General features: G+C 37.9%; 2 protein-coding genes across 2 annotated transcripts; both read left to right on the top strand.

The window, feature by feature from the left end:
• Positions 1-17,388: 17,388 nt before the first annotated feature.
• On the top strand, positions 17,389-68,746 carry LOC145988519 (kinesin-like protein Nod). Its single transcript, XM_083123410.1, has 15 exons — positions 17,389-17,476; positions 20,395-20,496; positions 23,817-24,017; positions 26,644-26,833; positions 28,745-28,895; positions 32,758-32,963; positions 34,497-34,651; positions 37,575-37,744; positions 43,510-43,647; positions 49,855-50,130; positions 54,248-54,341; positions 56,096-56,204; positions 59,578-59,770; positions 61,447-61,525; positions 64,788-68,746. Exons 1-15 carry the CDS (start codon positions 17,465-17,467, stop codon positions 64,827-64,829), a joined length of 2,118 nt encoding a protein of 705 aa, XP_082979536.1. The 5' UTR covers positions 17,389-17,464; the 3' UTR covers positions 64,830-68,746.
• A 21,261-nt stretch (positions 68,747-90,007) lies between these two features.
• LOC145989201 (IQ motif and ubiquitin-like domain-containing protein) lies at positions 90,008-92,530 on the top strand. The gene has a single exon (XM_083124502.1). It carries the CDS (start codon positions 90,333-90,335, stop codon positions 92,427-92,429), a length of 2,097 nt encoding a protein of 698 aa, XP_082980628.1. The 5' UTR covers positions 90,008-90,332; the 3' UTR covers positions 92,430-92,530.
• Positions 92,531-124,629: the final 32,099 nt, after the last annotated feature.

The raw sequence follows: 124,629 nt of genomic DNA, 5'->3' as shown, positions 1-124,629 counted from the left end.
CATATTCAAACAGTGGCGGCGATTGGTTTCCAAAACTTAGGGAGGGGGGGGACAAAGACCGTATATTTCCCTTTGTATATAAGGTTTAGCATAGTGCGGGGGCAAAAAAGGCGAAAAGTGGAAGGCAGCTGTCCCCTTAATCCATTCAAATATTAATCAGCGTGCTGGGGTATGATACGTATAAGCAACACACTTGCCGCTCCGAGCAGATACAATAGCGGGCATTGCTCTCTGCTAACCAGCGTCATGCCTCAATATGTGACTAATCTTCCGTAAACAACTGGAATAACGATTATGCTCTGAGCTTTTAGTGCTGTGTTCAATATTTCTGCGATGTCTTCATCCTCGAGCCGTCATTATCAACTGAAAATGACTGTAATTGTGTGATTGAACACGTCTTGAAAGTAAAATCGTTTTCACCGACAATCCAAACATTATTTGTGGTAATGTAACTAGTAGTTGAAGTTGTTTAGCAAGCACTATTCAATCGGGTTATTATTACTAAGACAGTGTAGGATCTACACATTTTGAGCCCCCCGCAATATATTATCAAAGGCGCCCCTCTATTTATCTACTTATATAGCTATGTAAGCGTGAGAGGTTGTATTTTCAGGCGTCCAGCCTTAGCTAAGATACTAAGATGCTACAGAGACGGGTAGAGTAAGATTACAGCAGTGGATTCCTCTGGAAAGTAGGCAGAATTGTATAGTAATTCTCACACAGAAGCTTTTCAAAATCATACACCGATGAAACCTTTGATTAGTCATTTTGAGAGCTATTTAAAGAGTCAACAATTCAGCTGGCAATGATGGACCAATATGTTTCATAATATTTCTATAAGTGTTCTGCTTTTGCTACCAGTTCATCATGCATTGAGTTCGGTATGCAATGGTTGTTACTGGTTAGGTAAGCAAATTAAGTAAGCTCTTTCACATCATGCATGTCCTTATACTGTGTTTGAAAGAACTGAACATTGAAATAAAGGTTTGGAAATGTTTTTGCAAGTTGAGAAGCTCAGGGTCTATAAAACTTAACAAAAAAGAAGGTTGTATCACTTTCTATGTGCCTACAACTACTTTCATGCCTTTAAAACGATTGTCCAGTTGTGATAAATTGTGTCTACCATCGGGTAAAATATTGTTACTTTGAACCAGTTCTCTCGGTTGGTAAATCTTTCGTCCTGAGGACCCCTGATTCTTTTGTAAGAGAGTTCACTTGAAATCCACCACTTGAAACATATTTTCTTTCGTTGCTTCTTTAAGTGATTGAAATTATTATCCCCGAAGCTCAGTCATTTGCAAGAGAGCTTTATCTAAAAGATCATATACGGCCATAATAGCAAGAAATTCTGGCGTTTGTAATGACTTAGAAGTAGTGGCGGCAATTAGGGCCCTACTTTTTGCCTATTTTACTCCCGCACTATGCCACTTAATCTTTTGTCTGCAAAGAGAAAGTAAACTGTCTTGCCTCTCCAGTTTTGGCACCCAACGCCACGAGTGCTTAGAAATGATATTTATCTGCTCCAAGACTTTACAATGAACAGTTAATAACAAAATGAAACTGAAAGATTCAATTTTCCCCTTACGGCCAAGAGCCTCGTATCTTTCATTGTTAATATTATATAAGAAATATACAGGGTGTCCGATTGTACCCTTTTCTTTTTTTTTCTTTCCAGGTGCCCAGTGTGTGGAGAGAGGTGTAAGTTACACTGATTGCTATTAGATACTCCAAGTTTTGATTGAAATTCCCGCCGTTCCTATGAGCACAAAATTTTCAAGATGATGCCCACCAATCAACAGAAGGTATTTTGTGCTGTGGAATACGCAAAGACAACATTTGTTATCACAGTTCAACGCAACTTTCGGCGACAGTTTGGGGTCGATCCACCTGACAAGAACTCCATAAAGCGTTGGCATACACAACTCATGGAGACAGGTTGCCTATGCAAAGGCAAAAGCACCGGCCGTCCTTCGCATTCAGAGGTGACAGTGGATAGAGTTCGGCAATCCTTCCAACGAAGCCCCACGAAGTCAGTTCGGAAAGCCAGCCGTGAGTTAGCATTGCCCCGCTCAACAGTCTGGGATGTTCTTCGTAAGCGTTTGAAATTCAAGGCTTACAAACTGGAACTTGTGCAGGCACTCACTGAAGATGACAAACAACTTCGCACTGCCTTCAGTGTAGACATGTTGGGATTCCTGGAAAATGATGATTATGGGGACAGGATAGTCTTCAGTGATGAGGCGACCTTCCATACCTACGGCAAAGTCAACAGGCATAATGTTCAAATATGGGGTTCAGAACACCCTCGGGGAATCACTGAGCATGTTAGGGATCAGAGAAGCCTTTACTGCCGTTACAAGAGACATGTTGATTCGAGTATGGGAGAAAGTGGACTATCGAGTAGATATCTGCCGTGTCACGAAGGGCGCCCATATTGAATCTTTGTAATGTAGGAAAAAACTTTGATATATTACCTTACTTTTGGTATATAAAAGATTCTAATATCACATCAGGGGGGCAGAGAATATTTCTCTGAAAGTTTTTCTTATGTAATATATATATATATTATATATACACCGGGTGTCCTAAAAAGAATGTACCCTTTTCAAAACACCACAAAACATTTCTTTAAAAACATACACAGCTTCTTATATTCCTGGACATCATGTTGGATTAAAAGTGTTTAGAGCTGGGTTTTGCTTATTTATTGTTCAAGATTATAACTCTTTAAATCGCAGAATACTCTTCCCAAAAAATTATACACATTCTGAACTGTTTAATAAAAATTTTTACTTTTCCGGTTACCTTTTGCACCTTTAAGAATGAAATGTAAAGTGTGACTAGTGCCAAGTACCTAATAATCTTAAGGAATTGGAGTACGCAGGGGGAGAACGAATGGGGCTGCTTCAGCCCATTACGAACTTTTGAGAAAATCTTGGGTAAAACCGAAGTGCTAAATGTAACCCTACATAAAATGACCCTCCATTACCATTTTTATCTTTGAACATCTTTTAAAACGAAGGTTAAAAATGATAACTAATAAATATTGTATAGCGTAGGCTATCTCATCTTCTCTACAACAGAGCTATGCAATATCCACATTTGGAATTCCAGCTCTCTCCGAAAAACAAATACACCGATTTCCCGGCCAGAGTTGAAATCCTAGCTTAAGTGTTAATCCTTGCATAATTTTACCCCGCTGGCATTGTTTGCTTAGAATAGTGGAAAATTATGGCATAATTGCTTCAGACGTGTACTAGACTGGAACAATTTTCGAAAATTCTGACTGTAGGAAGCATTTTTGAGGAAAAGCGGGCAAACAACATTTTCTGAATATATTTGATGTGCTGATTACGAATATTTTGTTAGCCACTCTCGATTTTGGTGTAATATGCTTCAAATCGCTAAAAAACAAAATGGCGGCCATACGAAATGAGTTCCTATTAACTTTTGAAGGAGCAGAATCAAAATAGTGATCTTGGTGTCAAACATTATGTTTTTGGGTATTCTGAATCCAAATATTATGTTTTCTAATCTAAAATTTTAAGCTATGTGCTCCAAATCGCTAAAAAACAAAATGGCGGCAATACGAAATGAAGTCCTAATAACTTTTGAGGGAGCAGAAAGAAAATAGTGATCTTGGTGTCAAACATTATGTTTTTGGGCATGCTGAATCGAAATATTATGTTTTCCAATCTGAAATTTTAAGCTATGTTCTACAAATCGCTAAAAAACAAAATGGCGGCCATACGAAATGAGTTCCTATTAACTTTTGAAGGAGCAGAACGAAAATAGTGATCTTGGTGTCAAACATTATGTTTTTTTTTGGGTATGCTGAATCCAAATATTATGTTTTCTACTCTGAAATTTTAAGCGGTTTGTTCCAAATCGCTAAAAAACAAAATGGCGGCTACGTGCATCCATGCAATGTTTCGTATCCATACTTTTGAACTAGGAATAGAACAGTGTAACAGTACGTTTTTAATACAGAAAAAAGGTATAGAACATTTCTGAAGTAAAGATGCAAAATAATAATATTATTCAAACCATAAGACCATATTGAAATATTAATAGTACCAGTGTATGATAAATCAGCACGTTATCCTTATTCAACCTTATTTTGCCTACAAAGATAGTATAACATTTTTCTAGTCACAGATATTCATGCACTCCTTAGTGCCAGTATCTGCACATTTGCAAGCTGCAGTACATACAAGCTGTCCTTTCCTGCAGGAAGATGTAGCGGATATACAACCACCCAAACATCCACAGGTGACAATGTCGTAGCAGGGTTTGGAATTGGTGGCAGCGATTGAAGTTTTTCTTGTTTCAATTCGTCAACACCAAGATTTAGTAGATCATTATTATTCCATGCTGTCTTCTTACTGATCCCAGCAATGTAGGATACTGTGTCGCATCCTGTTATGGCGTGGAATGGGATGAGAGTTTCGAAGACAGGATCCGTAAAAGAAAGCTTCTGCCTGACTTCATGTACTGGAATGTATTTTTTTTTTTTATGCTCCTGCTCGCAACCACAATTTCGTACATCTAATCTTGTGAAATAACGCTACCAATTGCACTAATACATCTGCATCACGTGCTGAGACAACAATGTTATCAGCACCAGAATTAAGACAGTGAACCATAGTGCAAGAGGCCTTAGAAAGAGCGTTTCGCCGGCTAACAGCAGACGTCGCTCGCACACTATTGCCGATACTCTCGTGTCGTCTGCTACTAAGCCAAACAAACAGGCCTAGGTAGCAAGAGGCAGAGGTCACTCACCCTTCCAGAAGGGTGCAGCGAGCTAGCTGTGGCAACGGGGCACGCTCATTCGCAGACCTGATTGGTTCTCGCAGACACACCCCCATATTGTCGTCTGCTGTAAGCCCGCGAAGCGATCTTTCTAAGGCCTCCTGCACTATACAATGCGCGTGTCCGCCTCTTCGTGGTTTGCCTGCAATCCTTCAATAGACAAATCACGATTGTTTGTTCGCACGTCATCCTCTTTGTGAAATCCACCGGAAACCACAAATATTTTGTCTTCAGGAGCATTGTTGATCAAATGATTAGAGAGAAAACTGGATACATCTTTTTTATTCTCAGAGTTAGCAAGAAAGTCACTGAATTTGTTGGGGATTGGCACGGATCCATTTTCTATTACTCTCCTTACTAAATGAGCATGTTTCAAGCGCCTATCCCTTGTTCCAGCCTTGATTGAAGTTGCGTTATACCGATCAAAGGTGACATCAATCCTTTTAAAGCTTCTTCCCATAGAAAGAACAAGGTTAAGAAATACATCTGCCAGTTGACCAAAGTTTAAAACTACTGCAGGCTTTCCAATTGCCACAACTAATTCTTGACCATCTATTATAAGGCATGACGCAGACGGAATTGATATATCAGGTGGACAAATTACATCCTTAGTCATCACATCAGCTAGAATGGCTTTGTTTCCTGTTCTCAGACTTCCGTTTGTGTTGGTAAGGGAGATTGGAATTGGCATTAGTTCATGACCCAAAATGCGATTTAGATCCACATTACGACCTGCCTCATGGGCAGTTACGAGGCGCTGGAGAATATTCCTGTCAGTTTACAAAATGGTTTCCTTGCCACTTACTACCAATTTAACTTCATAGAGGGACTTAAAGGTCTTTGCATTTGACTTATGTAGAGGATCACTTAACTTGACTTGTGTGTGACTTTTACCAGGGGCCATCATCCTTTCCTTCACGAAGGTGTCTATCTTTACCTGGCCCAGTGTTTCGGCTTTGAGGAGAGTATCTTGAATATCTGAAGTAGCTAAATCCTTTCTTTGTGGCAATGTTCTGGAGGAACTGATAAGAAACATCTTAAGATGATGGCTCACAGGTGCGGGTCTTTTCAAATTTATAAGTGGATCCATGGTTCTATGTTTCTATCATTCTGAAATAAAGTAAAAAAAGAAAAAAAATGTATCACAGGTTTAGTCATTTTGTGGTTCTTTTGTTTAAAAAAGAGGAAAAAAATTACAACAATTTTCAAACATGTCAGATTGGAAAACATAATATTCGGATTCAGTATACCCAAAAACATGTTTGACACCAAGATCACTATTTTCTTTCTGCTCCTTCAAAAGTTATTTGGAGCTCATTTCGTATAGCCGCCATTTTGTTTTTTAGCGATTTGGAGCACATAGCTTAAACTTTCAGATTGGAAAACATAATATTTGGATTCAGCACGCCCAAAAACATATTGTATGACACCAAGATCACTATTTTCTTTCTGCTCCCTCAAAAGTTATTTGGAGTTCATTTTGTATGGCCGCCATTTTGGTTTCTTAGCGATTTGGAGCACATAGCTTAAACTTTCAGATTGGAAAACATAATATTTGGATTCAGCACGCCCAAAAACATATTGTATGACACCAAGATCACTATTTTCTTTCTGCTCCCTCAAAAGTTATTTGGAACTCATTACGTATTGCCGCCATTTTGGTTTTTTAGCGATTTGGAGCACATAGCTTAAAATTTCAGATTGGAAAACATAAAATTTGGATTCAGCATGCCCAAAAACATATTGTTTGACACCAAGATCACTATTTTCTTTCTGCTCCTTCAAAAGTTATTAGGACCTCATTTCGTATTGCCGCCATTTTGTTTTTTAGCGATTTGGAGCACATAGCTTCAAATTTCAGATTACAAAACATAATATTGGGATTTAGCATACCCAAAAACATAATGTTTGACACCATGATCACTATTTTGTTTCTGTTCCTTCAAAAGTTATTTGGAGGTCATTTCGTATGGCGACCATTTTGTTTTTTAGCGATTTGAAGCACATAACATCAAAATCGAGAGTGGCAAACAAAATATTCGGAATCAGCACATCAATTACATTCAGAAAATGTTGTTTGCCCGCTTTTCCTCAAATATGCTTCCTGCACTTTTTACAGCCACATTTCTGAGAATTTGCACCAGGCTATACCTACACGAAACCACCAGCATTGGGCCCCATACGTCACTGTTATTGATCAGTGACGTGCACTGAGGAGTAGCTAGTCTAGCACAGATAGATCAATCAATCTCGCATCTCTAATTATTTTCAAATCACAATATTATTTATTGTCTTGTTAAAACCACAGTTAATATGCAACATTTATTTTTTCACGCGCTTCTCGTCCCTCGGTGCGATACGCGGGCAAAGCTGGCCTAGCTCGCTCTTCCTCCGTCTCACCAGTTTCAGGTATAGAAACGGCCGCCCGAAGGAAAAGGGAAGATTTCTGCCTCTACGTCCCTTGCCCCCTCGCCCCCCACTGCAATGGTTGAAAGTCCGTGCATTTATGTCCCCCAGTACTTATGTTCTCTGTATTTTCACCACAACTTTTTACACGTTGTAGAATATGTATGTACTATAATATGGGATGTAGTTTTATTATTTATGAATTGGGAACGTGTTATGTGCAGACAATAATAGTATGATATCTTTCTTTCTTTTCTTTTTTATTCAAATATGGAATATATAATGAATAAATTACAAATATGTGCGCAGACTCTCTCTCGCTCTCGTTTTAGTATTGTTTTATTTAAATATACTCATCTCTTGGCCTCTAACAGTCATAAATACGGATGTATTTATTTGGGCAAGAGAACGCGCGTTCATATTGTTGTTGGTTTGGTTTATATTACTTCGCTTTTCTCCCACATTTGGTTATCGCGAAAGTAAGGATGATATGATGAAATTGATGAAGGGACCTCATATGAACAATCCAGGCCGGTATTCGAACCCATGATGAGCGTGCATTCTTGTTCCTATGTGTTGTACTGTGCTGTGAATAATGAAATAATTTAGAATGAAAATGTATCTCAGAACTCGAAAAGCCAACTGAATATTATTGAAGAAACTACAAAAAGTGTATTTTATTACCTGACGAAACTGGATTTCTAGTAGGAATGCCCTAGTTGGCGCTGAACTAACTTTCTAGGTAGCAATCATGGCCGCCTGGCTGACTGCCTGACTGGATTGGAGGAAATCGCGATTAAAATTATCCGATATGCCATCTGGTGAGCTTTTCAGGAACCACTCCACGTAGGACACTTCGCTGCGCTTCGCCGTGTTGAATCCGTTCAAAGCATGGGGAACATGCGAAAAAGTAACGTCTACTGTTCAGATTTTTGTTCTAAATCGTTTTGTGGGTCAGGACAAGTGAAAAGCTTACATGTGTTTTCTACCCCGTGGAATCAACGAAATCAAATGTTTAAATAAATCAGGGAAAACAGAACTGATTGACAAGATTGGCATAACTGAAATGCGGCAAGGAAATTACTTTATTTTTCGAAATAATCTTTCGGAAATATGATTTTATTGCCATGAAAGTAAATTTTAAATTGTTCTTTATGAATATAACATTTTTTTCGAAAACAATGTATTATGCATGCAATTTGGAACAGATGCAAGTCGATTAAGTGCGAAGATGAAAATAGTATGAGAATTAATCAATGTCCGAAATCATAAAGGTAAGTCAGAAAAACTTAATTGACATGCTAATGTTGCTGTTTCGTTCAGTATGTCAATTTTCAGTGAAGACTGAAGATAATAGCTAGCCTCAATGAACTTGTTGTTATTGTTATTATTATTATTATTATTATTATTATTATCCGGTGTTGTTATTAAACTAGCCTGCCTCTTTGGGGAAAAAACTGCAACGGCACGTTTACATTTATTTCCTCCTGCCCAAGCTTTGCAATACAGGTGAATTGCTTTATTTTCAAATCATTTCTGAGAACCCGAGTTAGGCAGTTACGTACAACCGAGGTGCAGTGCAGATGAAACAGCACTGCTTTGAAGAACCAGTGCGTATACATTATTTTCGTCTGCATTTTCCGTGTTATTTTTATTATCATATTTAAATGCTTCGCTCTCAGCACAGCTTCACCTTCGTTATAGTTCCTGGAATTCACATCGCATTCGCAATATTTAAATATAACGCGTAATTTAAACGTTTCTTCCATACCAGCAATGGCAACATGCTGCTATTACGTACTACTCAGGGTTGGCATGTTTAAAACAAAAGTGTTTAAAACACTTTGTTTTAAACGTTTAACAATGTGTTTTAAACATGTTTTTTTTAGAAGTGTTTAAAACACATTTTGGTACTTGATATTTTATAGTCTGTGATAATTTTTTTGTTTGGCAACCCTGTCTTTTCATTGAATCTATGGGCCCGTTCCGAAAGTCGCACGAGTTTAACGGGTTAAACGAGTTATGGCAACTGGCCGTTACATAAGTGCATCCGTGCGTTTCGTGAGGTTCATTATGCTGTCCCAAAAGTCGCATTCCGTGCGTCTCGTGCAAGAACGAAATTCACCAAACGCACGGGCCAGGAAGATGGTTTGTTCCGTGAGAATCGTCTGCTGCCTGCAGACACCGCGGGTGCATGATGGCTTCAAACTGCACTAGTTCGGGAATTGTATTATAATTTTAACAGAGAGCGATATGAAGCAACATGCACAAGATGAATGTGCCTCAACTGTTCTTACAAAGTGATTAAAATTAGTAACAGTATCCGCAGTAGAGTTTATTTCTGTCAGAAGGAAATGCCTTCCGCTGGACGCCATAAGTCTGTAAAATAACTGGTTTCACCAGGTTCACGAGCCCATTTACTTTCGTTCGATTCGTTCGTTTCGTTATGACTTTCGGAACGCGCCCTTGTCAATTAATCCGTGCTTCACGGGTCTCACTTATCCCACAACACTTGAGCAACGTTATGTTCTGACGTCACGGGAGAAAGCTTTTTAATTTTAGACTAAATGCCTACGTTGTTAATTTAGGTAGGCTAGCTATGTATGCACAAGGTAGGAAAACTGTTGTGCGACAAGAAAGACGCGTGCTTTACTGTAGAAATCGGAACTTCTCAGTTCTTTGTTTCGTACCGTCCTGTTAGTTTGGGCATGGTTTGAGACTGGTGGAAACTGGAAACTAATATCTGAATACACAATGCGTGATTTTGATCATGCCGTGAATTTTTTTTCTCTTGCGATACGATTCATTGGTTTGTATAACTGACTGAAGCGCACATGCTTACTTTTGGTAATATAATTTTGTACTTGGAAAGATAAATTGATCTGGAGAATCTATCATTACACTGCACATTGTTTTCTGCTATATCAACTGTTCAGGCAGCAGGAAATATTTCACCCTGATTTTCCCAGGACGAGGATAGTAATGCTATAATATTTAGTTTCTTGAAATTTTGATTAATATGAACCCTAACCAACTTCAGCAGTGGCGGAAAAAGGGGGCTATTACTCCCAACTTTTGTCCGTGCACTAGAGGTGTGCGGGATCCCGAAAAGTCGGGATCGGTAAAAAAAATTCCCGTCCCGATCCCAACTTCGGAAAATATCTTCCCGACTTTTCGGGATCCTAAGCAGTCGGTAAGTACCGAATGGTCATTTAAAAAGTCGTCAATTCTCCACGTTTTCTGCATTGTAAATGTCTGGAACTTAAGATGGAAATTACGTGTAGAATTCGAGATTTCAAGAGCTTTGGGAAGTTTAAATTTTCCCCGTCCCCGAATGTCGGTATTTGAAGAATTTCCCATCCCGACCCAAAAAGTTCTGTCCCGCACACCCCTACCCTGCAGTATGGTAAACCTTATTTCCAAAGGGAAATAAACTGTCCTTGCCACCACTGTACTCATAACAATGAGTATTTTTTTTCTTTAACGACTTTTACTATAATTTACTCGGAAAAGTTTGACTTTCTTTTGTTTAAAACATGTATAAAACATGTTTTTTTAAACTCATGTTTAAAACTATGTTTAAAACAAAAAAAAATGTTTTAGACCAAAAAAAACTGTTTGTTTTGTTCTTTTTTTAAAAAAACACAAATTTTGCCAACCCTGGTACTACTACTGAATGTAAGCAAAGATCAATCCTACGTAGAGCGGCCATATTGGAAGCGACACTAGCGCTCAGGTGGTAATTTTAATCGCGAATAGGACATGTTCTAATTGCTACTTGCTTTCCTCGACTGGATTCTATGGAACAGCCAATCAGAGCAAAGTTTCGCCATGTGAAGATAATCTGTGAGTGTGCAAAGGAGTGCTTTTGTCTGTGGTTTCCGAGTGTTACTACAGCAATGTATAACGTATACAGCATGAAAGGCGCGTTGAGTTACACCATCTATGCTGAGTGCACGGTGTTTACATTTGAAACAACTGAAATATTCTTCCATACGTGTATAGTAAAAGTTGTAAAGAATGTATTTAAGCAGCGCCATTGTTTTGTACGTAATAACGTTTTATACGAAACGTTATTCCTCTCAGTTGAATAGTTATCGGCTTTTAAAAATGTGAAGTGATACATTGTTTTCATCTCACGCGGCCGCCATTACAACTTCCCTCGTATGGGAACAAAAGTTTATCGACAAGCACGCTGATAAGTATCGTGTGAGGCGAAAACTAGCAAATTGGTAGCCAGTCCAGCGCCAACTAAGGCATACCTACTGGAAATCCAGTTCCGTGTGATGCGGGCTTTAAAACACCAAATCAATCAACCGTGGGGGAGTGGTTACCAAAGCGCGCTACGACACCAGGAGTTCCGGGTTCGAACTCCGACCTGGCCATGGGTGTTCTTTGTGTTTGTCCCTTCATTAATTTTATCGTATCATCTTCGCAATTAACCAAATGTGACAAGAAAGCGACGCTAAGCAACAAAAATCAATTCAAATCATTGATTGATTGCTTGATTCGGTTTATTTTACTTCGCTTTTCCGCCACTTTTGGCTAGTCGCGAAGATGATACGATAAAATTGATGAAGGGACACACACAAAGAATACCCATGGCCAAGCCGAGATTCGAACCCAGGAACTCTGGCTTAGTGGTGAAATCAAATTGTATTTCATTTTCATATGGGTCTGGGGTTTACGTATACATTTTTTTAGTACTCATTCATCATTTTGCAATCTATTCCTGTTATTGACGTTCTATTTTTTACGAATACTGGGCCCTAAAGGGAGGGGAGGTAAATGATCCACACCAACTGTGGCGTACGCAGGGGGGGTTGGTGCGGGGTTCACTCCCCCCCTGAGCTTGTGCAATATTATGGAAAATGCTGTGGAAAAACTTCAAAATGGCCAATTTATCACTGTCAAAAGTCTGCGACAATACTATTACTACTACTACTACTACTAATAATAATAATAATAATAAAATAATAATTTGAATTATTATTTCTATGCAGCACGGAGAAAAGCACTGCATTCCAAACACACCCGTCTGTCAGAGTGAATGCCTTCAAAATAAACACGAATTCTTGAATATAAAATATAAGGGTAACTATGAAATAAAAGAGGAAAAAAGTTGCTTGGTATCTCAGTTGCAACAATGTTCAATACACTGGTGTACGCAGGATTTTTTTTGGGGGTGGGGGTTAGGGGCTGGAATAGAAAATGTGGATGGTACATGACTTCGTTTTGGAGGGCAGGATGCATAATGAAATATTTCGTATTTTTGGAGCTTTTCAGTGTATTAAAATTGTATTCAAAGACAAAAATGGTAATCGGGACTCACTTTAAAGGAGGTTTCGTATTTACACATTTTGATTTTTTAAAGTTCTTAATGGATTTTTATCTGAAAATTCTGATTTTCACAAGATTTAGGTAGGGGCTGTATGTAACCCAATCAACCACCCCTCTAGGTAAGCCAGTATTCAATGAACATGTTTTTTTGTGTAGAAAGTTCTTGGTTCGTTGTAAGCGGCTAATGTATAGACAAAGGCTTGGTGGGCAATAATAGAGTCACCAGTTCGCCTTCCCATTGTTTACCGCGGCACGTTTGAATGTCTTTAAAATGTCTCACTTTGTTGACTAGACAATTATTCAAACGACAATAAGCTTAATTATTGTCAGCGAGACAATCCAGATGTGAATTATCGGGGACATTTATGCGGGGAAGAAGCTGGAAAAATTCCAACCAATTCCGGGGATCGAACCCAGATCTACCACGTGGTTGTCAGACGCTCTACCGACCAGACCACCGTAGCTCCTTGGATGAGTTTCATACTTTGATTATTTCCATTTATTTTAATATATTTTCTTGTTTTTATGGATTTTCTTCACACTTAAAATGTCTCACCTCGTTGACCAGACAATTATTTCGTAACAAAGAATCAAAAAAATGCTCCCAGAATTTGATAAAAATAGAATGACTAGAAACAAATTTCGTTCTATTCTTTCATAAATACTATAATATACGTATGTACATCTCTACTACTTAATAGTCGTAGCGGTATTAGTAGTATTATTAGTAGTAATTCAGATAATTAATTATGAGCATTATTATTTAATTAAAGTATAATAAGGCAATGGTAGTGTGAATTTGGAGAAAGTTTTAGAAATACTCCCCCCTTGATAAAATCCTGCCTACGCTACTGACTGGAAGAGTATCCAGTTAATCATTTTACAGAGTTGTATGGGTTGTAGTAACTTTTTATAAAATGCCTTGTGTACGATTTCGTTTTTGTTTTTAATTCGGTTAGGGTAGGTCTTGGTTTGCTGTATTTTCTGTAAAGTTCAATGAACTAAAGGCTTTCGTCTTCAGCCGGTCGATCATACAACATTCTCAACCCTACGCTCGCAACGTTAGCTTTCTTGTTCTGCCTCTGCGTGCGCCTGGTGTGTCTACTAGGGATGGCCAAACGGATCCGGATCCGGATCCAAAAGTTACGGATCTGGATCCGGATCCGAAAATCCGGATCCGGATCCGAGAGTTTCGTATCTCAATCCCATTATAATATTACCACACCTTAGTCCTACAAGAATTTTTTTCAAGTGTTGTTCCTAAAATACTTTGCTACGCATCGGCTAACACACTCGTGCACAAATGTCCGAAGTGATTTTGTAAATGCCATTGAAACGAATATGTATTCATTCGAATGTATTGGAAATGAAAACACACATAAATGTGAGACATTCCATTCCAGGATGAAACCTTTAACACATATAACAAGATAGAAATGTTATACAAAAATTATACAATTGTTCTACAGTTACAGTTTTACAAATTAAAATAAAACATTATAATATATGCAGTGTTAAATAATTACAAAGTGTAAGACTAACAAGGGAGGTTATCTAAAGGTCCCCCTCCGATTTCCATGAAACTTGGCAGTATAGTGGGGCCCAAAGGAAGAATTACGTGTTTTTTTGTTTCAGATAAAAAACGGTTTTAGGGGGCAAAACCCCCTCAAATGTCAAGATGAGGACAAATTGAAGTGAGGATCTGACCCCTGTGTCTTTCCGATTTCCATGAAACTTGGAAGGTGTATAGTGGGGCCCAATGGAAGAAATACGTGTTTTTTTGTTTCAGATAAAAAACGGTTTTAGGGGGCAAAACCCCCTCAAATGTCAAGATGAGGACAAATTGAAGTGAGGATCTGACCCCTGTGTCTTTCCGATTTCCATGAAACTTGGAAGGTGTATAGTGGGGCCCAATGGAAGAAATACGTGTTTTTTTGTTTCAGCTAAAAAACGGTTTTAGGGGGCAAAACCCCCTCAAATGTCAAGATGAGGACAAATTGAAGTGAGGATCTGACCCTGTGTCCCCCTCCGATTTCCATGATACTTGGCAGGTGTGTGTATAAACGGGCCCAAATGAAGAAATACGTGTTTTTTTTGTTTCAGATAAAAAACGGTTTTAGGGGGCAACACCCCCTCAAATGTCAAGATGAGGACAAATTGAAGTGAGGATCTGACCCCTGTGTCCCTCCCATTTCCATAAAACTTGGCAGGTGTATAGTGGGGCCCAATGGAAGAAATAAGTGTTTTTTTTTGTTTCAGCTAAAAAAACGGTTTTAGGGGGCAAAACCCCCTCAAATGTCAAGATGAGGACAAATTGAAGTGAGGATCGGACCCCTGTGTCCCCCTCCGATTTCCATGATACTTGGTAGGTGTGTGTATAAACGGGCCCAAATGAAGAAATACGTGTTTTTTTTGTTTCGGCTAAAAAATTATTTTAGGGGGCAACCCCCCCTCAAATGTCAATATGAGGACAAATTTAAGTGGGCATTTGATTTGTGTGTCCCCCTCCGATTTCCATGAAACTTGGCAGGTGTATAGTGGGGCCCAAAGGAAGAAATACATGTTTTTTTTTTGTTTCAGCTAAAAAACTGTTTTACAGGGCGAAACCCACTGAATTGTCAAGATGAGGACAAATTGAAGTGGGGATCTGACCCCTGTGTCCCCCTCAGATTTCCATGAAACTTGGCAGGTGTGTGTATAAACGGGCCCAAATGAAGAAATACGTGTTTTTTTGTTTCGGAAAAAAAATTGTTCTAAGGGGCAACCTCCTCTCAAATGTCAAGATGAGGACAAATTGAAGTGGGGATCTGACCCCTGAGTTCCCCTCCGATTTCCATGAAACGTAGCAGGTGTATAGAGGGACCCGAAGGAATAATTACGTGTTTTTTTGTTTGAGCTAAAAACTTTTTCAGGGGGCAAAATCCCCTCAAATGTCAAGATGAGGACAAATTGAAGTAAGGATCTGACCCCTGTGTTCCCCTCCGATTTTCATGAAACTTCGCAGGTGTATAGAGGGGCCCAAAGGAAGAAATACGTGTTTTTTGTTTCGGCTAAAATACTGTTTTAGGGGGCAAAACCCGCCTCAAATGTCAAGATTAGGACAAATTGCCGTGGGAATCATCTGACCCCTGTGTCCCCCTCCGATTCCCATGAAATTTGACAGGTGTATAGAGAGGCCGTATGCCCCCTGTTTCTTCCAATGCCATATTTACGTGGTTTCGGGGACAGATCCCCACTTCAATTTCTCCTCATCTTGACATTTGAGGGGGGGCTCTATACACCTGCCAAGTTTCATGGAAATCGGAGGGGGAGACTTAGACCTCCCTAGTAAGTAAGTGTATTAATTAATTACAAATCGCGCACGCGAGCACACACACTATATATATATATATATATGTGTGTATGTATATTATATATATATGTATATTAGCAGGTAACAATATGTTATAAGCACATTCTTACTTTCCAAAGAAGCGCATGTGGGATGGCAAAACGGATCCGGATCCGGATCCGAAAGTACCTGATCCGGATCTGAAAGTACCGGATCCGAAAATTCTGGATCCGGATCCGAAAGTTCTGAATCCGGATCCGAAAGTTCTGGATCCGGATCCGGATCCGAATCTGAAAATTCCGGATCCGAAAAAATTTAGGATCCGGAACCAACCGGATCCGCCAGGATCCGGATCTGGCCACCCCTAGTGTCTACGCGCCTGGTCTCGGGGGTGTTGGAAAAGGTAGATGCGAGCTGTTCCCTCGGCAGCATTTAGCAGACGATTAAGTGTAGAAGATTTTTCCAGTTCGTTATGAATGTCAGACGCAATTTTGCAATGAGATTAGGAAACTATAGACTTACTACACTCAAAACTATCACTACGATGCAATTAAACTTTAGCACATAGCAAAAACTCGAAGGAAAGCGAATTCGCTGTCTCTGGTAGGGAACAGCTATAGTGCAGGAGGTCTTAAAAAGATCGCTTCGCGGGCTTACAGCAGACGACAATATGGGGGTGTGTCTGCGAGAACCAATCAGGTCCGCGAATGAGCAAGCCCGGTTGCCAAAGCTAGCTCGCTACACCCTTCTGGAAAGATGAGTGACCTCTGCCTCTTGCTACCTCGGCCTGTTTGTTCGGCTGAGGAGCAGACGACACGAGAGTATCGGCAATAGTGTGCGAGCGACGTCTGCTGTTAGCCCGCGAAACGCTTTTCCTAAGGCCTCCTGCACTATAGAGAGTTCAGCTTCCCTGGTGGGAAGTGGGACCATGAGAATCGTTTAACTTCGCGCGTGATCGGAAATACTCGGCATCAGGTCGTAGAGGGATGAACGACGAGGGTAGGTGAAGTAAACAAACGCCCGGTCACGGTGAATGTTTTTCTTCGGCGTTACTTTTGAAAATGTTGATTTCGGGGGAAAGAAGTGTTCTTATTATGTTAATATAGATAATTAAAATAGCTTAAATGGGCGATAAGTAGAAGGGAACAGCCTGTTCCCTCTGTTCCATGGAGGGACCGCCACTGCCGCACGTCACTGTTGTTGATTGATTGATTTATTAGCATCCGTTCAACTTCTACAAAAGTTTGGAATTGTCACATTGTGCAGTGGGCCAATCTATCAAAAAAGTCTAGAAATTCATTACAGTCTTCATCTCCGGCTGCCTCCTCCTAGTTCCGCCCCTGGCAATCATGGAATCCCATAACGAAATCGCGAATTCTTTGAGCTGGTTGGTTTCAGACCGATGGCTCTGAAAGTTTAGAATATACTTTACGACCTGGCAACTTTGCATGGACAACTCCTATTGGCTCCGATCCTGTATAGCAGTTCTTTGTTTTAAATTTGTATGACGGTGTCGTGTAAGCAAGTAATAGAACAGAAGTATATTAGATATTATTAAAAGTGGTAAGAACAAATATGATGCAAAGTGTAAGTATCAGTTCAAGTATATTAGAAGAAAATTCGCACATATTTGTTTGTATATATGTATTTATTTAAAAAGGTAAACGCACTTTGTGAAATGCGAATCGCGAGCGTTCGTAGGTTGAACATCTTGAGTACTTGTTTTACAGCGAAGTGAGGTTAATCTTTTACATTCTTTCATTTATTGAGAATTCTCTTGTATGCATTAGCAAGGTTGAAAATACATTTTCAGATTTGTGTAAATAATTTTCTCTCACTGGGACACAATGTTCATCCTATTATATATATATCAAATTTCATAACATTTATCTATATATTATTATTTGTTGTATTTAATGCTGTGTACTGATTGTTCTGGGACTACAGTTACTACTACTACTAGTTCACCATAAGAGAAAAGTAGGACACGCTTTCCAAAAATGTAGGACACAAATAATTCGCAGTAAATACTAACATAGCAAACAATGTAAAAGTGACACATTTTCAGTTAAAAAAGCAATGAATTTTTGAGTGATTTCTTAAATATAAAATTACCAAACTTGTATCAATACTAAACATTACACTTCTTACATGTTTTCAGTTGTACTTTTCAGAAGAGCAAATTTTCAGGTTTAGTCAAAATTTATTTATTTACGACTTTGTTCACATGGCGAAGTTAAGGCATCAATGCCTCCTCTTGCGCTTAACCATTAATTACAATTTACTTATGAAACTCGCAACAGTCAAACTTCGAAATTATACTGAACTCGTACAGTACCAAACCTTTCACAGACTATGAGAATTTTTCTCTCTCATTCATTGTGATGATAGTCAATACTCAAAGTGGGGGAAATGTGGAGAGATGCTAGTTGAGGATAATTTACATAGGCATTGGCTAGTTACTGCACTGTCTCCATGTGTAGATCCATACAGTCATCTTGTGGCTTTTCATGTTAATTTTGTAATGTGTGTGAAGTATGTTAAATTTTGGTAACAGTATGGTATAGGGAAAATACATTTCTTCAAATTTACAGGAGATACTACTTACGGAACTCAGTTTCTGTAGACTTTTGAAATCTCGTGGAAGTGTTTTCTCCCTTCGTTCAACTTATTCGGCCGGTAAGTCATGTATTCTTTTGACATTAATGTCTCTCCGATGCACAAAAGCTCTTACCTCCATTACGTTCGACTACGTGAACCAAATGTTCCGTGCGTTCAATGACGTAACCCCCGGTCAGTGTTTCCAAACTCGCTATTGTTTTGCCAGAACATGACAATTTTAAATGTTTGCCTAACCTCACAGAAACTAACCTAACCTTGTGTGCATGGTTCGTGTGGCTATTAATGAATGGTAACCCCCTCTCCGAAACGAGACTGTCTAAGGATCCTAGAGATTTTAGAAGTAGGTATTTTTCGGTGAAGAAGGTTGCAACACTGCAAACCCACTGATCATCGATATCGCTAGTCAATATTTCTCCGCCATTTTGTGTGTGAGAGGAACGAACAATAATTACTCGATATGTGGAAAATTGAAGCTATTTTCGTGAGAAAAGCGAAATCCCACCTTAAACAATGTTTCGCATAATAGGTAAGTACGAATGTAAAAAATGACTAAATGAACGAGTGAAATGTGTTTTCCCTATACCATACTATTACCTTTTTTCCTGACGTAGTGATGGTTGTAATTAATTGCATTGAAGTAGTGAAGTTATGAATGCGTTTCTGGAGTATTGAATTTCTGCAAGTGATAACAAATTTATATATGATTGTGAGCCACGGTGGCGTATCCTCTCCGGTGCCCTTGATCCTCTGTACCCCCTGGAGAAAGTTAAATATTTTGCATGGTTTATGAAGATTTTGTTTATGAACGTTTTCAGTTGATTTAGCTTGCGGAAATGTGTTACTATGAAGTAAAGTATGTCTGTTACCTTAGCATGTTACTTTACCATGAAGGAGAACAGCCCGAAGGCTTCGTGCAAGTGAATATAGCACCCAAGATGACATTTCATGACAGCAGCTACAAGTTTACGAAGTTAGGTTAGGATTACTAGGTTTGGCACTGATAGTTATTTTCGACGTGTTCTTTCGCTATTTATTGTGCATACATACATACTAACAAAAAGTAGCGAAAATGCTCCGAAATTGCAGGTTTTTACGTACATGGAACATACTTTGCGATCAAATATCTCCGTTATTTGTGTTTTCTGAACGCCGGAACTAATTTTATATTGCATAAAACGTCGAAATGTGTGGATTAAAAAGAAATTCAACATAATTCTCAAGGGAGTACAGTGGGTCACTGGCCCCTTCTCCCCTGTTACCTAGTATACTGCCTGTAAACCAACTTTTTTCATACATATAGGAATTGCCAGGAAATTTGAAGTTTGTTTTATTTGCATGTTTGCATTGGTGCTTTATTTTCTATATAATAAATGTATACAATATATAGTCTCCTCCCCTGATTCAGGCATTTATGCTAGCGCTACATGAGGTTCATGATGCCTGTCTCAAAGATCTCTGGGTCCTGTTGTCAGATCCAAGCCCTTGCTTCATGCTTGACAACATCATCCAAGTGAAACCGGCATCCTCTAAGATGCTTCTTCAAAGTAACAAAGAGATGTTCGTAAGCACAGCAATGACATCGATTTTACTTGGATGATGATTTCAAGCATGAAGCAAGGGTTGGGCTCTGACAACAGGACCCAGAGTTCCATGAGATGGACATCATAAACCTTGTGAAGTGTTGGGATAGACGCCTGAACCGGTGAGGAGACTATGTTGAGAAGTAGTGTATGAGATATCCTTTCATGTGAGTTCGTTTGAATTTGTCTAATACTGTAAATATCTACTGGAATTTGCAGGCTTTGTATTATTATTTTTTGATCACCCCTCGTATAAGGGATATTAGTGGTAAGTTGTTTGTAAATTAATATTTGTGCTTTCAGGGAGAGAATGTCCTGCAACCCTTGAGGGTTCTTGTCAGAGCTAGACCTCATCATGAGAGGGATGGTGCACAGGTGTTGTATTTCACACCTGATGAACCGCAGGTAACAATTGTCTTAATAGTGTTTGCTGTGAACTTAAAGATGCATTTACTAATGTTTAATCCTGCATAACATAGCTATTACAGATGTTGACACCCGATTTTCTGTAGTGTAAAGTTTTGCTCATTATTTAATGTTATTTCTAAATAGGCATTGTATTGTTCTATAGTGAATGTGATGTTCATGGAGCAAGGAGTTGAGGATAAATTAACAAGAAATTATAGCTCTAAATTGATTTAAGGTTTTGTGATAGGACAGTTGGTTTAGTTCACAAGTTATGCATGATGATAAGGAAACCATTTAGGATGCTGGAAATGATGGTGAAAGGAACTAATTTATGCTTTCTCCAAAAGTGTGGTATTAATTTTAATACCATATTTGTTTCGGAATTCCATGAAATCAAGTGCAAAATGTGATTTAGACTCTTAAACATGAAATTTATAGTTTATTTACTACCACAAAGTAGAGCTCTTTAAACAGGAATAACTTATATACAATTCTAGTATCTACGTAAATGAATGTAAAAAAAAAAATATAACAAAACTTCAGTATTAGTATACAGAGTTTTTACCAGTCTGGAAATGTCAGGGAAAATTACCATTTTTCTGGAAAAATTAAAATTTTTGTAGTATTACACTAAGATTATGTTCTTGAAGAAAGTAAATAACATAGGACAAGCAAGAAATTTTAAATTTGTTGTGGACAAACTATAGTTTAGTTTGATATACTGAGTATAACTGTAAGTTACATTAGATATATTGTAGTATATTCTCTAGGCAATGGGGTCATGTTGTTGGCTGCGGTGGCTCAGTCGGTAACGTGTCTGACTGCCATGCTAAAGGTCCCGGGTTCGATCCCCGGCTGGTTCAAATCCGGGAACTTTTCTAACATTGGAAGTGTCCCCGGCACCCACCCAGCGTCGAATAACATGGCTACCGGGGGGGGGGGGTAAAGGCGGTCAGGGGCATGAAGGTGATCACATCACCCCCACTCACGACCGGATCAAGAAAGTGTGGGGCGTTACCTCCACACCCCCTATACGCCTTCTTGGCGTGGTGCTAAGCACAGGGGAGCACTTTACCTTTTTTAATGGGGTCAAGTTCTGAACTAAAGAAATCTACTACAGTAAATTACTTTCTTGTTCAACTTGTGGGTTGTATTTGGTAGATATTAGGATTAATACATATACCTAGTACAAAATGTTACTATACTTTTGTTTGTATTTTTTATGCTATTATTGTTAATATTTATTAAAGAACCTTTGTTAACCATTAGTCAATATGTGGCAAGTAGGGGTGTGCGGCACAGAATTTTTTTGGTCAGGATGGAAATTTTTTAAATCTCGACTAAGTCTGGAAATCTTGAATTGTACACATCATTTTCACCTTAAGTGATTGTTTTTGCATTTCTGGAGAAAAAAACTATCAACTTCCGATAAGTTCCAGACACTTACAATGCAGAAAATGTTGAGAATTAACGACTTTTTAAAATGACCAATCAGGATTTCCCAACTGTTCGGGATCCCAAGAAGTCAGGAAATCGGGACAGGAATTTTTTTCCCCGGTCCCGACTTTTCAGGATCCCGTACACCCGTAGTGGCAAGTATTACATAAAAGCTCACCCCTGCTATTATTATCAAAGAGTCAGTTTCTCTTATTATTACCTATAACATGTAAGTGAATATTCTAATAATTTCGTTAAGTGGGATTTTAAGTGTGGTGTTTAGCTAAAATATAGGAAACGTTTTTATATACATCTTTAAATTACAAGAATTGCCCTAATGACGTGGTCTGGAAAACTATGGTTCTTTGTCTTATAAAGTCAGGGGATCTTGTTTTTATACAATGGTAGACACCCTGAGTATATAGCAAGTTTGTAACCATTTTCATTGAAATTGCTGAGAAATGTCCAAGTAGCAGTTGAGGGCATGTGGAACAGTTTTCACCAGGCTCTCCCCTCTCTGTCAGTTTTGCCAGCTTAGCTCTTTTGGAGCCAGATATGGCTCTTTTGTGGATTCGTTTGTCTGTGAACTAAGGCACCTGCCCTCATGCTCCAATATGTAGCCATAAATAGCTCCGGCTCATATAGACCAACTTTTGCCATGAGTATATGAAATTTTGCATGTGACGTGATATTGTTATAATGGCTGTGTCACCCCAACCCCTCTTACCTCCTCAGCTACTTTTTATAGCACCGTGGAGATACATTATATTGTTCCCGATGTCACAGTGGTAGCATCGTCAAGGGGTCCTGGGTTCGATACCCAATGGAGGCACATAATGGTTTGGATCCCACTTTAAACTGTGGGTCCAGTCCCGATTAGCCTTACTGTGCATAGAGTGGACTTAAAGCAACAAATCAATCAGACATAATATTGTTATCTGGGAATCCTTTATTTTCGATTTCATATGACCATCGGTGGAGTATTGAGATTGGTGATGCCGTCGGAAAATAAGAATAAATTGTCATTACTTTAAAGTTAATGGTAATAGTAGCACCCCTACACCCTTCGAACTTAAAATTATCGTAGCCTCTAGGAGGCACTTTATCCAGACTTCGTGAATCTATTTCCTTGAAAGTTAGTTTTAACTCCATTTAAATTTAGCTTTTTTATGCACATCAGGTTTGGCAACACTGCCAGGATGGCCGTAGGAGGCAAGGAGAAATGCATTGTTATTATGGGAGTATTAATTTGATTTGTTCTCTTGGGAATATCAAACTTCCAATGGCATTGAAAAAGGTATCAACGATATCATGACAGATTGATGATGATTTTGACCAGCGGAAAAGTCAAAACTTCCATCTGATTAGCTGCAACTTGAAGTTGTTGAGTTTTATTTCTCCATAAGAAATACATTGGATTCAGAAAATATTCACTCATCATATTTTTCAAGTATAGTATCTAGCTTAATAATCAACATAAAAAATGCTTCCATTTGCGAAATGGGGAGAAATTCATACTTTTGCATACGCCCAGGTTTTTTTTCTTTAGTAGCAGTGCCCATTCCGATGATATTGAAATAAATGCACAACTGGTGCGAAACTGTAATTCCTCTCCTTAATGATAGGTAAGCGATGATATCAGCTTAGCACTACAAAATAAGTTTTTTTGATTTATTTTTAAAAGATGTAAATTTTTTGTTCTCACCAGATTTGCAGAGAATTACCCAGAACTTTTCCTCCTAAATGAGGTGAATATGCTGCTAGGATGGAAATTTGTAGTTTCTGTTAGCAAAATTGGCCAGTGTTTTAAATCGAAATGTCATTTTTTTGTATCAAATTTTGTGATCTTTTATTCACCTGTTTGGTTCTTCTTCTTTCAGGTTATAGTGGCTATGCAGAAGCCGTTTGCCTTCGATGCGACGTTTGACGAGTCTGCATCGCAGGAGAAAATATTCGATGAGTCCGTGGGCCCTTTGGTGGACAAGGTACTCCAGGGCTACAATGCAGCGGTGGTGGCCTACGGACACACGGGAACTGGAAAGACTTACACCATGGGTACAGCACCCAGAATATACAACAGGGTATGTGTGATGGTGTTATGGCTCCATTGCCACGAATGCAGTTTGACCTGTAACACAGTATTTTGAATTTTTCTAGATTTGTAGACACTTGGTCAACAGAAAATAAGTTCAGCTTCTTTTAAACTAGGAATGCCTCCAGGGTTCTCACTGATCTAGAAGACCTCGAATAGTGGGGGGAATCAACCAATTAGTGAAAGGATCAGGGGATATTAAAAATATGTCCAATAAACCAGGAAATATCTGGAAAATCAACTGTTTTTGTACTTGCCAATATTTGAGAATGAAAATAAATTCCACTCCTAAAAAAAGTAAAAAAGTAAAGTGCTCCCCTGTGCTTAGTACAATGCCACCACGCACCTGACCACCTTTACCCCCCAGGTTTCCCCAGGTACCCATGTTATTCGATGCTGCGTCGGTGACAGGGCCGCTTCCAACGTTAGAAAAGTTCCCGGACTTGAACCGGCCGGGGATCGAACCCGGGACCTTTAGCATGGTAGTCAGACGTGTTACCGACTGAGCCACTGCGGCCACTTTCCACAATTCCACTCCTTTCCAGTTTAATTCAGTTTCCAAGTTTTGGCATCAGTATTGGGTAAAAGTTATCTGGAAAGGAGTTTTCATAATTTTACATGAGATAATCATTTAATTATGAAATTAATTCTTCTGTGTAATGCAGTTGTTGAAATAATTAATATTTTGCATAATTTCCAGAATATTTAGGCCACGAAAGCATTGTGTTGCAATTTTGCGGATTCCGAGAGATTCGTGAACTTTGTAATAGTATTGGCCAGTATAGCTGATTAAATTTCTACTGAGACCGATGCCGAGACCACTATCGGTATTGCCTCAGCTCTAGACATAATCAGTATAGAAGTGTTTTTTTCTTCATTTATATTAATTTGTTTTGAACAGCATTGATTAAACTTTATTCTCTTGAGTAGCAAGTTCAATTTAACACTTAAAGCTTGGTTACAGCACTAGAGAAAGGTCCAGAAATTTAGTTTTTTGCCAAAATGAGTGAGAACCCTGGCGTCGTTGGACTGCCATATTATACAAAATAACCTGAAGTAGACATGAATGAAAGATTAACTGGATACCCCTAACAAGTTCAGTTGCAATGCATCAAATTGACACAAGTTGTTAAGAACAATTCTTGCTTTCACTGCGTAGTAACTGGGACACCACTGAACTATGGTGTGAGGGAAATCAGAGTTTTAGGAAAATACTAAATTGTATCATCCTGATACGCAACCATAGGCGGCTTACAGATGGCAGTGCTGAAGATAATGGGCCATTTATTTATTTGAAGCATTCTCAACAGGCTGACACGCAGTCCATGTTACAACTAATGATACTTGTCAATCAGAGAGAAATATAAATTCTTTAGATGGTATCAGAATTTCACAACTTACGTAAGTTTTCAGGGAGAAAGTTTGTTGCAAGTTAACATTCTTCACTCAGTGTTATTTGATTGTTTTCATTATTAACTACTACACTCATTCTCCAGATAGGTAGGTGATAATGTTCACATGATCACCAGTGCATATATTTTAAATTACGTTAAAAAATCTGGTTGCATATGAGATATGTACATACTACATAACTGCAAGGTTCATCAACATAAATTTTTTAGTTTATCTTTCCTTTCGTACCGATTTCATTCACCTGGATTGCATTAAATATGTGCAATATTTCAATTTGAGATCACTTGTTTTGTGCTATCCTATATCTTGGGTGTTTGGGAAAAGGCACGTAGGTCACAAACTGTGATTTTCTGTTACTTTCATTTAAATCACACTGAATCAATTAAATAAAGTATAATTTTATATTGGGAATGCGTAAAAAATTTAAACAGTGATGATCCAGTATATAATGTCTGTATTGTTTGCTATTAAAAGAATAAACACAAATAACTATCTGCTGTAAACACGTCTGCTTTGTACATATGCTCAGGACCATGCAACAAAAACATATGATGTGGATTTATATATAATATATAGAGGCACATATTTTTGGTAAATTAAAAAGCGAAATTTCGGTACAAAAACAGTCAATTTCGGGTTCAAAAGTGGTAAATAAAATGAAATTTCGCTATTATAGCGATGAAAAAGCAGCATATAAAATTACATTTTTATTTTAGAAATGTTAATATAATCCCAAATTTGATTTAAAAACTGCACTATTACACAAAATATACACATCCCTTCTAATAACACATTAAATTATTACCAGAATATTAAGTTTATTCCTGTATAAAGGGGTTCATTTTGGCTTCTCCAATGTTTGCAGCAGAATTAATCTATTTTCCGTGAATTACATAACTCTCAGGATAATTCTGACTTCAGAAATTGTTGCGTCAGTAAACTGTAAATTTCGTGTTTGAGTCTATTTCGCATTTTGCAGTTCATTTCACATCATTTCGTGACAAAACAGGGTAGGAAATTGCACCTCACACCTTTCAGAAATATGAAAAGTTAGTATTACAATGTGCTATTTCATATTTCGTGTTTTCGTCAAAAACGAAATATGCATGCCTCTAATAATAATGTATAAAAAAATTCCGACACTCATGAAACTTGAGTTTTCTTACATTTTAAGATACTTTCACGTGTCCTTCTCTTTTTAGGAATATGACAACTTGGAGAGAGGCATAGTGCCTCGCGCGCTCGATGAAATATTCCAGAAGGTGTCTTTTGACGAGAACCATCTCACCAACATTTCAGTATCGTTTCTTGAGGTGTATGGCAATGAAGCATATGATTTGCTTCACCCACAGAGACAGAAAGTGAATGTGTCCTACTTGGACATAAGAAAAGGTAATAATGGATATTTGTTTATTGATGTAAGTAGAATCTGGATTTAAAATTTCGCTTCATATTACATTTTAAATTTTACACCCATAGACCCCTGAAAGACTAAAAATCAAAGTTCCATTGTACATATTTTTACAGCTCGCCACATATGATGGCCAGTGGCTATGTGGGCAGTGAGAGAAACACTGCAAAAGACAGTTTGATGATGCTAGAATTCCTGGTGGCTATGCCTTCACCACAAGGAATGTGGATTGGCTGCTGCAGTGTGCTGTACTGTACATGCAGGTTCGTTGGCCATTGTATCTGGCAAGTTGTATGTCACATTAAACTCTAAGATATGAACAAATCCTAATAGGGCTCTCATACTAAATTTTGATTTTCCATATTTCAAATAATTTTGTATATTTGTAGAGATTTTATTAGATCTGAGCTGACAATGTTTCGAAATCTTGCTCAGTCTGTAAAATTCATAATTTTCTTTATTTTTGCATTAACAGATTTTATGATTAAATTTGAATATTTTAATGCAAAAAACGGGTAGATAGGTATGGTATAGTCCCAATGAAAATCTTACATATTAAAATTTTATATATATTCTGAAAATCTTTGAACTGTTACAATTTTCAACTATTGGTGTTGATTCAAAGTGGTGTTGCCTTAGTTCTAGATTTTACTTCTCACTACATTTTTTCTTTTGTTATTATTTGAGTTCGATATTTTCTTTTCGTATGTTTGTTTCTTTATTCAACTTATTTCATCTAAATATTTTCCATAAAATTAGCAGATGTTCTACAGTTCTTTTCTTTAGTACCCATATTTACAAGTGTAGGTAATAACCTGGTTTTATTATACCGGATGCGTCAAAAAAATGTATACACAGTTTGAACTGTCATAGAAAATTTTTTTTCCAACCTACAAGCTTAAATTTCTGGGAACAGAAAGGCTACAGTCCAATGTGAAAAATAAGTGTACTTTCTAGTCAAACTGAATGTTCCAAATGGTGGTTAAAGTAAATGTTCAAAACGTTGGCCTTCAGCTTCGATACATTTCTGAGCAAGGGTTACATGAGAGAGGTGTAAGTGCTAGTAGTGTGCTACGCATTCTGAAGAAATTCAAGTTGCATGCGTACATTCCAAGGCTGGTGCAACAATTAAGTGGCGATGACCCAGATCGCAGGGTACAATTTTGTGAATGGGTTCAGGAGATAGTTACATGCGGGATTTATGGGTAGCACTGTTTGGTCAGATGAAACAATTCAAACTTAATGGAACTGTCAATAGGTATAATTGTGTGGGTTTTATTACCAACAAGATGGCGCCCCGCTACACTATGCAGGGATGTGCGAGCATACCTGGATCAAAATGTACCAGGCCAGTGGTAGGATGCAGGGGACCAATCGAGTTTCCTGCATGCTCTCCAGATCTTACACTGCTCGATTTTTCTTATGGGGCACAGTAAAAGATGAGGTGTACCGTCGTAAACCACGTAACCTGGACACACTTTGGGATGAGATTCAAGCTGTGTGTGCAGAAATCCCATTGGACACTTTGCCGTGAAGTACGAAATCGGTCGTGACTCGTACTCAGAAATGTATTGAAGCTGAAGGCCAACATTTGGAACATTTACTTTAACCACCATTTGGAACATTCAGTTTGACTAGAAAGTACACTTATTTTTCAAATTGGTCTGTAGCCTTTCTGTTCCCAGAAATTTAAGCTTGTAGGTTGGAAAATAAATTTTCTATGACAGTTCAAACTGTGTATACTTTTTTTTGATGCACCCAGTAGTATTAGATAATTTTAACATAGAATTTCTAGTTATTAAATTTCTAGTGAATTCAACCCTGCTATGCTTATCCTAATTTCATATTCCATCGCATATCTTGTAACAGAATGTGTGTATATATTGTTTCAGGGGTGACATGCTTTGCAATCACAAGTCCCGTGGAAGGCATGCTCTATCTTTCGACAGGTTCAGCGAAAAGACGTGTGGGCAACAACAACGTCAACAGTCATTCTTCCCGGTCACATGCCGTGTTCACTATACACGTCGAACAGCACAGTGGGTGAGTTCTTGTAACACATTGTGGTTCTTTGATGCCAAATAGGAAGATCACTGACATAAAAAATTAAGCTTTGGTTGAATGAAGAACAAGAAAAACATTGAAATTTTACCTGAATATATTCGTTTGGCTAGACAGTATGGTCCAACCAAATTTATTTACATTTGAATGAAGTTGAATGTCAAAATTTTACGTACTGTGAAAGTCCTGCCTGATCTGCTTTTTAAAGCTTATGCTACCAAGACACGCCGCAGTGGCTCAGTTGGTAACACGTCTGACTACTCTCTAAAGGTCCCAGGTTCGATCCCCAGCCGGTTCAAATCTGGGAACTTTTTCAATGTTGGAAGTGGCCCCGGCATCCACCCAGTGTCGAATGACATGGGTACCTTGGAGAAACCCTGGGGGGTAAAGGCAGCCAGGGGTGTGATGCTGATCACATCACCCCCACTCACGACCGGATCAAGAAAGTGTGGGGCATTACCCCCACACCCCCTATACGCCTTCATGGCGTGGTGCTAAGCATAGGGGAGCATTTTACTTTACCTTTTTACCAAGTCACACACACACACAATGTTCTGGAGAACCAGAAAAAAAACATCGCAGTAATATTAAATACTACTTTAATAATAAACACTATTATTTTGTAATATACACCAATGGTTAAGTAAACTTTTCAAAGAACATGGCACGTTCCTAGTTCATTTGTCTCAAAGCATGATTTAAAATAAAAAATCAAGATTTTGGTACAAAAACTGGGATCATAAGTGGTATATAAAATGACATTTTGGTGTTGAAAATGGTTAATATGATCCTAAATATGATTTTAAAACTACAGTCAACTCTCGATTCTACGACCCCAGATATAACGACCCTCTCGAAGTAACGACCCTTTTCCCGGGAACTGTGAAACATTTGGAAAAAGTTGAAAAATTGAAGGAAATCAGCCGAAAAATACGTTTCTTGCACTCGTTTTATTTGCACCCATTCCCTTCACGAGCTCTCTACCTCTCGCAAGTGGGTCTGATCTAAAATTAGACATCACCACACCAAGCTTGAGTAATATCCAATAGCACTTGACCTCTACTTTCCTCTCCCCCAAGCGTGCCAATGTTAGCCTGCACCCGACAGCCGCTACCCAACACGCTAGGCTTATTTTGTCATTCTGATTTCACTTGCTCTTGGATATGCGAGAAGAGAAGATGTGCTTGGATGTTATTTTAAATCGAACTTGACAGATGCGTGGTGCCTGGAAGTCTGGACTGTCGGTCCAGCTCTGACATACATTTCAGCAGGTCCCCGTGAGTGAGCAACTCTTGGCCTTGTAGCCGACAACTTCCAGTAACCGCTCTTATTCAAAACGCGTTCTTTAACACACTTCATAAAAAAGCGTAACTGTTAGAGATAATCAAAGCCACATAGGCCAAGTAAAGATCGTCAACCTGCTTAATGATTTGTCATCCAAGCTTCCGCAAAAGTTTACTTCGATCTTACGTGCATCATGACTCCCGTGTAACTCCCACTTAATACGTTTTCCTAACTGTGCCGGTGTCGTAATATTTGCCAAAAAAGTGTTCCGTTGGCTGAGTGACTTCTCTCTTTCTTCCTCTCAGTAAACGTGTAGGCGGAGGGGGGCAGCGATGACGATTGTTTCAGCCACGATTTTCTTGCTCATGTGTGCACACGGGGTGATTTCAGGCGAGGGTGAAAGTGGACCGCTCTTCCTTTCCTTTGAAGTCTAAAATGGGGCAACCAGTTCTGGATAAAGAAAATTAAATAAATAAAAATAAAAAACAAACAAGAAAGTTTCCCCTTCCTAGCTCATTCTCCGCCACTGGTGTGCACGGCAATGTGATAATTGCTGAATTCAGGTCCTATTTTCTCTTTTAATGCTATTTACTGCATAGGAAATATTGCCCGTAAATGTTGTTGCATAGTAAAACGTAAAGCAAGGGTCATTTCTTTCTACTTCACACTGCTGATAAAAGTTCCGTCGAAGACGGTTGCGTTATCTTAAAATGCTGAGGATTTTCTCTTCGACCACCTGTTGCTCGAACTTCCAGCTGGTCTCTTTGTTTTTACGCTGCAGCTGGCGCCATTGTTTTGTCTAGCGTCTGAAAGCTGTTCATTGCCGATAACAGCAATGACTCGTGCAAAAAAACATTGTTTTGAATCTCGCAAAGCTGTTTTGATTTGAAGATAAGGAAATTCGATCTCCAGAAAGAAAAACGACAGTTAAAACAACTTCATATTCTGCGCCTTCTGATAAGCAAAACTGTAAATTTTATTTTGCATCTGACAAGAATTAACTACCTCAACGCTCGGAGCGTGTTGGAAGGAAATGCACACAATATAATCGCCGCTTTTCTTCAGAACCATTCATGTGGGAGAAAAAAAAGTGCTCAATGTAGGAATGGACGCCGAGTCCGATTTAAAGAAACATTATTCAAGGAAAAAACGTTTGGAGGAGAGGATATTAGACATTGAGAATACTCCTAAATCCAACATTAAATCGTCGATTAACGTGAGAGAAATAACAATCTCCCATTTTGATATCTAAAAATGCACAGGTCGGGACTAAATATACAGTTTAAGGTGAAATCCAATTCCAAACCCGAATTATTATCGACTGGGACACTGTTTAATGACATGTCCTAGAATCGCATTGGTTGAAAACAGATCGCAAGTTACGTGTTTCCTTTTTCTTGCTGGATTACAATGCAAGTCGAGGAATGAGTTTGGACTGCTCCCTTGAATGGGGAGGGGGGTGACTATGAAGTTGGTTGAAGCAAAGAAAACGCGACTTTTTTTCTTACGATGTATTTCACACAGCCAAACCAGAACGAAATGTACAGCCCCTCCCTTTTTTTTTTTTGTCTGGTGCCTAGAAAGGTTGTGTTGTTTCTCCGGAGAGATCTTATCTTACCAGTCAATCTTGCAACAGACAGTGCTCCAGTAGACCCTTATAAAATCCAACATTCATTCTGCCCGGTTATCTCCCGACTTTTGCTGGCGCCAGTGTGGCTGGTGTCAAGATTCTTCGAGTTTCGCTTGCAGTAAGCGAGAGATTGTTTTCCTTTCCATAGATCTCAGTGCAAATGGGTTTCTCATGAACTAGAATTGTAAGAATTTCCTGGAAGAGCAACGACTGCACAATTAAAAGAAAGTAACATTATTTTAAATCCTTTTTTGTGAAAACGTTTTCATGTTCTATTTTCCTTCTCACAACATGTGTCATGTGTATAACAGGTTGTATAACTACCAGGATAAATGGTGTTACCATCTCCTAGGCATCTTTGTGTCCATTTGAGCTTCGTTTAAGCTGAAAATTGGTGCAAATTCCAATAACGACCCCTTCGAAATAACGACCCTTTTCCTGGGGACTGTGAAAGGTCATTGTATCGAGAGTTGATTGTATACCAATTACACAAAATTAACTTTTTCCTTCTAATAGTGCATTTATGTAGTTGTCAGTATTAAGTTCATTCCTGAATGAAGAAGTTCATTTTTGCAGATATTTACAACAGAATTAATCAATTTTCCATGTTTTGCATAATTCAGCCTTCAGAACGTGTCGTGTCAGTAAATAAACTAAATTTTGTGTTTGACTTTATTTCGCATTTTGCAGTTCATTTCATGACAAAACATGCTAGTAATATGCATCTCACAGCTTCAAATACATAAGAAATGATTATCACAGCATGCTATTTCACATTTCATGATTCAGTTATAAACAACACACACACATTCACATGAGCATATGCATACCTCTATGGATAAGCAATTAATTTATGTAGTGAGGGTTAAGATTTCTTTCTCAATTTGTTCTGGCATATCTTGTGTTAATATCTTTGTTCTTGACTTCTAGGAGAGGGACCCTAGTTTCAAGAATTGATCTTGTGGATTTGGCAGGGAGTGAAGCAACGGATTTTACTTCGAATAAGAACTCGAAATTCAAGGAAGCAATTCACATAAATAATGGGTTGCTGACTTTGCATCTAGTCATGGAATCACTTAACAAGAAGAAAGCGCACATTCCATACAGATCATGCATCCTCACCACTCTACTCAAGGGTAAGGAGCATTTTTTACTAAGTATGTGTTAAATGTTTTTTGTTTGTTCAAAGTCCACTTTTATGCTCAGATAGGCTAATCTGAACTGGACTTTACGGGGGGGGGGGGGGTCCAAACCATGTTGTAATTAGCCTTAATCTCATAAGTTAATTACTCTAGACTTGTATTTCAGAAGCTGCATTCTGATTGAGGGTTTCCATGGGTTTTCTCAGTCTTTCAGCATGAATACGGGAGTGGTATCTTAAACGGATGCAAGGGCTTTTACTCCAATTTAAGTCAAACTTAGGATTATATTCACAATTTTAAAACCAAAATATCATTTGATATGCCACTTTTGATTGGATTTTTCACTGCTATAACAACAAAATTTTATTTTATTTACCACTTTTGAACCTGAAATTGACTTTTTATGTACAGAAATTTTACTTTTTTATTTGCCAAAATATATGCCTCTAGGTATAATTTTTAACTACATTTCACAATGTTCATGTCATATCTTCAAGAAAGAAGCAGTTAAATATTTCAATTAATATGAAACAATTGCAACATAATTGTAGCGGCAAAATATTTGTTATTGTGTTTAATTGCTTTACCATATTTGTAATGAGCATTTCAACTAGACAAAAATGCTTGTGTGTGGTAAGTTTGTGTGCTTTGTTTTCATTGTGTGATCATTTTTTGTTCAATATTGCTGATTATATTTTGATGATTATGCATGTCTCTCTTTATGCTGTGAATTTATTTTTATGTATATATGTTTGTTACTTGGTTTTGCATATTGAATATTTCGTCTTCTCAAATGCATCATTATCTTATGAATACAACTTTGTATTGTTTATTGACCTTCTTTTTTTTCATCATTCTTCCACATTGATGTGTCATGTTGTATTTGTTTTTAATTGTGCTTAGTGTCTTTCAGTAGCATGTTACTTATTCTTATGTTCTTTCATATTGGCTAGCTGTGTTTCTCTCTTGGTAATTTCTGATTTGTATTTCAGACCTACGTTTGTTCTTTTTATGTTGTTCGGTGTCTGTTTTTATGTGTTTTTTCTTTGTGAGTAAAGTAGTATAGTAATTTGTGATTATGTAATTGTATGATTTTTTTCATTGTTGATAAATATCTGTTAGCTTCATTTGCTGATGCTTATCTTCATATGTTACTCAACTTCTTGTTTTTAGTGTTATTTTCAAATGTTTAACTTTTGTTTTGCTTCTACTGAAGTGAGGTATTTTTTTTAGTTTTATGGAATTTGATATGATTAAGGCAATAATAATTGCAGCAATATTTAAACATTTATTGGGATAGTTTGGTATGCCTAGGACTGAATTTAGTTTGTGTGCAAGCGTTTATTTTTTTCTGGTACTTGGAAAGTACCAAAAAGTACTGGTGTGCAAAGTGAAACAGCAGAGCAAGGTGCTGCCTGCTTCTTATCCTAAAAATATGATGTGAATATCATCTAAGGTAGTTATATTAAATTTTTTTAAATTGGTGTCAGATATTCTGGTTGTTAACTGCACTTTTTCTCTTTTCAGAATCGCTGAATGCAAATAGTTTTGTGGTGCTTATAGTGTGTGTCAGTCCTTCTGAGAAGGATTTAAATGGAACAGTGGACACCCTGAGGTTTGCAGCTACTGTGAAGAACATTAAAATTAATCCAAAAATAAACAACTACATCCAGGAGAAAATTGTAAGTAGTAATATTTATTTTCCTCATTGTCTGCCCCTGAAGGTAAGTATTCCACTGCAACCTCCCAGCTTTCTATTCTTCCGCCTTGCACTTCATTCCATTGTAGGTTCTATTTATTTGAATATTATCTATCATTTGATATCTTCTTCTTTCCTGGATCCTTTTTCTGTTAACCATTCCTGTCACAGTTTTATTTCTTTCTTTGTCACTTTTTTCTCATTTCTTTGTAGCATCCAGGTTTCTGTACCATACCACACTACACTTCAATAAGATGGTGTGTGCATTATGTTGCTTTTCTGCTATTTTTGGCTAATTGTGACGATGAGGTAGAATGATTGGATGAAACCTGTTCCCTGTGGCTGAGTGGTTAGCACATCACGTTACAATGCCAGGGATCTCGGGTTCAAATCCCAGCCTGGGCATGGATGTTTGCGAGTGTCCATTCATCAATTTCATCACTTATCCCTACCTTCGCAAATTAGCCAAAAGTGACATAAAAGCGAAGTAAAATGAACCAAATCAATAAAATAAAAATGATTAGATGAAATTTTTGAAGAACTATGATTGGCAACCATACCATGCAGAACTCAGACCTGGGAACTTCAGTGGCAAGATGGGAAATGGATGGCATAATGTGCTTGGCCACCGAGTTATTTGTTAATTTATATTTAATGTTGGCATGAGGTACCGTATTTACGTGTGTATAATGCTCACCCTGGTTTTATATAGGGGAAAGTGACAAACGATTATATCTCGTATATAATGCGCAGTTTAATTCAGGTGCAAGAAATGTCTTTCTTAGTTGTAGGAGTTGCATGCATGAATTCCACCAGAACGGACTGCTTTTGTTGGTGTAGCAGAACATTACATTACAATGTGAAAAATTTTGACTTTTAAATGGAGTTTTGCTAGTTTCCTCTTTACTTTTCTAAAGAAAAAAACTTCAAAATATATACTTTTTCCATGACTAATGCAACGTATATAGAAGGTGCATTCAGGACCTTCAAATTAGCAGTTAGCAGTAAATGATTTCTTCCATTAAGGCATTTACACACTCCAAATATGTCATATTAAACACAAAGAATCAATGAGGGTGTCGCAAAATCATGGAATGACCATGTACGGTTTCATGTTGGCTGTCCGAATTATTCCGTTTATAATACGCTCCACAGATTTTGGTGACAAAGATTTTGGAAAAAAGTGTTCATTATACAAGAGTAAATACGGTATAAGTAGAGCCACATCTGATAAATATAAGATCAAGGTATTATGATAAAATGCTGAAAAGAGAAGTGAGATACAGACAGTGAAACTAAATATCGGGAATACAATTCAGTTAATCTATCTCACTAATCAATCACTTTGATAAATGCCCTCAGTTAAATATGAAGTCTTGATTGGCACATTATTTTATGTATATGCCTGTCAGAATTCAAATTAATGTTATAGCACAGTAGGAAGCTACGGATGTATGTTGAGAAGGAATACCAGCTTACATATGCTGAGGAATAGTGTTTATGTTCAAACAATTATAAGCATTTTTATGCAAATTATATTGATAAAAAAACAAGGAAAAACAATAGTTACAACGGCATCAAATTATGCATTTGTTAACAAGAACATTTATAACATACAAATGTTATTTATATGAAGAAAATATTTCTTTATTATCTCCTTTTGAGGTAGAGTAAGTCTTTTTCTTACATTTTAACATGCATCAGTTCTACATCTGAGTATACTCAATATGTCAATTTTTTCAACCAGATTTACAAGATTTCTTCCATTTTCAAAACTCCACATTTAGTTAATTCACATCCAAAATGCAGAAGATATTTCTCTCACTTTAAGTCTTATTCCTCAGAACATCCATTTGAGGTAATGCATTATTCATCTACTCATTTGATAATGCAGATGCAAGCAGATAATAATGTCCCCCTTCAAATTTAAACTTAGCACTTTTCACAAGTTCCAAATCTTTTTTTAAAGATTATGCCATTATTAAAGCATTTTCAAGATTCTGTTATGATCAGAAATGTCTCTATATAGTTTAAACAAACTATTTACGATTAACTTGCAAAGTATAATGTTTTCAAAATATCAAGATTTATACAAATACCAATCCTTCACCAATAGCTACATTTTTTCTTATCTTCCTTCCATCATGAGATAATCCCAAAAGTCACAGACAACTAGTATCAGAGCAACTAGTTAAATAAATATTTTTTAGCATGTTTTATCTTCAATAGTTTTTGTTTTATTTTTTATCAATAAGTTTATAAATAACAGCTTGAATGTTTGTAAAGTAAATGTACATATTTGCTCTGTTACACCTATTTTGCAATGTATATCACAATATACTTATCTAGTGATTACAATTACCGTTTTTTGAATGTTGATTCAACATACCAAGAATGACATCATATTATACATTGAACAATTTTAAAGAGTTGACCTTTGTATATGAACCTTGATGCCTATCCAAATGTACACAATATTAATAAAATTTATTATCAATTTGAATGTATCTTATCTTGCTTGTCTGAAAGAACACACATAATTGAAGCTATTTGTTTTTTATATTGTCAGTCAAAAATAACTGTCATGAATATGAATCCAAAATATTGCACAGTTTGATAATTTTGTCATGATATACAAATTGACTTTTTTAAACATCATATTTAATAAAATTAGTTTAAATAGTAATTTCAGACACTTAATTGCATTATATGAATAAATTTTGAGCAATCATATGACCAAAATTATTATAACTATTGCACAAATGTGGAACTCTGAACTTAGCCTAAACATTTTCAAATGTTATTATGAGAATGTATTAATTTTATTGTCATAAAGGTTTCGGTACAAAAATTGGGTACATTATAGAAAGTGTTTATTTTACATTGTTTCTTGTTACCCCATCCAGAGAGAAGCGCCGTGGCTGTATAACAAGCAGAAGGAGCTGATGACGAGGATTCCTCCAACCCCAGGCTTTCAGAGGAAGCGAGGCATTGGGATGAGCTCCTCGTTCTGCTCCCCATCAGCCACTCCAGTGAGGCCTCTGCAGTGCCTCAACAATACTATCGGAACTCCAGGGTATGTTCATGTGTTGCCTGTAATTGCAAGTGTCAATCCACAGGTTCTTCACAACATTGTAGGTTAATTTCAAAACAGATTTTGTTTTTAAGGATTTAGGGCAGGGTCGATATTCTAACAGATTTCCACTGATGAAGACAAACAGTTTAAAGCAGTTCAAAATATTTATCAATTTTAAAATTATCCTGGATATGGATGTGGAACTAGACCACACCCATCTACCAAAGTTTTTGCTTTGATCCTCCATCCATGATTGACTGTGGTGTTTTAAGTCCACTTTATACACAGTAAGGCTAATCAGGACTGGACCTACAGTTTTAAAGTTGGATCCGAACCACTATGTGCCTCCATTGGGTATCGAACCCGGGACCCCTTGTTTACAAGGCGACGATGCCACCTTTGCGCCATTGGGGAGGCCCCCTCCATCCGTGAGATACATGCGACTAAAATAATTTAATTTCTCTGAAACAATTATGTTTGCGGTTCTAGGCTTCTCAGTAGCTTCTTCCCGCTTTCTCTGAATACAGTAGCCTCTTCATGTCTTGGCTTAGTAGCTGTTTGTATCTGTTAGGTACAGAGCGACTGATTTCGTTAGGGTTAGTAGTGGTAGCATAGGTTACTTGTAGAATATGCTGTTAGGATCCCGAAAAATGCTGAATTCATTTGTTCCATGTTCTGCAGCAGTGGTGGTGAAATGTATGACGGAATGTAATGACGATTGTGATGAACGGAGGAGTGACGCTTGTAAATAAATGTTTGTAAGGTGACATTAAATAGCATACACGGGGCTAAAGAAATGTATTTAATGTGCTTGGGAATCATTATATGTAGTACTAAAATAAAATATGGTGAGTGGCTCAGTCGGTAACGCGTCTGACTACCATGCTGAAGGTCCCGGGTTCGATCGCAGGCCGGTTCAAATCCGGGAACTTTTCTAACGTTGGAAGCGGCCTTGGCGCCCACCCAGCATCGAATAACATGGGTACCTGGGGGAAACCCTGGGGGGTGAACGCGGTCAGGGGCATGATGCTGATCACATCACCCTCACCCATGACCGGATCAAGAAAGTGTGGGGCATTACCCCCACACCCCCTATACGCCTTCATGGCGTGGTGCTAAGCACAGGGGAACACTTTACTTTTTTTTCTTTTTTTTTAACAATAACAAGTTACCATGAATGTGTTAGTAAAACTGTAGCAGTATCTCACGTATACAGAAATACTAATATCAGGCAATGTTTTCTTCTTTTTTCCACTCTCAGAATATGTTGCTTAATATATTCTTCTCCAAATATTGTGAGTAAAAAATATATGAATGGCTTATTGCAGAAAGGGACCTGAGTCACATTTTTGAGGAATCTGAGTTAATGGTATTTTTTATTTTCCTAGTTACAGGCGCATCTTTTAGTGCAGAAAGGACGTCAGTCACACGAGGCTATAGCCAAGAAAATGCACAGTGAAAAGTGTACTTTAATGCAGAAAGGTACCTGAGTCACTGACTCTGGTCCTTTTCTGCAATAAACTTGGCTACTCTGTAGCGACGGACACTGGTCCCTTTCCACAGAGAAAGAGAAATAACCTATGTGTGGAAAATAAAATTGGCAACTCTGAAACAAGTTACGAGCGATTTCCGTAAGAATGGTGCATCTGTAGCCGTGGTCTGTAGAGGGTGATGTGTGTTAGTGCAGAGCGGTGGCAACTGTTGTGAGATGTTATGTTGCTTGTATTACAGATATGCAGGACGAGAGTAGTGTTAGCGACGTGAGCGTTGACGGTCCAAGAAAACGTAGGAAAGGAATTCGACATCTGGGAAAAAAAAGTGCCCAAAAAAATGTTATGAGCAATTCAACGAAGACGAACAACGTGCAATTTTTGACATATTGTATAGAATGCAAAGTAAAGATGATCAGGATATACATTTGCAGAGAATGATCCATGTTGAAAATGTTAAGAACGCAAAGAAGATGCTGCGTTACACGAAAAGTCGTTAAAGTACCACGTACTACTGGCAAGTAGCAAAATACAAGTTTGTTGTGAGGCGTTTTGCAGACTTTATGATGTGTCAAGAGAAAAGAATAAGGCGTTTGCGGAAGTTACTGTTAGAGGGCAAAATACCTCATGCGCGGACAGAGCAAAAGTGGGAATATGATTAAGGCTGAGGATATACAGGCAGTGCATGGACAATATCGCGTCTTTTCCAACTAAACGTGGAGATTATGCAGACATCAAATACCTACATGAAAACCTGTCAATTCAAAAGACGTATGAACATAAACAAAAATACCCTACGTCCAGAATAAAATACAGTTTCGACTACAAGTATTTTAAGGAAAATTTTGCGTTTCGTTTCATGAGGCCACAGGTAGACACGTGTGGTGTCTGAAGAACAGACTAACAAAATGAAGAGGATATTTCTCGTCTTATTTCTCACAGTTTCCACTTTTATTGCAGAAAGGTACCGGAGTCACAACTTTTTCATCTCCACTGTCTCTAGTAGCAAACTGCAGGCGGGTGCATTGAGAGTTGCAAAATTAACTATTCATTATGCTGAATATTTGAGCCAACAACGGTACATTTCTTTCTTACTAACTAACTAACTAACTCTCTAGCCTTCTTAAACCCGAAGGTTCATGGCTGCAGCAACACAGGCCTTCCATCTGTCCCTATCTTGAGCAAGATCTATATACTCTTTTCCATCCCTACCGATTTCCTTTAGGTCCATCTCAACGTTGTCCCTCCATCTTCGTCTTGGCCTTCCTACAGGTCTCTTACCATCTGGTTTCCCAACAAGAATCCTGTAAACTCCTCTCTCCTCTCCCATTCGTGCCACATGGCCTGCCCACCTAAGTCTTCTTGATTTAATTATTCTAATAATATCTGGACATGAATACAAATTATGTAGTTCTAAATTATGTAACCTTCTCCACTCACCTGTCTCCTCATCCCTTTTAGGTCCAAAGATTTTCCTAAGGATCTTATTTTCAAATACTCTCAATTTATGTTCCTCTTTCAATGTAAGGGACCAAGTTTCACATCCATATAATACTACAGGCAAAATTACTGTTTTGTATATTTTAACTTTTAGTTTCTTAGATATTAAACGAGAAGACAAAAGTTTATGAAGAGAGAAGTAACATGCATTTCCTGAATTAAGCCTACTTTTTATTTCCTCTTTAATATAATTTTCATTTGTTAATATTACTCCTAAGTATTTGAATTTGGAAACTGGTTCAAACGAGTTGTTATCAATAATTAGATTTTGATTATTACCTAACACTTGGTTTCGGCCTGTAAGCATATATTTAGTTTTCTCTTTGTTAACTTCCAAACCTATCTCTTTAGCAGTTTTGAAAAATATTTTAGCATTATTCTTAATCGTATTTATATCATCCCCCAGTAAGTATTTCTTTCTTACACTATCAATATTATACGATTTTTCTTGTTTTTCTCGGAATTGTGCAAAAGTGACTCAGGTCCCTTTCTGCAATAAGCCATTCATATGTACTTTTACAATATCATTAATACCTTTATTTTGACTTTATAATCACCCTGTTCAAAGGAAACTGTCCGTGTTTGGACAGTGAACTTTTATGTACTGAATTTACACTTGCGGTTTTGTTGTTCAGCATAGCATTTTGTTTGAAAAATACATTCCCATGTGCATGAAATGTCAAATCAATATCACGTGTGTCAATGTTATTTTGATACACCCTGTAGACAGAGGGACATGCCACACATTTTTTGACCTGATTTTTTGATTCAGTGTGTCGGAATTGTTTAAGAATACAGTCCCGTGCGAATTAATCGGAACACAGCAATTACATCCAAAAATTTAAATTTATTGTCTTACAACATAGCATACTTCAACTTTTTCAAACACATTTGTACATATATTCATTTTCCACATAAGATTCAAACAGATTATCATTTCTAATAGTTAATATGTCCTTTTTGTTTTATAACTTCCATTACACGTTTTGGCATAGATTCTACAAGCTTTGAACATATTGCATTAAGTTCATTGTCATGGAACCAAACACGAACAAGAGACTCAATCACTGCTTGCTTTGTGGAACAGTTCAGTTTTGATATTCGTCGTTTGCAAATAGCCCACAAATTCTTGATTGGATTTAGATCCGGGGAGTTCCCTGGCCACTTTAACACTCAAATATTGTTCTCACTCATAAAATTCTGTACTTTTTTGGCAGTGTGACAAGAAGCCAAATCTTGTTGGAAAACGCAGTCACCATTTGGAAACTTCTCCTGGAGCACTGGAACAATTTCCCTTCTCAGAACATATATGTATTTGTCAGCATTCATCATACCATCAATTGGCACTAATGATCCTGGTCCTTCATGGGTGAAGAATCCCCAAAACATCTTCTTCTCAGGGTGTTTTATGGTCTGTTGCAGATGTGCTGATGTTACAGATTCATTACTCAACCAACACTTGTATTGAACCCTCTGTCCCTGGACCTCAAAATGTGTTTCATCTGAGAACACAACTTTCTTCCAGTCGTCTTCTGTCCAATTTCGATGAGCACGGACCCACGAGAGACGTTTCTTGTGCATTGCAGCCGAAAGAAATTGTTTTTTCACTGGTTTCCTGGCTTTCCGTCTAGCTGCAAGAAGTCTACGTCGTACATCGGAAACGTCCAAATGCACTTCTTTGTCCGTCAATTCCAAGGTGTCGTATCCATTGGAGAATTTCACAGACACCTCTGCCACAATTAGCCTACTGATTATATGGAACAAAATACACTTACGAACACATAGATATAAACACAAACGCAAAGGATCAACGCACGAGATGCCTGACCGTGTCAACAATGCTTAAGTTAATGCACAGAAAACGTGGGAGATAAAAATAGCCACCGCGTGTACATTGCTGCCACCTACTGGGCAAATGCTGACAATTGAGACAAAAAAGTAGCTTGTTCCGATTAATTCGCATGGGACTGTACCCATCTGTGTCACAAGAAAAAAGTAAAAATGTGTTGCCTAGTGTAATCAACATTAACTAATTTTGCTATTATTTTTTTTTTTTTTGTTAGTTATAGATGACTCATGTGAGGTGATTGCTTAATTTTGTATGTCAGGGATGTAAGGGAAAGAGAGTATCTCATTGAATTCCCGAGGTAGGGAATCGTAAATTATATGTTCCTGTGTTAATTGTTAGTTTTCAATATCTGAATGGCAGGGAGTCCATAACTTATTCACATACTTGCTTGGAAAGATATATAAGGAATAGGGCTGAACCAATACTGGTAAATTGGTTTTTCATGGGGTCCACAAAATACTGCACGACACTTTCACTTTTATCCTGGAAATTTTGCAAAATTCAAACTTTTTGCACGAAAAACTGTATTTTGTGATTACATAATATGTTTCTATTTTAATATTTTGTTGCGATTCTAGAATATTCTAAAGCAAATACTTCTTGGTAAATTGATGCATAAAATTGGAGAAGAATATGTACACACCAACATTGATCAACATTTTGAACAAATTTTAGTTATTGCAATTTTCAAGTATCGGTAACAGTATCGGTATCGATTCTAAGTGCTATCGGGTCAGCCCTAATAAGGAACCATTCATAAATGCTTAGTGCAATATGTTAATGCAAATTAATTTTATTTTAACTTGTTAATGCTTGTTTTGCCTTGATAACCTTGAATTTTGTCTGAGGCATGAAGGCAGCCTATGGTAATGCTGTATGTGATTCCATTCAATTCCCAGGGCTAAGACTGCTGCTTTTCTTTCCAGGAATGTTACCGATGAGCTGTTCTCTTGTAGCAAAAAACGACGGTTAAGTCCACTAAACGAGGACGATAGCCCTTCAAACTTCTCTGTTGTCTCATCATCTACAATGCTAGATACTTCCAACATCTCTATGGCTCTCAGGTAAATACAGTATATGGTATGCACGTAAGCCAAAGGTCTGTGTGTTTCTCCTTCTTCAGAAAAGTATTCTCCTGTTGCAGGAAAATTAAAGGAAATAAGTAAACACTTATTCTTCATTTTTATTTTATATATTTTAAAGTTGTTTTTACAGAATGTTTTCCTGCATATTGTGATAGTTTTTATCCTGCCTAAATCCTCATTCTATTAGTTTTGCAGATACCACAACAATACTATATTCACTGATCGGTTTCAGGTAGCTTTGTTTGTTTGTTTGTTTCCACCCTTTTCATTATATGGAGGCAATCTTCTAAGGAAAAACAATTAATGTACAACAGTGAATTAAAAGATGAAATATTATGGAGAAGAGCCCTTTGTCGGTATTGTCCAGGATTTTTGATAGTCAGCCCTCATTTTGCCATCTTTTTTTGGGGGAGAGAGTATCTCATTGAATTCCCGAGGTAGGGAATCGTAAATTATATGTTTCTGTGTTAATTGTTAGTTTTCAATATCTGAATGGCAGGGAGTCCATAACTTATTCACATACTTGCTTGGTAAGATATATAAGGAATAGGGCTGAACCAATACTGATGTGTACGTATCTGAAAGGGGGTTTATGACCCCCACCAACCTCCACTTGGGCATACCACGATACGTATGTGGAGTTTGGTAACCTCTCAGACTACAAGAAATGCATCATTCTCATTTATGTGGCAAGAGCATTGTGGGGCGAAATTGATAATTATCTTGTGTGAAATTATGAATATTTTAAAGCCAGACTTTGATAGATTTATATGGCATAATTCCAATTAAAACTATATTGTAAAATTTACACATATTCTAAAGTACTTTTGTTTCAGTTTCCAAGTATTGGTACTGATGGAAATCAGTAAAGATTATCTGCAGTGGATCAAAGTGGTATCTGCTCAACCCTAATCAATACCCCATTTTCAAAAACGGATATATTTATTAAGAACATTTTGAAGAACTAATATCACTATGCTATTTATAAAAGCCGTGGCTGTAAATGGTATTCATTACACAAATACCGTATTTACTCATGTATAATGCACACTTTTTTCCAAAATTTTTGCCCCCAAAAACTGTGGTGCGTATTATGCACGGAATAATTCAGACAGTCAACATGAAACCATACAGGGTTGTTCCATGATTTTGGGACACTTGCATTGATTTTTCATGTTTACGGAACCCTAGCATGTTATATATCGTTGTAAAGCTTGAATCCTGCAGTTTCTGAATATGGAAACAGTAATCCATACAAGATAACGACAATAATGTGAAATGTGGTTGAAATAAGTTCATCAAAACCTGAAGAAACGTTCTGATTTTTATGGTACTTTGGATGAAAGAAAACATAAGGAAAAAGATAATAAAAATTAAAATGTATTACTGGCCAAATAATATGACATACATGGAGTGTGTAAATTCCTTAATGGAAGAAATCTTGTGCTGCTAACTGCTATTCGGAAGGTCCTGAATGTGTGTCGTATAAATGTTACATTAGTCATGGAAAAAAAAAAGTATATATTTTGAAAAAGAAGGAATGAGCAATTGAATGGGTATGTCGTCATTCACTCTTGATCAGCATAGCAACAGCTTTACAACCTACAACTAAGAAAGCCATTTCTTGAAACTGGATTGTTCTGCGCATTACATGTGAGATATAATTTTTTGTCACTTTTACCCATCAAAAACCAGGGTGCGCATTATACACGCACACGCACTATACACGCGTAAATACGGTATATAAGACACCAGAGAGCCAACACAAGCCCCACAGGGTATTACGCTGGTTGTGGGTCCAGGCACAACTGAATAACTTTTTTCAGTTTATTCATCCTATTATTTTTCCTAACCCAAAAATAACTATTATTGTACTGACAAAATAGCCAATTTATGAAAGTGTTTCGTGAGCATTAGCTTTCCATAAGTGATAAATGTTTTAAATACAATGGGTGCTTAACTGGCCACCACGGGACCAAACCCTTGGCTGGTTAAACCGAATTATATAATGGAATGCAGTAAACATTACTTCACAAGATGAGCAGGAATAAAAAAACCACAGGAAACTACTGTATGTGTATCACTGTACAGTATGTACACGTTTTAAAAATTAAACAATTGAAGACTACATCTTTAAAAATATGTAAGTACAGTAAAACCTCATTAATCCAGACTAATGGGGAGGAGTTTAAATAAAGTCCAGATTAACTGAAATAACCTAAAAGAACAGTAGAAAGTGCATTAAAACTAAGTTTGTAGCAACAAAACACGTTTATTATGGTGTATTTAAAGGGCATAGGCCTAAATACACAATACAGTACAGTACAAAGTCTGCGGGAAACACGATTTCATGAGTGGTTGACTGCCTTTTCTTTTGGAAGTTCTCTTGTTGACTTCTAGACTTGCATTTTGCCTTTTGCCTGCCCGGATTAAGCAAAATCTGGCTTATCGGGTCCGAATTAACGAGGTTTTACTGTACTACACGTATTTAAAAAAGGCTGTACTGTATTATAAAATAAGTCAATAATTTTTTCTTCAGCTGAGCGGCCGGTTAAACTGACGACCGATTGAACCGAGGCTGGTTAAGAGGTCACTCGCTGTATTCTGGTTTGAGGTTATGTTTTTCCTGTGTTATTCTCCATGTTATGCCTCAGTTCTTTATAGTTCATTTATCTTGAGCAATATATTATGACTTGGGTGTGTTGAGGGTAATCTGTAATTCCAGGTTGCCATTTTAAACTCTAAACTTGCAATCGCTTAATTTTGTTTGTTGAGAAGGTAAGCGAGAGAGTTGTCGATCATCACTTATTCTCGTGTCACACACAGAACCCAAAATATGTCAATTGACACAAATATGTATCATTGTTTTGACTGCATTAAGTAACACGTTAAATTGCATCAACTGCTAACTTTGTACTTTTGGTGCATCAAAATAAGTTTGCATGGGGAGAAATTAAGCAGAGAAATGCTCCGGTCGATGCATCATATGTGCATCAACCTTGATTTGATGCTTGATTGATTAAACAGGAGGATGAGTGATGATATGATATGATGAAATTGATGAAGGGACACTCACAAAGAATGTCCATGCCCAGACTGGGATTCAGTCCCAGGACCCCGAGCATGCTCCACTTACTGCTCCACCACGGAATTCGGCTCGAGATGCATTTCTACGAGGAACGTTCCGAAAGTAAGTTTCGTCAATTTTTTTTTTCACATGGAAGCTTTATTACAAACAGAAGAATATGATGTCATAACAAAATACAATCTTTTGGCTATTTTTCCACATAGTCGCCACCGACGTTGATACATGTGTCGTACCGTGAAATTAATTTCAAGAAACCCTCCTGGTAAAAAGCGATTTAAGGAAGGTCTTCACAGCCTGTTGCACTTCTTTGTTGCTTCCGAAGTGACGTCCCGATAGTGCTGACTTCAACGCAGGAAAAAAGGTGGAAGTTTGATGGGGCAAGATCGGGGCTGTAGGCCAGGTGATTCAATCTCTCCCATCCCAGACGACAAATGTGTTCTGCAGTGACTCTTGCTGTGTGGGGTCTTGCATTTGTCATCCAAGAACAAAACCCCTCGACCCAAGAGCCCTGGTCTCTCGCGTCGAATGGAGGACTTCAGTTTGCTTAGTGTGTGGCGATAGCGTACCGCATTGACGGTCCCTGTAGTGAGGTAATCGAACAAAATTACACCCTTCGCTCATTCCGCATCAAGTATTTCTGCCATACTGGTTTGCACTCAAATGAGCTCGGGTACGTCGGTCTGCTGGTTATCTCTATTCTTCGACACTCTGCGTATGCGCCATCACTCCTCTGCTCTCGCTCCTCCCGTCGTGAATTCGGGAAAGGTTGTCTTTTGTTATGGCAATGTGTTTTCTCACTTTGTAATACAGCTTCCCTGTGAAAAAAAATGACGAAACTTACTTTCGGAATGTCCCTCGTAGTTCCAAAGGGATAAATTATTCACATACTTGATAATTCATAATTGGGAAAAGAGAGACACGGTAGTATATAAATACAGAGAAACTAGTACTCACTTTTATCTACGAAACTGTTTTATCTTCTTCATTCTATTAATTACAGTGGCCACTGCCACCATCCTCATTGTAACTTGCTATACTGTTGCTTGGCATGCGTCTTTTGTTTGTAGTTCTCCGGCTGCCGCTAGGTGCGCTGTTGTTAACTGCTCATCTGGGTCCGTGTCATCTGCTATTTTGGGGCAATAACTGTTGTAGTAGGGGAATCCAAATGTGGTGCGCTTGTCCGCTATCGATGTTTAGCTCGTGCAGGAAGTTCATTATGGCATGTGTTTCCTTGATTTTGGTGTTTATGAGCATGTGGGCAGTGTGTTTGACTTGAACCTTTTTAATTTTATGGCTATTGTATTTGATATGTTTAGCAAGACCAGTAGTGGGTTGGGCTTTTTTCGCATCTGTTAGGTGCTGTTGGATTCTTTCATTGACAGATCTGATGGACCTGCCGATGTAAAGTGCCTTGCATTCGTACTCTGCATCGTATACACCTGGGTTGTCAAGGGGGAGAGGAAGTACCGTTTGTGTTTATTTAGTTTATCAGCTATTTTGGAATTGGGTTTGTGTGCTACTTTGATGCCATATGGGAGAAGTGCTTTGGATATGCAGTTGGAAGTGATGGGATGGTAGGGGAAGGCAAACCATTTATATTGGCTGCTGGAGGTTGCTTGCGGATGGGTTGATTGTGGTTGGTTAGGGTGTCTGACCTGTATTTCCGCTTTACTGCACCAAGTGGAAAGTTGTGCTTCAGTGTAGCCATGTTTTAGGGCTATTTCAGTGATGGTGGCTATCTCCTCTCATAGATCCTCTTCTCTGCAACAGTAGGAAAAGGCTCTTTGATAAAAGTTGAGCCACACATTAGCTTTTTGCTTGGGGGATGGCTAGAGAGAGCATGTATGTATTGGTTGCCTGCATCCAGTTTTCTGTAGACAGTGGTTGTGAATTTGTTAAGTGCACAGCTGATGGTGATGTCCAGGAAGTTGATTTTACAATGTTTTTCTTGTCCTACGGTGAAGTTGAGCCTAGGGTGGATGCTATTTAGCTTGTTCACTAGAAGGTTGAGTTCTTCTGTCTTTTTGTATACGACTATTGTGTCGTCCGCGTATAGTACATGCTCTCTCTAGCCATCCCCCAAGCAAAAAGCCAATGTGTGGCTGAATTTTTATCAAAGAGCCTTTTCCTACTGTTGCAGAGAAGAGAATCTACGAGAGGAGATAGCCACCATCACTGAAACAGCCCTGAAACATGGCTACACAGAAGCACAACTTTCCACTTGGTGCAGTAAAGCGGAAATACAGGTCAGACACCCTAACCAACCACAATCAACCCATCCGCAAGCAACCCATCCACAATCAACCTCCAGGGGCCAATATAAAGGATTTGCCTTCTCCCATATGGCATCAAAGTAGCGCACAAACGGTACTTTCTCTCCCCCCTTGATAACTCAGGCGTATACGACGCAGAGTGTGAATGTAAGGCACATTACATCGGCAGGTCCATCAGATCTGTCAATGAAAGAATCCAACAGCACCTAACAGATGCGAAAAAAGCCCAACCCACTACTGGTCTTGCTAAACATATCAAATACAATAGCCATAAAATTAAAAAGGTTCAAGTCAAACACACTGCCCACATGCTCATAAACACCAAAATCAAGGAAACACATGCCATAATGAACTTCCTGCACATGAGCTAAACATCGATAGCGGACAAGCGCATCACACTTGGATTCCCCTACTACAACAGTTATCACCCGGAAATAGCAGACGACACAGACTCAGACGCACAGTTAACAACAGCGCACCTAGCTGCAGTAGGAGAACTACAAACAAAAGATGCATGCCAAGCAACAGTACAGCAAGTTCCAACGAAGATGGTGGCAGCGGCCACTGAAATTAATAGAACGAAGAAGACAGTTTCGCGGATAAAGTGAGTACTAGTTTCTCCGTATTTATATACTTGATAAGCTGTGTAAGGAACTATTTGTAAACATTTCGTGTAAAATGCTAATACAAATTAATTTTCATTGCAGCAATTTTGTTAGTTTTTCACTTACTTTTTTGAAAATTTGCCTTGAAAACTGCAATTGTACTGATTTTTTCTCTGGATTGTGGAGTAGCTACTCTATGGTGATATTTCTGTTCTTACAGCCCAGTCGTAAAGAAGTACATGCAGAAGTTGGAAGACACAATGATGAGCTGCCTGAAAGACACCGTCTCGAGAAGGATGTCCAACATCGAGAAGGCCCTCAAGTTGAAGAAGGTGGTTGACGAAGTGAGACAGTCTTTAGGGGGCAACAGTTCGCCACTGTCTTCGCCGGATGGTGCTGGCGACATAACCGTTGTGGCTCGAAGGGGTGCACTGGAATTTTCACCCGAAGAGGAAGAGACTGTGCCAATGCCAAGGCGAACTCTTATGTTGATGCAGTAAGGTTATTTGTTCTTTAAGTTCTGCATGAGGCAGCTATAGCGGGAGATTCCTATGTCCGAGGCAAGACTAGGCTATGTCCTCCTTGTTTCCTTTCCTTTTAAATAGGGGTGAGCTGATGGGTCATTCCACATCAAATCAACACAAAAAAACTAAGATTTTGATACCCACCAACTCCGATTTCGATGAAATTTTGTATACACCTTTCCTTTATGGTTGAAAGAAACCCCCTAATTTTTTTAAACTCTATCTCAAACAGTTTTCATTTTACAGCACTTTGAAATGTCATTAAATCAGTGTTGTCTGTCACTCTTGAGACCCTCGACACAAGATACCCTTGCTTACATTTTATTTCTTTTCTCCTTAACCAATCATCAGATCTCTTTGAAATCTTACACAAAGTTCAATGAAATAATGAGAATTTCAGAAAAAAATACATCAGCACTCACAAAATTTTACAAATACTTATAAAAAGACTAATAATGGATTTGTAGCCTAATTTTTGTGGTGGGAAAAGTAGGTTACGAAAATCTGAATTTTCAACATGTGGGTATGATGGAACCAAAAACTTTTGATGTTGAAAATCATTGCAAAGACATGCTCTTTCTCTACAAGAAATAATTTTTTGGTTTTTTTATTCCTTCTAACGAAAATTTTACGTTTTTTTTGGAAATTGACTAAAATTTCAGGGTCAATCCGTACCAAATGGTCCAGAACTGGTCGCTCGACCATTTTTAAAAATTTTAATTTGTTTGTCGTTGTAACCCCTGTACAAGGGTAGTTCAAAACAGGGATTATTTTTCTAAATCTAGACTTCGTTTGAAAATGGCGGCCTTTTTTGTTTCATGACTTGCAACATTTTTGGCCTATGCAGACAGTTGCGATAATTACGATAACTCAGCTAAGAAAAAAGTATAGAAATCTGGGGTAAAAACATTGTTTTCAGTACATTTCAGGCTACATTTTATGTTCCATATCTTTTTTCACCACATCTAATGCAAATGGCTGAAATTTAGGGTCAAAACTGGCTGATATTCAATTTTGAAGGGAAATCAATGTATAGGATATTTTTTTTTAGTAGGTAATCAGGTAATCTATGAAATAAAATTTTCAAATAAAATTCAAAGTTATGTATATATTTCAACAGTTCAAGTTACAAAATAGAATAAATAATTCCTGAAGTCAAGTAGGAAGTTATTGAACCATAATGGGAACCAGTCTTATCAGTCTAATGCAGCTGCTGCTTGGTTGCCAAAATCAGCAACTTGAAACATTGTGATGTGAACAAAACAAAAATTCTACTCACATTTGGAACTTGTGACCTCTGATTTCGAACACTGATTCATTCCATGGTGCAGTGGTCAGCATAACATAAGAGGTAACATTTTTTTAATTCTGAGTAAGGCATGTATGTATTATTATGTTTGCATTGCATTTCACAAGTGCATCACTTATCCTCGTCATCACAATCCTGGAGGTGGAAAAGCAACATAAAATCATCAAAATAGAATGAAAGTTACTATGTAGCATAATGAGTGCAATGTATTAGTATATTTACTAGTATAACTAAAAATGTAATGCAGAGCCTTCAATTGGTTTTATGTGTCACTAGGAAGCAGCTGAAGTATGCATGCTACTTGCTGGTGGAATCAGATCTACTTACTAATCCTATAAACTCAAGTGCACAGTACATTTAGTAGCTTTCCAAGCCATGGTTTCGTCAAATTTTTCATTGGTAAGCACACAGAGGGTGTGCAGTCTAACAAGAGACTTATTTGACTTCGAGCTCGCGATCGCCCAATGGTGTTGACAGCATTCAAAGCCCCACGTGACGTGCACCATGCATGCGCAATATTGATTGCTAATGACAACAGGGGGTGCAAGCAGAGGTATCCGGATGTGAGCGGGACGTGGCAGCTACAAGACATAGTCGAATGTTAAGTCAAAGCATAGAGCAAAACAGTGCTAGTAGTCTTGACATCAAAACAAAGCAGTGGCAGTCCTAAACAAAGCAAACATTGCATTACATCTACAGCAACAATTGCCAATGATGACATTTCGAAAGAAAGGGATGCAAGCAATTTCCGACAGTGAGAAGGAAGTGGCAGATGGCATATTAGCATCCTTTGCAAGATACATCCGTGGAATGTGCAGTATCGTATACTCTCGATTGTCATTGTGAAGTGTACCACATACCACCACCTCCAGTGCATTTACTTCCCATTGCTCTCCTATGCACCTGGTGAGTCATTGGCAGTTACGATTATCTTGGCACCATGTTTCGTGCTGACGTTTTCGAATGGTCCTACTTGGGCATTGCACTTGTGACCTCGAAGTCAAGTAGGTCCCTTGTAAGGTGCACTGGTTCGAGTCTCCTGGGTTAAAGTGTAACAACTTCTCACCTGAGATTTCAGCCAGTGTATGGGAACGGTGCCCACCCACCATTGTGAGGAAATTGGGGAGCTACAAATGAGTAGCGTAACCAACTGGTTGGATGATCGACCGCCTCTGGTGGAAGTGAGGCCGGCAGTCAGTAGGTAGGCCCTAGTCTTCACGGGCTGTTATTATTATTAGCACACAGTGGAACAGAACGCTACGATAGAGCTAACTTGTATCGTTGTTATACTGTATCTAAGTTCATGGAAAGTAAACAAAAAGATCATTTCTTTCCATCCAGTGATCACCTTAAAGAATTTCCTGTGTAAATTGCCATTGTCATTTACCCACAACATGTTATTGAGATCAGATCCTGTGCTGTCAGAACGTAGCACCTTTCTGTGGCTGGCTGCCATGAAAATCAGTATTTGCTTTGATACAGTTGGGTGTGTTGTGTTGAAGATTTACATATATTCACTTCAGTGTAAGGTGATAAGTATTAAGCCTACAAATGTTGTTCCATGTCATTAGTGTTGTTATAATGTCACGACTTAAGTACACCTCAGAATAAAGAATTAATGTGTACGATTCTTATGTGAAAGCAAGCCGGCCCCCATGGCAGAATGGTTAGCACATCTTGCTACGATGCCAGGGGTGCCGGGTTCGAATCCCAACCTGGGCATGGATGTTTGCGAGTGTCCATTCATCTATTTTATCATATCATCACTCATCCCCATCTTCACAAATTAGCAAAAAGTTGCACAAAAAGCGAAGTAAAATAAAGCAAAGCAAACTCGTGCAGAAGAGGGATGAGGCGATTTTTAAGGAAATTCACCAGTATTACTGCCCCGCAGAAATACTGTGCGTCATCTTGTTAATAAATTTAGGAAAGGGAAGATCTCTTCTCAATTGGAATAAAATTACAAGTGAATCGCTGTGTACTTACTGAGGAAACGCTTGATGAGACCTTGGGAATTCTCTCACTCAAGTTTTGTAGTGGGTGAAAGGATGGATTGAAGACTCTATATTTTAATGTTGATTACAGCTTCTTTTTTGAAAATACAAAATTTGGGAAAATGCCACCAGAAAACAGTGTTCCCACTAAATTGGAGATCCTGGAAAATTTACAGAGTTCTGAAGATGTGCCCAACAACCTGGAGAAGTCTGAGAAAATCATTGATTGATTGATTGATTGATTTGGTGTTTTAAGTCCACTTTATGCACAGTAAGGCTAATCGGGACTGGACCTACAGTTTAAAGTGGGATCCGAACCACTTGTGCCTCCACCGGGTATCGAACCCGGGACCCCTTGATTACAAGGCGACGACGCTACCACTGCGCCATCGGGGAGGCCTGAGAAAATCATGTTTTTGTGTAACTGTGTTGGCATGGAAATGAAAATATATTCCATTTTATTGCATGAAGAGTAACAAGTGCAGTTTAACACTCTAAACTTTGTTATTAACACATTAAATCACCAGAGAACAGTCTGGAGATTTATTCTAAAATTGCCTGAAAAATGCGACAAAAATAACACAAACATTAAACGTTATACCAATATTCAACATTCTATCAACTAAATATAAAATTTGCAATGTTTCATGAAGAACTTGACTTACCAAATCACTACCCGACTGAATTTTCTTGTGAAAAATAAAAATGAGAGAGAGAACTGTCAGCTTCATTACAGAGACTGTTTGTAATTTCAAGTACTTACTTTCATACTTTGTTGTTTTACAGGCTAGACGAAAAATTAAATTTAATTGCAAAGAAACTTGCGACCAGCAAGTATACTGCTAGCCCTGAGATGACACCACGTGCTACTGCAGAAGAGGTAAGTAATGAAATCTAGCCTCGAAATATTTGAGAAAAAGTTTTTTCCACAGTAATTATGGTTTTACAGGGTAGCTACTCACCGGAAATTACGTGTGATTTCTGTTTAAATGTTTCTCCGTAGACGTGAAAAATTGCAACTTTTGTTAGTATTTTATTAATCTAAATCCCATTGAATTTATACATATTTATAAATGCCCTGAGGCAATTTTTTCACAGTTTAGTTTTTATTTTTATCAAGGAAGGAAAATATGGCTGGTTCTAAAATAACACAGAATTCTCTCAATTATTTTACTTTGTTAGTGTCCTTTGCCTGACAGATGGAAGATAAAATATCTAGAAGTTGATTAGGTAAATTGAAATTCTTATACAATTAACAATTTTTTGTAGATTTGTATATCCTGTAACATTTGTGACTTGTGCTTGTAGATATATTTTGAGTGCGAGTATGTGAAATGACACCTTAAATGAAATATTTTAAATGTATATACCGTTTAATTGAATTAAATGAGAATTTGTTTATACATTGGAATCACACACCCTTTACATTGTTAATATATTTGTGTGCATGGTGAGAAGTAGTTAATGTAAGGTTGAGATGGAGAAAAAAATCTGTTTGCAGCATTCAATATTTTGAAAGTTCGCCTTGGAAACCGGGAATTATACTTGAATTTTATCATGGTCCTAGAATGCCCACCCTGTTACCCTGTTTTAGTATTTCGTACCCAAAGTTTGGTGTTTCTGCATTGCAAATTTAGATGATTTCAGATTAATTTCGAAGGCCCGCTGCCTTCATTAACTGAGGAACGTCGGGCATAATTGTTTGTAATGCAGCTTCAGTTTAAAGTTTATTCATAAATTTAAGCGAAAATATGCAAGCTCAATTTTGGTCTCTGAGTTTTTTGGTATTTTGAATTGTTTTGAGTCCATTTTATGTAGATAGGCTAATTGGGAATGAACCTACAGTTTAAAGTGCACTGTGCAATGTGCATCCACCGTGCATTGAACCTTTGACACACACAGGATATGTACTACCTAGAAATTTTAAAATTGAATTTTATCAGCGTGCAGACATTAGTTCAAAGTTGTATTAGTGTGACACAATATGAACTAATTAGAAAAATTGGTGTGGGTTCTCAAATTGTACGTAATAGGGATGGGACAGATTAATCGCTACTCTATCAGTATCGGAAATTTACCTATCCAATATAGATATTGTATAATTTAGTGCAATACTATGCTATTTTGTTATGTGCCTGCCTCCAAATGTGGACATATTCTTGCCAGAACGAAGTTTTAGAAAATTGTTAACGATGTATGTATAATTTTGATTTGTTTTCAGTGCCATCTTGATCTCTATTTTGTTGTTGTTGTTATTGTTAATTTCCTGCTGTTACTGTTTGTGTAAAATGGTCATTCAGTACTGTATCTGATATAGGTAAAATAAATAAATAGTTAAATAAGAAGTATCTCCATTCTGTATTTTTTTTAAAAAGTAAATGTCTAAATATGCAGCTTCTTTTGCATTGCAAATCCTTGGGTTATCTGGTAACATATGTTTATTTAATACTTAACATTTATTATTTATTAAGGAACTATTTAGAACCTTATATTGGATTGGTAGAATATTGGTGTATTTGTATTGGTATCAGCCAAAATTTCATATCAATCCATCCCTAGTATATATATTATAGATTATCAAAAACAAGGAACATCAATTACTTTTGGATTCTTAATGGTCTTCCTTAATTTCAGATTAAAGTCTCAAGGAGAAAATCAACGAAGAAGTGTGCTGTGGTTCCACCTCAGGAGAGACGTAGAAGCAGACGGATTAGTATGATGCCTAAACTTTCCTATGCTGAAGGTAATTTTGATGTATTTTAATTGAAATGCAAGCTCCCTTGTTAGAGTGTTTAGTGTTTACTATAGTGGAACCACAAGCAAAAAAACCTGCGCAGAAGCACATCGCGCCGGCGGGTGCGGGAAAGGGCAGGGGGGAAGGAACATTCAGCCGGCTCACGTCAGCGTTGCCAAGCCTATTGATTTCTCGGGAGAATTCCTTAATAAACTGTTGCTATGGAACCTCCAACGGCCAGCTCAAAAACACGTTTCCTGCTCATCTTTACTTGAACATGGAGGGGAGATGTGGAGTGGAACTCCACTCAGCCGTGAAAAGTGCTGTTTGAACTGTGAAATTATGTCAAACGCTACTCAATTGTGCTAGGAAATTATTTTATTACTTTTACTACATTACATGCTGTCTAATTCACCAAATATATTTCACATACGTAATGCATTTTTTCATTATGGTGCAGGACGCGTGCCCACCCCTATTGATAACTGTACACCGAACACCAGCAGAAGGCAAATTGATTTGTTATTGTTAGCATTCGACTTGAAAGATTGTGAAAATCGCCGACAACGAAAGGCGGCACGTTAGCTTCATCTGTGAACACAACTTTCTACCATTTCCTGTCATAAAAATTCCTCGCGATAATAGAGGCATCGCAAACCCCTTGTGTCTGTGCTGAGAAAGGGCAAATTTGAGGGTGTTTTCCACGCACCCTCTAACCGGAAAATGCGGAAGAGATGAAAGATGTTGGTCGGTTCCTTCGGGCGGTTTACTTTCTTTTGTTTGAAACATGTCCACTCCTGAAATGGAGATCTTCGGTATATTTTCGCCAAACACAGGGTGCTGGGTTTAGCACCATTGTTACAAAAGTGTCTGTGACGTTTACACCGTAAACAATGCGTGCCACTCCCCTTGCCCCCCCGTGCGCACAACTATGCCGCCCCTCCCCCCAAGAACGTTACTATTAGATCATCTGATTTTGTAGCAGAACTTCTGGTTTCCAACGAACAATCTCCCGAATTTTTCAAATCTGACCTGGCAACACTGCCCCGAACACCGATAACGGCAGGGAAGTTGCGCGAACGCTTTGGACGGAAGGTTTTTTTCCTTGTGGTCGAGCTATACGATGGTAGTGAGAAGTTGGATAGCAGAAAGATTCTGGCCAAACTAGTGAAAATCAAATGAATGGTTGCCAATACTTCCCCCTGTTTATTCTGAGGGATGGAGGAAGGTGAAGAAGAAAAGCCCACAGTTTTTGTGTCCGCCTGCTGTTTGTGTGGTGACACCCTGGACTTCACCACCAAAAGACACAGACTTTAGCAGAGGACAGAAATCTGTATTTACCACAATGTGTGGTTTCATTACAGTGCACGTGTTCTCCAATTGTACCTCAGAATGGCCAATCACCTTCCTAGTTGATGTTATGTACAGGTGGTTCTATGTTATATTCCTGTGTAAGGCATGGATGTTTCAATGTATGTATTTCTTCATCTACTTCATCATTCAATTTTTGTTCCCATCTCCATGATTAACGTAGATAGGAAACCAATGAAAAATACCCAACATGCAAGTAGAAACAGCAGTTGGATTTTATTTACCAATACTGGTCAAATTTTTCCTGGTATTTTGATCTTTCACGGGGCCCACTAAAATGCCACGCAACTCTTTCACAGTAATTATCCTGCAAATTATGTAAAATTCGAAGTTTTCATGTATTTTGCACCAATATTATATTTATACAAAAACTTTATTTTGTAATTACTAGAGGCACATATTTGTGGTAAATAAAAATACAAAATTTTGGTACAATAACAGTCAATCTTGGGATCAAAAGCTGTATATAAAATTACATTTTGGTTTTAAAATTGTGACTATAATCGTAAATTTGATTTAAAATCTGCACTTATTTCACATTTATGTAGTTACCAGAGTATTAAGTTTATTCCTGTGTAAAGGGGTCCATTTTTGCTTCTCAAATATTTACAGCAGAATTAATCAATTTTCCACGAATTGCATAACTAGCAGGATAATTCAAGGTTTAGAAAATGTTGTGTCTGTAAGTCAACTCCAAATTTCGTGTTTAAGAGTCTATTATGAATTTTGCAGTTCATTTCGTGACGAGAGGGTCGGAAAATGCACCTCTCACCATTCAGAATGAACATTACAGCATGTTATTTCACATTTCATGTTTTCATGAAAAACGAAATACGCATGCCCCTACCAATATTATATTTATACAAAAAACTGTATTTTGTAATTACAAAACATGTATTTTAATATTCTGATGTAATTCTTGAATATCTTGAAGCAAAATTTATTTGGAGTGAAATACCAATCCACTAATATTGGGACCTGAAATGTTTTGTGAACCCCTGTATCCTGAACTACTTTAAATTGCGTATGTTTCAAAGCGTTGGTATCAGTATTGGGTGGGCCTAAGTTTTCACTTTTTCCTGCAATTAAATAACTGTCTGTTTCCAAGGAGGGTTGACGGACTGGTTTGACTTCCATTCACAGCATCCATGATCGTTTTTTATTAGACCAAGGACGGCTCCTGACACAAATTAACTAAGAGCCATTCCATGTGAAAGTGTACAAACAAGGTTAATTTATTTTTATTGTAAATATCACTTATTACGTGTGAAATTAAAGGGAAAACTATGCAGAATTTGGAATTATTAATAAAAACATTAGTTTCATGGCTTTTAAATAACACATTGTTTCAATCCTATTTCTTTTTATAGTAGAAGTGGGATTTTGTGTTTGGTGTTTCCGCTTAATTTAGTTTCATTATGATACAGTATTATACCATAAGAAAACTAAATTAATTCTAATTCCGTTCTAATTGTCTCATTTGTTGTTTCTATTTCTTAAGCTCTGAAATATTATCCTACTTCATTTCTGAAACAAACCTTAGTTTGAAGAATCTATTTTTGATAATTTTCATAGCCTTGGCATTGTTCCATAATCCTACATGTACATATCACACCCGTCACAGGCAAAAAATGTTTACAAGAAAAGTGTGTAGTAATATTTTTAGAAACTAAAAACATCTAAATGTCAAGTAAAGTTTGCTTTGTGAAAATATAATGAAAATATTTCAGTAAACCCATATATTTCACAGTTTTCTGAAAGACTGAGGAAGGTAATAAAGCCATGTCTCAGAAGTGTCACACCCGTCACAAGTACAGTATTTTCTATAACTCAAAATTGAGATGGGGAGGAATATTCTGCAATTAAATACCTTTCATCAAAGGAAATGAAATTACGTTAATTGATAGTTACATATTTGAAGGTGCTAAGAAAATAATTTTGAAATGAATGTAAATTTGTCTCAATGTCACCCGTCACAATGGAATTGCCCCTAACTGATGTCTGTTCACAGTTTCCTCAAGTCCTGCGGTAGAGGAAGTTTCCGAAGAAGCAGACATGCAAAATCTCACATGCTTGTCGAACCCAGATGCCCAAGAGAAGCATAACAGGACCGTGCTTTCCATCCTCAACAAAGGATCCCTGAAACAGTTGAAGTCTTTGCCTTGCATCGGTGTCAAGAAAGCCATAATCATCATAAACCACAGGTGGGTGCAGGGATTTCAAATTTTTATTATTCACCATGTATTGTAAACAGCTCATTGATTATTTTTAATAGTGTGGCGAATGGGGAACTTCTTAAAACCTGAAGGTTCATTTAGATGTAAGTGAGTTACTGACTTGTAGAAGTTCTATTAATTTCGGTAACCTGCCAACTCGTTGTTTCACTGCTTGGCTGGCTTCTGGTTCCTGTCATTTCCCTGCATGCCACTAGGAGCACTAGTGTAGCCAGTTCGTCTGCTGTGTGCACTGGGTTAAATTGTTGCAGTAGCTCATAGCCAAATGTGATTCGCCTGCCCACTGTTCACCATGGTTAGTAACTCGCTTACGTCTAATTATTATCAACTGTGTCCTTTATTCCCCAAACATGAATACTGAAGGTTCAAGATGGGAAATTTTTAAAATCCTGAGATTTTGAATGGGAGATTTTTCAGGTCTTGACAGTTGGGATATAAAATGTTCAATATTTCTCCACACTGTGAAAACCACAGATTGTACTCACTATTTTTCATTGAAGTGACTGTTTTCAGATTTCTGGAATGCAAATTGCCATTCTCAAGAATTTTCCAATACTTATAATCCAGAATATTTCGAAAATTAGGTGCTTGTAAATACACTACAATATGAAATTTCCTGACTGTTCGAGATCCTGAAATTGGGGAGTCCTTTCCAGACATTGGGATCATGTAGGGAAGAATGTAGGATTGCCTGGCACCCTCTTTTTCCCAGACATATTCTACATTTTAGGCTAAAATTATTTTGATTCAGACATTACAAAAAAAGTATGTTGTGCTAAAACAAAGACTGAAGCTATAATCAACCAAGATTTTCGGCCACATTCTGTTGATGTTACTTAATGCATGTGTGGAATTTGATGGGTTTTATACAGATGGAAGTAATAAGTCATGGTAATTGCTGAATATTTGTTTGCCATTCCAGGTCATAATAAAAATGTTGAGAGAGCATTTTTATAAATGTCAGAATAATGGACTGATGAGAATAATACATTTCTCACAAGAATCTGTAAAACGTTTGGTACTGATTCAGTGTAATTTCAAGGAATTTGCTATTCAGAGTTTTATATGTGAATAAGACTAAATTGTTTTTCAAGAAGTATGGAGTCACTAACAATATTGCCATTTGATAATTGAGAGTAATTTGTGGTAACAAACTGCAATATTTGCATTAATATTAATGTTTGAAACTGAGGAAAGGGGGGGGGGGGGTTGCAAGTGATTATTATCAGCATTTTACATTTTACATAAACCGCACTTGTTGTGGAGTTTAAATAGTGCTCCTGCTTAGCTGAATGGGACCAGTGTCCACTTTAGTTCATGAGGTTGCAAGGCTTTTCCTTATCTTGGTTGAGCTGTGAGCATATTTTTTTTTGTAACATTTGTTAATTGTCCAAGTTTTTCAATGTTTTAATCAATTTGCAGATTTGAGAGCGTAGAAATAATACTAAAGTGCAGTAAAAAATTACATCAAGGAAAAATAAAACAAAGAGTTACCATTCCTAGCTATCATTAAAGAATGAAAGATTGCTCAAGTGTACTATTTTCTTGATTCACGTCCATGCCCAGAAAGCATAAGTATGGTGAAAAATGTCGACATTTTACAGTAAAAGTGATTTTACAATCCATGCTTTTTTTCTCTTCTACAGAAATTTAAATGGCCAGTTTTCTTCAATAAACGGCCTGGAGTCTGTGTTTAGCCGTAAGTTCCTACAGGAATTTTGCAGGGTAAGTTTCAGAAATATATTGCAGGTGGCACATTTCTACTTATTCCTCTGTAGCAAATTATAGGCTTCAGTGTTTGAAGTTAGTTTGATGTTGTGAGCCTCATAACACATTTTTCAGTGCCTGTTTTGCAGAAAATCCATGAGTTAGGGTAATGAGCATAGCAGGCAAAACAAGTCATGAAATCGAGGTTAACTGTAGGATAGTAGCCTTAAGCAGGTACTTAAACATCATAAGAACTGAAACACGTGATTGGTTAGCTGTTTCGAGACAATGTGCTTCAACTTTAAAAGAAAGAAAGATAAAGGGTGGAATCGACGATAAATAAATTTAGCATAATTTGCCCTATGCAAGAAACTATGCTTTTAACTGAATGGAAAGTACAAGTGTACACCATGTTTCGTAAGTCTCAACTGGATTTTGAAGTTCGGTCATACTGCAGCAAACCCACATACGGAGATGAAGGCACGTCAAAGGGTAGTGGAAATGTTTGTTTCGTGACTGAGGGCTTTGGCTTAATCACCAGTTTCTCTGTTAGGAGGCAGTAGTGTGCAATCATGGTGTTTTCAGGTGAGGAGAAAAGCCTTTGTGTCCTGCACTTTGCTAGGTCACGCAACTTCACTCGTGACTTTTCTCTGTGGGATTATGTAAAAGGTTTTACAGGATTGGCCCCTGAGCTACTGATCCTCCGAGATCCAGAGGGACTCATGAAAACGCTCTATACATATTATTGATAAGAAAAAGAAGAGAAATTGGTATCTGCGAACAGTGACAAGTAACCGGCACAAAAAATTTCATGTATGTAATAAAGATTCATAAGAAACCTATTTACAACCATAAATTTTGGTAAATTATGGCAGCTTGCAATCATATTAAATAGTGTTGAAATGAGGTTTGTAGTAGGCTTTGATATATATGTACATCTACCTCCATGTAGCATTCATTATCAATTTATAGCTAATGTTTACATGGCTTTTCACTTTCATATTTATTTTTCTCAATTTCTTCTAAATTGATTAAACATTCAATTCAATGCGTATGGCAGTCGTTCATCCTTGAGAAATGGAATGAACAAGAGCTGATGAATTTATGCAAATGAATTACAAAACAATCATTTATTCCAATAATAATAATGCCTAATATAACCACAGACAGATGCAAGTTTAGGTGCTAGGTTGGTTAAAATTTACCTGTGTTTCGGGAGGACCTTCTCTCCTTGATGCTCTCATTCCTCTCATTGAACTCCATCTTTCATCATCCCCTTTCCTTATACCCCTCTTGCCCTTGCACCATTCTACATTCCAGCTTGTACTGACACTTACTTCCTCGTTTCTCATTCTTTTCAAACACCACAATTTATTATATTTTAACATGGTTAAAGATTGACAATGCTCATATGTTTTCGTCCTTTTTGTGGAAGCTTGAACAATCATATTGCTTATCTAACAGTAGATTTTGTGGGTCATTCTTAAATATGTTACGATTGTGGAACGACGGTATGGAGGCTTTTGATGCTGAGAATATAAAAGACAATTTGAAAAGAGCCAGTGAGTATTTGAGGAACTCAAGTTTTACTGTTCCCCTTGTTTCATAGTGGTTTTTAGTTTCTCATCTGCAAAATACAACAGCAGTAATGAAGACTCTGTTCATGTTATTTTACTATCGTTTAAGGTTGGAAGAATATGATCGAATTTTTTAATGTTATATTCATAGCATAAACAGTAATTTTGGACTTTTTGAATTTTGACTTTGTTTTGAACAAATTTGCACCATATACTGTATCACAGCAGTCTAGAAGGGATAGAATCAATGTTTGCACAAGTTGCTTTTCAATGTCGGTTTTTGATATTCGTTAAATTTGTAGAATGGTCTTAGCACTCTGTAGGCTTTCTTAGTTTTTCTTCTTGGTCATGAAGGTCCCTGTTTAGGTGTTCATCTAATACAACACCTAAATTTTTTATACCTTTTGAAGGTGTGTATTTTGAGGCATACGAGGTGTGGCTAGAAGAGAACCGGATTGATGCTACTGTGGACAAACGGCAAGCGCGACAAAGTCAAGCGGTGCATGAGTGCACAACGTTATATCCTGCCTATCGACTGTGTGATTGCCCAGGATGCGCAGCACTTAGTTCCGCTGTAGCTTGTGGACGAAGTGCTCCGTCGGAAAAATGTTAAGTGTGAAAGTGGAACAGCGTATCAATGTGAAGTTTCTTATGATACTTGGAAAATCCACAACAGAAACTTATGGTTTGTTGAAGGAAGTGTACGGAGATGAGTGTTTATCACACACACAAGTGTTTTAGTGGATTCAAAGGTTTAAAGAGGGATGAGAAGTCATCGCGGACGATTTTCGTCCTGGACGACCTTGCACATCAAAAACCGAATCAAACGTTGCAAATGTCGGTGAATTGATTCGACATCCGTGGGATTGTGTACGTTAATTTGGTACCCGTAGGTCAAACTGTCAACCAACATTATTACAGTGCTGACGACCTTTCGTGAGCGAGTAAGAAGACGACAACCTGATTTGTGGAAAAGCAAGTCATGGATTCATCATCAGGACAATGTTTCTGCCCACACGGCATTGTCAGTGAAGGCTTCTTTGGTCGGCGGATCTCGCTCCGTGCGATTTTTTATTCCCAAAGGTCAAATCACCGCTGAAAGGAATCAGATTTACAACCGTAGAATCTGTGAAAACAAAAGCGACTGAAGTCATGAACATGGTTTCAGAAAATGATTTCCAGCACTGCTTCCAGAAATGGAAGATTCGTATGGAGCGGTGTATCGATAGTGCAGGGGAGTACTTTGAAGGGGATAATGTTTGTATTGTACAAAATAACCAATAAAAGATATTATAGCAACAGTCCTGTTATTTTCTAGCCAAACCTCTTAAATTATTCAGATTTATCATCACCCCAAATTTGCATTTTATATTTTACCTCATTAAACATTGTCTTGATGTTCCCAACCTAGCAAGATGTAAAATTTTCCTTGATTTTACATTTTCCCGTATTTTTAAGATTTTTAAGCTAAACGTAAAATCAAGGTTCCACTGTATTTATATTGGAATACAATGGAATTCCAATTTTTTGTTTTTCAGGGAACCAAGATGAATGTACTTAATATGCAAGAAAATTTTATGGCATTTAGCTCTGTTGGGACCATGAGGATTGTTGTGGGGAAACGTAAAATCAGGGTTCCATTGTATCAAATTTATTATGCATAGTTCGTTCATGTACATACTTATTTTGTTGTATATTTTCAGAAGAATGCTGTGACTGTAGCCACAGATGACAAAGAAAACTAAAGAAGAGAGAAGTTACAAGAGGCGCATATATATATATTTTAATAAACTGAGCAAGTAGTACTTTTATATAAAAGTTAAACTCTGAGAGTATTGACTAAATTTTAAAATATATATTTTTATTGCAATTTCTGATAAGATATTTTGTGAAATGTGTGTGTGGTTATTTTTTTTTAAAAAAATGTGTGAAGTGTGCAAGGGATGATTCCCACTACCTGTACTTAAGGTTAAATATGTGATGAATATCAATTACAGTAAAAATTGCATATCCCGGAACCTCTATAAGAAAGAAACCTGTAAATACGGAAAAAAAAGGTCCCCAGAACGGACTGATTTTATACCTGAAAATGACCTGCTTAAAGTGGAAACGGAACACCATTTAAAGACCAATGAGATGTTTTTATTCTCAGTAAGACGGAATTTTTTTTCGCTCGCAAGAAAAAAATGCACACTAAAAAACTCGAGATGCTCAATAATTCAGAAATTTATTTTATTATAAAACATACACTATACGTTTAGTTTATATTTTAAAATAAAATAAATTTCTGCCTTGGTCAACATATTGAGTTTTTCATATCATGGAAAGAAGGCTTAATGGTGTTATAATGGAATACTGTAAGTGGAACATGCCTCTGTTGCCACTCACATATCGGTAATATTGTTGATATGAAAGAATACACTACAATACTCATAGCTGTTACAATTCCGTTTCTTTCATCTCCCTTTCTTTGTATATTTCTCCTCTGTTCTTTTGTCATCTTTCTATTTTTCTTGTTCTCTCTCTTTGTTTCTTTCTTTTTCTTCACTTTTATCTCAATCTTTCTTTACCTCTCTTATTCCATCCTTCAATCTTTCTCTTTCCCTCTATGCACATCACGCTACGATGCCAGGGGTCCCGGGTTTGAATCCTGGCAAGGGCATGTATGTTTGTGAGTGTCCATTTTACTTCGCTTTTTGTGCCACTTTTGGCTAATTTGCGAAGATGGGGATGAGTGATGATATGATGAAATTGATGAATGTATCGCATTTTTATTCATGTACGTACATGCAGTAGTACTCTACATTATAAGTAATTCAAAAATAAAATCTGGTCTTTTCATTATTTCCTGCAGCGCTCTATACTGTATTTAAAGTCAACCCTGTATAAGAAGGAAAAATGTTAAGACAGAAAATTTTGCTCGGAACCATCATGTTCCGGGATAGACAGGTTTTACTGTGTATATATAAATCGTTTTTATTGAAAGACAAAGTAAAAATAATCCATGTCACTTTACTCTTTTCACAGCACTATTTTCTGATGGAATGTGATGGAGTTTAATATTATTTTCAAATCTTGCTTTTGTCTGTTGTCAAATTAGTATTCTTTGTCAAAGTTTATTGTGCAACACATTACATTTCAACTCATAAGGTCAGCTTTTTCCATTGTATGATAGTTTCCTTGTATTATCTTTCCCTTTTGTGTACATTTTTATTTCACGTTTTTGTAACCATTGTCATGAGTTAATTTATGTGTCAAGTTGCACAATTTTCAAGCTCCTGATGTTTACATAAATTATACTGTGTTGTATTGCAATAAGTAATGAAAATTATTGTTTAAACATTATTATACTCTGACAATAATTGATTTTATAAACTTCATCCTTTAGGTTTCCATGTAGCTTCTAGCAAATTTGAATGCTAAGTCTTTTTTTTTCTTTCTTTCTTCAATGATATGTTTTGCCATCATTTTGCACATATGCTTTTCCATATTCAAATATTCATAATGATTTCAGTCACATTGCATTTCTCTGGAAGCATTGTCTCTCACAGTCGTTCAGTTCTCGGTATATCAGACTTGTTGATTTTTCTTTTCAAACCAGTCCTAGGTTTTTCGTTTATGATTTTGCAATATAAGTTTTAATTTTTTTGGCACTCAAATATGCATATACCGGTAGATAAATTAATATGACTTTCAAACTACAGTATTGCATGTAGTACAGTAAGTAAAAACCAAAACAAGATCCAGTGCAACCAGTGAAATGACTCACTTAAGCAATGATAAAGGCTAGTGTTTATCAAACCTAATTGTCAAACCATGTATTATACACCTTTCTATTATATTTTTTTATAAGAGGTAAGCGAGTTACTAAAGATATATCCGCGAAACTTACTTGTAAAAGTTCTATTAATTTCAGTGGCCTCTGCCACCATCCACTTGGGAACTCTATGCTTTACTGTTAGGTTGACTTCTGGTTCCTGTTGTTTCCTCGACTACCGCTAGAGGCGCTGGTTTCGTCATTTCGTCTGCTCCGCGTGATGGGTTTGAGCTGTTGTAATAGCGGGAGTCAAACATGATGAGCCTGACCGCTGTCGATATTCAGCTCGTGCGGAAAGTGCATAATTGCATGAGTCTCTTTGATTTTGGTGTCAATTAGGGTGTGCGATGTATGCCTAACTGAAACTTTTTAGATCCTGTGTTTGTTGAACTTGAGGTGTCTTGCTAGTCCAGTAGTGGGTTGGCAGATCCATCAGATCTGTCAACGTAATGTGAGTTGCACTCACCCTGGGCATCATATACACATGGGTTGTCTAGTGGTGAAAGGAAGGATCTCTTTGTGTTTGCTTAGGGCACCGGCTATTTTGTTCATTGGTTTGTGTGTGAGTTTTATGTCATATTGTTTCGAGGTCTTGGCTAGGCGGTCGGATGTAGTCTGGTGGTAAATAAAGCAATCCATTTAGCTTTATCACTGCTGGCTGGGTGGAGTAGGTTAGGTTGGCGTACTTGCATTTGCTGCACCATGTAGAGAGTTGATGTACTGTGTATCCATTTTGAAGTCCTATGTCTGTACTCGATGGTAACTTCTTCCTTCAAATCTTCTTCACTTGAACAGTGCGAGAAAGCTCTTCGGTAGTAGATAAGCCATACATAGGCTTTATGTCGGGGTGGGTTGGAAAGGGAGTGGATATACTGGTTCCCTGCCCTGGTTTTCTATAGACGGTGGTGGTGAATTTGTTGCCCCTACTTTTGATGGTTAGATCTAGGAAGTTATTGATGCCTTGGTTTTCCCGTTCTATTGTAAATTTCAACCTGGGGTGAATGTTGCTAAGTTTTTCCATGAGTAGTTAATTTCTTCTTCTCTTTTGTAAACAACCAAAGTGTCATCTGCATATCTGCCATATCGTATGTATCGGAGTTCTGGTTAGTGAAGGATATCTTTTTCAGCTAGGTGCATAACAATGCTATGGGAGTTGCCCATGGCCAATCCTTCTGTTTGTATGAAATACTTGTCTTGAAATTGAAAATAGTTGTGCCTGAGGCAGATTTCCAATAACTTGGATACCTCAGACACTTCCACTGGTGAGACCTTATTGGCAGAAAGCCATCTTTCCACTGAGGTGAGGGCTAGGTCGAATGGGATGTAGTTATACATGTCAACCATATCTATGCTAGCAGTTTTGGCATGGTTGGCTTGCACTATTGAGGTTATTAGTTCTTTGGCATCTGTGCTGTTTTGGAAAATGTACGTCAGTTTGTGATTGTGCTCAGAGATTTTCTTTTTTAGCCACTTTGTGAGATGGAACATTTACAAGTAAGTTTCAAGGGTATATCTTTAGTAACTCGCTTACGTCTTATATTATCAACCGTGTTGTTTATTCCCCTAAACATGAATATATTTTTGTGTGTGTGTGTGTGTGTATGTGTTCTGGAAGCTTAAAATGGATACTTTTACTAAATGAACCACATAATATAGTGATGAACTATTATTTACCATGTAGTTTCGCATTTTGTTGTCTTGAAATCTAGGACATGCAAGTGAATTTGTCACAATTGTGTATTTGCATGTATTTTTTATCTCTTCCATTTTTACATTGAAAATAATCATATAAAATATTACGATATGTGCATTTACTGATTTGTCAGCTTCAATTTTTATGTTAAAAACAAGTATTTTGTAGTACAAATTGTAAATACCATCATTTAAAAAAATAAAGAATAGTTTCCTTGTATACTGAAATATGAACTCCAATGCTTACTACTTCTGTGTATAAAACATGTTATTTACAAAAATTATGTAAATACAGGAGAAATAAGAAAGTTTGTAATTTGATGACTGTGACTTATTGTAAAAGAAAACTTTGATATAAAAATGTGAGCTTAAATTGTTCATACATAACAAGAGAAAGTTGTGGTACTTGTGAAAGTGCATGAATAATTTGACCTGAACACCGCATGGCCACATTTTCACACAGGTAATGTTCACTTTTTGGAACATACCTTTACATTCCTCAAGCTTTCACTACTTCATGTGGCTTCCTCAGGAGGCTGGGCATGATTCAGGCTCAAATTGGTAAAAGATCAAATGTTTGTTTCAAAAAGAGATTAAAATAGTGGACAAATAAGTTAAAAACAAGGCTGTCCTGTCATTCATGTTGCTTCTGAACATCTGTCATCCTTCTCCTTTCTTCTTTTTCTCATCAACATAGTGACAACACTTATACACTGGTGAAAACAATTAAAGGGACAAATGGTATTTGTTAAAAGAAAAGAAAAATATGGAACGGCGAGAAGCAAAGAAGGGAGCAGACGATAGCTACGTGTGTTGCGCACAAACCGTGCCATGCAGTTGTCGATGACGTCGTACGGTGGTGGCGCTGTGATCGCGTGTGTGTAGAGGTACCCAGTTGCTCAGCGTGGATCGGAGCCACAGTACGTTGTGAAACACCGTAGCATTGGGCAAATCCGTGTGTTTTGAATTTCTGTGTTTACCCATCGTTAGTATGGCGAGTCGGCATCGTTTAGATGATGCCATAAGATGGAGGATAGTTGGAAGACACGAGGCAGGCCAATCACAGGCAACCTGTTGTAGGGACCTCGGGGTTCCGAGAAATGTGGTGTCCACGCTGTGGAAACGGTTCACAGAGACAGGAACAGTGGTCCGCAGACGTGGTCAAGGCCGCAAAAGGGCTAGAACGCCGGCTGAAGACCGTTATTTGCGACTTCTCGCCAAGAGGGATAGGTCCGCGACAGGAACACAGCTGTCTCGAAACCTGTATAATGCAACAGGGACATCAATTTCACGCATAACAGTCACCCAGAGACTGCATGAAGGTGGGTTGTATGCAAGGCGCCCTGTAGTGTGCATCCCTTTGTCTGTGCAGCACAAAAGGGCCCGGTTATCATGGAGCAGAGAACACCTGTATTGGACGGATAATGATTGGGGGCGCATTCTCTTCAGTGATGAGTCGCGATTCAGTCTGGATAGCGACTCAAGACGTGTTCTCATCTGGCGAGAAACGGGGAGTCGATATCGGCCCTCAAACATTGTCGAAAAGGACCACTATGGCGGAGAGGGTGTGATGGTGTGGGTGGGCATCATGGCAGATGGGCGTACGGACCTTCATGTGTTCGATAGAGGTTCTCTGACAGGTCAGCGATACAGGGACAAGATCCTTGCACCCTACGTGCGACTTTTCCGCGGAGCATATGGACCGCAGTTCATTTATGGACGACAACGCCCGTCCACATAGGGCGCAGTTGGTGGCCTGCGATGTCCCCTGACCTTAATCCCATGGAACACGTGTGGGATGCTCAATTGCAACCCTCCAACTAGCTCCAACAACCAACGCTGAGCTCAAGTGTGCCATAGTGCAAGAGTGGGTGCGGTTGCCACAGGAATTGCTAAGGACCCTCGTACACAGTATGCATCGCCGATGCCAGAGTTGTATTGCTGTACGGGGCGATCATACGCCCTATTAGACATGTTTTTTTTGGCCTCACTGACAGAGCGTCGGTCAGCTGCTGTGCTGGACATTTGGCATTTTTGGTTTTCATGGGTGGCGGTTATACCCATGTTTGTTTTCTCATCTATTGTTTTGTTCTGGGATGATGATGTGGCCACGTTTGGCGTTATTTTGTTGTTATCTTTTGTTTTTGCATTAAAAACCATTTGTCCCTTTGTTTTCACCAGTGTATATGCTTATAAAACCCAGCCCTCATCCCCCACCTTGGTAGAAATGGCACTGTATGTAGTATACCTGTGAATTAGGGAGGGGTACAAAATACAGATGACGTATATCTGGATTTCATATTATCTTTTCCCGATGCAACAGATATCTGGATAATCCAGAGAATTTGGATATTCAGATACCCCAAACATGTGCAGAATTTTGATATCCAGATAATCCGAACATCTGGGGCCTCCCCGATGGCACAGTGGTAGCGTTGTCACCTTGTAATCAAGGGGTCCCAGGTTCAATACCTGGCGGAGGCACATAGTGGTTCAGATTCCACTTGCAAACTGTAGGTCGAGTCCCAATTATCCTTACTGTGCTTAAAGTGGACTTAAAAACACCAAATCAATCAATCAATCCGAACATCTGGATAATTCAGATATCCGGATAGAAGAGATTTGATGAAGGATTTGTAGAAAATCTGTACAGTGAAATACGAAAATGAGGAATAAATGAATATGGATAGCACGTAAAATGGATACACGATAAAACTGTCCGGATAATGGCATAATGCACAGTCAGATATCCAGACATTTCAGGTAATCCTAATATCCAGATAATTCAAATATTTGGATAATCTGAATATCGGATATCTGGATAATCTGCACAATTTGGATAAAATTTTATCCGGATTTGGCCATCTCTATTATGAATGTCTTTGCTTTCCCTAGGCTCTTGTTCCATGTTATTGATACCCACCTGCCAGTTTTGCCTTTTCTTTCATTGAGCACGGAAAGATTACAAGTGCTGATTCACCTGATACACACACTCAATTTGCAGTGTGACTACGATGTGTTGGTTGTTCATGTCAATGGCTTTGAATGGAAGGACAAGAATTGGAACCTTGGAACTACACATGATGTTATACCTTGAAACCACATGCTGTGTGATATCACCATTGAAATTCGTGGGTTTGAGTACCAGCCTGCACATAAGCGTTCTTTGTGAGTGTCCCTTCATCAATTTAACTAGCCCAGTCATCACTCATCCTCATTGTTGTATTCAGCCGAAAGTTGCAAAAAAGCGATGGAAAATAGTGAAAATACACAATGCATACTTTGTGCTCTCTGTTCCGAGGTTTACTCTGTGTAGAAGCTGTGAATTGTCGTAACAAGATCTGCCAAATCCAGTCCAGGAAGCATTCATACGAGGGCTGCTGAAAAAGTTTCTGCAATCAATTTGAAAAAAGACATGTGAAATTCTGGAATTATTGTTTTTCAAAGTATTGACCCTTAAGATCGATACACTTTTGCATACGCTCAAACCAATTTTGAAAGCATTTTTACCACTCTGAAGCTCATACCTCAGGAACCACTGTTCAGAATGTGTCAACAGCTGCATCAGGCCACACACATCGCTCACCACTCATCTTTATTTTTCATGTGTGGGAACAAAAAGAAGTCATTAGGTGATAAATCAGGTGAGTACGGACAATGAGTTATTAATTCGACATTTTTACTGGACCAAAAATCAACAGTTTGGTGTGCTGAGTGGGAACCGGCGTTGTCGTGGTGAAGAATAATGTGACAATTTGGGTTTGTTTTACGCAATTCATTGATGACCTCTGGCAAACAAATTGTTGTATACCACTCAGCATTTACCGTCCTTCGATCTTCTAAAGCTATTGTTGCCACATGTCTGGTATAACTGAAGAAACAAGCAATCATTTGCTTGGCAGGACTCCTCGAACGAACAACTTTTGTTGGTTTCGGCTCACTTTGAAACACCCAAACAGTGGATTGCTGTTTAGTTTCGGGTTCGTATGAATATATCCAAGTTTTGTCCCCTGTAATGATGTAGTACACCAAATTTGACTTGCCTCGGTTGATTTTTTTGAGCATTTCTTTACACCAATTTACACGAGCCTGTTTTTGAGCTAGGGTCAAGTTGTGTGGGATCCAACAGCTTGAAAGTTTTTCAGAAGTATTGCTTTCATGTCAATGTCCAAGGATGCCTGAATCTCACGGTAGGTCACATACCGATATCTCTCAATCATTTCACGCACAGCATCAACATTACTGGCAACAACAGATGTGGATGGACGATCTTCACAAAATTCATCACTGAGAAATGTGTGACTATGCTGGAATTTGGAAAACCAATTTTACACAAACCTATTGGATGGTGCTTCATCCACAAAAGCCAAATAAAGTCACTTGATTCATTGTTTTGGTGTTAAACTACATTTGAAATCATAAAAAATCATTGCTCGAAAGTGTTAACGAGAAATTTCCATTTCTCACACGAAACTGCTGTGAAAAATAAACGTATAGGCTTAAATAAACAACCAAAGATAATTTAAACATAAAAAAGGTCTATTCTTCAGATTTTTATAATAGCGGAACACTAGCGCCACTGTTGGTGGTAGTTTGCAGAAACTTTTCCAGCACCCCTCTTACATAAAACAAGTCTTAATTCCCTTGTTAAATACAGCTTCAGTTTTTGCCTTTTGGTAGGGGTTTTTCATTAAATAAATATTTTTTTCTTAATTGCTATTTTCCAACTTTACCTAAGTAGGGGTTGTATAAGTAAAGATTAAGGAAAACTAAAAAATGGTCAACGAAAAGGCATGAAAAAGTCAAGAATGTTGGATTTGTTATTTTAGAAGACACCCTGTTAAATTGCCTTGACTGATTTAGTTCAAATGCAATACCAGACACTTAACTGCTGCGAAAATTACAGATGAAAAATCTAATTTTAAGGCAGTTGGAGTAACCAAGTCATCGATGGCTTGTCCCATACCTGCCCCTCCCCAACCACGCACTATATTTCACTCTTAATGTCCAAACTAGTCTACGCGATGGTCTAAAATTCCCTAGAAGAGTTTAGTTTTTAATCTAAATCTGTGAATCGTTCAGGCCCATAGCTAGAATTGATCTCCAGGGGGGGCTTTGTAAACCAAGTCCATTTTATAAAAAAAATGTTAAATGAAGGTAAATTATGTGTGTTGGGGGGCACTCATTCATTTATAAATATCATATACTACACAAATACTACATTTTTCTACATCTTTTAAAACATCTCTTGAAGTGTTAATTGACCAGTGACGTGCACTGAGGAGTAGCTAGTCTAGCAGAGATAGATCAATCAATCTCACATCTCGAATTATATTCAAATCACAATATTTATTGTCTTGTTAAAGCCACCACAGCTCATATGCAACACCTTCTTTTCCATGCGCTTCTCGTCCATCGGTGTTCTCCGCGGGCAAAGCTGGCTGGATACCCTAGCTCGCTCTTCTTCCGCCAGACCAGTTTCCAGGTAGAAAGGGCCGGCCCAAGGAAAAGGAAGATTTCTGCCTGTACCTCCCTTGTCCCCTCGCCCCCCACTGCAATGGTTGAAAGCCCATGCTTTCAGGTCCGCCAGTCTATCTCCTATAGGACAGATAGGGGATTGGTTTCTCATAATTTTTTTGTAAATCCTCTAAAGAACACAGGGTAAAATTTTCGGCAGTACTTATGTTCTCTGTATTTACACAACCTTTTACACGTACAATATGTGTGTATGTATAATATGGGATGTAGTTTTATTATTTATGAAATGGGAACATGTTATGTGCAGACAATAATGTCATGCTTTCTTTCTTTTTTTTCTTTTTCAAGTATGTAATATATAATGATTAAATTACAAATATGTGCTCAGGCTCTCTCTGACTCTCGTTTTAGTAGTGTTTTATTTAAATATACTACTCTTTGTCTCTAACAGTCATAAATACGGATGTATTTATTTGGGCAAGAGAACGCGTGTTCATATTGTTGTTGGTTTGGTTTATTTTACTTTGCTTTTCTGCCACATTTGGTTATCGCGAAAATGAGGATTGAGTGATGATATTATGAAATTGGTGAAGGGACCTCATATGAACAATCCAGGCCAGGATTCGAACCCATGATGTGTGCGCATTCTTGTCCTATGTGTTGCAGTGAATAATGAAATAATTTGGAATGAAAAATGTATCTCAGAACTCGAAAAGTCAAATGAATATCATTGAAGAAACTACAAAAAAGTGTGTTGTGTTTTGTTACCTGTCACCAAATCAACCAAGCGTGGGGAGTGGTTATCACAGCGCACTACGACACCAGGAGTTCCGGGTTCGAACCCCAACCCGGGCATGGGCGTTCCCTGTGCTCGTCCCTTCATCAGTTTCATCGTAACATCTTCACAATTAACCAAATGTGACCAAAAATCGACACTAAGTAACAAAAATGAAATCAAATCATTGATTGATTGCTCAATTTGGTTTATTTTACTTCGCTTTTCCGCCACCTTTGGTACAACAAAATAGATGAAGGAACACACACAAAGAACACAAATGGCCAATCCGAGATTCGAACCCAGGATCTCTGGCTTAGAGTCAAATCAAATAGTTTTTTATTTTCGAATGTGGGTGGGAGTTACGTGTACTTTTTTCTAGTACTCATTCATAATTTTGCAATCTTTTCCTGTTATTGACATTCTTCTTTTTTGTAGGAATACTGGCCCTAAAGGGAGGAGGGGTGTGACCCACACCAACCCCCCCCCCTTGAGCACGCCACTGACTGCTACCCCAAGTGTCGACGTCACTCTAATTGACTGATACTGAAATTATCCCTTACACACCCCACATTATTTTAGATGATACAGATATGTATATCACACACAAAAAACGCACAATATTTAATCACAGTGCCTACAGTATATTCCGGCCGAAGCAATGAAACACCCCTTCCTTCCCAAAACTTGGGAGCTGTTGTTGACCTTTGACGCAAATGCGGAGGGAGATTGCATGATGACATCAAAGTCACAGATTTCTGTCTAAACTGGAGGTTGCAACAGGGATAGTGAAGGTACAGATCAAGAAGCTCCCCTATGAAAGATTTTCTGAAGTCTAGAGAGTATTCTAAATACTTGCAGCTACTTCTGCTCATAAACAAAATGAGCGAATGTAATAGATACTCTTCATATTCTGTGGATTTATCCTTAAAGTTGTGAGTTGTCTACATTTTCACTCTTCACTGCTAACAAATTATGCAAAATCGTTTACCTAATGTAAAAGGGGGGGGAATCGTTAGCAAGAATTGGAGCTATCACTTTCAACACAGAACATTTACAATTATAGAGAGAGCTATAATAGTTAGGGCAGGAAGCAGATGCCAAGGTAAACAGGCCACAAATGGAGAAAAAAAGTTTGCGTTGTGAGACACTGTGAAAGTGTGAAATGAAAGTATTTAATGTTTATTTATTAATACATGTTTAAGTTTTCAAAGCAATAATTCTAGAAATTTTCTTGCTAGCTTTGCTCGCAGTAAAGCCATTTACTTAAGAGTCACGTCAAAACTTTACTTACGTATTATTTACTACTTCAAAACAATTTTCCTTAAGAGCTGTATTACCAACTCTGTGTATCCTGTAAAAATTGTACTCGATATACGAAATACTAACACATTGTAAATTAGGCTACTCAATTAACAGAGAATAAATAATGCCAAATTGCACATTTGGAAATCAAAGGACATTTTGTATTAATAAGTCATCTTTACTACAGCTAAGAAACAACAAATTGTACGGTAGAAGAACGTGAGGTACTTGAGGCAAAATTCATAATATTTTATGGATGTGTTACGGGATCAGAGTTGTTATGTGCAGGCAAATATTAAAGAGAACTGTAAGTTAAAAAAATAAAATTGTTCTCAAACATTGGGTAGGGATGCCAAAATCTATTTTCAGCACAGGTGCAGAAATCACTGAATCTGAAAATACACGTCAATTTTACAACTTCCGTCTCAACTGAAGACTTTTTAAAAATTTGGATTTAGAGCTGCTGCATACGTACATGTAATGCATGTCTTTCATCGATTAACGTGGAGCCCTTCCCCCTGAACATAAACTCAGAGTTGTGCCTATGCTTCAAATCAAAACTCAAGCAAGTGCAAGTTAGAATTGATTCTCTGTGAAGTGAGGTATACGGTCGAAATTGCCCCTGCCAATTGATGCGCCACCAGAGCGTGGTGGTTGGTGCCCAGAAGAGCCGATTGACTTTCTCTACAAATAGCATCATAAGTAGCTCGCACTTCCAGGCAATGCAAAAGACTACTGAAGGCAGAATGTACTGGTGAAGCTCGGAAGCAAATAGCAGGTGAAGTACCGTGGGAACATTTGATGTTTTGAAGGAGACTGAGTTTAGTGAATAATAAAAATGAATTCCATTACAGATGAAGGCTGTGTCCGCAAGGCGCTAGAGTAGGCTGTTGAAGGTGTTGAAGTACAGTCTTGTCGGAAGTGACGCCACCTAGTGCAGTTCGAAAGTGCCAAGTAAACGTTCATTCGAGTCTGCAGCACACAGGACTCGAGAATGCAGACTTGATTCTTCCCTCATGTGCTCGTTATTCACTTGATTGAAATCATGGACGTTGAAAGTCGGCCAGTTGTTGTTTGTAGATCTATTGTGCGGAAATGAAATATAATAACTTTTTAAAATGCTATGTGATTTCTATCGTGAATTTATATATATACCGTGAGACAAAGTTTTATCTACTGACCATATTAGGTGCGCTACATTCGAAGTGTAATTCGAAAGACTTTCGCTTCCAGTCCAAGACTTTGAGAATGAATTGCAGGACTATTGTCGACATATGTTCGCTTCACGTGCGGTCTTGCATCTTACGGACACGACTTTAGTTGGGTGTGCACGTACGAATGTGCGAATAGGCAGGAGCCAGACAATACTGCGTTTATGTCAAACTTGCTCCTCCGCCAAATTTATTTTAGGTTTCCACTACATTCTCATGTTTCTTTCACAACAAAATATAGGAGATTGCGTAACCTTTTTAACTTTCCTATTGAGTCGGGAAATTTTTGGAACTTCCTAACACTGAAAATATCGAATTCTACAACTATTTACCCCTTCGAAGGATTGTTCGGGATTCCGAAAAGTCGAGATCCAGGGACGTATCTAGACTGGGGGAGCCAGGGCGTTGCCCCGGCGCCCCCGAAAAGCCGGAAGACTGGAATGGATTTTCCTGGCTTTGTTAGACTGACTATTGGGGTTCATTTTATTGTTGACTGTTCAATGTAAAGTCGTGGAGCAGATAAGACTTGAAATAGGAAATGCCACGAAACGGAACGGTTTAGCTACTTCACTAACATGGTGGTCATATTTCTCTCTCTACAGCGACGAGTCACGAGTGAAATGACTACGCTGTTCTACAACAGGGTGTCTCTACCAGTCAAGAAAGTCAAGAAATTATGCTTGTGGTAAAGAATTGTTGCTTTTTTTTATGCAATGTAGTGAATTTACATTGTTACATATACCTGTACGGGGATTTGATAATATTGAATATTTGGAAATATAAAATTGTATTGACTTGTGGTTTAAATTTTTTTCGTTTTGTTTCTTAAGAATTACATTATTATATGCGTGAACTTTTGTAAAAATATTAAAGTAATGTGGCTATTTCCCATCCAGGATGAAGTCTGAAGTATTAATTTATACATGCATTAATAATGAAATCAAGTCTAAATCTCTTGTTAAAGTCTTCATCTTAACCATTCTCGTTTGCTTATTTTACTTCGCTTCTTGTGCCACTTTTTGCTAATTTGCGAAGATGGGGATGAGTGATGATCACAAACATCCATGCCTAGGCCAGGATTTGAACCCGGGACCCCTGGCATCGTAGCACGATGTGCTAACCACTCTGTCTACCTATACCTAAGTAGGGGGCGATTGAATACATGTTAATGAAAAGGCAAAAAAGATCAAGAATTTTGGATTTGTTATTTTGGTAGACACCCTGTACAATTATTAATAGTTAATAATTGGACACGGGTCTTGTGGAATCTTCTTCCCATTTTAAAAATGTAAACAGACGGAAATCGTAAATGGTAGGATGCTCAACCAAGGGGGCAATTTAAAAAAATCAATGTACATCTCTCAATATTTTGTCTTAATAATGCTTATTCAAAGAATCAATTTGTGAAAATAAAAGGTATTTTCATATTGTTATTTTGCGTATGATCAATGATTGGATTTATTGTCTGGCTTGAAATTTAAATGTTCGGTTGAAGGGGTAAGGAACAGTGACGGCGACAGCCTAAAATAATGCGTGAGGCTACAGATTTCGAAGTCAAATTCTCGGCGGGGGGGGGGATAACTAATATCGGCTAAAAGGTAATACCTTAATACTTTACTACGGTATAATTGTACCAGCGACCTATTTTACAGTCAGATCCAGAGATAAATCACTGAGATGTTACGTTGCATTTTGTTCTACAGGCACGAATTTTTTTGGTCAAATAAAATGCAATAATTGTATTGTTTTCTTTTCCTAAGCCATTATCGAGAGGAATAGTATTGCATAGTTACCATTCATATGAACAGTAAACAAATTACACCATAAGAAATACACTTATTATCAACTCGCTGGATATACGAGGCGCATGTCAAAACAAAGGGCCGATATTTTTTTACGCGGGGTTGGCAACACTGATGAAGTTGAGCATGCCCTAGTATTCTGTGCTTGGAACAGAGATAGAATCGTCAGAGTAGGGTTGCGTACGTGCGAGTAGCAGTAAGGTGAAATGGCTGCCGTAATACAAAACCCGCCAAATGTGAAGTGAGATCTGTCATACAATTTCTGAACGCCAAAGGACAGAATGCAGCTGACATCCATCAGGAATTGTGTGCCATTTATGGACCGACAGTGATGAGTGAAAGGAAGGTCAGGCAATGGTGCAGAGACTTTCGGGAAGGGCGTTCAAATGTCCATGACGATGAGTGTAGCGGAAGGCCTAGTGTTCAGACGGATGATCTGGTGGAACACATTAACGAGAAAATGCGTTCCAATCGCCTGTTCACAATATCTGAACTCGCCAAAGAGTTTCCAGAAGTGTCTGCGAAAACAGTGCATCGAATTGTGACTGACAACCTGGGGTATCACAAACTGTGCGCGAGGTGGGTACCAAAAATTCTGACAGACGCTCACAAAGAGCAAAGAAGGACAGTTGCACGTGTTTTTTTGGCGCGCTGGGGGGAAGATGGGGATGACCTCTTTTCGCACATAGTGACGGGGGTTGAAACGTGGATATCGTACGCCACTGGGGAGTCGAAGCAGCAGTCAATGCAATGGTGGCACTCTGGTTCTCCTAAAGCGAAGAAATTCAAACAAACACCATCAGTTCACAAAATCATGGCAACCGTGTTTTGGGACCAAAAGGGTGTGATTTTTGTGGAATTCTTGGAACCAGGACGAACAATTACAGCAGAGGTGTATTGCGAAACACTGAATAATCTGCGACGTGCCATCCAAAATCGGCGGAGAGGAATGCTACTCTCTGGAATTTTTCTGATCCATGACAACGCCCGCTCACACACAGCTGCTCGTACTGTTGAGACAATTCAAAGATTTCGATGGGAACTATTCAATGATCCCCCTTACAGCCCCGACTTTACCCCCAGCGATTTCTTTCTTTTTCTTCACCTGAAAAAGTGGCTTGCATCGAAGCGTTTCAACGACAGTGACGTGCTCAAGACATCAGTTCTGGACCGGCTGCTCTCTCAGGCGACAGATTTTTACGCAGGAGGTATAGGAAGTTTGTGCCACGCTATCAGAAATGTCTGGAGGTTAATGGTGACTACGTGGAAATTTGTGTTTATCAATCACAATAAATTTCTTCTATAATTTCTTGTTTTTTAAAAAATATCTGTCCTTTCTTTTGACATGCGCCTCGTATGTATAAATACTACACATAACACTATTCCTATGTAAAGAATGTGAGTACTTTTTTGTTCAAATAAGAAAATAACCACAGCAAGAAACTACGGTAAGGTACGTCTGTTTTTATGAGCAGCTACAACCTTGTTTAAATCCAAAGATTTTGCAAGCTCTTTCTCAAAGGACAGAATAGATATACAGGTTGTCATTTTAATGGCGCCCACGGACCACGGAAACGTATAGAGGACATCAAAACAAACAACTTCTCTCAGTAACATTTTTCTCGTTGGCGCATCGTTTCGGCGCTACAGTCGTTCAAAAAAGCTCGTTTTACCACCTGAATGCTGGCAACCACACACAACATTTCATTGCATTTGTGACGTCATATCCCGTCGTGAAGCAATGCGTTCCAGGGTTGCCAGGAACACACATATTCTGTGAAAAATGACATAGCTACAATCAGCCACATTATGTACCGTAAAACAAAACGAGAAAACACGTTCTGTAACCTAACAGGAGGTAAACAAACGATACGAAATATGGTAGAAAGAAAATAGATTTCAAGTGGAAGTAGTCATATCTAATTTTGTCTTAGCTTACATATCAAATATTTGCAAATCTAGTTACCAAGTTGGTATCTACAATTTAGTCGACAAAATATAAATGAAAGAACTCAAAATTCCAAAGGTATGCAACCAGTGGCGGATTACTAAATAGGCCCACTAGGCACGTGCCTAGGGGCGGCAACTCTTGGGGGCGGCAAATATTTTTTCCAGAATATCAAGAATAATAAAAAGTGTCTTACGTACACAGTGACAATTTAGACCTATGAAACCAATGTTTCAAATCAACGGTTTGCAACACTTTTGCTTCATATGAAAGAAACCGCGGTGGCTCAGTCGGTAACGCGTCTGACTACCATGCTCAAGGTCCCGGGTTCGATCCCCGGCCGGTTCAAATCCGGGAACTTTTCTAACGGTGGAAGCGGCCCCGGCGCCTACCCAGCGTCGAATAACATGGGTACCTGGGGGAAACCCTGGGGGGTAAAGGCGGTCAGGGGCGTGATGCTGATCACATCACCCCCACTCACGACCGGATCAAGAAAGTATGGGGTGTTACCCCCACACCCCCTATACGCCTTCATGGCGTGGTGCTATGCACAGGGGAACACTTTACCTTTTTTTTTTTTTTATGAAAGAAACCTTGATGTATCGGATTTGTGTGTTATCAAGAAATGTTTCGTCTGCTCTGCCTCCTTCAGGCGCCAATCAATTTGTTTTTAACCCCTGCTGTGGCTTTTATCGCTTACAATGACAATGCAAGCCGCTCAGCCTTTGTTGGTTTGTTTTTGTAAATACATACACACCCCTCGATCTTCCACTAAGCGTTTGCTAATGGCCAGGCAGGAAAGAAGACTGATTGTTTGAAACTCTCATCTGCAACAATGACAGTCTTAAAAAAAATAAACACATAAACACTGCTGATAAGTGAGTGAGTGAGTGCAGCTTTCGGGTGGACAGCAACTAGTTTTTGTCTTACTGTATTCTCTGGCTGGTGCATTCAGTTTGTTGCTAGTGCGTTTGCTATTTTTCGGGTTGTTTTTTTTATGCAGCAGGCAGCATGAAGCAAACAAAGTTAAGTGGGGCGGCTTATCGTAAACTTGCAAACGAAAAGCGTGAAAGAGAAGTAACCTTACAGAAAAAGCTTGGTACAGTGGACACGTTTTTTAGGCGAAAGGAACAAGTGATTTCCGAAAGCAGTCCAAAAATTGAAGTGGAAGCGGCTACATCGAGTGAACTCTGTGAAACGCAAAATGTCGAAAATATTGTGGGTTTAGTGGAGGAAGAAAGTGCACCTGAGGTAGTGTCTCCTCAGTTCGTAGGAGTTCCTGATTGTGACAGTGAGAGTGCAAATTTCGATAGTGACGATCTTGGCGAGTGGTGTCTGAATGAGTCTACAAGTACATTCTTCTAAGACGTGGAATTAATCAGAATGCTGAAAACGATTTTTCTAAATCGCAAAGACTCATAGCAGGTAAGACAAGATTTTTAAATAATAGTGTTTTTGTTCGTAAACTTGTAAATGGCGAATCAATTTTGCGGAATTATTTTTATTTATTGTGCATCATGCAGGTTGTTCAAGGGCAAGACAAACATCGCAACTCACGGCATTTCAGACTGGAAAAGCATTTCAAATATTTTAGCATCACACGAAAATTCTGAAGAACACAAAAACTGCGAGTTGGCACTCTTAACAAGGCAAAAATCTGTTGGGACCTTGGAGAACCACCTTCAATCACATATTCAGACGGAACTTATGTAGTTTGTCAGTGTATTAAGAAGAGTTTTTGCTGTCGTAAAGAAGTTGACAAGTCGCGGGCTTCCCTTACGTGGTCACTAAGTACTGCTGTAACAAACTGTTCAGCTGAACGTTCGTTTTTGGCCTTAAAAAGACTGAAGACTTATCTCCGTTCAACCATGTGCAATAAAAGACTGAACGAGTTATCTATTCTCCACATGGAAGCAGACATCTCGACTGATGGAAACATCAACTTCGAAGAACTTATACACGAGTTTGCAGCAACCAAAGTGAGGCGGAAGCGGCTTCATTTATGACTGGTGAGTGGTGAATTTACTTTCTCAATACATTACATAATTTTAGGTATAGCACATACAGAAAATGAATTGTTTGTTATTGATTTTTATCCCTTGATTTTTATTTCAGTATGTTCACTAATTTTTTTATTAGCCTGTAAAAATACTGCAAATAAATTACTACTTTCCTTTTGAGAAGGGCGCACATTAAGTTTGTGCCTAGGGGCGGCGAGGAAGCTTAATCCGCCACTGTATGCAACACATAATATAATGCATATTCAGGGCATTATGAGGCAAGTGACAAAAATGGTTGAGAATACAGGGATATAAATAGTAGTAAAACAAACTCTCCGACGACTGTGTTTATCTACGCACCGGATACACATGTAATAGTTTGCAACTCTGAACAGGGCAGTATATTCGCTACTGATTCATCATTAGATTGTTACTGTGGTTGTACGTGTTTTAGCCGTAATGTAACAACGTGAACCTCAGATACTTCCGTTATCAGCACAAAAGTACCACAAGGCATCTGGACACAAACCTGTAGATATCAACCTTGCAACGAGATTTGCAAATATAATTGACATGTAGATGGGCGTAAACAGCCACATGTAAGTTGTAAGTACAATAAAATTTACTGTTGTAGATATTTGACATGTAGGCTGAGACAAAATCCGATAATGATACTTCATTTTGAATACGTGTTTTACCATTTCTCATATCGTTGGTTCACTTCCCCCTTCCCCTGAGACGACTGCTGATTTTCTGGCTGGTAGGCTATGGTGCTCAGTTTACTAGGCGCATTTCTCGCTTCGTTTTACAGCTAATAATGTGGTTGGTAGTTTGTCATTTTTCACAAAATTTGTGTGTTCCTTGTAACAGTGCTATGCGCTGTTTCGCCGCAGGAAATGACGTCACAGATACGATCAAATGTTGTGTTGGGTTGCCAGCATCCAGGCGGCAAAACCGTCTTTTTTGAACGGCTGTAGCGTCGAATTGACGCACCAACGAGAAAAATGTTACTGAGAAAAGTTGTTTGTTTTGATATCCTCTACACGAATCTGTGGTCCGTGGACGCCATTAAAATGACACCCTGTATAACTCAACCTCTCATTACTATTTCGGTTATGAAGGCAACACTTGATTCACCGTAAGCAGTCGTTGATGGGGGTGGGCACATTTCAATAACACAAAGCTTATAAAGTTCGTAAAAGGCAATTTTAAATATTTCAACCATTGCAAGCAGCTGCTGAAGGGTCTTTATTTTGAGTTCCTTTCTGACTCAGTGTGCCATAACTCTAAACTGTTCAAATTACAACAGTAGGGAGCGGCGAAAGATTGTAGCTTTTCGTACATTAGAAAAGAGGCACTAACTTAATAAAGTAGGCATCAAATAAACAAACCACCCTTGAATAGAAAGTATGATAATGATGCCATTTTCTCTGCCATGATGAAATATATTTTACTTTTTCTTGTTCAACGACTGAAATTCAGAACTTAGGGCTAAAAATGGGGAGAATGCCGTCCACTTAGGAGGTGCCACTCACAAGGAACAAGAATATTTTTACTACAAATTCACTTCCACTAGGAAACAAATACATTGACATAAAAGCAATGAATATAGTTGCAACTCTTGCACTGGGCATTTTTATTAGTGAAAATAACTGCTGAAGATTTTTTTCCAGAATATATTGTGCATAAATACTGCACAGAATTGGATCAATAATTTTAGATTTGCTTCAAAGATTGATTCTTCCGAAAAGAATCAAGTTTGTCCACTATGGTGGTACTACTGCAGAAATTATTTCCTAACCTCACAAATTATAATTAATTAACATGTAGGACTAGGACTAGGTGGCCGCGGTGGCTCAGTCGGTAACGCGTCTGACTACCATGCTAAAGGTCCCGGGTTCGATCCCCGGCCGGTTCAAATCCGGGAACTTTTCTAACGGTGGAAGCGGCCCCGGCGCCCACCCAGCGTCGAATAACATGGGTACCTGGGGGAAACCCTGGGGAATAAAGGCGGTCAGGGGCGTGATGCTGATCACATCACCCCCACTCACGACCGGATCAAGAAAGTGTGGGGCGTTACCCCCACACCCCCTATACTCCTTCATGGCGTGGTGCTATGCACAGGGGAATACTTTACCTTTACCTTTGTAGGACTAGGACTTCGAGCAAGAAAATTGCCCAAGCCTCCTGATATTCGCACCGTATTTCAATGATTACTTGATTGAATTTGTATTAAGGTATATTATATGCACAAGGCTAATCGGGACGAGAGCTACAGCTTCTAGTGGAATTGAATTGAATTGTTTTTTGAAGTCCACTTTATGCACAGATAGGTTAATCGGGACTGTACCGACAGTTCAAAGTGTGATCCGAACCACTGTGCAATGTGCCTCCACCGGGTATCGAACTCGGGGCCCCTTATTACAAGTTGACGACGTTGCCATTACGCCATAGGGAAATGACTTCATGAAATGTTACCTCCACCGGGATCGAACCTGAAACCCCTTGATATCAAGGCAGCAATTCTATCGCTAGACTTTGGGGACTGGGAGGCCAATTTTAATATTTCCAATGTTTAACATTTAGGAATTAGGTAGTTTGTGTACTCTTTCATTCCTTTTATTTCGTATTTCTCCCTCTCGAATATTTTCAGTGATAAGGATAGGAAGGTTTGTGTTGCTGCTGCCATATACCTTCGGGTTTAAGAATGCTGGAGAATTAGTTACTTAAGAATAGATATAATGATGAAACCAATGAGAGAACATATCTAACTCTCATGCAGTTGTCGGCACTCCAATGAGGAACTAACAAACAGAAAGGAAACATAACGCTTCTTTAGATTTTAAACGTCATCCTACTTATAAAAATTCATTTGTCACACTTGTTAGACCTATTCCGAAATATAGTGATACAATTTACAGAGGCTGCCAACAACAATCAAAGATCAATCTCACATCCACTGAATACGTCCATCTTCCAGGCAAGCAGATGATTTCGTAGCAAGTTTGGGACTCGTGTTTGGCAAATTACTTAGTATCGTTTTTTATTTGATTTATTTTACTTCGCGTTTTGTGCCACTTTTGGCTAATTTGCGAAGATGGGGATGAGTGATGATATGTTGAAATTGATGAATAGACACTGACAAACATCCATGCGCATGCCAGGATTCGAACCCGGGACCCCTGGCGTTGTAGCGCGATGTGCTAACCACTAAAGTACTTAGTATCGAATTACCAGTGGCCTATTGATTTAAGAACATATCGTAATAAAGTAATTGCTATCTAACCAAACTAGAAAATGTAGTACTTGAACATTGTACACCCAACGGCGAAAGAAACAGTAGGCGAATTGTCCTCCACCATTTTCATTCGGTCTGTATTACACAATGTGATGACAATGAATTGAAATAATGACGTCAATAAGCAGAGAACAATGCCTGCTTCGAACCAACATAGTTTCTTTCCTTAAAACAACACAGTATATAGAACAAAAATATAATGAAATTAGCGGTGGACAATTTGCTTACCATTATCTTTGCCGTTGACTGTACTTGCCCCAATGGAAGTTTTATAATGGAAAAATGTAAATTTTACTTTTTAAGTTTTCGGTTGAAATGCGTCTACCGTACTACAAAATCTATGGGGTTACCGGGAGGGGGGGGGGGCTGAGGCACAGGTTGAGAGGTTGAGATAATATCTCGCTCTCCTACTTTTCCACAGAGCATAATGTAAATCAATCAAATGTGTTACATGGAATCACAATGACTGACTATGCAAATGTAATAATCGTTATTCTTTCATAGTAAGTTTTCACTTTAGCAACTTGTCTACAACTTGTCTACATTTCCAAACCACCTTAAATGCTGTTGACACAAGTACACGTTTTTATATAATTAGTTCGTTAACTACATCACAATAATCAAAAAGATCTTCCTGTTTTTGACAGAAATAATCGACAAAGCAAAAATATAACATCCATTACCGAGTACAAAGGTACAAAATTATCCACAATGTATTTGTGAAATATGCTAATAAATAGTTTTTCTTGTATGTACGCATTGCTTGCATTGTAGAATTATTTTTCTGTAGTTTACGGTTATTACAAGCATAAGAAAACAGTTTTTCGTTGTGACGTTTCAGAACATGCGGTCCCTTCATCAGACATTTATTTTCATTTTGACTAAAGATACAGTTATAACAATGGTTAGCAATTTTTTAAACAAAAATAATGCGTTATATAATGGATGTTGCCAATGTTACATTGTTGTAATATAGCAACTTAACTGTGAAAAGGAGTTAAAATGTAAAGTGCTCCCCTGTGCATAGCACCACGCCATAAAGGCGTATAGGGGGTGTAGGGGTAACGCCCCACACTTTCTTGATCCGGTCGTGAGTGAGGGTGATGTGATCAGCATCACGCCCCTGGCCGCCTTTACCCCCCAGGGTTTCCCCCAGGTACCCATGTTAATCGACGCTGGGTGGAAAGGAGCAGTCTGTTTCATTTTTATTTCAGATAAAAAAAAATTGATCACATTATTTTTTTATTTAAAATTATGAATCCCAAATAGGCTATCATCAGGTAATTCAAGGTCATCATTGTTTTCGCAAAGTTTCTTGATGTTTTCTGTTATATTAAATTTTAAAGATGGTGGCTTACTCCATTTGTGAAAAAGAAAACTCCATACTGGATCTATGTTACCATTTTCATTATTTAATTTATTCCAGTGTTCTGCAATGAACGAAGCTTCCCAGACATTCAACTCTATGTTTCCCGGCAATCTTTTTAAAATCCTTCTCTCTTTAATCAAATGCTTCTTTTCGATGATGTGATGATAATAAAATTGAACAAAGTCGTAAAATTATATTGATGTCCATTGCATTTCTGTCACGTCATGTATATCAAGCACATAATTCTTGTAGTAAACTGGAACATAGCATGAAGAAGTAAGTGGAAAGAAAATGTGTTAAAGACGAGACTCTTGTACTTTAAACTGCACAATTTCAGACAACGTATGAGCAATAAAACGGACATATAAATAACAATCAACATTTTTTCGTGATAAATACAGTAATCTTAATAGTTACAAAGTCGGCATTCATGTAATTAATATTACCATTCAGCTATGTTCACAAATTCCTAAATGTCGTACACATCGAACTGATTGAACACAGACTTTTTTTTACTAACATCTAATTAAATGTTGTACTACATACAAACGCATACATTTACTTGTAACTGATCAGGAGGCAACTATGTTTAGTTTGCGATAACAATTATTGTTCTGACTCTGAAATGAATAGGTTTACAGGAACTCTTTATCGTACAAATCTCTCATTCAAATACATGTATTTCGCCAAAACACACGACTAATCTTTTGACGTCATCAGTAACCTTTAACGTCATCAGGCTGCGACACGAAGTATACGCATCTCGGAGGCCCCGTCTAAGGCCCCTCGCGAAAACAACACATCTTCACGCAGAGGGGAAATTTATGTAAATGTTGTAATATGTACTATTAAAGAGTATTAACAATAGTTCATATTGAAAAGAAAAATGTAGTGAAATATGCAGAAAAAAAAAACGAACCGGAACGGTCCGTTGTTATTTCTGTATATTGACGAAACGGGAAGGTTCAGATATTCACGAACTGGAACGCTGTTCCTGTCCGCTCCAGTCCATTTCGAGCCCTGGATGAATCTTACAAGCATATGGCTGCATATGATCGCTTACGGAACGCTCTCTTAGAAATGACTGAGCTTCGGGGAACATTTGAATCACTTGATGAAATGATGAAAATATGCGCCAAATAGGAGGATTTCAGGTGAATTCTCTGACAAAAGAATCAAAAAGATAAAGAAGCACTTTCACAAACTCTGTCCAAAGACTTGTCAACCGAGACACCTGGTTCAACGTATCAGTATTATATCCGATGATAGACACAATTTGCTCACAACCGGACAATCGTTTTAACAGCATGAAAGCAGTTATAGACACATAGAAAGTGATATTTTTGTCAAGATCTATGGACACTGAGCTTCGCAAAGAACCTGAAAATTATGCAAAAACCTTTACATTAATCGCAAATATTATCAGAAGTTCTTTCAAACACAAGATAAAGGACACGAATGATGTAAAAGAGCTTTGTCATCTCCTAGTTCATTGACTTCCAGTTATCCTGATGTGTGCACGGCTTGTTACCTTATCCTCTCACAGTAGCAAAGGCAGAGAGATCGTTTTCTAAATTTAAAATTATAAAAAGCTATTTACGCAGTACTATGAGTCAGGAACGTCTTAGTTGTCTGACTTTATTTTCAACTGAAACTGACACAGCCAAAAATTAAGTTTGAGAAAGTAATCGAAGCTTTTGCGTAAATGATAATAAATGAATCTATAATGTAAGCATTGTAGTTAATCAGTGATCTTAATTTATTAATGAGTAAAGAAAGTATTTCAAAGTATCTACTTTATTATAGTTATTTTGTACTAGTCGTCTCTAGCATTTATCAAAAACAAACGCATCTTTAATCAAAATAAAGATAATTATATTTGCTTAATATATGCTAAAATTACGCATTTTTTGTATTCGTAGGTCCAGCCACTAGTAACTGGGGGGCCCACTTGAGTAGTCTGCCTTGGGGTCCCCATGAATCTCGTTACGTCTCTGTCACGATCGGGACGGCAAATTTACTTACCGATTCCGGTACCGACTTTTCTGGCCCTCCCCCAAAAAAAACACTTTATGAACACTTTGGTGATAAATGCCAAATATGCATGCCACTTGAATGTTTTAACTTTTTTCAGGTTTAGTTCAGTCTGTCCACAAGATGGCACTTGCGATTAGAATCTTATAGAAACAAAAGAACATTCCATTCGTATAGTGTTTCATTTGTATTGATCTGTGTTTTTTTTAGAGAGATTTGCTGCATGTGCTGCTGCAAATTGTGTTTGTTATTTAGTACATTGACAGAGTATATTCTTGGTATGATACTTTCGAATTTAGAATTTTGAATAAGTGAAACCAGAGCAGAACATTTTGTCTGTATCTAATTAATATGCCAGTGCGTGTGTTCTCTGCTGAATCTGTAGATTGGTCTTATCTGTTTTCAACGATCAATGTCAAAGCTATGTTTCTATTTCCTGTGCACAAAGAATCTCTAGAGATATATTTCAAGAAGTAAGCTCCAGCGAAACTGCACCTTGTCATAAGTTTTTCGCACAAAATGCACAGGACGGTTGTTAGTCAAACCCAACCTTCATCATCGGCTGAAGAAATGTCTAAAACAACAGACTGGACCTACCGTATGGTAACAGTGAATTTCTTAACAGACGATGATCAAATTATTACTCGCACTTGTCCATTGCAAATGTCGATTTTATGTTTGAAAGCAGATCTTGCCGAAAGTTTTGATTTTCCACAGGAAGTCATTCAACTACTATGGAAGGGAGAAGAAATAACAGACTTTATGACCTTGTCTATGATAGATCCTGAAAGGGAGGTATTTGATGTAGGTTTTAAAATCACCGACCATGAGAAATATTCACTACATAAATTTGGTTTTCGCCCTACTCCTGTGACAAAGAGTATTACAGTCAAGGTTCAGACAACGGAAGAAGAGCCGAAAGATCTAATCGTAAATATTGAAGATGAATGCATACGGAAATCGTTCTTGGGAGGTTTTCGCAACAAGGAAACTGGCACCGAATATCACCATGCGGTAGCACAAACGTTACCACGACCATTTCGTTATCCTCGCAATGGCTTGAACTGTCGTGAAACGCAAACCGTTGGTTTGAAACCCAAACTGAGTGAAACAACGGACGATAAGTCCACTCAAATTCCACGGGACGGGATATTTATTTTCTCAGAAAGTGATAAGATTGTCACGGCTTCAAAGTATATTACTGCAGATGAGTGCGAGTATGAGAGACTTTTCAACTTGTTCGTTATTCAGCGGAACTGGAGGCGTTATGTTCTGAATAATTACCTCGCAGAAATGAGGAAGAACATAGAAATACGTAAAGCGTGGTTGATTGAGCAGGAACGGCTTAAGGAAGAATCCCACATTCGAGCTCTTCGTTATGAAATAAGAAGAAAAGTCTTTCCGCGTACCAAAGCTGACTTTGAACACTTATACAATCTTGTCGAACGGTGGAAGCGAGCGGAGATACAACGCATAGGAAGATTAAAGTCAGGCTGTGTGAAGAAAGCTGAAATATACTTTGTGTTTCTGAGACAAGTTGAAATAATGAATGCCATTCAAGAACACAAGATGAGACTCCATCAACAAGACGTGAAGGAAATGGAAACGCATTTTCTCGAAAAGTCGGCCAACCCAATAGAATGGCATCGCAATAAAGGTAAATTAGTATCAATGGACACTCTAAATACTCAGAGAGTTCGAGAACTGAAGGAAGCATACGATGGAATCAACAAACCAAGCATGTCTAATCAAGAGTGTTTAGAAGCACTGGCTCATTTTAAAGAGGTGGTCCAAAAGCAAAACTGTCTCTTTACTGATGAGCTGGAAGATCTCATAGATAGGGAGTGCGACTTGAGAGTGCGTGGAATACCAGGTTCCAAATTAGAAGCTCTTCATTCCCGTATCAACAGTCTTTATATGGAACACATGCACAATCCAGAATTCAATCCCGAAGCTCCAAAGCATATGCTGGTATATAACTTCAAGAAGATGCTGAATAATCTGTACATGTGCTATTACTGTAGAAAATTCAAGTCATTGAAGTATTTTGTGGAAGGTGGAGAAACTATGTCCATCAGAGAGTGTCTAAAGTGCAGGTACAATAGGAACATTACCCATAAACGCATGGATTACGATCGGTACAGGACCATGCTTAATAATATCAGAGCGGATGAAGTTAAAAGGAAGTGCAGGTCGTCTATCGCGTTCTCTCTGAACGAAATCGACATGTACTGGCTAGTGGAGAAAGTGTGGCATCGCCAATCGCCTCTGAGCTCAGCGACCGACGTCACACAGCTGCGCCTGTGCCGTTGGGACGTCCGCAAGGACTGGTCTCCTTGGAACTGCTTCCTCATCACAGAGGAGGAGTCTCGTGCCCATCTACACTTCAAGGATCCTGAGGAACTCTATGAGGAACTGTTGGTCCAAAACGTGAAGCATAAGCATTTACTGGCTCAGCTTCGATTCTGGAATCTTGCAGAAGTCGACAAGCACATCATTGACAGTGGAGAATGGGAAGCAAAGCAATTACTGAAGAAGTACCACCCTCCTCCAGACATTACGTTTATTGCCGAGAAGCAAGCTGAAGTCAATGCTCCTTGCAAATTAAATAAATAGAACTCAATTATCTATGAAATTCATTTGCTATGATCTTCGGTCATCTTTGATATATGATTATATTATTTTTGTAATTGTATTTTTCAGAAAGGAAAGTTATCCAAAAATTGACATTGATGTTTTGATATCCTTAGGAACATTCACTCATAATTCCTAGTCATTCACTTGTATGTTAGGACTCAAAACTCTGTGTTGCAGTCTTAAATCGTAACTCGCAAACATCACCTTAAGACATAATATCGTGTGTAGACCCATTGTCTGAACCAATGAACCATGCACGCAAGGCTCGGTGAAAATTTCTTTGGCACGAGTCTTTGTGTGTCTGTCTTGCTCAACACACCAATTTGCACTAAGGAAGTTGCTGTGTTTATAGGTGGTAGTAAACAATAAGCTCAAAATTGGTGTGCATACTCTGCTTATCATGCATAAAGCATTTTCGGATGTGTATACGTACGTGTTTCATAGTTTGTGTGTGTGTGTTTGTGTGTGTTTGATAGGGAGAGAGAGAGGAGTTACATGTTATAAACAATAGTGTGCAAGAGATCTTTGATATGCCTAAATCTAGATCAGGAGTATTATTTTCTCATCAGGGGTGTAAGGGGTGACCCTTTCTCAAGACACCCGAATGCCAACCTCACTTCCACGTAGTGCACCCTGGACTGCACTTAGCCGACTAGCGATGCTCTGGCATCTGGACTCACGACCAGTATTATCCACCGTGGGGCTCGTAGTGTAGTCCACGTGTTTGTGATTGTCTTTCATCCATTCAACTTATCACCATTTATCTCCATCGTCGCGATTTGCCAAAAATGGCATAAATGCGACGTAAAATGACCAACCAATCAATCATTTTTGCGCATAAAAAAATAGATAAAATATCTGCATTCTGTCCCATCGATGTGTAATAAAAGTTCAGAGTAGATCCAATTCTAGTCCAGAATATATCCTTTTCTTATCTACAATCAAATAAAAACGTTCAGATACAGTTGAAGCAAACCAAGTAGTACTGATACCCAAAACATATTAAAAAATGATCCATAGAATATCTATAGAACTTCCTTCCTGGATATCCCCTGGACGGACACATCCAATAGATGTCCACTGCAATTCTGGATATCTGTTGGATATCCAGAACTTTGACACAAACGTTAGATATCCCTTGACATTTGTCTGCTGTATGAGTACTGCCTCCATCCAACGGTGAAAAGGGGACGTGAAGCGGAAGTGGTGAATAAAGTAATTCTATACCACCGGCTTTCAGTGGCGTCGTTACAGCCCATAATTGCCCATGACCGTACTTGTGGTTGGTAGGGTTGTGCGGGAAAAATCGGGACCGGGATCGGGAAAAACATTTCCCGTGCCGATCCGACTTCGGGAAATGTCTTCCCGAATCTTCGGGATCCCGAGCAGTCGGGAAATTCCGATTGGTCGTTTTAATAAGTCGTTAATTCTCGACGTATTTCTGCATTGCAAGTGTCTGGAATTTGTCGTAAATTGTCAGTTTTTATTCCTGAAATGCAAAAATAATCACTTAAGGTGAAAAATACGTGTAGATTTCGAGGTTTCCAGAGCTTCGGGAAATTTGGAACTAGTCAGGAAGTTGCGAATTTCCCCCGTCCAGAATGTCAGGATTAACAACATTTTGCATGATGCTACTGAGCATGCGCCAACTATATCGGGGGCGAAAGTGCAATACTCGCGAAGGATGAAGGTACATCCTCCGGCAGTTTTATGGTTCTCCCAGGCCCGATTGTATAAAACAGTTGATCCTCGATTAGCCAGTAAAATTGATCTGCAGTTACGCTGAACTCTGATTTTGTGTTGTATAAAAGTTGAACTGAGATTCAGTCCCTGCGATCTGCGATCAAAGTTGATCCGCGATTTTTCTCCTATCAGCAGACATTGACCGTAGTTCAGCTGTTGTAACATGGCTGTACTAACGAATATTTGCTTGTAAAATGTGTTGCAAGTGAACGTATGCGGCAAGACGGGAGAATCAATTCGTAAAATCCTGTTTCCATAATAATAAAGAAGAAGCATGCACAATGATAAATATTTCTTTATTTTTTATTTCTTTCCATATATCGTGTGTCATTGTTATTTACTGTTTGAAATACCATGTATTTTTTCCTTGAAATTTGCCTTCAATGACTGCAAGAGCATATTCTAACATTGTTTGATTGCACGATCAGAGAAAAGTAACTTGAGAACAATCGAGTGTTGATACAAACCGAAAATAGACCCGCTACATTTTCTTGTTGATATGATATCATTGTAAAACTTGCGTTGGGATGAAGAGGGAGAATAAAAATATCACCATTTCGCTTTACTGCATCCAGCCAAGTGTTATTGAAATTGAATGTTGTCCGCAGAATGGAACAGATCATGTAACTTTGGTTGTAGTGTATATATCTACTGCTTTATGAACCGAGCACGTTGCATTTTAGTTGGTAAAGCTTTCTCTCCTTCCGATATATAAATTACACATATTTTATTTTGAATATTATTTATTTTGTGCATAATTTACATCCGAGAGGACAAGCGCCACTGTTGTTTCAACATTTCTTTCCATTCGGGAAAACGCAAACACATTTTACATTTCACAACGTAGGCTATTCAAGTGCAAGGAAAATTCCGTATATTACTTACAGGAACTAATGGTCCACCTGTAACATGTTGTGTAATAACAAAATAAATATAATAAACATCTCCTTACATGAACAATAGCTCCAAATCCGAGTATAAGAAAGTTGTTATATCTCTTTTTAGCATTAAAAAGAAATTCAGATTTCTTTACAAAATTCTATTTATGCAAGCATATTCTTCTCCCCTTTGCAACCGAGAACCCATAGCTGTTTTCGTTGTCAATGACAAATCATCCACGTGGAACTCGCACAAGCAATAAATGGCAGTTTAGTATCTAATTTAAGTGATTTTACTAAATTTGCAACATGTTCGAATATTTAGTACGTCCAGCACCTCAGATTTATTCTTTATTCAAATATTAAATACATGCATTTTCCGAAACCGACTTTAAAATGTTTACTGTTCAGTGTTGGACAATTGGCAACATCACACGCACACTAGCGACATGTCTGGATTTGCCACGTTGCCAAACGTATTTCTTTGACCCAAGATCAGGATTTGATCTAAGATCGACAAATCGACAGTTAGCTTTATAGAACATGATAGAAGCTTGAACTTAGTTCACTACCGGATCGTAGATCAAATCTGATCTCCAGTTAGCGATGTTTATACAACCGGCCCCCAGTGGCGTGCGGTGACATTTAGACCCAACATGGGCCAACCGAAATGGGTTATGGGGTCCAGAACCCCCCCCCCCCCCCCGAGCGTTTTTTTTTCAAACAGCTATGCCATATCTTAGAGTTTCGACCAATAGCAAGTAGTGTTGACCACGGGACGAGACGGGACAGGCTTTTAAAAATTCGAGACGAGACGAGATTGATCATGTGTCCCTTTGACAAACGAATATTTTCGAGACGAGACAGCATTTCACAGCATTTCCACGAGACGAGACAGGCCAAAGTCTCGTCTCGTGGGCAACACTAATAGCAAGCCAGAAAACTAGCTTCAGGGAAATAACGCTTGGTGGGGCAGCATTCGTTCGTCGTCTTTTCGCCTGCATGCCTTTGGTACGATAAAAATATTGTTATTCATTTAATAAAGCATCGAAGAAGAATACATCAGTGGAAGAGAAATTTACATGTGGAATGAACACACGTCACTTTGGTTGTCGTAACTTATGAAATGGGAAAGTAAATATGATAAGTTCGATTTCGGTGATTGTTTTCAAAATATTTGCGCAAGATCGTTTTCGCTTTTTTGTATGCAAAGCATGTTTTTGCCTCTAAATAAAATACCAATCAACTTTTAGTTGACATCTACGATATGAAGCCGGTGGTATAGAATTACTTTATTCACCACTTCTACGATATGAATGAAAATTAAGAATACTAGAGTCTTGCTTCATTTTCGCTTGATTTTAGCACAACGACATGTTTGGAAATTTGAAAGGAACAGCTTGTTCAAGGAAGGCCAATCGCCAATGACATACATGGACGCCCGGAGGATGTTTTTTTCTACAGGGAGGGGAGGCGGAGGGCAAACTGCAACGCCCTTATACATAAATTACTGCGAAATGAAATTATGTGTGTGAAATATACAGAGCATTCCCTGACATTCGCTACGAGACTCGGCGGCAAGCGGCCCGGCATCAGCGCTTGTCTTTCCCGGTGAACGGGTCCGCGACAGTCGCACGCTACAGTCTGTTTTTTTCGCTCTCCCTGCCTTCGCTCTTTTTCCCTTTGTGTTGACGTTGCAAACTGACGCCAGTATAATCCTCCCTCGGAAGTTGTGTTGTGTCCGTGTGTTGAAGATTGTGGCTTAATATGACACCACAAAAGTTTACATTGTAACAAAGGATTTATCTTGTCGAGTGTTACTTCTGAAAGAGGAATTGTGGAGAAGTGCGACGACGTTTTCCAACGAAATTTGCTAGCGTTCCCGTTCCACATAGGACCACTATATTAAACCTCGTAAAAAAGTTTAGAGTAACAGGGTCAGTTCTGAATAAAAGTGGGAAGAAAAATGAGGAAATCTAAAAAATAAAGTATACAAAGACAATGTACACACCATCCGTGAGTTAAAAGAGAGTATTGTAAGAGAAATCGGGAGAATTACAATAGACGAACTTGCACGTGTAAATGCCAATTTCCTTGGGAGATGCCAGGAATGTGTTGCAGCAGAGGGACATCATTTTCAACACCTTCTGTAGTCAAGGTTAGTACACAATATGAAAACTGTAATTTTAATAGCCGACTGTCGCGGACCCGTTCACCGGGAAAGACAAGCACTGATGCCGGGCCGCTTGCCGCCGAGTCTGGTAGCGAATGTCAGGGAATGCTCTGTATATAATTTAAGATAGATAATCATTGTGCAGGGAGGGCCGTAGCGCCCTTTACCCCCCTTTTTGACGTCCATGATGACATCTGTATTACGTCTTACACTCCAAGAAAGGGCTCATAGAAAGTGAATATTCAGACAGACGTTGCAGTCTTATTGAACTATGCAGTAAACGTACAAAATAAAATTATCCTTGCCTGTAAAAACACACTTTTTGAACCTTTGCAATACATTCTATCATTTTAAGAGTCAGTGTTTTCCAGTGTTGAAAAAATTCATCCAAACTATTTTTTTCTTTTGGAGGGGGTTATGATGAACGATTTTAGGGGCGGTCTTGAGTGATGGGTAGGGCACCCCTGTTTAGGGAAGAGGGGCAGATCAAGTATAGTGTTCTGTTCAGTAAAGCTAGGAAAAAGTAACTTTCGGTAGACACGCTGTTGTAATTAAACACTTTGTGGGGATTACGATATGGTTTGATGGCGCGAATGATATGATTTGGGGGGACACATGACATGATTTTGGTTGATTGATTGATTGATTTGTTGTTTTAAGTCCACTTTATGCACAGTAAGGATAATCGGGACTGGACCTACAGTTTAAAGTGGGATCCGAACCACTTGTGCCTCCACCGGGTATCGAACCCGGAACCCCTTGATTACAAGGAAACAACGCTACCACTGCGCCATCGGGAGGCCCTGACATGATTTTGGGTGGGATGCGGCATTGGTCTTGGGGGGATGGGCAACCCTGGGCTATAGTAGTGTAATTGATGATACTATAAACCCGAGAAAGTATGAACCCCCCCTTAGGCAGATTTGGCTACACTTAAAACAAGCTCAACATGCCCATATGAGCTTTTTACTCAAGTGTGGAACCCTGTCTAATCCAAGATTTTTGTAAAAATGCCCTCGGGAATTTCCCGTGAAAGTATGACCCCCCTCAGATTGATTTGCCTACACTTATAAAAGGCACTTCTGTGAGATTGTTGTCCATAAATTTGTTAAAAATATGCCCTTCTTGATATTTTTTTTGGCTACACTTAAAACTAGGCCAAACGTATTAACACACACACACACACACACACACACACACACACACACACACACACACACACACACACATATTTACTTCCGGTCCACTTCAGGTCCACTTCCGGTTCACTTCCGGTCCACTTCCGGTTTGCCTACTTCCGGTCCACTTGTGGCCTATTTCTGGTTTATTTATATTGCATCATGTTTTGCAACAAATTATTACCCAATATTAAGCAATAAATTATTAGACATGTGTTGTTTTCTGATTGGTTGGTTATGACATAATGTGATGATGTGTTATATTCTGATTGGCTTATTGTTTCAAATATTTTCAATGCGGTCTGTGCTTAGGCTATATAAAGAAATTTTGCATTGCATATCAGCCAGTATTGTGAGAGTTGTTGAAGAGTAAGGGTGTGTTGTTGCAGTGCTGCTCATATTTTTTAAACACAAAAATATTGCAGATTTGTATAAATTGAATTACAAATCTATTTGATTTAATATACAGAATTTTTAACAACCTGTCATAGGTTTATTAAGTATAAAGTTTTGATTTGGACCCCAAGAAATTTTATATAAATAGCAAACCAAAAAATATTAACACACACACACACACACACACACACACACACACACACACACACACACACACACACACAAATCACACTGCCGAACCCAACTGATATTTTTTATTAAGCATAGAATTTTGATTTGGACCCCAGGAAATCTTATATAATAAACAACAACAAAAATGCCAAATCAAAAATATTGTAATCAATGCAAAAAAATATATCTAGCCCCAATTGGGCTAAGCATCAAAGGAATTGTAATCCAGACAAATGCAGAACTCCCACAAAAATATGCCCTAAATGCCATAGAAAATATAGCATGGAATACTTCACATATAAACATAAAGGTACTTGTTCTGCACAGTCATCAACACTGCCCCCACAACCATCTACATCTGGTCTGAAAAGGAAGCATGAAGCACCTGTTAATGCTAGAGCAGCAAAGCAGCCACGCTATGCACCACCTATCCATAGCAGTTTTAATGGCCAACTTAGGGATTACCGGTTTGTATCAGAGCCAAAATGTGATATTAAGAATTTTTTGAACAGTATAAATTCTGATGTGCAGGCAATTCTAAATGCACAAAATGGCTCTTATAAGCTGTCTCTCAAATTGTTTACACAATATAAGAAGCCAAATGGCACAAAATTTACACAGCCCCACATAACAGAAACTGTACCTATATATTCAAATGCAAATTCAGACAAAATAATAAGCAGTTTGATAGATCAATTGAATATTAAACACTCTGAATTTGCAGCAAAAGAGTCTGGATGGAGCCTATGCGGATCTCCACACAAGTTATATGTTAATATTTCTGAATTCAGCCCATTACAAGGTTCCACTTATGTGCCATTACCTGCCAATATTAAAGACAAAAGAGCCGTGGTTAACATAGAAAATAATGATGAGAAATGCTTTTTGTGGTGTATTTTAGCTGCTTTGTATCCAGTTTCAAGGCATCCTGAGCGAATAACTTTTAATAAACAGCATGAAAATGATTTTGATGAAGCAATGAAGGGTTTAGAATATCCAATGTCTGTTCAGAATATTGATAAATTTGAAAAAAAGGCCAGGAATATCAATGGTAAACAATTATCTATTAATGTATTTATTTGTTCTACTGGCCGTGGCAATTGCTTGATAGCACCTCTCAGAATCAGTACATTTGATGATGATTCTGCTGTTCCGATTGATCTGCTCTTAATTGAAGGGGATGATACACGCCATTATACTCTGATACATAATCTTGAAGCTTTAGTCAGAACACAACTAGACAAAACTCATAGAATATTCAAGTTGTGCAGAAGATGTTTGTCTGTATTTGATGGTCAAAAAATGGTGAATGGGGTTCGGGAAGAGAATGCAGAAATTGCTAAAAACAAGTTAATTGAGCATCTGAAATACTGTGGCAACTATAAACCTGTTCATATGGTGATGCCTAATCCAAGTGAAAATGCCAAATTCAAAAAATTTGAAGCCTTGTTGGAACACCCAGCATATATAGTCTGTGATTTTGAATCAAATCTCAAACCTCTTGCATTCTGTAGCCCAGATCCTGATGAACCTTCAATTATATCATACCAGTTACATGAACCTTCTAGTTTTTATTATGTGGTTGTACAGGATGGGGTTGTTAGTAAAGAAGATATATACATGGGAGCAGATGCCATCAAAGAATTTGCACAAATAATAGAAAATGAGTGCCATAACATAGCATCTAATGTTTTATTAAAATCAAAACCCATGTTGCCTTTAACAGAGAAACAGATTGAAGATTTCAACAATGCAGAAAAATGCCCGGTATGTGATTGTGAATTTTCAGATGCAAATATCAAGGTGAAACACCATTCTCATACAGATGGTAAATTCTTAATGCCCCTGTGTAATAGCTGTAATATTAAGATCCAGAGACCAAAATTTGTCCCTATATTTTGCCATGGTGCATCCAATTATGATTTTCATCATCTGATCAGGTACGAGGGGTTTGACAAGCAGAATTTAAATATTTTAGCTGAAAATAATGAAAAATATATTGCCATTAGCAAAATAGTTAAAGTTAATGGTGTTCCTATTCACTTATGATTTCTTGATTCATACAGAATTCTGTCTGCTAGCCTGGCTACACTGGCCACTCAATTATCTGATCAATTCAAAATCACATGTGCTTCGTTTCCAAATCAGGACCTGAAATTAATTAGGCGGAAGGGTGTATATCCATATGATTATGTTACAGATTTTTCTAAATTTGATGAGTGTTCTCTGCCACCACAACAAGAGTTTTACAGCAAAATCAGAGGATCTGGAATCACTGATGAAGATTATCACCATGCCCAATTGATGTGGAACAATTTAAAATGCCAGACATTTGGTGATTATCACAAGGCATATTTAAAACTTGATGTGACCCTCTTAGCTGATATACTGCAGGCATTCAGAAAATCTTCCATGGAAAATTATAAGCTGGATCCAATGTATTTTTACAGTGCTCCGGGCCTAGCATGGTCTGCAATGTTTTTAAACACTAAAATGCAATTGGATCTGATCCAGGATCAAGATATGTATCTGTTTATGGAACAATGTATAAGAGGGGGCATGGTGCAATGTTCTCAGAGATATGCCAGAGCAAATAACAAATATATTCCTGATTATGATCCAGCACTGCCATCAAATTATATACTGTATGTAGATGCCAATAGCCTCTATGGTTATGCCATGATGAAAAAACTGCCATATGCAGGGCTTGAGTGGGTTGAAGATTTCAACATTGAAGATCTTCATGATTTTGATGACAGTAACTATGGCCTGTTCTTAGAGGTTGATCTGACAATTCCTGATGATTTACACAACACATTTTCTGATCTGCCCCCAATTCCCGAGGTTAAGTGTTCACCTGGCTCTAAACAGAAGAAATTGATGATGACTCTAGAGCCAAAACAGGATTATGTCATATATTACAAAAAACTCCAGTTCCTGATGAATCATGGTGTTCAAGTGACCAAAATTGGCAAAGTCTTAAGGTTCAGGCACTCAAGATGGTTGAAGCCATATTTTGATACAAACACAGAGCTTCGAACATCTGCAATGAGCCAATTTGATAAGACCTTGTTTAAATTGATGGTCAATTCTGTGTATGGCAAAACAATTAAAAATGTCAGAAAACCTATTGATGTTAAAATAATTACTGACCCCAGCCGGAGCAAAAAATTGATAGCAAAGCCCAACTTCAATTACAGAAGAATTTATGATGAGAATATGGCACTTTTCAACATGAAAAAAACAAAGATTAAGTTTGATAAGCCTATTTATGTAGGGGCTGTGATATTGGAATTGGCCAAATTACACATGTTAAAATTGTATTATGATGTGTTGAAGCCTTTTTATAAGGATCGTGTAAAACTGATGTACATGGACACAGATAGTTTTGTTCTTGATATTCAAACAGAAGATGTTTATCAAGATATAACACAGCCTGAATTGTTTAAATATTTTGATACCACTGAACATTCAAAAATTAAACCCCACAACAAAAAGGTGCCTGGCAAGTTAAAAGATGAGACACTTGGTGATGTTATTGTGGCAATTGCTGGGTTAAGAGCCAAGATGTACAGTTTTGAAACATGTAGTGGCGCTGTTGCCAAAACGGCCAAGGGCATTGGCAAAGTGACTGTAGACAAAGAGCTTGAATTTGAAGATTACAAAAATTGCCTCAAATCATGTAGCACAATCAGAACATCAGAATCCAGAATTCAGAGTGTGGATCACTTGTTGACTACAAATATTGTAAGAAAAGTGGCTCTGGATCCACATGATGATAAGAGATGCATTTTATCATGTGGCATACATACTCTACCATGGGGTCATTCTGATTTGAAAAATGGCAATCAATGCCAAATTACAGAGCATGATTTGAAATAAATAAACATGCCTATGAACTTATTTGGGTTCAAAGAACAGGCTATTATGGACCTGCCAACACCACACCCCTCTTCTGATATGATATCTAAACTAAGTGCTTTGTTAATTATTCATCTGAACAGCATATTTACAGATGTTGATGATGATGTACATATTTAACAATAATTTAAATCATTACCAATTACCTGTAGGTGGTCAATTGCAATTTATTACAACCCCTGAGGGTAATGTCAAGATTTCAGTAGGGAGAAATATTTATAGAATTAAGCACTCAAACATGATTTCTGGCACTGTATATACTGTTTCTGCTGGTGACTGCTTATATATTGAGGTCCCGGGATCATATGACAAGCTTATACCTTTTTTTTTATAGAATTAAGAATCAGATATTCAATAATAAATAACCACTAAAACAAAATGCCTAATGATATATTTGGCCATACAAGACATGAAGATCACAGTGATGAGATTCTGATGCTTGATGTCAGAGTCAAGAAATTAAGAAGTGATTTACAAGCTTTACAAACCACACTCAATGCCAGTCTTCAACTAGAAATTACAAATTTGCAATCACAACGCATGGACCCTCTTCTTAAAATTGATTCTGAACTCAAATTGCTGCTTCAGAAATATACTGATTTGGCCACATTAGATAATTTTCAAAGTTTAGAAGAGGCTGTAGCAGCTCTTCAAGCCAAATTTAAGACCCAGGCCACCAACTCTGAGCAATTGAAACAGCAATTGGAAGAGCAGATAAATAATGTCCAGACACAGCTCCAAACAATTGTCAAAAGCATAAAATCACAAGAAGATTTTGATCTAGTGATTTCCACTCTAAAGGAACAGATTCAATCACTCCAGATACCTAATCTGGACCCTCTGAACAATGCCATAGCCGAGGTTAAAGAAAAAATTGAGACACTTGAAAATTTTATGAACAACTTACCATCTTCTGATGCTTTGAGTACAATAACTCGGAGTGTTGCAAACATCAAGCTGCAACTTGAAACATATGAAGATTTTGGAAAAATTCAAAGTACCATAACCCATCTTGAGGGTACAATAGCAGCAGTGCAAAGTGATTTGACAAATGTACAAGAATCTCTAGAATCCCGCCTGCCTGGTATTGTAGACACACTTGTCAGTGTCCAGCAACAGATCACAATGCTTGAAAACCTCAACACTGAATCTGAGCTATCTCATTTTCATCACTTGATCGATGATATCCAAACAAAACTTGAAATTTTACAACAATCAACACCCACTCAGGCAGATATAGCCCTGCTCCAAAATGCTATGCAAAATGTGGCTGATGCTTCTGAATTAAATAATGTGAAATTGGCACTTGAATCTTTGCAAAATACTGTAAAAAATCTGCCTACATCACAGGAACTTAAAAATATTAAGAGAGCTGTGAATCGCATATTGAAATCAGAAGATATCAAGAATATCCAGACAGATATCAAACAACTTACTCAGACAGTGGCCACTCTACCAACTAATCAACATATTAATGAACTGCATGCCCTGTTTGAGGATATCAGAAGACAGGTCCATGATCTTACTGCTCAAAATTCAAAATTGGCAGTTATTGAAAATTTGCAACAAATTGTAGCTAATATCAAGCAACAGCTAGGGACCATGGAATCCAATCAAGCAAATGCTCTGTCTGTTTTTGCCACCCAGCTTCAAGAGATTGTGCAACAATACAAGAAACTTGTTGTGGACATAAAGATCAAGCCAGGCCATGATGATGTTGTTAGGACCATCAATGAGCACCTTGAATCTGTAACAAGCAGATTGCTTACAGCAGAAAAAGAAATAACCGGCATAATTGAGAATCCAAAACATACAGTAATTCTTGAATTGTACAGCATCCCCAACAAAGAATATCATTCACCATTTACACCAGGTGGCAAAATATATATGCTGTCCCCTGCACAATTTTATTACCAGTTTTTTGTTGGGGGCACACTGAGACCAATCAAGCTCAAATATTGGCTTCAACCACAGGCACACCACTACCCTACCTTATGAATAACAAATGCTGATAACAAAGCAAAAATCACCAGTGTAGAGTTAGAGGATTTTACAGACCCCAATACATTAGAAACATCTTATGCTGAAGATGATGGCTCTCTGGAATTTAATATACAAATAGGAGACAAACTGTATTTAGAAAATCCTGTAGTATCAGCTACGGAACACCCCATAGTTGCAATATTCCTGTTTACATATTATGTCTAGACAAATTATTGTTGATGAATTACACAGACAAGCCAGACATAATTATAAGAGACTGCCAGTAGTTACAAAAGGCATAGATGATTTATGGCAGAGCGACTTGATTGAGATGGCAAGTGGACAGCTGAAAAACTTACACAAAATCAACAAGGGCTACAAGTATCTACTTACTGTAATAGACACATTTTCAAAATTTGCCTGGGCTGTGCCACTCAAATCCAAGACTGGAAAATGTGTTACAGAAGCCTCCAGGACAATCATCAATCAGAGTGGAAGATCACCGCGCTATTTGCAAACAGATAATGGCAAAGAATTTTATAATTCAGTGTTCCAACAATTTATTAAAAGCCAGTCAATACAACATTATTCGAGTTACAGTGATCTCAAGGCCTCAATTGTAGAGAGATTCAACAAAACCCTAAAAAATCTTATGTATAAACAATTTACACTTCAAGGTAATTATAAATGGCTTAATATTCTTCCAGAACTTCTACATAAATATAACAACTCGGTCCATTCCACAATCAACATGAAACCCTCTGAAGTAACTTCATCTGATGAGCAAAAATTGATCAGGACTGTTTTTTATCCTAGATACCAGCCAACAACAAGAAAGGCCAAATACAAGGTGGGTGATCAAGTAAGAATCAGCAAATATAAGCACTTATTCAAAAGAGGCTTTACAAGAAACTGGAGCACTGAATTATTTACAGTGGTTCAAGTTAAACCTGGGACCCTTAACACATATATAATAAAAGACCACCGAGGAGAAATTCTCAAAGGCCGGTTCTATGAAGAAGAACTCAGCAAAACTAAACAGCCTGACACATATCTCATAGAAAAAATCATCCGCAGAAAAGGCAACAAGTTATTTGTCAAATGGCTAGGACTTCCAGAACACAGCTGGATCGATGCAGACAAAGTGATAATATGAGCACCTGGGATGGTATAAAGAGGCTGCCAGAACCTGAACAGCAGATTAAGAGAAATGGCAAGTTGCTGCCTGATAATATTAGATGTCTTATTGTTGGGCCATCAGCTTGTGGTAAAACTACACTAATGATTGATAATTTTTTATTGGCACCCAACTGGTTAGACTGGAAAAACAGGCACTTGTATGTTTTCTCTAAGAGCTTGGAACAATTAAAATATCAGCAGCTGATGAAGCTATATGATGGATTGGATATAGCCACAGATGTTAAGCCACTCCATGAATGTTTCGATAATTCTGTTGTTGTGTTTGATGACATTATACTGGATAATCAAAACAAGGTTAGAAATTTCTTTACACAGGGGCGGCACAAAAACATAGATTGCTTCTACCTGGCACAGACTTTTTCTAAAATACCGAAGCAGCTGATCCGAGACAACAGCAATTTTATATGTGTGTTTCATCAAGATCATACCAACCTCAAACACATACATGATGAATATGTAGGTGGGGACTTGAGCTACAATAATTTTTCCAAGTTTTGCAGTAGGTGCTGGAACCAGGACAGTTATGGGTTTGTCACAATTGATATGACAAGAAAACCCAATAGTGGCAAATATAGAAATAAAATCAACAATTTTCTAGACATTGAAACATATATAAATAACCATGAAAAGGCCAATCATTGATGATCTTAAATTAAGAGATTATCTTGTAAAAAGATTTAAGGGATGGAAATCACAGAACCGAGGAATTTATGAACAACACAAACAAACAGAACAGCCTATTATTGATGCTATTAGTGAATTAGGTAAAAATATCAAAACTGTTACAGAGCAAAATTAAAATTTGATCACAGAGCTTGTACCTGTAGCTGCAAGGAACATATTAGATTATCCAATCACCCCACTTTCCAGTATTCATACACCTAGTCCTGTTGCTCCTCGAAGAATTGAAGCTACTCTGGATCCTATTGAATTGGGTCTTCTTGCTCAAAAATATTTAAGCACACCTAAAGACAACAAAGATGAGGTCTTTGGCTTATATGCTGACACAGAGCGTGATGGTAGCATCATACATAGAATTGGCAATTTCAGAGTAACATTTATGGGAGATGATCTAATTGTATATTCAGAATCTCATCTTGGAGAAAGAGGTGCTTTTGTTAAATATCCCGGCACACCTGGATTGTGGGAACTGATGACTAGGAAAGGCCTGGCAGCTTTACAGATCAAGATTATGAGCATTACAAAGAAATATTAATAAAATCAGATGCTCTATACCAGAACAATGATCCCACACAAAAAAGAGTCAAGTCTAGCAGTGGAGCAAAATATAACAACTTAATCAAGCCCATATGGTCACAGATCAAGACTGGCAGTGGAATCAAACAATACAACACCCTGCCTAAAGAATTTGTCTGGGTTGATGATGTCAGGAAACTTGTAGATAGGTTATTGGTGATAGCTGGGGAGGAAAATGCTGGCAACCACAATTTTTACAATGAAAAGGTTGGAATTATGGACATGATAAGCACCAAATTGTCTAATTTTATAGTGAATGACACTAAGGGGATTGGATATCTTATAAAAATTATTAATACTCTACCACCTAAATTTTGGAATATTTCTGAGGGCCGGGGGTTGGTTAATGACATTATAAACAAGCTGCCATTTGAACTACATATTCCAGGCTATCAGTATTGTGGTCCCGGTACAAAATTGGATCATAGATTAAACAGAGGTGATCCTGGTGTTAATCTCCTAGATGCTGCTTGTAGAGACCATGACATAGCATACAACACACATTCTGATCTTGACAAGAGACATGTTGCAGACAAGAAATTAGAAGAGGCTGCATTTGGTAGATTTGTAAGCAAAGATGCTTCTTTGAGTGAGAGAATAGCACCATTGGGGACCACCATAGCTATGAACACCAAACAAAAACTGGGGTGGGGGCTGTGAATATATATATAATAAACCTAGAATGAAGGCCAAGGGTGTTATGTATCAAATACCTTATGCAGGTCTTAAATCTCTTAAAACTATTGATAGTCTTTTAACCAAAAAGCAGCGCAAGAAAAAAAGCTCTTGTCTTGCCAAGGCCCATGGTATGAAATTGTTGCATAGTACCCCCCAATTAAAAAAATTACAGCAATCCAGAAAAATCACATGTGGGGGGTTTCATATTTACTATCCCGGCCATCTTAGCAGCACTTGGGGCTGTTGGGAGCTTGGCTGGGGGATCAGCTGCCATAGCAAAAACAGTAATAGATGCCAAGAAGAATAGGGCTGAATTAGATGAATTGAAGCGCCATAACCTGGCCATGGAGAAACAAGGCAAAGGTGTTAAGAGAGCCATGAATAAGTTTAAAAAAAACAAGAGCCGCTTACAAACCAAGATATTGAAGATTTAATCAAGCCACTGGGCATCAAAAATTTTAGAGGTGTGTACATGTCTGATTCTTTACCAGAACAACCACTCAACAAAGAGTGTGGCATTGTTAATTTGGATAAGTACAAAAATCAGGGCACTCACTGGATCTGTTATCTTAAATATTTAAACAATGAGGCATTTGTGTTTGATTCATTTGGAGGTGTTCCACCTGAAAATTTAGTAAAATATCTAAAATCAGCTAATCTTTATTACAATAATGCCCGTGTTCAAAACTTCAAAGATGTTAATTGTGGACATTTGTGTTTATCTGTTCTTAGATATATGTCTCAAATAAATAAACCATCAATTGAAAATTTTCAAAAGGCCTTGTGGTATCTGAAACATCATGGGGGTATTCCATCTCACCAGCCAAAATTCAATATTGAAACTCAAATTGCATGATGATATAGTGTATCCCAAAACAATAGCTCTCAGAGCATTTTATGGCATGTACTTGATCCCTAATATTACACACCACAACAACAAAATTGCAGTAGGGGATCAAAAAATTGTCATCACTCCAGGGCAATATAATCTGTCCACTCTAAATGCTCCACTCTAAATGTGGGGCGTTACCCCCACACCCCCTATACGCCTTCATGGCGTGGTGCTATGCACAGGGGAACACTTTACCTTTACCTTTTCACTCTAAATGCTCAATTACCCAGAGGTATAGTATTAACTCAAAATTCTGTCACTCACAGAGTAGAGATTGTATCTGCTACAGAAACAGTGGATCTGGGTACTATAGGAGAGCTGTTAGGCTTGGAGAACAACACAAAACTTGAACCAGCCATCAAACACACTGCTATTAATATACCTAAATTCTTAGCCATAGAGACTCTGAATATTCACTGTAATGTGGCTGAGGGTATGATCACCAAATCAAATGGCATAGGCACTCACAAACAAACTGGCATCATTGCAACATTTAAACCTAACTCTGAATTTATGGAGCGCATCATCTACACTCCAACCCCAACATTATATTTTCCTGTGTGCCATAATAGAATAGATAACATTGAATTGATGGTCACTAATGAAAAAGAAGAATTAGTTGATTTTGCTGGAGCCACAACAACTGCAATCATAGAGATTAATATTTAAATAAAAATACATACAAAAAAATGGAAAATATTGAGAGTTATGAGCTACAATCATTCCCCCCAAACAGGAGGACATTTGCAAATTTAAATCAACCCAACACAGAAATTGAGGTTGATCTTGATGTAGCGAATGGCTTTATACACCCCCACAGAGCAGATCTATACATCAAATTTGATGTTGTAAAGCTCGATGGTGCAGATTATCCGGCAAATTCAAATATAAGATTGGTAGATAATTTTGTGCCACATCTGTTCTCTTAAATTGAGATCAGAAAGCATGGTGTTGTTATAAACAGAGTGGATTATCCCGGCATTACCTCCACAGCTTTGGCCACACTAAAATCACCCAAAACCGACGCTTCTTACTACAAAATAGGTGGATTTGAGGCTGGTGATAAAATATTATCCAAGAGCCACACAGTGCTGTTCCCCATGCGCCTGTTGCCAGGATTCTTCTCAGATTACAATGACATTATGTGGAAGGGTGGTTTAAGAATCACATTTAGAAGAGCTGCCAATGATAATAATGCTTTGATGAGGTACAGCACATTAAACTCTACAGGGGAAGCTCTGCCCAATACCCTACCTGATGAAGGCAAATGCATTATTCAGACTATGGAGCTAAGAATCCCAGTTGTTGAATATGAAGCCAGTTATGCTCTTAAATACAAAGCAGATATAATAAAAAATCCACAGATTCCTTTACAATTTTATACATATCAATGTGTACAGAAGCCTGCCGCTGGTACTTATTATGAGTTTGATGCTACAAATTCATTCTCCAGTATACAATATGACATGCCGGATTTTGTGGTGGTACTGTTTCAGACTGGAAGACACAATAATCAGGAAAAAAATTCAAGTAGATTTGATAACTGCAACATCAAGAACATATATCTTAAAAATGGCAGAAATGAGGTATTCCCTAGAGAAAATTATAATTTAGACATGTCCAAGGATGATTTCCTTAAATTATATGAAGCATTTACAGCATACAAAAGGGTCACTACTGGCAATACTGACATGTATTACACACCAGATGAATTCAAAGCACAGAGACCCATGTTTGTCATCAACACTTCAAAAAGGAAACAAGTTGTGGTTAATGACAGGACAAACATTAAAATTATCTGTGAATTCCACGATACACTCCCTGATGACACCATATGTAGTGTTATTCTCATAGGTGAAAAATCATATGTTTATGATGTAAGAAATGAGAGAGTCACAGAGCAATTCTAGAAGATTTAAATTATCTTAATACTAGATATACAAGTTGAGCCTGGTGCCCAATTGAACTTAAACCGGAAGTAAATATGTGTGTGTGTGTGTGTGTGTGTGTGTGTGTGTGTGTGGGTGTGTGTGTGTGTGTGTGTGTGTGTGTGTGTTAATACGTTTGGCCTAGTTTTAAGTGTAGCCAAAAAAAAAATATCAAGAGGAGCATATTTTTAACAAATTTATGGACAATAATCTCACAGAAGTGCCTTTTATAAGTGTAGGCAAATCAATCTGAGGGGGGTCATACTTTCACGGGAAATTCCCGAGGGCATTTTTACAAAAATCTTGGATTAGACAGGGTTCCACACTTGAGCAAAAAGCTCATATGGGCATGTTGAGCTTGTTTTAAGTGTAGCCAAATCTGCCTGAGGGGGGTTCATACTTTCTCGGGTTTATAGTATCATCAATTACACTACTGGCTATTGTTAAAACACGTATTAAAAAATCAACGTACCATGATTCCACTGTATTCCATTTTCACTTACCAGCAAATTGCGCCTTTCTTTGTTGCATAGGCGTGTGCAGACCCCCCCTCCAATTAGTTGTGGGGGGAAGCCTTCATGAATGTTCAATCGGAGAAAGAAATACCTCATTTCATATCACTATTTTATTCTATTGATGGGTACGAAAGAAGCCGTGTACAGAGTGTGTCCGCTTCGGACTAATAGAAAATCTACGAGTATATCAAAAGAATTCCAATTTCCTCGGTACCAATATTCTTTGCCCCCCTCCTTCATTTCCCCTCTCTGTGATTCAGAGACTAATTTACATGTAAAAATGATGTCGTACAACAGATTCAAAACAACTACACCTACTTTAGTCTATTTCATCAGTGACGGTCATTAGGGGTCATCATTCTTTTGTTTATTTATTTCGTCTTGTTTTACATGGCGAAGTTAAGGCTGTGGAGCCTGACCATATTTACACAATTTTTTAATATGGAAGTTAGTAGTTTACATTGAAATATTAAAAAAAAAAGAATATAAAAATTACAAAGGAATAAAGAATAGAAAGAATTATATATAAGAATAGGAATTTAACCTATACACGTCTTTATCCCCGCACTGTGGCCTCTTAATGCTAAACATTGTCTACGAAGAAAAATCAAACTGTTCTTGACCCCCCCCCCACCAGGTACGTAGTCAGGAGGAGGGCTCGGGGGCTAAACCCCCAGAATTCCTACAAATATCAAATTTAAATAGTGTGTAGTGGTAATTAATTTTACTTCCTTAGCAGGAATAAACATCTTGTACAATTAGTTGTAATGTACTAAGAAATCCATCTTCAGGGTTTCTACCCCAACTTTTCCGCTTCTAAATGGCGGCTGCTGATAAGGGATGATCCACCCCGAAATAAAATTCTGACTACAAGAGCCTGTCCTCCCCAGTTTCGGCATCCAATTGCCACTATAGGTGTGTTTCACTTACGTCATAAACTGTTGCATTGTGGGATCGAGCAGCCATGATTGAGGCCAGTTCTTGTAAACATACGGAATTTAAGCGTGCGGGCGGGAGATTTGAACCTTCTTTACGATGGTATACATTGCGCAGTATTCGGTTGTCTAACAGAAACTCACGTTTATCCTCGAATTTTCCGAGAAAGAACAGAAGGTCGCTTCACGACACGGAACTCGATAATTGTTGATCAGAAAATTGGCAAGAATAAAGCTTGCCAACATTAATGAACAAAGCCAACATTACAGAGAGAGTGTGGAGTGAACATCACCTGTCTCAGTGAATTTAGTACAAATAGATCGAACTGGTGTGTTTAATCACACTTGCAAGTAGTGTTTCCTGATCTTTAGTAGAAATGTGCTGATTCTTCCGGTAAGTTTGACGACAAAAATGATAATATTCAAAGTTAAATTCATCTTGATAAGTGTACGTTTGTACTTGATTCACTACCCAGCATTTTGAAATTTATTTTTTGCGACAAGAGGTGTGATATGTGATCTTAACTAATTTTGGGTCGCTGAACACGAATCCGTTGTCCGTTTCTACGTATCGCGTCACGTTTTCTCGCAATAGGTACACCAAAAGTTTTTTTTGTTTTTTGTATAACATGGCCGACGGGTGAGAACTGATCAACGAGGTGCTCCGCAGAATTAAGGTTTTTTATTGGTGTTTTTAAGTGGATATGCAAAGTGTGATGGTGAAATAGAACGTAAGTACTTAGTGCTTAGAATAGTATATAATGTGAACTCTAAAATTGTGTGAACATTATAAATAATGAAATATATTAATGGTAAATCGGCTTTCAAGAACATAAACAAACCATCAATTGTCAACAGTTGAAGCACCAGTATTGCCAGATCAATCTGCGGAGCGCCGGGACGATTCAACGATAAATCGAAGTGTTTGTTAGTGTCTAAAGTGAGTGGTTTACTCTTAATGAGCAATAATGAGTCAGTGCCCGGTGTGTAAGAATTCGGTTGCCAGACAAGACGTAGAATCAAAAATACAATGTGTCCAATGCTTAAAATACTATCACACACAATGTGTAAATCTGACAGAACCTGATATTGAATATATGAATAAACAAAACAAGAAATGGCGTTGTAATACTTGTGAAAGGGAAAGAAGAAACAGTCTTTATGAAGACAATTTACCAGCTGGTAGCAGTGAGGGAAGTATTTCTATGCAAGATGTTTATAAGATGTTGATAAACTTACAGAAAGACTTCGAGGATTTGAAAAGAAGTAATCGAAATATTGAAAAAGAACTTGGTAAATCTCTAGTGCCCGGTTCGCTCAACGCGCGTTAAATTTTTAAGAAGCGTTAAATCAAGTTAACGCTACATTAGCACATTGAGGCATTTCTCCAACCTTCGTTAAGGCTAACAGACCTCTAATGTCGTCGTTAAATCTAAAGGCACTCTATTGCTTCATTAAAGTGCTTAACAGCGCGTTGTGTTGTGTCGGAAATAAGATGATGAAATTGCGTATGCCAGCTGTTGTGTTGAAAGGTTATCCCAAACCGATTTGAACACATTATTTGCATACCATCGCAAAACATACACTAGTTCGATTTCTTTCTACAGCAAAAATAATTTTCCCATTTCGTATTTCATATTATAAATTCGTACTGCAAATCAGAAATCACATGTAAGTTAAATGAGAAATATTGTATCAATGTACTTTTTAAAGTTTTGTCAATAATGGCATCGTGATCATCACACATTATTCAAATTTTATTAATTTTGCCTGTCGAGCCAAAAATATATGCTTATAATTAATTATACGAACTTGATGTTTTTAAAATGCATATTGGGCTTCCACCTTCAATGCACTGTAACCATAAACACAAAATATCGCATGACTTTTTAAAATAATGTAACCTCCTTTTACATATTTCAATTTGTATAAGGTGAAGTTATTCACCAAAATATTCGGTGTCGTCGTCCACGTCGTTTTCCAGTGGATCACGTAGGAACTGGAGAAAGTCGTGGTTTCTTGTGTTTATGCTTATGTCTGCTTATAACTACCATTCCAATTTTATGTTGTTTTTAAACTGAAAAATGTCGGAAAACGTAAGAGATAAAATTAAAATGAAGCAACTATCCTAGAAATAGGCAATACACGTCCTGTACTCTCATTTAATGTAAAATAAATTTGTGACATTATACAATGTAGCCTGCAATCTTTGAAAGTAGTAGGGAATTGTTCTTTCGAACTTTTCAAATTATTATCCACCTACTCTAATTAACATAATGGAAAAAAAATATTTTGCAGTGACGAGAATGCTTGACACAAAAGTTCATCATTCTATATTCTGAATCACAAGCGGCTAGGGATAGCTGTAGCAAACTGGAGATGCTAAAAGCACCAAACCTGACCTGCCTAACCTAACCAAGTACAGAAATAAAGAAAACCTGCCTAACCTATTTACTTATTTAGTTCGTAGCTGTACGTAAGTACTGTAGAATAAAACATGTTGTTTAATATAACGTGAGTCTTAATATAATCACAAAATCAAAAAAATATTATGCAGTATATTGAAAATGGGCTGACATATAACGGTGCAAATGGAAATTAAATCGTATTCATAACAAACTGAAAGAGCACTTAAAAATTGAAACAATAATGAACTGTTACATGTACAAGGTACATTTACGAACGACTACCATCTCATCACGTAATATAGCTTACATATGTTGTTTCATTAAGAAAAAAGCTTGAGGTCCTAAGCAGTTTCAGGTATATAGTTTCGTGCATGGACATTGTAACATTTTGACATTGTGCAGTGACATAAAACACACTACCATCCATTCGGAAATTATTCCTTGTACATACGTACAAGTGGTAATGATATTGTCTGAGTGCACTTGTTATATTTTTTACCAGTTATGATAAATTAAATGTAAAATATCATATTAATCAACAGTTCCATGTACAAGGTACATTTTCTGAATGACTACAATTTCATCACATAATGAATAACCAAACATATTGTAAAGAACCGTACTACACATGTATGTTTCATTAAGGGAAAAAGCTTCAGGTCCTAAGCCGTTTAAAGGTGGTGTCGTTTCCTGCATGGGCATTGTAAGAGTATACATATTTGTTTGAAAAACACACCACCATCCATTCGGAAATTTTTCCTTGTACGTACAAGTGGTAATGGTACTGTCTAACAGTGCACTTGGTTTTTTTTTTTTACCAGTTATGATAAATCAAATGTAAAATATCATATTAATCAACCGTTCCATGTACAAGGTACATTTTCTGAATGACTACAATTTCATCACATAATGAATAACCAAACATAATGTAAAGTACCGTACTATACATGTATGTTTCATTAAGAAAAAAACTTAATCCTAAGCTGTTTCTGGTAATGTAGTTTCGTGCATGGACATTGTAAAAGTATGCATATTTGTTTGTAAAACACACTACCACGCATTCGGAAATTATTCTTTGCACGGTACGTTCGTACAAGTGGTTGGGATACTGTCTAACAGTGTACTTGTCCTTTTTACCATTTATGATAAATCAAATATAAAATATCGTATTGTATTATATATATTTTTCCTTTGAAAAATATTTGTACGAAACAAAAACACAACCATTCAGAAACGTCCCTTGTACATATGCATCAACGGTAATCATACTGGTAAACATTTTACGTGCCTTCTTTTTTTGTCAGTGATTATTTGGAAACAGTAGATTTCTTGTTTGCAATGCCACATACACATCAATGCCAATAGAAGTGACTTGCAATAGTTACATATTATTTAATTGCCATGGCACAGTAAGTTAAGTTATGCATGGTGTACATTTCGTGAAATGTTCTCTTTTGTTGAGGAAAATTATTATAGCAAACACACGTTCATTTCCACCTTTAGGCCTCTTTTGCAATGCCATTTTAATATAATAAAATTTATCAAACTTCAAACAGATTACACTAACCTAGAACAGTAGTTTTTATTTATATATTTATGATCTTGTATTGGCAGTCGGTAGGCACTCATTTAAATCTAACTTACGAAATTACAATGTAACCGTTAACATTACATAACATTTTCGGTGTGCGGACGTAAATACCTAACTAACATTCATTTCTTAAATATATATGTATGTGTTACACATTACTTTATTTTTTTTTCTTGGGATTTCATACAAAAAAAGCCCAAACCCAAATCCGCTTACGCACAGTCTACTGTCCACGGTGCAACCAATGAAAACGTTGCATTTCTCGTATCAAAGTATGAGAATAGCAAGGCATCAAAGCAAAACGTCTCTAACATGTCGTTAGTTAACGGGCCTATAAAATCGCTTGAGCGAACATTAAAAGTTTAACAGGCTGCTAAGATTTTAGTGATGCGTTAACTATCAACTCGTTAAGAACGTTTTAAAGATGGTTGAGCGAACCGGGCATAGATCTTGTACATGAAAAGTTAGATGAAAATAATGACATGTCGTCTGCTTCGAGCGTCCAGTTCCGGATGGGTAGCCCACGGTGAGCGAACACGTGCAGCAGTTTTACAAATCTGTACCGATTTAAATAATGGAAGAAGGAGCGATAGGAGAAAGGAAAGCTATGCTTTGTAATGATCATTCTTCTGATATTCGTGCTGCTCACGTGCAAGATAAATGAAAGGGTTCAGCTGCGTGTGTGTTTTCAGGCCATGCGAAAAATATTGCTTATAAAATTGGTTGCTGACCAGACACTCAAAAATATTTTTTAAACTTATATTTATCGATATTTACCGTACCGTATGTAGTGCAAAATAGGAATTTTAACATTCTTTACTTTATTTATAAAGCCTATTTAACTTTCTTTTCCATAAAGCAATTTCAGTTTGTGTTCCATTTCTGTTGCGCAAATTATGATCAAATATTTTTGTGCAGATAAGAGAAAATACACTGAGAAGATTACATTAGTTGCACAGTACCCTATCTATACTTAGTTTATGTATAATTATTACAAGGAAATAATGTGTATAACCATGGGCGTATTTAAGGGTTATTCAACGGGTCCAACCCCCCTCTTTTTTTGGTTCACTAAAATTATCAGTTTCCTTGTTCTATCCGCTTGTTCATAAAGAATTCCTTCGGACTTATTTCATTCTCTTAAATTAGAGACGTATAGGACGGGATACGGATGGGAAGGAAATTTCGTAATTCCACACACCAGATGGGACTGCAGACCAATATCTGCAATTTCCTGATAGTTTCGGAATTTCTGTGATAAGAAACTGCATTGAGACTGTCAAATCAGTTATTTTTTCCCCCTCGAATCATATTAAAGAAATTTGGTTCTTAAAAACGTAGTGACACAAGATGAACAGAAAAGTATCAATACTTCGTGACTACAAACACACAAATTTGTCTGGTCCAACATCCCTTCCCCCCATGCTCCCCAACAAGCTTCCGGCCAGCAGTGTCCTGGATTTTCACTTACGAAATAAAGCAACCCTAATCATACCAAAAGTTGATCCATCCCTTCCCCCCCCTCCCCGTGAACTATATATACGCCCATGTGTATAACAATATCCCATACTGAAATGGTACGATATAATTATTTTGAATTTTGTACTGAGAAAAAAGCCGCCTCATCTCGTTACCCCTAACGCATTAATTGGTTGGTTCACAACGTCACCACTAAGGATCCTATCGAGACGAGACATGGCAGCCTTGGTCTCGTTCTCGTTGAGAGTTGTAAATGTCTGTCTCGTGTTTATTTGTAAATGTCTCATTGACAGTCTCGTCTCAATTTATAAACATCCGTCTCGGTTTGGGAGGGCAATTCTAGTTCTCGTCTCAAGTCTAGAAAAATATAGAATTAACAACGTATGCAGAGGCTTATCATTATAAATACAAAAAAAAACTTTCTTAATATTTTTATTATTATTATTATTATAGTAGTAGTGGTATTTATGATAGGGACAGCACCGGAAAGGAAGAGCTCCCCTCAAGCAGCTTTGCTACACTTAAAACAAGCTCAACATGAGCATATGAGCTTTTTGCTCTAGTGTGGAACCCTGCCTAATCCAAGATTTTTGTAAAAATGCCCTCGGGAATTTTTCAGAAAGGAAGAGCTCTTCTCATGCAGATTTGCTACACTTAAAACTTGCTCAACATGTTCATATGAGTTTTTTGCTCTAGTGTAGCACCCTGCCTAACCCAAGAGTTTTGTAAAAATGCTCTTCGGAAAGTATCAACCCCCCCTCAAGCAGCTTTGCCCATATTTACAAAAATTGCATCAGCCAGATTTTTGTCTATAAACTTGTATCCATACCCACCTATACATATTTACTTCAGGTTTAAGTTCAATTGGATACCAGGCCCCTCTAGTCTAGCCATAACCTTGTTATGTATTGATTTTTGCTTCCCGAGTTGTGCGTAAACAAAAAGAGCGAACAAACATGCTTCCATGTTTTTATAATCTTTTGATCAGTCCCATGTTTCGGCCAACAATAAATTATTGCATGCCCGTGAGTTGTATGCCAGCAGATATAATCTATATTGTGTCTTTTCAGATGGGGAATAACATATTATTCATTATCATTAGTAAATGCCTGGGAGATTATATCTGTTGCCATTACCTACACTGTGCCTTTTCCGAGGGAAATTACATGTCATTTGTCATGGAACTCAAAGAGAAATTCTTATCTACACTATGCACCCTTTCAGGGAAAATTACTTGCTATCCATCATATTGAGGAAATTCCTAGTATTACCTTCTCGGATATTGTCATGCAAAGGTTTGGTCTTGTCGCAACAGAATAATTGCAATGGCAGATGTGCTGTGTTATTTGGGTAGGTAAAAGCTTTTCTGCTACGAGCAGAGGTGCTATAAAATGGGTAGGTAATATATTTTCTGACGGTAAAGTGTTGTTTTATATCCAAAGGGCCTCTGTGTTTGAATCGGGCCTCTAGAATTGCTCTGTGACCCTCTCATTTCTTACATCATAAACATATGATTTTTCACCTATGAGAATAACACTACATATGGTGTCATCAGGTAAAGCCTCATGGAATTCACAGATAATTTTAATGTTTGTCCTGTCATTCACCACAACTTGTTTTCTTTTTGAGGTGTTGATTACAAACATGGGTCTCTGTGCTTTGAATTCATCTGGTGTGTAATACATGTCAGTACTGCCAGTAGTGACCCGTTTGAAGGATGAAAATGCCTCATATAATTTGAGGAAATCATCCTTGGAAATATCTAAATTGTAATTTTCTCTAGGAAATACCTCATTTCTGCCATTTTTAAGATATATGTTCTTGATGTTGCAGTTATCAAATTTACTTGAATTTTTTTCCTGATTATTGTGTCTTCCAGTCTGAAACAGTACCACCACAAAATCCGGCATGTCATATTGTATACTGGAGAATGAATTTGTAGCATCAAACTCATAATAAGTACCAGATGCGGGCTTCTGTACAGATTGATATGTATAAAATTGCAGAGGAATCTGTGGATTTTTTACTATATCAGCTTTGTATTTAAGAGCATAACTGGCCTCATATTCAACAACCGGGATTCTTAACTCCATAGTCTGAATAATGCATTTGCCTTCATCAGGTAGGGTATTGGGCAAAGCTTCTCCTGTAGGGTTTAATGTACTGTACCTCATCAAAGCATTGTTATCATTTGCAGCTCTTCTAAATGTAATTCTTAAACCACCCTTCCACATAATATCTTTGTAATCCGAGAAGAATCCTGGCAACAGGCGCATGGGGAACAGCACTGTATGGCTCTTGGATAATATTTTCTCACCAGCCTCAAATCCACCTATTTGGTAGTATGATGCCTCGGTTTTGGATAATTTTAGTGTGGCCAAAGCTGTGGAGGTAATGCCGGGATAATCCACTCTGTTTATAACAACGCCATGCTTTCTGACCTCAATTTCAGAGAATAGATGCGGCACAAAATTATCCACCAATCTTATATTTGAATTTGCCGGATAATCTGTTCCATCGAGCTTTACAACATCAAATTTGATGTATAGATCTGCTCTGTGGGGGTGTATAAAGCCATCCCCTACATCAAGATCAACCTCAATCTCTGTGTTGGGTTGATTTAAATTTGCAAATGTCCTCCTGTTTGGAGGGAATGATTGTAGCTCATAACTCTCAATATTTTCCATTGTATGTATTTTTATTTAAATATTAATCTCTATGATAGCAGTTGTTGTGGCTCCAGCAAAATCAACTAATTCTTCTTTTTCATTAGTGACCATCAATTCAATGTAATCTATTCTATTATGGCACACAGGAAAATATAATGTTGGGGATGGATTGTAGATGATTGGCTCCATGAATTCGGAATTAGGTTTGAATGTTGCAATGATGCCGGTTTGTTTGTGAGTGCCTATGCCATTTGATTTGGTGATCATACCCTCAGCCACATTACAGTGAATATTCAGAGTCTCTATGGCTAAGAATTTAGGTATATTCATAGCAGTGTGTTTGATGGCCGGTTCAAGTTTTGTGTTGTTCTCAAAGCCCAACAGCTCTCCTATAGTACCCAGATCCACTGTTTCTGTAGCAGATACAATCTCTACTCTGTGAGTGACAGAATTTTGAGTTAATACTATACCTCTGGGTAATTGAGCATTTAGAGTGGACAGATTATATTGCCCTGGAGTGATGACAATTTTTTGATCCCCTACAGCAATTTTGATGTTGTGGTGTGTAATATTAGGGATCAAGTACATGCCGTAAAATGCTCTGAGAGCTATTGTTTTGGGATACACTATGTCATCATGCAATTTGAGTTTCAATATTGAATTTTGGCTGGTGAGATGGAATACTCCCATGATGTTTCAAATACCACAAGGCTTTTTGAAAATTTTCAATTGATGGTTTATTTATTTGAGACATATATCTAAGAACTGATAAACACAAATGTCCGCAATTAACATCTTTGAAATTTTGAACACGGGCATTATTGTAATAAAGATTAGGTGATTTTAGATATTTTATTAAATTTTCAGGTGGAACACCTCCAAATGAATCAAACACAAATGCCTCATTTTTTAAATATTTAAGATAACAGATCCAGTGAGTGCCCTGATTTTTGTACTTATCCAAATTAACAATGCCACACTCTTTGTAGAGTGGTTCTTCTGGTAAAGAATCAGACATGTACACACCCCTAAAATTTTTGATGCCCAGTGGCTTGATTAAAGCTTCAATATCTTGGTTTGTAAGCGGCTCTTGTTTTTTTTAAACTTATTCATGGCTCTCTTAACACCTTTGCCTTTTTTCTCCATGGCCAGGTTATGGCGCCTCTGCTCATCTAATTCTGCCTTATTTTTCTTGGCATCTATTACTGTTTTTGCTATGGCAGCTGATCCCCCAGCCAAGCTCCCAACAGCCCCGAGAGCAGCTAAGATGGCAGGGATGGTAAATATGAAACCCCCCACATGTGATTTTTTTCTTGATTGTTGTAATTTTTTTAATTGGGGGGTACTAAGCAACAATTTCATACCATGTCCCTTTGCAAGACAAGAGCTTTTTTTCTTGCGCTGCTTTTTGGTTAAAAGACTATCAATAGTTTTAAGAGATTTGAGACCTGCATAAGGTATTTGATACATAACACCCTTGGCCTTCATCGTAGGTTTATTATATACATATTCACAACCCCCACCCCAATTTTTGTTTGGTGCTCATAGCTATGGTGGTTCCCAATGCTGCTATTTTTTCACTCAAAGAAGCATCTTTGCTTACAAATCTACCAAATGCAGCCTATTCTAATTTCTTGTCTGCAACATGTCTCTTGTCAAGATCAGAATGTGTGTTGTATGCTATGTCATGGTCTCTACAAGCAGCATCTAGGGGATTTACACCAGGATTCCCTCTGTTTAATCTATGATCCAATTTTGTACCGGGACCACAATACTGATAGCCTGGAATGTGTAGTTCAAATGGCAGCTTGTTTATAATGTCATTAACCAGGCCCCGACCCTCAGAAATATTCCAAAATTTAGGTGGTAAAGTATTAATAATTTTTATGAGATATCCAATCCCCTTAGTGTCATTCACTATAAAATTAGACAATTTGGTGCTTATCATGTCCATAATTCCAACCTTTTCATTGTAAAAATTGTTGTTCCCAGCATTTTCCTCCCCAGCTATCACCAATAACCTATCTACAAGTTTCCTGACATCATCAACCCACACAAATTCTTTAGGCAGGGTGTTGTATTGTTTGATTCCACTGCCTGTCTTGATCTGTGACCATATGGGCTTGATTAAATTATTGTATTTTGCCCCACTCCTAGACTTGACTCTTTTTTGTGTGGGATCATTGTTCTGGTATAGAGCATCTGATTTTATTAATATTTCTTTGTAATGTTCATAATCTTGATCTGTATAGCTGCCAGTCCTTTTCCGAGTCATCAATTCCCACAATCCAGGTGTGCCGGGATATTTAACAAAACCACCTCTTTCTCCGAGACGAGTATCTGAATAAACAATCAGATCATCCCCCATAAATGTTACTCTGAAATTGCCAATTCTATGTATGATGCTGCCATCAAGCTCTGTGTCAGCATATAAGCCAAATACCTCATCTTTGTTGTCTTTAGGTGTGGTTAAATATTTTTGAGCAAGAAGACCCAATTCAATAGGATCCTGAGTAACTTCGATTCTTCGAGGAGCAATAGGACTAGGTGTATGAATACTGGAAAGTGGGGTGAATGGATAATCTAATATGTTCCTTGCAGCTACAGGTACAAGCTCTGTGATCAAATTTTGATTTTGCTCTGTAACAGTTTTGATATTCTTACCTAAATTACTAATAGCATCAATGACAGGCTGTTCTGTTTGTTTGTGTTTCTCATAAATTCCTCGGTTCTCTGATTTCCATCCCTTAAATCTTTTTACAAGATAATCTCTTAACTTAAGATCATCAATGATTGGCCTTTTCATGGTTATTTATATATGTTTCAACGTCTAGAAAATCGTTGATTTTATTTCTGTATTTGCCGCTATTGGGTTTTCTTGTCATATCAATTGTGACAAACCCATAACTGTCCTGGTTCCAGCACCTACTGCAAAATTTAGAAAAATCATTGTAGCTCAAGTCCCCACCTACATATTCATCATGTATGTGTTTGAGGTTGGTATGATCTTGATGAAACACACATATAAAATTGCTGTTGTCTCGGATCAGCTGCTTCGGTATTTTAGAAAAAGTCTGTGCCAGGTAGAAGCAATCAATGTTTTTGTGCCGCCCCTGTGTAAAGAAATTTCTAACCTTGTTTTGATTATCCAATATAATGTCATCAAACACAACAACAGAATTATCGAGACATTCATGGAGTGGCTTAACATCTGATTCAAAAGTGGCTATATCCAATCCATCATATAGCTTCATCAGCTGCTGATATTTTAATTGTTCCAAGCTCTTAGAGAAGATATACAAGTGCCTGTTTTTCCAGTCTAACCAGTTGGGTGCCAATAAAAAATTATCAACCATTAGTGTAGTTTTACCACAAGCCGATGGCCCAACAATAAGACATCTAATATTTTCAGGCAGCAAGTTGCCATTTCTCTTATTCTGTTGTTCAGGTTCTGGCAGCCTTTTTATAACATCCCAGGTGCTCATATTATTATTTTGTTTGCATCGATCCAGCTGTGTTCTGGGAGTCCTAGCCATTTGACAAATAACTTGTTGCCTTTTCTGCGGATGATTTTTTCTATGAGATATGTGTCAGGCTGTTTAGTTTTGCTGAGCTCTTGTTCATAGAACCTGCCTTTGAGAATTTCTCCTCGGTGATCTTGTATTATATATGTGTTAAGGGTCCCGGGTTTAACTTGAACCACTGTAAATAATTCAGTGCTCCAGTTTCTTGTAAAGCCTCTTTTGAATAAGTGCTTATATTTGCTGATTCTTACTTGATCACCCACCTTGTATTTGGCCTTTCTTGTTGTTGGCTGGTATCTAGGATAATAAACAGTCCTGATCAATTTTTGCTCATCAGATGAAGTTACTTCAGAGGGTTTCATGTTGATTGTGGAATGGACCGAGTTGTTATATTTATGTAGAAGTTCTGGAAGAATATTAATCCATTTATAATTACCTTGAAGTGTAAATTGTTTATACATAAGATTTTTTAGGGTTTTGTTGAATCTCTCTACAATTGAGGCTTTGAGATCACTGTAACTCGAGTAATGTTTTATTGCCTGGCTTTTAATAAATTGTTGAAACACTGAATTATAAAATTCTTTGCCATTATCTGTTTGCAAATAGCGCGGGGATCTTCCACTCTGATTGATGATTGTCCTGATGGCTTCTGTAACACAT

This window comes from Lepisma saccharinum, chromosome 6 (genome assembly GCF_977018435.1).
Source record: "Lepisma saccharinum chromosome 6, izLepSacc3.1, whole genome shotgun sequence".
Classification (NCBI taxonomy): domain Eukaryota; kingdom Metazoa; phylum Arthropoda; class Insecta; order Zygentoma; family Lepismatidae; genus Lepisma; species Lepisma saccharinum.
The sequence above is the reverse complement of the archived record's forward strand: the minus strand, read 5'-3'. Positions and strand labels throughout refer to the sequence as shown.

Excerpts from the sequence above, each read along its gene's own strand:
- LOC145988519 (XM_083123410.1), top strand. Across the intron at positions 54,342-56,095 it reads CACGTGCTACTGCAGAAGAG|ATTAAAGTCTCAAGGAGAAA; the intron begins GTAAGTAATGAA and ends CCTTAATTTCAG. Across the intron at positions 59,771-61,446 it reads ATAATCATCATAAACCACAG|AAATTTAAATGGCCAGTTTT; the intron begins GTGGGTGCAGGG and ends TCTCTTCTACAG.
- LOC145989201 (XM_083124502.1), top strand. The coding sequence starts at position 90,333 with ATGCACAGGACGGTTGTTAGTCAAACCCAACCTTCATCATCGGCTGAA.